General features: G+C 38.9%; 2 protein-coding genes across 8 annotated transcripts; one reads left to right on the top strand and one right to left on the bottom strand.

The window, feature by feature from the left end:
* Positions 1-25,836: 25,836 nt before the first annotated feature.
* SAMD3 (sterile alpha motif domain containing 3) lies at positions 25,837-61,796 on the top strand. The gene is made up of 10 exons (XM_066315376.1): positions 25,837-25,940; positions 26,689-26,878; positions 30,659-30,769; positions 38,501-38,686; positions 38,992-39,076; positions 46,130-46,297; positions 58,586-58,789; positions 59,163-59,334; positions 60,980-61,062; positions 61,305-61,796. Exons 1-10 carry the CDS (start codon positions 25,862-25,864, stop codon positions 61,581-61,583), a joined length of 1,557 nt encoding a protein of 518 aa, XP_066171473.1. The 5' UTR covers positions 25,837-25,861; the 3' UTR covers positions 61,584-61,796.
* Positions 61,797-63,485: 1,689 nt separating this feature from the next.
* L3MBTL3 (L3MBTL histone methyl-lysine binding protein 3) lies at positions 63,486-142,085 on the bottom strand. 7 transcript variants are annotated; one of them, XM_066315370.1, is made up of 22 exons: positions 141,983-142,085; positions 132,043-132,154; positions 119,201-119,312; positions 116,905-117,064; positions 115,776-115,914; positions 114,340-114,424; positions 112,075-112,166; positions 109,437-109,541; positions 107,976-108,111; positions 104,388-104,479; positions 103,695-103,846; positions 94,892-94,968; positions 93,408-93,493; positions 91,144-91,254; positions 89,421-89,535; positions 86,153-86,255; positions 78,376-78,522; positions 76,808-76,972; positions 73,105-73,196; positions 68,691-68,854; positions 67,868-67,930; positions 63,486-65,399 (listed from the first exon to the last, which is right to left on the bottom strand). In XM_066315370.1, the coding sequence occupies exons 1-22, from the start codon at positions 142,057-142,059 to the stop codon at positions 65,256-65,258; spliced, it is 2,529 nt and encodes an 842-aa protein (XP_066171467.1). In that variant the 5' UTR covers positions 142,060-142,085; the 3' UTR covers positions 63,486-65,255. The 7 variants fall into 7 exon arrangements, with proteins under 7 accessions (XP_066171467.1, XP_066171468.1, XP_066171469.1 ...); XM_066315371.1 differs by having other exon boundaries at positions 93,411-93,493; XM_066315372.1 differs by lacking the exon at positions 141,983-142,085 and adding an exon at positions 141,893-141,954.
* Positions 142,086-144,179: the final 2,094 nt, after the last annotated feature.

The following is a 144,179-nucleotide window of genomic DNA, read 5'->3' as shown; positions in this document are numbered from 1 at the left end:
TGAGGCTCCTTAATGTTATTGTTTCTAGACAAAATGGAAACTGGAACTGAACAACAGCTTGTTTTGTTAAGAAAGTATGAGGGTGTTAAAAGCTTTCTGTTGTGAGGGTCTTCCCATGTGACACAATTATGCAAGTCTCCTGAAAAAATTAGTCCCATTGAGAGTCTAAACAGAAGTTGGCTTTTATTTTAAAAGTTTGAGAAGGTGGACAGAACCAAAGCATCAGGTCTTCTTGGAAATGTACTGTAAAATACCAGTCATCATTTCCAAGCTTTATGAAAAGGAGATTGTAGTTTGTTGTTCTGTTACTTTTTATGCTTATTTCTAAGAGACAAATTCTGTATAATTCTGTAACAAAGACAACCAAATATGGCAATTAAAGCAGACTACTTAATGACATCAGGAAATTAACATTTCCTATGAGGATAATTATGAAAATGGTATTTATGCCCAATCCAACATTTTGATTCCAATGTAACACAAATATATATTCTATGTTACTTGATATTTCAAGGACTTTACCCTATGTAAAAGACTAGTCCCTGCAAATTTTTTTCTCACCAAACCTCTCAGCATCTGGTCTTAGCCATCCCTTTTTTTTTTTTTTTTCTTCCAATTTTTTTTCCTTTTCTTTTTTAATCTAGTGAAGATACAGGGAGGGATTGACAGTTTAGTGCTTAAATCCTGCAGTAGATTTTTGGAGAAGAAAGACTGCTCTGGTTTTGGTTTTTACATTTTAGTGGTGTTAGAAGCTTAAGCATAGACTCAGGGAGCAGAGTTGTCTGACTTAAACTGAGGGAATAGAGTAAAACTAAGAGTAAATACAGTAGAATTAAGGGAAGTATCCAATTTTTGTTGATATGACTTCCTTTAAATTCACTACCCAAAATATTTCTCTTGATGAAGTGTGTCTTGAGCCTCCTCAAGATGCAGACACCATAAAATAAACATTTCAAGATATACTTAACTTTAAACATGAATAAACATGTTTAAACAACTGGAAACCCCTTGGGTTTGGACAGTGTTCTGAGTGTTCTGCTAAACTGACTCAGTGATGACTTGGGGTCTTTGTACTATAAAAATAATAAGATTGGAGTCTTAATTCTTATTAGAGGTTTTCTAAAATATGAGTATTTCATAAAACTTACTATTTTGTAGGTTTCAGAGTGCAGTTTAGTCCAGCAGTAAGGTCTTCAGATACTCTGTCCTCCTCAGGAGGTGTTCCAAAACAGTGGAGAAATGCTCTAAGGCCTGAAGGAAAGAAGACAGAGTGACTTCGTGCCTTTTTGATTTGGGTCTGCATGAGAGCTATTTCTGTAGTCATATGCTCATCAACATATGCATGATAATATCTTGCTACTACTTACATTTTTTCCTATCACCTTAGAAAATATTCTGGGTATTTTTTTCTGGCATGGAACTTGTGTTTATAAATAGTGGGTTTTTAATACATACATACATACAAAAAATACTATAATCATTGCTCGAGACAGTATATATTTCCTTCCTTCCTCAGAAATATTGCATAGAAATATAAGTGTTCCCACAAGAATCAAGCAAGACATACTGGAAGGTACATTGCTTTTAGAGGATTGTATGCTAAAGCAATCAAACTGAAAGGTATGTCCCAGCTACAAAAAAAGAAAAACACCAGAAAGAAATCCTTGACATTTTTAGCCCAGTTTAAAAGGGCATTCTCCTGTCTGTCATTTATGTAGATATGAGTTAGAAACCTGTAAACAACGTTTTCATTTGTGAACCCATAACCCAGAATACAGCAGGTTCTCAGCATAGCTTATGTCAGGAAATTGTCTTAGAAGGGGCTATGGAGGTAGCTACTATGCTAAAATGTAAAAGAGAAAACTGGGGGATAGGGAAAACCTCTATACGAAGATACCATTGAACGCTTTTATTTATGTTTTTAATGTTCTTTGTACTGCTTAAAGGATTTTAAATTACTGTAAGGGATGATTTAGATATGAACATGTAATCTGCTGCCTATTTCCAGTAAATTATTGACATAAAATGCTTAAGAGAGCTAGAAAATTAACAGCGGAGCCCTTCATTAATGTGTTAAATTTCCATTATTAATAATTCTATGACAGTCATATCAATCTACCATTCAGCCAGTTTTATCACAATACTGTCTCAAATCTCATTTATGAATGGGTTATAACTGAACAGTTATTTGTGAAAATTAGATCTGTTTAAATGGTAATTAACATAGGACCTTGAGAAAGGGAAGTCTGTTATTCATTATTTCCATACATCTCCCAGGATTTATGGTATCAAAATCATAAGTACCGCACTATTCTCTTCAGAGAAATAGTGATGCCTTCACTGAAGTGCAAAAGATGGAAAGGAATCATGTCAAAACATATTAACCTGATAACAGAAGGACTTTTTTTTTTTTTTTTTTTTTTTTTTTTTTTTTTTTTTTAAGATATTTTTAAGCAATTTTCCAGCTGTATTTAAATTAAAGGAGATACTCTGGAACAAAAAGCTGTACTTGACCACCTGAACATATTGCTAATTGTTTCAGCACATCTGCTGATGAACACATACCAGGCTGACTGGAGCCTCTCTTAATGAAGTTTTCCAAAATATCAGTTCATTCTTTGTGTTGAAATGAAGCACATGGAATTGTGTCAGAGTCTAGTTTGTTTATTCTACTGTCTCTTCTGAAAATATCTTTTTATTCACAGCTTGACCAAAGCTGGATAATGTCTTCCTCAGGAGAGCAGTTCTGTTACAGTTATTTATACATAAGCAGACAGTTTGTTATGTACCCATCTGCTCTCAAAATGTCATTGACTTTAATGTGAAATTAGTGACCTGGATATGGCAGAGGAAGGTACTGCCTAATTCTTACTATCATTTTGTCTGTTCATGAGAGCCATCATGTAGATGACAGGGTAGTGATGTTAACCTTGGTCTCCCAGTTATATTCCAATGTAATATTTACCTTTTTTTTTTTTTTTTTACTTTAAGTAAATTTCCCTCTGCAGTTGCCAATTGTCACAGCACTCCTCACCAGAGCTATTAGATATCATGTCTGTACACTGACTGATTGAAACATAAGAGCTTCCATTTTTCATTTAGTCATCAGCTGTTTCAACTCTACTGTTCATTTACCATGGGACCTGAAGCATCTTAGTATTCCTATAGAGGGAATCTTAAATCCATAGCTTTAGGGGGAAAAATACTTCTCTGATTTGCAATATATTTAAAAGCATATTTTATTTGAACTTTGCCACTAACTGGTTTAATTCAGCTAAAATTCTGTGGTTTATCTGTGATATTGATGCCTTTAAAAGCACTTGACAAGCTGAATTAATGCCAAGCATGCTGACCAGGCAGGTCTCGTATTTTTTCATACTACATTGTTTTTCCCTCTAGGGTCAGGGATTATCGTGGATGGAAGAACATTATAGAGTATAATTTCATGATCATGCTTTCATGCTTATTGCCAGAGCCTTTGTTTCCCTACCTTAGCATATGCAGACTCATGACTGAGGAAGGGCTCAAGAATGCTGGCTCAGGACCATGTGGAGTAATGAACTTTCATTATCAAAGTCTGGGAGTTTGTTAGTCCAAGTGTAAGTTCTTCACACATACTATCAATTAGAGGGGTTTGGGTTGAAAATTAACTTTCTGGACTAAAAATTAAGAATGTCACAGGCAACAGAAGTTTGATGTGCCATGACCCTCAGACTTATTTTCTTAACACATGTGCCATTCTGATTTGACCCTGCTCTTATTGCATGTTTCTAACAAAAAAAAAAAAAAAAAAAAAAAAAAAAAAAAAAAAAAAAACCTGTTCTTTACAGATGGCTTTTTCAGGTCATGATGAGCCAAAAGAGGATGGTAGAAATACTGGCAAAGTACTTACCTTTAGTCTTGTGATAGTGCCTATGAAGTGTATAGATATATGCATTCTGGAAATGCGAAAGCCCTGCAGTGAAAAACCTTCAGAAATTCTTTTAAAACACTGGACTCCATTCAAATGGCTCTGGTTTGTTGACCTATGGAGAAATCCAGAATCTTATCTTCATAACATGAAAGTAAGTCACCAAGAATCCAGTCTCAGGGCATATGTGCATAGAAAAGCTATTGTGAGACAAGGTAGGGCATGCATTTAAACTTAATTTGCTGTTTTGTATGGTCTCCACATAGATAATTCGTTTGAATTTAGGTCGTCTGTAGCATTCACCTTAGTCCTCTTCTAAAGGAAAGATATTCTGACTTCACTGAAGTGTGTGAACATATAGAGCTACTGCCAAATATATATTGACTGCAGTGTCCCTTACTGATTCTATCACTTATTGAAGGTGTGCCATATATTGATCTCAGTGGTGCTGAGTGACAGGACAGGAGACAACGGGCACAAAGTGAAACTAATAGAGTCCCTCTGGACATCAGGAAACACTGTTTTACTGTGTGTACTGGCACAGCTTGCCTGGGGAGGCTGTGGAGTCTCCATGCCTGGAGAAGCTCAGAAGTCACTGTCTTGGGCAAATGGCTTCAGATAGCCCTACTTGGGCAAAGAGCAAATGATCTCTGGAGGTCGCTTGAAGCCTCAACTATTCTGTGACTTTACAGCTATGACTTTTAGAAAATTTAAGTTTACTAATTCCAGGCAGGATAGAATTGAGTTTTGTCCACATTACATAATAAGTCTGATGCTTTTCTTGTCTTAGGTATTAGCTAACACCTTTCATCTCAAGTTAGCAAACTAGGGTTTATCCTTTGCAGTAACTACAAAAAAACAGTGATGGTAAATTGAATTTAGTCTTGATCTGTTCTCGAACCCATGTTTTCTCTGTTCTCACAGTTTTATCTGTTCTCGAACAGATAAAATCCCACAGTTTTATCTGTTCTCAAACCAATTGAAATTGCAACTGCTCAGCATGGATCCACCATGTTCCCCAAGTGAAATTTATCAATATAAAATGCAATTACAACAATATAGCTACAGCCACCTTCTTAATACACCCATTTGCCTTTCCGTTGGGTTGTAAACTTAAATACCATATTCCTGTTATCTCTGCCCCTGCTGTTTTCTCAGGTTCTTTCAAAACCCATACACCACTTTCACTATGGTGGTACCACTGTGTGGTACCCAGGCTTATTGAAATACTGTTCAATGCCTTCCACACTGCTGATGATTTTCCAGAAATTTCTTCAGGGAAATTCTACAATCCTTTAAATATACCTTTTAAAGGCTTAAATACAGCACACAGTCCCAAAGGCTTTGCATATAGCAATTGAGAACCTTACACATGATCAAGGACCTTTACTTACGCAGGCAATTCCCTTGACTTCAGAAATATTACTGGAATTGGGACGTGTTGCCAGGATCACAATGCTCTGTTTGAAGTACACATCAATTATTAACATGTGGTTAGATGGTTAAATGGCTCATTGATTTCCTACCTTATTCATTATTTTCTAAAGATACACCTGATAGTTTTGTCATCTGAATGCCTGAATTCATTACTGTGTTTTTCCTAATCTTCAGGACTTTTAAATTATTGATTGATTCAAATCAAGCCTGCAATACTTTACCTGTAATTGAATATCTTGTAAAATCAAATCTCACTTCAAATACTCTTGTTCAGTGATTGTTTTTCATTGGTGTCTAAACCATGTAGGTATTTTAAACAAGGATTTGTCTGCCATTCACATTTTGAGTTTGACTGCTTTCCAATGAAACTCAAAGCTTCATGCATTTAACAATAAAACAGAATAATACATTATCCATCTTTCAATACGTGGAAGCAGATTGTTCCTGATTTCCAGTTTGTTGGTATTTTAAAGCTCAGTGATTTTATGTAGAATTATTTGAAAAACCTTAAGCTAGGCCAAAAAGAGAAGGCAAAGAAGGGAATAACTTAATATTATTTGTGGCTGTTTTCCAGTGGTAATCAATGATGCATATTTCAAATAACAAGGTGATAAATGGGTAAAGGCAACAGGGAAGTTAAGAGCACAAAAATAAGTTTATCATTTCCAAGCAGATGTTTACTGAAAGGAAAAAAAAAATCTGCTTTTCTTCAAATAGATGACATTTTTCAGAGCTACAGATTCAGAACCTGAGAGCAGGTGTGAATGTGTTTAATGTTGCTTAATCCAAATTGTTTATACAGCTTTTGAGCTGTTCCTTTTGCAAGCCTTTTGCAAGGTGGGATTTATCTGCTTTCACAACAGCTGATAGAGGAATCATGTTTCCTTGCCTTCTCCAAAGCCAAAGATCCAGCCAATGGCTCGTGAGATGCAGAAGGCAAGGCTGTGTCTAAGTCCTGATGACTGTGAAGAAACTCAAAGAAAGGGGAGAAACTTCATGCTAGTGCAGCAGCAGCAAGATTTTCATGCTCTTCACTGAGATTATCATCAAGGCTTGAAATTTTAACAGCTGGTCCTCCAGCCCATACTCAGGAAAAGAAAGGTTGAAAACAGTATCAATTTTCCTTGAGAGAATGGATTTGAACAAATAAATAGAGGTTTATATTTTACACTCCAATATGTATAGTTTCTAAAAATAGATAAACATACTTAAGTTTTATTTTATCTTTGTTCTGCTGATCTTCAGAAATAATGATTTTAGTTATTTGGCTGTGTTATGCCAGTTTAATTTAATTTCAATTAAAGTTACAGAGTTTGGCTAAATACACTTTTTTTCTGTTTTTCCTTTTCTCTAAAATACATGCAAGCACTATAAAAATGCAAAATCTGTTCCATTTATTCATGAACAGCAACATCTCCAACATATCTCCAACATATTATATGTAATTTCAAAGATATAGGTCTTCTGCTTGCCATTCTAAAAGCGTGCTTCAGTCCAGATTGACCACAACTGTAATTTCATCAGGGGATGATGCTGGGATTCTAACTGCAAGTGCATAGCTCAAGCAGTTTGTGATTTTTTTCTTGAAGTATGAATGGCTTCCTAATAGACTATTTTTCTGTCTGTTTTTATATCCATCTTGGCCAAAAACATCTAAAACATACATGGAATATGAGATAGATTTTTCAAAAAATTGCTAGCTATGCTGCCACCTAGTGAATCTGTACCATCTCTGATACTACTTTTGTTCATTAAGAGATTTAGTTCCTTTTTCTCCAAGTCAGAATTTTTTTTTGAGAATGCTTTCAATAAAATAACAGGTGGGAATGTATAAAATGCATTACAATTTTGTTTAAAATTTGGGTTGAAATAGCCAGATACAACTATTGTAAAATGTGAGTGCACTGAGCTTGGGCACTGCTTTTCTCCTGTAGCATTATCCTTTAGAAATAATAATAAAAAAAATCATAATCATAAGGCTACTGTACATGTATCTGTTTCCAGTCTTTCTGTTCTCTCTAATGATTAAAACATCACCATTTTATCAGCCATCATGAGTTTGTTCCTTCTCAAGTAAAATCAAGGCACTTGCCATTTTCCTTAATCAACATGGGTTCTGCTGTAGCTGCAAGACTGAATCTATATGTTTGCCAAACTGTTTTACCTAAAAGTCACTTGCACAAAAAGCATATCAGTCCCTGTTTGCAAAGACTCTTTTAAGGAAGAAAGAAAGAGTGTTTGGATTTCATCTAAGAAAATCACAAACTCAGTGACCTTGACTTTTTTTTTTTTTTTCGTATCTCGTGCATCTGGCTGCTGAAGCTGGAGGTGAAAGAGCCCTGAAAGAGTCTCACATCAGGCTGTTCTGCAGTCTGGTAGTCCCACCACCCTCAAATTAAAGCTAGTCTAATTCCAGGTAATCTCTTGCTTAAATGAGTCATTGTGCACTGTCAGTCTGCGGTTTTCATTCTGTAAAGGACAATAGGAATAACTAAGGAATAGGCTGGGCAGATTTAGAATGCTGGGAGTTTTAACATTTTAGAATGCTAGAAGGTCAATTCAAATTTGTATATCATCAATTCATTTCATAATCCTCTACTGCATGGAGGATATAAATATATATAATACTTCTGTGGCTCCCCAGACCCAATTTCTTTAAAGTGTGCGTGAGTGCAGACACATCTGTGGCTTATAATAAAGCCATTTTATATTGGAGATAAATTTATCATCTATAAGTATTTTAAGGCTGATTTTAAATGTGTCTACAGTAAATTAGCATTTAAGAAGCAGAGAATGTAAGCCAGCATGAGATTTAACAGTCTGAATCTTGAGTAAGATTTGAGTTCATGTGAAATTTAGATTGTGAGAGAAGCTGAACCCATACTTTTCAACCCTTGTGCTTTATTTCCTAAGTTATCTTCATACTAATGTATGTGCTTCTATACAACCAGAGAAGGGTGGTTTTTTTGGTCTTAGGGCTGCAGTATATACAGGTAGCCTTCACGGATCCAACTCTGAGTGCTTAAAACTTTCTCCCAGGACAGATTTTAGGGAAGCAGACTATTTTGAATATTGAAGTTTGAAGAATATTTGGCTGGCAGCAGTCATAGCCGGAATCACCTAAATGGCCAGCCTTACTTTGGGTTGATCTTAGCAGTTGTGCAGCTCAGTGAAAAGTGCCATCAGCTGACATTCATTTCTCACTTTTGAGAGAGACTTTGTAACCACTATTTTTTTTTCCGCTTGGAAAAGCTACTAATTAGCAGCAGTAGCCAAGCAAGATATGCAACATTCACCAGTATCTCAGTTGACTGTTATTTGCTTCATAATGCATCCACAGTAATATCTTACACAGCAATTATCCCTGAATGGCAGTTCTGCAGGTGCTTATCTCCTAAGGATAGTGTGCACTTGGCCACATTATTACTGTTTCCTTGAAATAAAATGTTATATATATTGATTTCATTCTAACAGTATCCAGCTACACCGCTGCATACAGACAGTGTCATTTCTAGCCTTCCGAAAATAGGATCAAGAGCACTTTTAAAATCATCAACAACATTTGGCAGCCCAACAGCAGGAGCAGGTGATTCTTGTCTCAGTGGGATGTCTGAGTCTTTCCTGGGTGAGATATTTGGATTGGCAGTGGTAAAGTTTCAGTGAGGATTGGATGGAGATTCTTGTGCAATACAGTGATATGCTTGTCACCCTGAAGATGCCAGTCCTGAAATTACCAAATGTTTGAATTCAGGTGATATTTCTGCAGATTCCTCTAAAGAAATGGGAAGATAGGACGGCAAATCATGTGAGAGCACAGAACCAGTCAGACCTCACAGAGTCAGTTCTACACTGAAAATGCACAGAGAAGGCTGAAGGTCAGGTAAACTGAGGCAGAAAGAAGGCTGCTTCTTTGTTAGTGAAAGCATGTAATCAGAATCCAAGCCATCTTACTATTACTACTAGTTCTGCCAAGGTCCCTAAAAAATGCCTTTGCTGGGACTGCCTGGTAGTATAGACCGGTGATGCTGTTCTGAGAGGAAAAGGTGGAGAAGGTCTTTGTGCCATACTGCTCTTGCAAGTTTTCTCCTGATTACACTTGAAAGATGGAAAGACATGGCAGAAATCAGTGTCGGTGCAGCAGCTCAGAATGTGGCATTATCTAAGTGAAAATTGTGGGTAGGAGGATCTGTGGTTACCAAAACTTGCATGAGTAAGAGATGTTCAGTGCCACATCAGATGAAGCTGCATAAGGCAGGGGAGCAGTTTCAGAGAAAAAGGATGGGGGAGCATTATATGCTTTCCAGAATGTTCTCAGACTATTCACACTTTCCACAACATCACATTTCTTCATTCCTTAGCTGTGAACTTTTCTGTCCAGTCTCCTTGAACATTGCCAACTGCCAGCAATATGGTCCTCATGCTCTTCTCAAACTTGAGAATCCACAAATACTTCTGTGCTATGCAATCTCTTAGTAGCTCACTAAATATTCCTATTTTTACACTCTGCTCCTATTATTTGCCTGATGCTGAATGCCCAATGAGAGTTGTTATCATCACAAAAGACAGGCAATAAAGTGGGAGGGAGAAGCATTTGGCAGCCTCAATTTTATACCTTTTGTGAGAAGAAACATCACTGATGAGCAAATGCCTATTTCAAAAGTTCTAAATGGAGCACAGCAAGGTACGCACTGACATCATTCACTAGAATGATGCATTTTTGCATTCTTCGTATTTTAAAGGCCAGAACTACCAAGGCTGAAATGAAAAACATAGTGATTCTGATGCTGGAACTGCAACATAGTGCTTTCATGTGCAAAAGTTGCATTTTGTACCCCCTGCAGACATGCACAAAATTTACATTGACATGAACAGAATTACAACTTTTGAAATTAGGAGGTGTGGTGACCTAAGCCTGTCACCTTTTCAGTGCCTTGTTATTTGTGCAGGCTTAGGCATTCAATAAACAGGACACCAGCTGGAATGGCTGGATTTTGTATGACAGACACTCACCCACACACATATACAGAGAGCCAGCCAGTTGTCCTGCTGAAACAAAAAGCTTTTGTGCTATGAAACCCAAAGGGCCACTCATCGTAGTACTCCACAGAGCTTTACAAGACACTCTGTAAATTTCTATGCACTTTTAAAAGGGTATGGATCAGGTTTTCGTATTTTTTTAAATATAATAATGATCATAATTTAAAGTCTGCGCTGTACACAAAGCAGACAGTAAAAAGATTGTGAATGCAGAGCAACCATACATCCAGCTCCCCATAAGCAAGACTTAGTGCAGAACAAGAAGGAAGTGGATTCTGTCTAGTGGCTGGTTAGATACTGAAAATCTTTAAATGCATGGGCGTGAATCATCCCTCCATGACATAAGCAATATTCTAGATAAGAGTGAGAAAGGCTCAGTTTGAGTTTACTGAAAAAGCTAAATGAAATATTTATAACAAAACTCAAATCTGACCAGATTCCCATCCCAAAACAGGGGTATCATCCAGAAATCTGACAGAAGTCGTCTTGTCTGTATTCTTCTTAGAGAGCTTTGTATGACAAGGAGACTGGTTTTTAGGTGATTGTTCCCAGGCTCCATTCTGATCCTGGGATCATCTCCATACTGCAGTATCTCAGTACCCTTTTCCAAACCACAGGCAGGAGTGTCACACAAATAAATATTTCTCCAGCCCCACATAATAATGAACAAAGACCCAGGTGCTACTTTTTCTCGTTTTGTTCTTGGGACACTGTGCTAATTTTTTTCCAGTGGTCCCACATTGCAGGGAAGACATGACTTGGCAAGGAAAACAGTTTTCAGAGCTTTGTGAAGAACATTACTATGAAGATTTTTGAAAAGACAAAGATGCAAGTGGTTTATTGCTCTGTGTAAAACGCATTTTGAGGATGAGCAGCCTGGCTTACTGGAAGGTGTCCCTGCAAATGTCAGGGGCTTCAAACTAGATGATCTTTAAGCCCTTTTCAACCCAAATCACTCTATAATCTTATGATTTTATTAAATTTAGGGTGCTTTCAACTGCAGAGAAAACTCTCAGTCAGGAGATGGTATCTAGTTGGGCCCAGAAGTCTGGAGGCTGCATGAATGGAGCACTCAGCCAGTCATGTCAGGGTGCCAGCCTGCCAAAACAGCAGGCAATGCAAATGAACACGAGTGTCCATGAACTCAGTGGGCTGTGGAGTTTGCATTCCTTCAGACAAAGTTCACAAAGGTCTGTACTTTCTTGCCAGGGTGATCAGAAGTAAGTCACACATATGAGCAGAACCAGCAAGTTCTGGTGCAAGCAAGGAGATTTCCAGATCCATTTAAACTGATCTAATCCCAGACTATCATGCTCCTTCCTTCCCTGCATCAACATTACCAGCTCATCTTGTCATATCCAGTGGTAAACTTGATTGTACACAATGAGATCAAAAGTACACATCACTAACTTCTGCTCTGCCAGTTTAACTTTGTGGGTTAAACTATTTCATTTTAACCATGAAAATGGATTTTTCAAAAGAAAAACAAACAAATCCTTACATTCTAGTGGATTTTCCTCCTCTATTTTTCCAATTAGAGCTATAATGTTAAATAGCAGAAATTGCTTCCATGATGCAAGACCAGAGTATATCTGCACTCTTAATATTTTGTAATAATTTTTGAGAATTTGAGAAAGAGTTTTGTAATAAATGCAGATAACAAAACCTGATCATAAAGCTTAGTAGACTAGAGGTAAATTCAGAAACCTCTTTGTAATCAAGGGATGTAAAAGTGAAATAGTTATGGTTCCCACCAGCAGAATGAAGTGTTTTACAAAGGTAAGGGAAAGAAGGTAGATGCTTTCCATTTTCCTACCCTTGAAGTAGGTAAATATCAGCTGGGTTTGGATTGAAAGAGTACATACACTTTATGCAAACTGAAATGTCAAGGTTTAAAACAACTTATCATATGATAATTTTTTCCTTTAAATTTAGTAATTAATTCTAAATTAATTCTAAATTTTTTTTTTAGGAAGCATTTTAGGCAGTTTATAGCTTTTAAGGCATTTTAACATTGAGACAGAAAAGGCTGGTCTTAAATTCCAAGACTCTCAAATTCCACCTTCTCAAATTTCAGATCATCTTATTTTAATGTCTTCTTTGTGAGCACTAAAACAAGCCTCTAGGGAAATCTTTTGGTCTCCAAAAACAATTTATACAGTACTGGTTTAACATTTAGGTTGCTCTCTGTGGAGTCAGTATTTGGACTTGATGACCCTCATGTGTCCCTTCCAACCCGGACTGCTCTGTGACTCTATGATCAAAGTCTATTTTCTGAAATAGTCTTCAGGATTTTGCAAAGTTTGGCTTTTATTTTTTCTTTTCAACCTGAAATAAATGTAATCCCACTGCTGACTTTAGCAAAAAGATTATGTGGGGGTAGACATTATATGTATACATTTTTTCCAGATGTAGAATTACTGTGAAAGTTTTATGCAAAGTTAATTAAATATGATATCCTTGGACTAGAGGTGAATCATGTTTTCTGATAAAACTAGTAACTTGAGGCTTCAAAACCTGATGAGCATTAGGAGGTCTGTGCTAATAATAAATTGTTTTGTCTGCAATTGATGTCTTAGTATGCATATAAATAAATTAATTAATAAGAGAGCCCACTGAGATTATAGCAAAACCAATTAACGCATAATTTTGCATGTAATTAGGAAAATGCCAGTCATTAAAAGAAAACTGGCAAGTGTCCTGCTGCAGAGCTCTAGCTGTTAACACATGGCTTAGTTAATTTACTTCTACCAGCCTACTGGACCAGTTTCCATGACCCCCATATGTGTTAAGGATAAGAGTAAGTAAAATGATAGCTTTAGCTCTCACTGCTAATAAAACTGTAGAACTTGTCTCCATTCTTTCAAGCAACAGCTTGTGTTCTTTTTATTGGAGAAGCATAACTTAAAAGAAAGGTCTGCTCTGGGAGTATTTAAAGCATCTGTACTTGAGAAGTTAGATGTCTCTTTCTTTACTTTACTAGTACTGTAATTACCAGGGCATCAGGTACTGTTTATGCCACTGAAATATTTGATTTGTTCTGATGCAGACTATTTTAGTGTTGGTTGAACTTTTCAATTAAAGTAAGGGAGAAAATCTATCTTCACTAAAATGCTGTTATCAGCTGTCATGATTTTTTGCCAGGGTAAATCAATTCACCACCTCTTGAAGGTGTTACACACTCAAGTGACAGTCAGGGATTTGCTGAACACAGCAACATGGACAAAGTTTTTATCTGTACTGCAGAGACTACATGGATTTACTTCAGTGTTGCCACAGTAAAGTCCAAAGTCTCAGGTGTACTCCAAAGCACCTTCTGATTTTAATACTTCATTAAGTACAGGGCCTAACAAGATGCTTACAGGTCTTTGCCCCCTTGCTTCAACAAGAGCTGAATATGAAATACTTTTGCTAATTGTCAGTGTCAGTGACATGGGAAGCATCAGCAGAAAAATTATGCATTGTATATTGAATGGAATTTATAAAATAAGGCCTGGTTTTCTGTGGGAAAGGATATAGCAGACAAGCACAAGAATATAGTTGTTGTTGTTTTTTGGTTTTTTTTTTTTTTTTTTTTTGCTTGGAAGTCCATAAACCCCAGCAGTTTATTATTGTTGACTCTTTCAAAAGACAGAAGGGCGTTCTTCAAACCATACAATATTAGAACCGGAGAAAAATAAATAGAAAGGACTGTCAATAAAAACTGCAGTAAAATCCCTGTTTTGTTACCACTTGCTTCTGTCGAATAAGGCTGTTAGCTCCAACAGTGTTCTATGATACTTTTTACTGTGCCAAAATTCTATAGTTTAGCCACTCTTCAATTTAATCAAAACCTGAACAATACAATTCTTTTTACTTTATCCTTCCAAATGGGGAACAATAGCCAGTTATTTCCAAAAACTCCTACTGTAAATAAGATGATATAACAACATTGCACACACACACAAACACAGGCAGCTGGAGGTGTATTCAGGGATCTGTTTTCTGAAATTTGCTGTCTGTACAGCAAAGGATGAGGTGGTTGTGAAACAGTTCTTAAACTAACCCAATTTATAACTCAGTATTTTAAAGCAATGCAGAATTAACTGTGGCTTCTTTCCTAATTTGCTATCCTAGCAGGGACATGCATTATTGAGATATTGGTGAAAAACTGTTAATATCTTTGGAGCAGTTTGGTGAGAAGACTTTAATTCAAGAGATCCTGGGAGTCAAAACTGGAAATATAGTTCATCATTTCCTCTCAGTAAAATTAGTTTTGTGGACAGCTTTGTGAAACAAACTTGACAATATAGTTTATAATATGTATCTCTACAAACATTTCTGAAAATGATAGAAGAATTCTTGTATGGTAGCATTGGAAACTTCCTTCAGTAGCCACTATGCTACCCTTTGATTGCCTTGGTTAAAATTTTAATTATACAAGTAACAAAAGTCCACTTTGATTATTTTTAGCCCTTGAAGATACATCTGAGTTTTAGATACTTCATAAGCTTTAAGACTAAAGAAACATTCAGCCATCTAATATTAATATCTGTGTATCTCTGGTTAAGATCACACACAACCCTTGATGTAGGACATGGCAACATGAAGGACAAAGCAATCTCGAGGTGGTCTGATTTTTCAGTGGGAAAAAAGCTCCAAACTTGTCCTGTGCTGTGCTCTGGAAACAGCCCTGCATGGTATTGGACTGGCACAAGCTCTGGTGGGACATCTGAGCTCCAGCACTACAGCAGCCCAGACCTCATGCTGTGACAGGAGCATGACTAGAGATTTTAAGAGTGTTATTAGAGATTCTGAACTCCCAACTACACTTAGGCAAGAAGACATGAAAAAGAAACATCTGGCTGCACTTATAAGGAAGACAAGATTTGCAAGTATAATGTGAGAAATTCCAAATGCCAGAGACTGAAATAATTCAAGTTGCCTAGTAATGCTGATTTCCCCCTTCACCCTTTACCTTTTGCTAAAGACTATCTGATCCACATCAAAATGGTAATGAAACCTGTCTGCTCACTGGAGTCCAACAGCTTAAGGTGAATGCTGTAGAAGGAATTCAGCCCTGGCTTTATATTAAAGAGGCCATGAATACATTCTCTTCCACTGAGTGTTTGAGACCAGGGAGCAACAAGTTGCCAAGCAGCAGTAAGATGTGACCGAAGCACTGACTGCCTAAGTCACTGCCCCAGCCATTTCCACTGCAAACATGTAAATGGAGCCCCACAAGACCAAGCCAGTAGACTGAACCTGTTCTGCACTGAATTTGGACCTAACACTCAGTTTCAGAAGTGAGTGGACAGCAGCAGCAATATCACCCTCAGAAGAACAGAGAAACCAGAGTATTATCTATTGCCGAGGACTCTGGGATCAATAAGATATGAATGATACAAAATATCTGGAGAATCCCAGAGGCAAGTCTAACCTGCAGGAAAACCTACTTTCCCTCATTCAGCCCTTACCAGCCATTCCTACAAATGTGATTTGTAAGAACTGCTGCAAATACGGAGATCAGTGCGCCTCTAACGATGACAAAGACTCTCTCACTCAACATCTGAAGTCTCAGTCAGGCTCATTGTGAAAAACAGTCATGGTGATTGAAGGTATCCTGCCTGCAGTGCCCGTGATTGCCTCCTGCATAGCTAAACTGTCTACAGGAGTACCCAGACAGCTGAGGTTTGACAGCTTTCCAGCTGAGAAACAGTAAGTACCTGGAAATCATGCCTCACATCAGGACAGCTCTTTCCAAAATGGCTGTTTGTCTACATCCTTAGTAAAGTTGGTCACTAGTCCAACAGATATTTTAAGCCAAATTCTTACCAAGTGAGTAAAAGTACAGTCATGTACAGAGATAAAATCCTAAAGTAGCTCCACTGGTACTTTGATGCAGTTATGCATTCTGTAAGGCTAAAGCCTATAACCCTCTGTGTTTTTAGCTGAATTTGTTCCTATTATAACATTCTAATGCTTGTATTATGTACTGCATTGGCAATATTTAGCTACTGTAGGAGCAATAAATCTTATCATAATCTCTCACATAATCAGTGTTGCATTTCTAATGCCTCACTGAGTCTTGCCTCTACAATTCTGCCACACCCTGACTGATGAACCATGTATACCAAATTATGCTTTCTCATGTTCAGCCAGTGTATAAGTAAATACAAATAATGCACAATGTATATGGCTGTTTAGGGCATACATTTTCTTAAAATTATTGGCCTTTTAACAATGAAATAATAGCACTCTACCTTGGACACATGCAGAAGGATTTCTCACCACTTTTGGTGTTGTATTGCTTCTGACTACCTACAATGTAAACAAGACATAGAGTCAGAAAAGATTTATTTATAAAATGTGTAGGTATAGGAGCCACAGAATGAGTGAAACAAAGCTAAAACTTAGTAGGTGTTTAAGATGAGATCACTCTTTTTCTGTTATATCACTACTGACATGTCCTCCCCTCCAAGCAACTATCCTGCCCCATTTTGTAATGGGTGGCAGTTTGAAGGTTTAAAGCACACCCTCAAATCTCTGCTCTGCCTAATTTGAAGCAAGAATTTGAAAGCAGTTTCATGTGAACTGGTAGGTTCCTCTTCACATAAATAATTCAGAAGTCCTGAAAAGCAAAATTACTGCCATCAACAGGAATGTAGGCCCACTAATTGATACACTGTCTAAGGATACAATCTAGCTAGATCCTTAGACCAGAAAACTTACACCCTTGTGACTAGAACAAATAGTTCTACACATATAGGTCCTTTGGAGTGGTGTTGTTGTTTTTTGTTTTTTTTTTTTTTTATGGCATCATAAGTTTGTATAGCTGGAAGAGACGCAAAAAGCAGGAGGAAGCAGTCCTCTGAAGTGGCCTTGTGAATACTTTTACTTATGTAATGATTGTATATTATCCCAACAAAATAGGAATTTACAGATAACTTTTGCGTTTCCTATCTCCACTGTGTAGGTAGATATTATTGATTATCTTTCCATTCATGCAAGAGCATAGTTGAACATAGAATGTTCAGCTAACATTCTGTATTGGCTGTGGAGTGGCTAAGTGACTTCTTCATCTGGACACAATGAGAAGACAGCAGCACCCAGGCAGTGGGCAGAAATGACTGGTTTAGTCTGGTAATGTTGTAAGGAATGGGCTGTGCACGCCCTAAGTATCAACGAGCAAAATAGTTTAACAACAAACAACGCATTTAATTTAACAAACACATTTACCATGTGGGGATATATTTTATGGATTAATGCCACATTACTTAGTTATCCTTGAGAACGCCTTGAACATAAAGAGTCTGGACCAATGGATGCCAGATTAGTTAAACTGTTGCTTCAAGTGTATGAAATAGACTTATGAGACAGCCTGTTTTTGTTTTACCATCTAGCTCAATTGCACCCATCTCACCTGGCTTCACACGCCAACATAATTCTATAATACAAAAATCTGTGACTGTGTCTTGGTTTGGGAAGACAGATATCTGCCAGGGAAAGCTGGAGCTTGCCTTGGAATGCAGAATGTAAACCACCACCACCATCACCCCTTTTTTTCCAATTATAATTTTTCAGTTAAAAGCTTTTAGGCAAAAGATTTTGGAAATAGAAATAGCAATTCTTTACTAGTATGTATAACAAAACAAACAAACAAGCAAAAAACCCTAACTACAGCATTAATAACAAAAACAGTACCAAGAACTTCGAGGACTTTGTTTCAAAAAATGCAGGGCAGTTTGGTCTTGGTGCCTTTGTAGGATCCTCAGAGCACCAAGCTGGAAACAGTGGTAAAGTCCAGAGCTGGTAGGTGGGATGGCAGGATGTCCAGGCAGGCAGGGGCAGGATGTCCTGGCAGGGCAGAGGGATGCAGGGTCACACTGTAGCAGACGAGCAGTGCTGATGGAACCACGATGGTGGGGCAGGGCTGGCCCAGCTCTCGCAGGGCAGCAGAGGAGCTCAGAATTCCAGGGCGAGCAGATGATGGCAGATTTCCCAGGACTGGACTCCTCCAGAGACAGTGAACTCTTCTAGCAGGAGCACCAACACAGCCGTGCTTTCTCCCCGAACGCCGAAAACCAGAGAGCCAGGCTGCCCCAAGCTGTGCCCTTTGCCTGCCCTAGAACTTGCTTTATCCACCCCCTCCCCAAGCTTCGACCACCCCTTTGTTTTGTTAAATAATCTTAAGTACAACATTTAGTCTCCTTGGTAACTTATGGGGAAAAAATTCTTTAGAGTAAAAAGGAACAAAACCTAACCCCCAACAGACTGACTGGAGCTGTCATTATTTAATGAATTGTACAAACCAAAAAATGTGCATTATGAAATATAAAAGCTTAAAGCTTAAATTATTCATCATTGTATTCATATTTATGTGATGAATAAACTGGAGGAGTACTGTCAGTGGTTATTAACATATGATTCAGCAATTCTCAATCTCTAAGACAGGAATACAGAAGTTCTGGGTGAAAGCAGGCACGGTTTAGCAGTGGGGCTCCACTCCACAACTCAGTGATTCCTAAAAGAATTCAGTATCTCTTACCAGGAGGTGCATGGCTCGTCCTGCTCAGGGCTGTCTCGCCCAGTTCACTGCAGGAGGAGGACAGCCATTGTCCCAGTCAGCCCACAACTGTTTGCCTACTAGAGCAGAAGCCAAATAAAACCCAAAGGTGTCTTTTCTTGAGCAGGTCAGACCTTGTCCCTGTGCTTCAAATACATTCTCTTGCTTTACTTTTTCAAAATGCTGATGAGCTGCCAGCATTCTGACTGACTGACTATTCACAGGGTGCAGCAAGCTCCAGTTTTCCCAGCCTCACCATGACCATCTGAGAAGTGGCTTCTGGGCCAAAACTGACTGTACACAGGCACCTGTATTTACCAATGAGGACACTTTGTTCATTTCAGGATTTGCTTAAATGTCTTCCCAGTAACACTCAATCCTCTACCTAGCTGATTAATCCTACTGATTCAGAATGGTGGGGAATTCAAAAATTTTGCTGAGGTTCCTGTTTTTTTGCTGCCTGATAAACGTTTCTGGATATGGCCTGTAGCTCTTTTTGAGGTTGGGCTGTCTCAGACTTGTGGCTGATGATGGTATATTTCTCAGAGACCAGCCAAGACCCTTCTCAGCAAGAGGTACAGTCCTGACTTTGGGCATGATTGAGTCACTGCTTGACAAAATCTTACACTGACAAAACATGGCTGAAAAATTTAACTTTGTGTACAAGTTGTAATACATAATAAGAGCAATTAGAGTGTGTGAAGAAAATTCAAGTGATGTTTTGTAACACCTTTTGTGAACTGGAGGTGTAAGAGCTGTGTAGATCACTTACTCATGGGAAAAACATGTCAATGCCACTTACCCACATGGGATCCCCAACTTATGTCATAGTTCATCTATACAGACACAGTTAAAGATATGCATCCCTTTCTAGATGTTGCCCAGGCCAAATAGGTTTCTGTATCCATCCCTTAGGAACAACAGAAAGCAGCTTCATCAAACATTAGCACCTTTGAGGATCTGCCAGCTGAACCACTTATAAAATGTCACCAAGCATTTTCCATCAGAATAGACTTGGCAAGTTGTTATATTCAGTTAGCATTAAACATTTTTTGTGAGGTCACTACAGCTGACTGCTGGTTCAGCTCTCTGAGCTGGTCTGTGGTTCTAAAGAGTGGAGCAAACAAATAATAGAACCTTGTATCCGTCCTCAGCAGTTCGTGGATCAGCCTCAGTTTTTTGAGTATTCCACATCTTACTAGTCTTATTTACTAGAAAAGCTTGGAGAGTAACCTTTCAAGAAGCAGAGTCAGTATAATTCAAGGAAAACAATTTGATGGAATGGAGATAGGTGCATGTATCTTTTTTTTTGGGGGGGGGAGGGGGGAGGTGGACTAGTTACTACTCACAGTTTGGGTTTCTGGCCTAACTTTACAAACCAATGCTCCATTAAGATAGAAATCTTCACTGTTCCAGTGCATTGAAACAAGGATCAATGTACACCATTATAAAACATAGATATGATTCCACCATCTATTTTCACACAGTTGGGCCAGGGAGTTGGTTAAAGACACTGATCCATCTGAAAGCCACCAAAACTTGATGTTTTCAGTTTAGCCTGCACCGCTGATTGCATGACCACATGAATGGCTGCAAAGAAAGGGGCTGGTTTATGACTGCCAGTTTAGCCTAGTGGGGAATTGCAGTGCAGGGCTACAGTGCCTGAGGTCTCTGTATTACCCAGTGACAAGAGCTGGAGTCCTCTGGTAAGCCAGCAAGCAGTGACATGATCAGCACAATACTCATGGCCCTGGTGAGAAATTTGTACTTTGGGGAGAAAAGAAAATTCAGAGTGATATTGCTTACAAGATGAAATTATTTTTTTCTTTAGTCTTCTGGAGCAGTGTCCATGTCATACTGAACATCTTCAGTCTGATTGCTTTCTTTTTGAATATGAAATTTCATTTTTGTGATTAATACATTTTTAACCTTTGCTTGATTTTTTTTTCTTGTGTCCACTGTCCAGAAACATTGCAATTTCTTTTTCCTAAAGGTGTAGTGGTTTTGCACTACCTGGTTTTTGGTAACAGCCAAAGATGGCTCCTGTAGGAAGCTGCTGGAGGCTTCCACCAAGTCCAACAGAGCCAATCCCTGATGGCTCAAAAGATGGACATGCTGCTGACCAAAACTGGGCCAATGAGAGGGCTTGGTAACACCTCTGCAATGGCATATTTAAGAAGGAAATCAAAACAAAGTCACAGGTGTTTCTGCTAGTCAGGGAAGAGGTGAGACCATGTGAGGGAAACAACATGGCAACACCAAGGTAAGTGGAGAAATAGGAGGGGAGGTGGTCCAGAGACCAGAGCCAAAATTCCTCTGCAGGCTGTGGTGAAGACCATGATGAAGCAGCTGTGCCCCTGAAGCCTGTGGAGGTCCAAGGAGGATGCACAGATCCACCATGCTGGCACGGGTGGATGCCTGGAGGAGGCTGTGATCCAGTGGAAGACCTGGTGGCAGAGAGAAGGCTCCTGCTTCCAGGCTGGAGCAGTCTGTCTTTGGAGGACTGCACCTCACAGAAAGAGAGACCCATGTTGCAGGAGTTTTGGGAGGACTGACTGCCCGTGGTGGGGAGTTCATGTTGCACCAGGTGCGGTTTGGCTGCTGCTTGCGGGAAGTGGACCCACAGGAGAAGTTCATGGAGAGCTGTCTCCTGTGGGAGAGATCCTACATCCTCACAGGGGAAGGACTCCTCTCCTGGAGCAGTGGAAGAAAAATCTCAGTGATGAACTGACCAAAACCCCCACATACTATCTCCCTGCACTGTTGGTGGGAAGGAGGGAGGGGCTGGGGGATAAGAGGTGTTTTAAGGGCTTATTTTGTTTCTCATTATCCTCCTCTGATTCTGTTAGTAATAAATTCACTTTGTAACCTTAAATTGAGCTTGTTTTGCTCTTGAAGTGGGTTTTTTTTCCTTCCAGTCCTTATCTCAACTCGTGAAGCCTTTGTTAACTTTTTTCCTCTCCTCTCTCGGGGGAGGGTGAGAGAGTGACTCTTGTCGGTGCCTTGTGTTGGACCAGCGTCAAAGCATGACAAAAGGATAATATATAAAGCTTTGATTTTACAGGGCCTTCATTTCCAGAAGATTTTCTAAAAAAGGAGGCATTTGCAGCAAAGTGTATTATTTCATCCCTTGTGCACTGTTGCCAGTGATAGCGAGAATGGCGTCTCATTTACATTACTATCAAATCACAGTCAAATTAACTTTTTCTTTCAAATTGGCAAATAACTTACATGCCTGTAATTGAGAGAACTCTTAGTTCTTGTGTTGACTCTTGCTGTTGAAGTGGTACAACTCATTTTTCCAGTAGTACTGCAGATAGTACAGATGAAAATATTTTTCAAGTTCATGTAGCAAAACTTTGAATATTAGAAATGGCTTATTTAATCAGAAGCACATATAATAAGAAAAGAGATGGTTTTTTATAGTATTCTTCAGAGTTAATTCTTGCAGTGGAGGGATTTGTCTCAGTGGATGGGCATATTCATAACCCTTGAAACTTCCCTTAGTTCTGATCAAATTTTGAAAGATTTGTCTGGCTTGTTTCCCTTTATCTACAGCTGACTATCTATCTACAGCATGTTTTCTTCCTAGATTTTCTTATATAGCCTTTCTCCTAGACAATATGGGTTTTCTCTTGCATCTGCTGTATATTTGCATCTCTACTTGTCGTGCAACTGCATGTGTCTTCCACTAGAGTGGCACAGAAATGAGAACTGGTAGGTTTGCTCCTTCACTGATACTGGAATTTTTTTCCCTTTCAGGACTCTCTGCACGATGGTAAATGCTAGCATAAATGCCTGAAAAATGACAGCAATATGGTGCTGGCGTTTTCTTCAAGGAATGAGGAAGGTGACAGAAGTGTTGGCTCAGAGTCTTTCCCTATATGTTATTGAAGAAATTTGTGGACAACTGATGTTCTTTTCATGATAATTCAGCACTGAGATTGCATATTCAGTCTTCAATACATTTATTTGAATATATTTTAAATTGTTTTAAAAAATTGGTTGGTAATAAGTGGAAAGAAAGTAATAAAGTCTCTGTAATGCATTTGAAGATGAAGCCAAATTAAGAGAGCATACATTTGCACAGGGGATACTTTGCTTATATCTTTGATATGCACCAACTCCTATTCATCACACTTGTAACTTTGAGACCTGACCCTGTACAAAATGTGCCACACAGCTGTGATGTATAGATGTGCACACATCACATGCCTCACACATTCCTTTAGTGCTAAAATGTGCTAAAAATAACCATAACTCTGACCTCGGTGAAAACCTCATAGAGGCCTGTCAAAAGTTGTGCTGTTTGCAGTCTGTGGTGCCATAGGCTCTCTCAGGTCAACAAGTGAGGTAAATATAAAAACTCACTTGTCATGTTTCAAGTGTTTTGATATATTGGCTTATTCATTTAGAAGTATTACTTCAAGATTATGGCAACTGTGGACAAGCTGTAGGGTAATTTGGTGCCTGTGCAGTATGCATCTACCAGCACAGACATGCTGGTCAGGAACCCCATCTCTTGCTATTGTGTAACCAACTACTTGTACTGAAATCTGTATCATTGATAGGTCTTTAGCCTGATCTGATTAAAACCTGAGATTTTTTATCCTTCAGTTTTGAAGGATTTTAAATTACGTAGAAGTGTTGTCCTGTCACATTCTAGGGGAAAGTAATATTCATTGATTTCATTACTTAATTTCATTAATCAGGGCTTGTTAATTATAGTTATTGACCCCAAGTGTATGAAGAAATGGGTCCCAGTGATTGGCAGCATAACTAACAAACAGAGATCACTCACACTTAGAGCTGTTCTGAATTTGACTTGAAGTTACGCTGTAAATTGCTGTCTCTAAAATGTTGCTGTTATTGGGTTTTTGTTGTTCTGACTTATAAGACTTGATTGAGGAATATGAATATTCACAAGTTTCACCACATTAAACACAGGCAACCCTTTGCTGGATAGTCTTTTGATGTTACTGTAATAAACAGAATCATTAATGATGACGGATACCAGCATCTGTGCTCAGTCCTTGTTGTTTCCATAAGGCTGCTAGAAGACTGATGTGCTATTCTTCTGGGTGCTTTATCTGTATACTTTAGCAGATGCAAGTAACTGAAATCACTTTTGAGAAACATTTCAAAGTCTATTTATATTTCATGACCCTTAGTGCATATAATCGGAGGGGTTTTTTAAACAGCCTCTCAACTATCATCACTTCCCTCAATGAATGTGCATTTCCATGTGCAAGTGGCCATTCTGCTGTAGAATTACCCATCCAGGGCTAAATGTGCATATTGTTGTTCGTGGCTAGAGTTCACTTGGCACTTTTTGAAGGGTTGGTGTCTGCCTGTCTGCTTCAGAATTGTTCTAGGGTGTTAGTCTTCTTACAGGATGAAGAACTAACTTTTCCAACATTTTAATGTATCGCTCTCCTTTTACACTGCTTGGTTGATAAGGGAAGTATCTTTTTGCTTTGCACCCGGTTTTATCTTTCAAGCTTTTGAAGACTTTTTTTCTGCCCTACTCTTTGCAAGGAAGTAAGGAGTGTGACAGAAAGGTGTGATTTTTAATTTACACCAGAGTTCTCAACAAATAATGACTTTTCACACCCTGTTCTTGTTGCTTAGCCTGCGGGAGAAGTTGTATGGCTACTGTTGTCATATCAAATTAAATCCACTCATGTAATTCAGAAAGGCATTCCTCTTAAACTTAACCCTTTTAAGTTGCTGAAGTTGACAGGCGTAAGTGTGTAGGCTGAAGTGTGTGTCTTTCAGAGGGTCTCTGCTCTTGGAGGATGAAAATGGAAATGTTTTTATTCGAGGAGTTTTTTCTATTTTTTTCCTTTTCTTTTGAGTGCTGATGTGGTTTGTTAAGGTGAATCCTCATGTTAGTCTGGAGTTAGCTGCAGGCTCAGGGTATGGAAGGAAATGTTTGACCGACAATGCCAGACACTTGTACACTTGTCTGAAAAACTGACTCGGGTAATGCTGTTTTGCTGTGGATTGGAAGCATGGTCATGGAGCACTTGGTGCTCCTTTAGGTAGTAGGGCTAAAACACATTAATAAGGAAATTCCCCTCAAGAGAGAGTTTGCTGCTGCTGAGAAATTTGTGGTGCGGAACAAGCTGTGTCTTCATAAGTAATCTTCCTCTGGGGAGGTCGCTGTTGGTTTTGGGAGGTGTTGCACCCCCTCATCATCCAAGTGAGTCCTTCAGGCAGGGGACACACGGTATGTGCAGGATTCATCCAGAGGGTGGATGCACCCATCCCGGCTACCCCAGAGACTCTGCCTTCCCAGGACGCCCACCGCATCCTCTCAGGTACCACTGGAGCCTGGAGAAAGGAATCAGCCCCTAACAGGAGGAACAGTCTCCTCCCTTTCACCTTTGTTGTCCCTAGCTGTTGGCAATTCAGGGTTAAGTATTTTCTGGGTACATGCCCTGCGAGGTGGTGCAGAGAGGGTTAAGGTGCTTGGTTGACTGTAAGCATGGATGTGACAGACTTATCTGATGGCGGGGTGGTTTGTTTTTTTGTGGGTTTTTTTTTTTTTTTTCCTTCTGTAAAATGTCAGCCATTTCCTGATGAGTCTGATTGTGGTGGTGAATTTCACACCTTTTTTTCTTCTCTGTGTGGAAACCTGGGTGTTAATGGCACTGGAGCAGGTCGTGTTTTATAAGGAATGAGGCTGCCTCAGAGCAGAGGGAAACCAGGGACGGGAGAGGAGGTGAGGAAAGGGATCCAAGGAAACTGACACTTAAAACAGGCATTAGCTGGATTATTTTGCACTATTTTCATTCAGAGCATGTAGATAAATCATTTGCTAAGTGCATTTTTTTGCTATGAAATGTTGGTGTATGTCTTAGATTTCAGCACAAAAATAATCCCCTCTCTTCATTTCAGAGGGAAATTTAGCGTTGCAACAACTGAAGATGGAAAGTTGGTCGGTTGAGCAAGTCTGCAACTGGTTGAAACAGAGAAATTTAGGAGAACTAGTTCCTAAGTTCCGTGGTAAGCATTTTTGTTGTTTTTGGGGGGGTGTGGGGGGTGGTGGTGTTTAGTATTTCAGGCTATGCATTTAATTGGCACTGCCTACCTTGTTTTGGTTTAGGGCATGTGTGTATATGCTAACTTCAGACTTTTGTAGAAATTTATTAGGTTGAGAACTGACATAGATCTGATAAATCAACATAAATGTACAGATTTGTTACAAAGTCTGAGAAATCCTGGTGGACGAGATTAAGCCTGTATATAAATAGAGACATCTCAAATCAGAGCTGGCCGTTTAAAAGTCTTGACAGGGCCTATTTTATGTTGTATGAATCTTCTGAAATAATGCAAATCTAGTGTGTAAATATTTTATGTTTGAGTATATAAACACTCTACAGAAGAGTGCACAAGAATCTGTTATGTGAACAACCTATTTCTTGTATACTCTGTTAAAAAACTTGATTTCCTTCATCAGCAAGTAACAGTCTCCTGTGGTTCAAGCAAGGCCTAATTTAAAGCATTAAAACAGTCACCTCACTGCTTCTGTGTGTTTTGCACTTGGCCTTTTGTCAGGGGAAGATATTTGGCCAGTGATTAAGACTCCTGGCACTGCTTGGGAAAGGATGGTGGCAGCTGAAGATGACTGCCAGCAGTAGAAAGCCTCCTTCCCTTTGACCCATCTTCCATCATCATGTTTTTAGGCATATAGAATGTAACTGTAACTATGAAGCTATTTTACAGTAATTCTTTTATCCCCTTCAATCTGCAGAAGAAGAAGTAAATGGAGCAGCTCTTCTGGCTCTTAATGATCGTATGGTGCAGCAGCTGGTGAGGAAGATTGGGCACCAGGCCGTGCTGATGGACCTGATTAAAAAATACCAGCAACAGAAGAGTGGGCTAGAATCCCTTTCATACTGTTGTGAAACAGCTTCTCAAAAATTTACAGAAGTAGTCAGTGGGTGAGTTTGTTCATGGCACAGCAAATATTAGTCTGAGCATAGCTGTGTTCTTTTCATGGCATTTTAAAACTGGCATTTACTAGCTGTCCAGCTGTACCTGGTTTTTTTCTATTTCGAGTATCTGTAACGAGTGTGAAATGTAAAATTAGATTCTTATCTTGAGGTTTTAAAAAGGGCAGCAACATTCCTGAAGCGCCCCATTAATTAATTTAAATTTCCTTCATATCAAGTTCTAGAACATAGTTTTCATTTGGATGAAGGACTGTCAAACTTTCATTATACCTAAGATTTTCTCTATTTACAATATTAAGCTTTTGAAGAACTTACTTTCAAATGCTTGCAAGTCTTGGAGTAAAATAATGATGTAGCCAGAGATAGTATTTGTGTCACAGGTGTATTGAAAGTCAGTTTATCAAAGGAAACTCCGTATTCAGTCCAGATGTAAGCATTAATAATCCCACAGTAGGATTATTGAAATTAATTGTGAAATTAGAGAGATTTTTAGAAAACAGATTCCAGGGAGATTGTCTTTAATGATTGTGTTCTGGCTTTTGGTTGAGCAGGTTTTCTTTGTTTGTTTGGAGTTTCTTAGGGGAGGGACGAGGGGGCAGAGTTTATGGGGTGTTTTTGTTGGGGGTATTTGTGTGAGGAGTTTGTTGATTCTCCCATCCTTTCCCTCCATTCTGATTTACTGTCAGTCTTGCAAGGTTGTGTTTTTCTGAATATCTTAGCTGAGAAAAGAAATCCTGATCTCTAAGTGATCCTTTTTAAACCCAAGAGTCCTGGCTGTAGAGAATGGCTAGCCATGGATGCAAAATGCATTTTTTTCAAAGGAAAGAGCTCTAGCACTAAGGCTGCATTAGTCATAGTAGGATTAATCCTAAAGGATTAGAACTGCAGAGAATTTGCCTTCATCCAAAAGGAATCCAGGTTGTGCACTCTGAGGTGATTAACAGCCCAAACAAAACCGTGATAAACAGGGATAACTGAATCACTTCCAAACAACTTGAGCTCATGAGCAGAACAAAACTGCCCAGGTAGATATCCTCTCGTCCTTGTGGAAGTGTTTGTGGAAATCCTTGGGTAAATGCTCCTGCAACATTGGAGAAAAGGGGATTGCAGGAAGAAGACCAAGTCACCGCATATAAGAATTATCACGGGCCTGAAGTACACAATCACAGCCAGTCTCAGTTCTCTGCACCAAGCGCCTGCCTATGTGATTTATAGGGACCTTCTTCTTTAGGGGTAGAGCTATCTGCTGTGCAGAAGACTACTGTGTATAGGTTCTGTACTTCATCCAAAATGTGGTGGATATACCATGATTTCAGCAGGGAGTTCAGAAGAAAACATGTCCTTATGCTTAGGACAGGTAGAATGTTGCTTTGCATATTTAGCTTTCACCCCTGACTTTGTCAGAGGTGTTTGGATAGTCTGCATTTCAGATTTGACTGTTTCCCATGTGCTCTTAGCTCTTGCACGTCAAGCCATGCTGTCCCACAAAGAGCATGCAGTTCCAGCATCATGAGTGCAAGTTTTGCTGTGAAGTTCTGCAGCCTCCAAAAAAACCTTAAATACTTAAAATATCAAATATTAATGAATATAATTTGCATTAAAATCTTTCCCTGTCTCCTTCCTGGAAAATAACATGCTGGTATCCTTCTATTTACAAGGAAGTTGAGTAAATAAGCTGCTGTTCCTGAAATATTTTTTGTGTCAGCAAGAATAACAGAATAAAATCCAAGCAAGTTTAAGATGCATTCAGTTATGTGTTTTAGGATGAGTAAAAAGTCAATATAATCTGTGAATTTTGGGCTATAAAATTATGGAAAGCATCTATAGTGAAAAGAGTATTTTGTTTTGAAGTTGTATCCTTACATGCAGATAGATATGACTCTCTTTCCTTAACACTGCAGTGCTTTTCTTAGTGATGTAGCTCAAAATTGTTCTTGTCTGTTCAGTACACCTTGAACAAAATCCTGTAAATGATTTCTTTTGATCTAGTTCAAAAGAACACTCATGACCAAAGTGTACAAGACACTGTTTTGAACAAATGTAAAATTCATAGTTCTGATATTTCACAATAAATGTGAATGCACATTTCCTCCATTGCTCAGTGATGTTAGGCTGAATTGCAGTGAGTAGAGAAATCATGATAAGGTTTGCAGTTAGTAGCATCCACAGCTGGGTGTGTGATCCCCCTGTGGTGCCAGGGAACAGTGGTGAAAGCTGAGTTTGCAAACTCCTAGCCTCTAGTATGCAGTGCTTGAGCCCAGGTGAAAACCAAACATCTTTTCTGTTTTGTAGAATTATTTCTCAGTCAGGCCAGTTTCCAGAACTTGTTCACCCTGTCAGGACTAGTCTCTTTCTGGGTCAGCTGAAGTCACTGTGGAGCTTCCAAGAGCACTCAGCAGTATTTCCCTGTTCTATTTGTTGTATAAATGCCAGCCCCAGTGCTTTTTGATGCAACCTTGGCTGCCACCTCTTTATCCTGGTGTCCTTGGCGCATCCTCTGACTGTGCGTGAATTGTGCTGACCTCTTCTCCCTGACAGAAAGAGAAACAAAGTCCTTGGCTGGACATGGAATTTAGAGTGCACTAGGTGAACACTGTGTGTGGAAGTAATGGATTTGTGAAAGGACACCAAATGTGGCTTACATCTCCAGCAGTTTGGATTAGGATGCCAAAATAGCATCTCGTGTCTGTCATTGTGTCTGGTTCAGCAGAAGTAGAAATTGTGCTCATGTGTGTACAAGGAGCTCACACATAGACATTGCCAGGTAAATATTAAGATGCTTTCCACTTTAACAGTCAATTGTTTCTAAGAGCCACACAGAGAATATAATAAGTAAGTTCTTTGTCTCTTTTATTTAACTGCATAGCTGGAATATATTGTTTCATGGAAAGGGAGAACTCCTCTTATAAATATGGCAAATTTTAATGTCATTTCCAATAAAAACCTTTTGTGTGTTGAGTGCAACTGAGACTGGAACTGTTTCTGGAGCATCTTTAGAGTTCAGATGTTCTGAAGAGATGAGGTTTAGGGGAAAAAGGCATTTTATGACTGCCATGAATTCTTGGCAGCATAGCAGCATTCCCTATCTTAGCTCTGCCTTTGCCCCAGTACAGGGTAAAACTGCTTCCACCAAAACGTCTATCAAACCAAGAAACAACAGGAATATGAAGAGGGAGAGAGGTGGACCCGAAGGTTAAATGGAAAGTAGTGTTTGGACTGGCTCATAGCAAAGTGAATATCTAGGAACAGGAATATCTAGTAAGACCAGGAAGCATTTGGAGATCTTCCGGAGTGCCTGGAGCAATGCAAAGCTGACTTGAAGCTTTTGACTTAACCTCCAGAAAAAAAACAACTTTTCAAAACTCTAGTAAAATAGAAATGTATTGAAATGCTGTGTAATTAGCTCTTTCAGCCCACTCCCTGCATGCTACAATGGTTAGTTTTTCCCAGAAATTAGAAGATGCCAGGTTATGAAGATGAAAGTTATCCTGCAGCTCTGGGAAGGCTGATTTCCTTGAGATTGTAACTGTGTAGCAATTACAATATAAACAGACAGAACTTTCTACATTTTTCCTTTTAATTTGTCAAAATTTGATAATTGACCTTAGAGATTGATTAAGAGGCATGAGCATATAAAATCATGACATATTCAGTATGTTAATTTTTCTCCTTTTCTGTTTCTGCCACTGATATCTTAGAACCCTAAAATTCCTCTTTTCTATAAGCTGCACAAGACCTGAGAGTGAGTTTTGTTCTTTTTTCTTTCAGGGCTACTGACAGTCAGATATTAAATTCTTCTAATCCTGTGGAGCAGAAGAAATATCTGTGTTCAGCTGAAAAAGAAAAAGGAATAATTGATCATAGAGTGCTAAAGCAAAAGTGAGTTTATAATATATTCATTGAATTTTCCTTACCTTTTGAAAATTACATAAATATTTCTTGCTTCATTTATACTTTACAAAAAGTGATTTTAATTACTGGAGGGCAGGTTCAGGTGTTTCCAGGTATATTTAGAAAAAAAAAACAAGAACAGAAATTTATGAGGATTTGACTGAATGAAATAGCCTGATGGTATGATTCCATCCTCAGTCCTTGCTCACTGTTTTGTGTCACCTCATGCAGAGGGCAAGATACAAGTTTGTCTTTATTTATCTGATTTTTAAAAATCGTATTTTACAGATGTGTTTTCAACAGCAATCTGAACAAATTAGTCATTACAGAGTAGAATATGGCTGTTCAATGAATTGTGTGCTTGAGGCATTTTAAATATAGCACTTGGGAAGGTAGGCATGCTGATTTCATTTGCACACTAATTTTCCTTGGTTATCAAAATAAGGCTACCCAGAAACTTCAGGCAAGACAGTGTGATGGTTTTTTTCTTTTTTTCTCTTTTATTTTTTAATCTCCTACCCGTGATTTTCCTCTTTGACATGGGCAGTCAGTGTTGAAAGAGAGTCCTGTTCCTCTTGCAAGGCAATTATTTTTCTTGTTTGCAAAGCTTTGACTGCTTATCATTATCCCCCTTTATTTCCACCTGCTACAGCTTCTCCCCCTGCCATTCTGCTCCATAGATATGATTAAATGCTTTTAAAAGTTCTGGTACTTCTCTTTTTAAAAGAATATCCCCAAAAGTCCAAAGATCCTGTGAGCATTGTTATCAAAGGAGCAAACCCAAACCAGTTAAACCCTTGGAATAAATCACTGATATGGTCCTGCAATATTTAGCCTGTGCTTCTAATGGATGCTTATTTTTAATTAATTTGCCTTGGGCTTTATAAAGAGTTTTAAAGGGGTTGTGTGAATCAGAATAACTATTACACAATGTACAGTTTAAATTATTGGTATTTGGCCAGGATTATACTTATAGCCTCTGTCTTCTCATTCATTTCATACAATCTGAAAAAGAAAAACTTAAAATTTGTGGGTTGATTTTTTGGTTTGGTTTTGGGTTTTTCTGTTTGTTTTTGTGTTTGTTTGTTTGTTTGATTTGTGTGTGGTGTTGGGGTTTTGTGGTTTGTTTTTTGGCTTTGGTTTTGTTTTCCTAGAAGATTCATGCCACAGCTTCAATAACTGTATGATTCTGCTGGAAGTGAGTTAGTGGATGCTTTTGTGGATTATTAATGCTGTTGAATTAGCTCCAAGTTTCTTTGTGTTTCCTGTGTAGGTAGACCTAACAACCGTGTTAAATACAGTCTTCTATATTACTAAATATTACCAAAATGTCAGAGAAGATTGTTTAAACATAAAAATAAAGAACAAGTGGATGACCCAATTGTATACTTTTTTTTTCTTGTCTTGAGATTGGGCATGTGTAAAACCAGATGAGGTCTGGAGGCTATTCCAATGGAACAATGCTTTGCTAGCAATTATAGAAGGAAAAACAGCCAATCTTTTTGTTAATCTTCCAAGAAGATTAATCTTGAAGCAGCGCCTGTCTGTGAAGACAATAAGACACAGAGGACAATTCAATAAATACATTTCCCATATTCCTGCTTTTCTGTACTGAAGTACTAGTGGTTTTATGGCCCCTCACAGCCTGGGGTTTATCTTGTTGCTAAGACAGAGGCTTTTATTATTTGTAAATACCTGATACTGCTGTGGAAAACCAGCCTTTTATTGGTTGGTTTATATGTTCTGTCTGCCTTCCCTCAACATATTTGCTTAGCAAAATGACATCCCTAATGCATCCCTTTTCCACTGTTTCCACTATGATGGTCCAGCTGTTTTCCCTCAAGAGTGATGTCCTGGTACATGCTTATTTGTACATTTATTTTTTCTATAAAAACATGTTCTGTAGCTCTTGAGTGCTCTGTAACAGATTTACTGTCTGAATGCCTTGGATTAATTTGCTCAGAGCACAAGCAGGAAAACAGATCTTCTAGCCAGTCTCAACAGGTTTGAACTTCCCTATTTGATGTGAGTTTGGAAGATATGGTTAGTGCTCAGCTAAACCTGAGCCTGCTAAGTGTTGACAGAATATTGGTGCTGGTTCCTGCACAAATTTAAGCTGATAGCAAGGACAATGAACTGGAAGATCTACATTTACCTTTACAAATTCGGCATCCATCTCCAGGATGGCCATGATGGCCTGCGTGGGCCATTCATTTGCTCAGTGGAGGAAATGTCTTTTACTAGGCCAGTCCCACATCTATTTTAGTCAGGCTACAGCAACTGCCCTGACTGCTGGGTAGCTGCATCTGAAGTGTCTCTAAATATGATATGTTTTTCTGCTAGTGATCTTTAGAGAGCTCCTTCCTTTGCCTCCTCTATAAAGTATACATCAGTATTGTTGGTCTGTTTGATGTGTTTTATCAGAAACACACTTATGCTTGAGCTTTAAAAAAAAAGAAAATTTTAAAAGGAAATGAGAAAGAGCAGCTAGCCTGAAAAATTGTCACCTAGTCAATTACTTCAAATGATTTTGCTCCATTTACACAAGAGGGCAAATACTACTTTTCTATACATACATAAACACACAAATGTAGCTATAATCCTACAGTGCAAACTCAGCAGGACTGTGCTTTTTAATGTGTAGCTTAAGAGTTTCTTAGTTTCTAAGCAAAGACCTTATTCTTGATCTCATCAGAATTATTTCTGACATATGTGATTATCTTTTTTCAGTTAGCTCATAGGGACATGAAAAACAGACTTAGAAAAACCATCTTTGACAAACCGTCTTTGACAGTGGTCAATAGTAGGAGAGAAGTACTGCCTGTCTATTTTGTTCAGAAGTACAGATGTCAGATGTTTTGTTTGATTTTACCTTTGGTATAACAGACCAGAAAAAAATTTTCATTTTTATGATTTCTGATAATTTCACTTCAATTGTTATTGCATCTTCACGAAACATGTCTTATCTGTGAGGTTTGGTTTGGTTTGTTCAGGGCTTGGGGACGATGCTTTAAATTTGGGTTTTTAATTTATGTGGATGCACACTTTTCTGCCACTTTTTTTGTTTTAAGTCAGCATTTCATGTCTCTGTCATTGCAGCAGCACGCTTAAAGATGTTAACCTCAAAGACCTTGAAGACTCATAATAATAGCTATTGTCTGTGCTTGTTGTCTCAATGTTTTGAAAGTCAAGACAGCTGGACTCATGATTTTGGAGCCCTTCAGGTCATCTGAGCTGAATTTATTGACACAGTGCTGTGAGTCTTCCACAGAAGTTTGCAGGAAAAAAAGAAATAAACTACTACGTCTTTTCTCTTCCACACCAGAAATGAGCAAGTCTTACAAATGATTTGCAGAAGACACTAATTGTATTGCCTTATTAAGGTCTAGCAAAGTCATAATAGCAGCACAACAAAAATTTCAAAAACTCATAAAATTCTTTGGATACAGTATAACATATCTTACTGGGCTGAATATGAATAAACCCTCTTTCTTTTAAATGGCCTGATTTAGCTGGCAAATTCATCAGTCAGATTCCCTAAGGTGCATTTTTTTCTTCCTTTCTCTGTAACCCACAGCTGCTGCCCTTGCATGAGGTGAAAGTGAAAGCCTTCCCTTATGTGATGGAGCTCCTCAAACTGTCAAAAAATCTGGGCTCCTTCTAGAAGAAGGTTGAGGCTGCATCTCCTAATCTTTTTTGGAAGCAGATTAATTTTGCCTGTAACTTCATGCTCCTACTGAACATGATGATTTCCATAGAAAAGGTACTGCAGGGGAAGCTGAAGTGGGAGCTGCTCTGGGAAATGGGCAGCTTTGGCACATCTCACAGCTCACACATCCCAGCCTTGCTGAAGTTAACACTGCTGTGAGTAATGTCTTTTTCAGTCTAAAGGGTACCTGCCCTTATGTTTAGGAGGAACTAAAAAATACTAAACACCATCAAGCACTAAGTAGACTGCAGATCCCAGGCTTTAGGGAATAACTGGGAAACCTTATATTTGTGCTCAAAAGTTGGAAATGACAATGAAGCAGCACTAAAAGAGAATGGCATGAGGATCCTTTAGGCACAGATATCAGAATTGTGAATAGAAATACAGAGCCCATTTTTATCAGACTATTGAGAGGAAGAAAAGTTTTATTTGATATTTCATCTTCTGTCAATTTTTTCGTTTTGATGGAAATAGCCTTTGCAACCTTAAATGTTGTCATAAAGTTGAAAGCATATTATACATGTGTTAGGGAAGTGGAACATTTTTTTACCACTGAAGCCTTTTCCTTTCTTTCACATCTGCAAATTCCTTGTTTTCTCCTGTCTTTCTTCCTTGGATTTGTTGTTATGGACTTTCTTCCAAACTACAAACCTTCAGACCACTCTCTTGCTGGTGTGTGATGTAGTCATGTGAATGGCTAGACCTTCTTTTGTGAATAATGGGAATCTACTGAGATTTTCACCCATGTGCTGAGTTTTATGTGGATATACCAAAAAGGGGAACAACCCATCAATGTCAGCAAATTTATTCTTAACTGCCGCGTACTCTGCCTAAATGAGATCTGAGCTGATACAAGACATAGCAATTGTGCCCGGCTCATGGACTTTAGCAGACAATAAGAAAAGCTTGTGGCATACAGCCCAGTTATGTGTGTGCTCAGTTGGCCTTTAAATCACATTTCCCCTAAAATGAACTAAATAAATGCAGGAAACTGATCTTTCTTACCAGTGTGCTGAAGAAGCTTAAAAACAACAAAGTCTTATTATGATCTAGTATTTGATCTTGTTTCTAGGTCTCTATGGCACTTTACCAACAGCTATCTGGATTGAGTTGTCTGTATTGATACCAAGATTATTTTCGCTGACTTGTTGCAGCTAATTCAGGTAGCTCTGTGTCTGTGCGCTGTTACATGGGACACTGAACTTGGAGAGATGATGCTGTGTTTACTCCTCACTCTTCTCTCCAGTGTAATCTAAAACCATCACTGAATGGTCTGGGTGACACTGCAAATGTGTAACTCTTTGTCTTTTTGGCAGTAAAAAAAGGTGTTCCCTGGGATTAGGGATGCTAGAGGTTATATAATTCAAATAGATGGGTCTTTGGGGGTTCTTTGTGAGGGTTTTTTGGTGTTTGCTTTTTTGGTTGGTTGGTTTGTTGTGAGGTATTTTTCCATCTGAAGTAGACAAATGGCTCCTCTCAAAATGACGCTATTTTATAGCTTCACGTCTCAGTAAACATGCTGTGCATGAGCAGAGAAAGGCTATAAAGGAGACAAAGAAGGAAATAGCTGTGTGAGACAGGACTGTGACTGAGCACATTAAAGTGGCAATCTACAAAAGCTGAGTGGTAAAAGCTCTGTGAATAATTGTCTCCTTGCTGAGGAGATCCCTCTTAGGATGCAGTTCCTTACTGCAGCTAAGCATAGAGAGACCAGCTTGCTTCACCTGAATTGGTATTTGTTTTGTCTCATGAGAAGCTATTTGGGGGACTTAAACGATAAGAAAATTATATGAAAAGAATAATCAAGAACGTTGTCACTGTAGCTCTTTGTAACTTGCTGCAGGATTCCTACTACCAATAAGAGAGCGGTGTAAGTCAGACATGTGACAGTGGAGAAAGCAGGACACTGAAATTTTGCCTGAGCTAGCCATTGGATTGATTTAGCTGTAGAATCAGGAGTCTCAAGAACTGAGAGACAAGAAAAGATGTAACTTGAGATTCGGAGATTTTTTTTTGAGTCATTTTTTTTTCAGTTTCAAGATTTTGATCTAATTTCTGCCTCAGGTTAGCTAAAAGAAGTATGGCTAGAAACAGGATACATGTATTTGTACCTAAATCTCAAAACTGTACGTGCACTGGGATTTATGTATGGAGCCAAGACCTTCCTTGATTGTGGAGAAGAACATTACAGCTGGACTGAGCTGTTCTTTTAATTAAACAAGGTTGCATGTGAGCATTTCTGATGATAAAGTTTGTGTGGAGTTGTGTCTCTTTTCAAACAAGCTTGTATTTCATTGTGAAAAATTACAGCACACGTCTAACATGACTTCCCAACAGTGATGAGTCCGGCTAAAACTAGTGAAATATTTAATCTCATGCACTGTAGAGACCAGAGGAATTTTTAGATCTTCTTTGGAGAGAAAGGTTATTTTGTGTTAGGTAAGGCAAATGAAGATATATTAAATTTGGGGTATTTTTGTTGCTGCGGCAAGTGTGACTGCAGGGTGGGAGAGTTGCCATGATTCCCTGATTATTATCCATCCCAACTCCAAGAAAATTTTATTGTCTCAGGTGACTGAATGTAGTCCAGTGTGCCCAAATGGAACCTGCTATAAACTCTGCCACTTTTTGAAGTGTCTTTTCAGTTTCAGTGGTATTACCAACAAAAGGAATTTCAGTGCTACTCAGATGAAAAGTACTGTAAATTTTAAATTTCTGTTCACTTTTGAGCTACTTTAAATGGTAGGATGTTGAAAACATTAGGTAGTAACTTGCAGCCAGTGTGCTACATCACTTCCACCAGTAAAGCTGATGAAGGTACAAGATGAAAACTTAAAGGCTGCAGATCTGCTCACTGATGCTACATTGAACATCTACATTTTGTGATTTCAAAATCTAAGTTGGGTTTTATTTTCCTATTTGTACATTAATTTATCACCAAAAAAGGACATGAATGTGTCTGTGTGGATATGCTGTCACTTCCCGCACAACTTTGCCCTCTTTTAAGACTGCAAAGTGCTAACAGATCTTCACTACACTTTGCATCTCCTGGTAACCATCTGTGTCCCATGAAATCTGGTGAGCTTGCAAAGAGCAACTCTGACCATTTTGTGCCTGTTTTGTGTGGGGAAATGGAAGCACTGTGAGTACTTCTACATACTGATATTAGGAGCAGAATAGAGTACTGAAACAACATATTTTTTTCCTCAGCACTGCATTGCCATTGATGGTAGGACTGGGGTTGGTGCAGTTATATCAGTGTTGTAGTGGTTTTGATAGCCCACAAGATACATTAAAAGATGCCAAGGTGGTGTGGCAGCATAACCAGGTCACAAAGGTTGAAAATTATCAGCCAACCTACTCAAGAAGGTATTGAGGCTATAACTGGCTGTTGGAACCCACTTTTCCCTGTGTTCCCTCAGAGTTAGGGTTTGGGCAGCCAGTGGTGATAACCTGCCTCAAGCTCACCCCAGCTGGGATGTGACTTCTGTCAATAGTGGTCATGGTGTTCTTGTGACAGGAGCTGCTGGGCTGTGCCTGCTTTGTTTCCAGACATGAGCTGATGATAACTGCCTTCACCCCTTCCTTGCCTTCCCCAGCGGGAGGGCAGCCTTAACTAATGTCAGGCATAGTATTTTATTCAATTAAGATGTTTGTCTTACTAGAGAGGAAACATTTTATAAATGAAGACAGATGAAGTTGTTTTGCAACAGTGGCAAGCCCCCACTGACTTCTGCTCTGCTTTCTGCCTTCAGTTAGGAATCACGAATCACCTCCTACTGTCTGCTGGTTATAACATTCCACGTTTGACATCTAGCTTTTAACTCTGTGTGTATTGATTGCTGCTTTTGTAGGTATTCTTTATGCAGAAACAAAGACAGCAGGCCTTGAACTTCTATAGCAATAGCTTTCCCTTGTGTTGCATTTTTCCATGTATTTCTCTTACCTTCCTGCCTGCGTTTCCATAGAAGAAAAATGTGATGGTGAGGATACAATCTTTTCTTTTACAGAAAAAACCTGAAATCGTTTTTTGCAAGACACAAGACGTTGCAGTGGACAAGTTCTTATGCTTTGCCAGACTTCCCTTATGATGTCAAGTGCATATTAGCAGAAAAAAAATGCCCTGATCACAGTATGAGAATAAGGATTATTGAATTTTTACAAGCAGACATGACAAAATACCTAGAAGGATCACTGTAAGTAAACACCATTAAATTGATCTGGGGGCATTATCTGTTGTCTGCAGATGTAAATTTTCAAATGGATGTAAAGTATTCTCTAATATATCTGTTTAAATAAAGGAGACTAAGGGCCTGAAACCTACTGAAACAATAGAAAGATTTCATGCAATACTTTAAGCTGTGCTCTTTGCTATTTGGAGGGCAATTGATTGCCTGAGAAATAGTCAGAAATAGTTTAATGTAGATCAGTATAGACTCCAGTGTTTAATACTGTCTAGAAAACCAAATATTTCTTTCCCATTTCCATCTTGTTTGCACAGGTATCCGAACAGTCAGCAATATAACATTGTTGTCAATGCTCTGCTCCAGGCATACCCATTCCTTGACGAAGATGGGAATGGCTTTGTAAGTATTGTGGGCTTTTCCCACATAATCAACCACAAGAAAATAATTTAGTTCAGAGGAAATCAATATCAATTTCTTATATGCTGGCTCTATTCAGAGCACGCACACTTGGCTGTGTTTGGCAAATCACATTCTTATTTCATTATGTCAATTAAAGATTAATCCAGGTATACTGCACCTCAATGTACCATGAGATCATGCAGATCTGTACATGAAATCCCTGGTTGCTTGTTGGGTACATTTTTTTCTGTCATTTTATTTCTGCCCAGAGATAAGCTTAAATGTGATTTTTTTTTCTATATTTAAAAATAAAGAAGCCAGCTCTTTAGAAAATTGCCTATATGAGGACTCTTGCAATGTAGTATGATTGTTTGTGTGTTAAATATTAAACTATGACATGCAGTAATACTAATGGTTTAAGGAATCTAGGTCTAATTTTAAAAAAAAATTAAAAACAAAACTTGGAATATCATTGGGGGAAATAACAGAAAGCAGCAGAAGGAGATGATTTAAATTTGAACTACATTTTCTTTCACTTGTGATCCAGAATATCTGTCTGTGGTCTTGGAGGACAGTGGTCACCTTTTCACTTCACATCATTGCTTTGCCATTTGATACTTTTTATAGCATCTTGTAAAAGCTTGTAAGCCTCAGTGGGGACTGCTAGCTTTAAACATATATAAATATATATCTCACATGCCATTACTGTAGAAAGCAAAATAATTCTGGGAATAAAAAAAGAGTTGAGGCTTAGGGGTAACTATTCTCATTTTCCCCTGAGGCCAGGCATTGTAGAAGGGAAGGGATTAAAGAAATGAACACATCTCAAAGAGAAGAGAGGGAGCAAAAGGACCAGAGAGAAACAGTTTTTCCTCATTTTTATTAGGGATACCTCTCTGAATACCCCAACAGTGGTCCTTGGGCAGGGTTCTGAGTAATGCTATGACTTCATCTGGCTCCCTACGTGACAAGGAGCTGGAATGATAGTCAGCTTGTTTCGAAGACAATTTTACTGCCTTTACCTTTTAAAAACCATTTTTAAACAGAGATTCTTAAGCTAGATTTCCAAAGGGCTTAAACTGCGGAAGGACCATAGGCTGAGTGAAACTACTTATAACTGTTCTTTGGGAAATAGTCATTACTTGCCAGATGGATGGCAGAATTTGTGCTAGCAAAAGTTATTGATGGAGCAAAGATTTCAGAGTGGTTGTCCTTTATTTCTCCCATTCTTACTAGAAAGCATATCTGGCAATAACTGCAATAAGTAAACAAGGAAGCTGGAATTAGCAGTTTGCAGTATTGCTAGTCTACCATTTTCTGATCCAGCCCCTCTCTAATTGCCTTCGTTGAAAGAGGAAAAACTGCACAAAAAGTGTATGCCTGCATTTTTAAATTTGGAGGAGGGCATGGAAATGAATTAGTATTTTTATTTGCCCTACTGTTAGACATTCTGTTCTTCCTTCTTGATCTTAAACACTATAAATACCATATTTTTCTTGATCTGAGATAGTTGTGTGTTACAACAGTAACAGCTTAAAACACACCATACAATATATGCATAGCTACTTATCACAAGATTTGCAGTAAAATTGAATTCATATACCTTTAAGAAGCTAATGAACAGCAAAAAAATTATCAACAAATATTCTTCCTTTTTTACCTCAAAAGGATCTTTGGCAGGTCAAAAAAGCAAAATTTTTATAGGCTTTTCTTTTCAAACTCACTCTGGCTATTAAGGGCTATAATTGGTATTTTGCTATTCCTGATAATAGTATCAAAATGTAAGATGAAAAATATTAATTACTGAGAGGTCTTGAATACCTTAAAGTTGTTTATCTATAGTAATAAAACACTTGTTATTATTACAGTTTTTAAAATAGTACATTGAAAGCATTTAAGAAATTGACCATCAATAAAATTCAGAAGAAAAGGGGACTGGTATGTAAATGTAGAAAAGGAAAACTAACATAAGAGTAGTATTTTAAGCAAAAATGCTAGTTACATTCCTTGTTAAATAACATTTATATATAAACTTCTAGGGAGGCAGTTCATATAATGTGGTTTTGGTGTCTACATTGGGGAAAGAGGAGTAGCACTCTGAAAGTTCTTGTTTCTCTGTGGACTCCAAATATCACCTGAGGTGGCCAGCTGTGAAGAGATGTGTCAGTGTTTGATAGATAACCACCTCCTTTTTGTGTCTTGTAAGGCTGGAGAATGGGCCACACATGGCAATTCCCCTGGGCTGGCCTCTGAGAACAGCGGTTTCCAGTAGTGGTAGTGCAATAAAGTTATTGGGGTCTATTTAGAATACCAACAAGTCTGTTTTCAATTATTGGACTTTTAATTTCTTTCCAAAGTTGTATGAAAAATAAATTGTTGCATGCATTTCAAAAACCAAAAGGGCTGAATGTAGTTTGGAGTAACACGTTTTGTGTTCCCTCTGGTGTGCAGGAGCTCTCTTCTGCTGTTGAGTTTTATCCTTTCTGCCATGTAAAATGCTCTATACCGCTGTATGGTTAATGACTTTCATTTACTGCTTGTTATTGCTGTGCTACATCTCAGTTCCTAGATTCATTTTAACTCACTCTGAAGTTATGCTTAAAAAGAAAGCAGTTTCTCAGCCTTTGGAGTGGAGGAGCAGCCACAACATTTGCTGGGCTCTGCAGAAGGCTGCAGTGGTTCTTAAAGAGATGTCTGAGAAGATCTGCCAGTGGTGGGTGTGATTTTAACTTTCAGCTCACAAGTCTTGCAGTTTAAAGCCCTTCACCAGAAATGGATGTGTGTTGGCTGCTGGAAGGGTGCAACAGAAACTGTTCTGGATTCCTCTCTGGTCAGTGTGTATTCCTGTGTGTCAGGGCAGGGGCAGGCAGTTGGGCTTCTTGGATGAGAAAAGGGAAAACTCATCCCATCTAGGATCTTGGGAATCCAGAACTTATATTCTCTTCTGGCCAAGCACAGAAAATCAGAATGTAAAGAACTTGATGATATTGATGTACGTGAATGGAGAAACTTTGAACTGTGAATGTCAGCACTTTTATTGCAACGTTTTTATAGAAATTAAATGAAATGAACAACTGGGAAAGGGAAAGATCTGGCAAACACAGAGGAATAACAACAAAAACCAAACGTAAGATCACCTAAATTACCACCAGAATTTTCATGACAGAAAAAAATTACTTCAAAACCTTGAGCATTCTGGTTTTTTAGTTTGTTTGTGGTGTTTATTTCCAAAATACTGGACTTTTGTTTCCCAAAATACCTATTTACACCTCCAAAATAATTTAAACAAATAATTTAAACAATGTGTGTGTTATGTAGAACTATAGTCTAATACTTTCAATCTCATATTGTTGCAATGAGAGGTCATTAAAAGTTTGTGGTTTCATAGTTTTTTAGTAGATTATTCATGATTCTGTTTTCTCAGTTAAAATTTTTCCCATTTAATTTTGCAGTATGGAAACAAAATGCTCCTGTGCCATCAGTCGTTTTTCAAAGGATATTCAATTCAATAGAGTCAGGGTCATAATGATTATGACCGTAAATAAATTAATTTACAAATAAAATCATAAATAAGACACCTATGTACTTTGAATTTTAAAAGAATGTTATTTATTAGGTCAGTCTAGAAGCAGGGATTAAGAATTATCTAAAATTTTAAATAATTACTTTTTTAAAAAAATTCTACTAATAGTAAAACTCATTAAGCAAAACTCATTGAAACTCAATAGCAAAACTCAAAAATAAGTCTGTGGGGTACCTGGAATTAAACCAATTCCAAGATTAACTTTTGGTAAGAGTTCTTTAAAGGGACTACGTAAGGAAATTTTCCCATGTTATTTCCTTCTACTTACAGAACTATGCTATTTTAAACTAACATATGACATTTAAAAAAATAAAAGTCCTCATTTAATCATGGAATAGTTTATTAGATTTGTGATGGATATTGTAACAGTACAACATTTGTAAGTTACAAACAGTTTACGTAGAAAAAGCAAAGGTCATAAGCACAGCAGTCAAAAGCAAATTGGCATGACACGGTTTCTTGATGACTTGCAAGATATTCTATCTGTCTGTGTTTGTCCATTTTACAAAGCTTAAACCCAACCATTTGTAAAGAATCATTTCCCTTATTCCATTTCATTTCAGCCAATCTTTTGAAAATTGTGTGCTTCCAAGAAAACATGACACGAGGGGAGAAGACAAAAGGCTCTCTCCTCCATGCCACTTGCCAGTGGGCTTTGCATAAGCAGCTCCCTCCAGCTGGTGGCTGCTGAGGTGTGCCCTGGTGCCTGTGAAACCCAGGATGCTGGTTCTGGCATGCCTGATTTATGTAACTGCTGCACACAAAGTGATTATTTGCTAGTAAATGACTGCTTTTAATCTGCGTGTAATCCTTTCCCTCCTATGTCAGATAGACACAGGCTAATCCTTCTACTCCTTTACCAGGCAGGTAAAGATTCCTAGGGTGGTGTTTGGGGGAAGCCGGGGAGGGCAGAAAAATGATAAGAAAATAAAGTTGTTCATTCAAAAATGGTAACAAAGGCATCTTTTTTAGAGGATGCATTTGACACAAGGGAAACCACATAAATATGTGTGCTTGCAGTCTCATTCTGGAAAAGGGTATGTGAGAGAGGACTTGCCTAAGTTTATGACAATCCAAGTGCAGAAATAGATTTCATTAAAATTCTTAATTTATCAGGGGAACTGGAGGATGAAACAGCTGAAAGTTTTGAACTTTGTGGGATATTTAAAGACTTGTATAGGTGTGAGCATATTCTTTCATGTGAAAGATTAAGCAAAAATATATTCTAGCCAAATAAAGATTTCCAAAATAAGGAAACTGTTTGAAGCTCAACCACAGGGATGCTTAAATTGTCAGCTGCTAATATATTCTAGGATGATTATGTTTTAAAATATTATAACATCTGTTAAACACTTCAGAGAAGCATTAAACTAAGGGTTTTGTTTGCTTTTCTTAGCAGCCTTAAAATAGCAAGCTAGGCATAAGTTTTGCTAGTCATATAATGATGGGGTATTTACATCAAAATGCATAAGGCCAGAACTATAAATGTGCTTAGGAACCTTAATGGTTCGGGTGAACACCAAGTGGGATTTTCAAGGCATGTAGTCACCTCTTCTGAAAACAGTGCTGAGGTGTAATCCTCATCTTGAGGCTGTGACTATGCCTTGTGAGAAGCCTGGGTGAGCAGCTGTACTCTATTTTTAGTCATTATCTTTAGGTTGGTGGTGATGTGACTTCTGTTCTGGCAGAACCCTAAGCCTGAAGTTCGCACACTAGAAATGCAGATGGGCTTGTTTTCTTTCCAGTTCTTAGATGCTAAGCTATGACTGGCTGTGAAAAGATACTTTGGTAAGGGCAGGTAGATGGGTAGCAGGGAGTGTCTCACTAGGAAGGGCACTCCTGCCCTGGTAGGTCTAGGGATGCTCAAGAAGAGCTGAGGTAGAGACCACAGGGATTGTAGTCTCATAGCTCTTCCACTGTAATTTTTCACTATTAATGAAGGTCTTGCTTTTAGGATTGAGGGCCTGTAGGTCAGCTAGAACCTAGAGAGGTGTGAACAATGAATGCAGTGGGACAAATGCAAGGTCACACTGACTTCACCACCATCTGTTAAGAAACCTTCTCATCTGTATCCTGTGAGTGAGAAAGGTAGGCAAGTCAGACTCACTGCAAAGGGAGATACTGTACTACTCTAGTCTACTTCTACTAAATTCTGGCTTACACCAAAAGTTAACCTTAAAAATCATGTGACCTTGACCAATAAATGACACCATTTTGGTATGAAATTTAGGGTAATAATCCTTCTGTTTATTGTGATTTAGCATGTCAGTGGGTACAGGCTGGAGTATAGTATTAAGTGAGCATAACATTGGAGTCAGTTTTAGAAAATGAAGTAGCAGATATTTGAATCTCTCCACATCCTTTCATTTATAGTCACTTTTCTTCTTGGTTTTTCCTTCCGACTCTTGAATACTTCTCCATAACTGGAATATGCGAGTGATTTTGAGGAATGACAAAAACCGTTCAAAACTGTGGGTTGTGCCTACAGATGTGTTCAACAGTCTTTGCTTAGAAGTTGCTTCCCAGGGTGTCAGTGGCATGGCATGGCTAGTTCCTGCAATGGGACATCCAGCTTTGGGCCACATGCTAATGGCCATTGGTCCTTAAGGATGCATGAAGTTGCTGTCCATGCAACTTTCAGCAGTGACTTTTCAATAACTGAATAAAGAAATACACGAGGGTGACAGAAGCGCTGGGGCTGCGTAAGCTCTGACTGCCGAGGAGTGATGAATGGCTGCATTAAACAGGACCTGCATCTGCTTGCAGGGCAGGAATGCCTTTAACTTGTGCTTTACATACCTTGAGATGTCTTACAAATGTCAGGACCTCCTTAAATGATTGTCTTAATTCAGCAGTTTTGAGTTCAGTTTTACAACATACTCGATCCAGTATAACTGTGGGCTCCCAGCAATAGGTAGTGGCATGCTGTGTCTTTCCCACTCCCTTCTGTTAGACACAATAATCATACAACTGTGCAACCAGTCAGATAGTGCCAGAGGCAAAAGAAAAACAATACACTTAAAAAAAAAGACAAAAAACCCAAAACAAAACCAAAAGTCAACAACAAAAAAACCCAAACCCAAAACACCACAGTTTCTGTGGCATCTGAGAGCTGATCTGCTTCACTATGTAGTTTCATAACCCAGTGTTATGAATGGAGTATAAAGTAAGAGCTGAGGGAAGGGATAACTCTGCAGTTTGACTTGTAGTCTAGGCTAGATCTAACCCTCAGATGCAGTTACTGTTATCCTCAGCAAGTCACAGCAATGCCATTAGCCCAGCTTCTGCCATTTACCACAGGTGCTTTTGTTTCCTTCTATCCTGAAGCCAAGGTGGTGCTGCCCTATGAGCCTTTTTCTGCTTAATGGCAAACGCTTGTAGAGTTAGGTAAAACAAAGTGACCTGCTTTAGGCTGGGGCAAATTCTTGACAGATACTTGTAATGACAGCTATTTTTTTTCCTCCATGCAGTTGCTGTGGAAACGAGCCCTTAAAGATCGTTTCAAATATGTGCGGAGACCCATTGAAGATGATGAGCAAGTCTTGAGGAACAAATGCAAGTTTGGCCACAGGAGAGGACAGAGCAGAAAATCTTCGTTTGCTGAAAATAAACATGATGATGTCCAGAGGCAGGTAGAGGTAAGATATTTGGTGCTTAAATGAGTTCAGTCTTTCAGCTTCTCTGCTGACAATAAGGCCACCAGCCATTAAAGGGGAGAACTGATCTCTTGCCATTTAAACTTGTTTTGTATAGAGCTTGTCATATTGCCAGACCCTTAACATTTTTTCATTTCTGGAAAACTAGATGTCAAACAACAGAGCTAATCCTGATACTGGATGCCTTGCACATTTGTTGTCATTTAGAGTTGTAAATTGGATAGAAAATACTGTCTTTTTTTTTTTTTTTTAATGTAGTATTTCTATTCTGGTTTTGTTTATATACCTCAAATTAGAGTGAAAAACGTTAGAGAATCATGTCTACTAGCTGAAGCCTCTGTACAAATAAGAATGCAAAGAGGTATTTGAGCCGGCAGCAGAAGTTCTATTGTCACATTGCACTTTGTTATATAAAATCTGTTTTTGTTGATGTGTAATATATATAGGGATTTTTACAAATCTATGTGTGCAGTTCCTGTGGATTACTTTAGTTGAAAAATTTGGAGTTATCACTGTCCAGTAAGTGTCTGAAGCATAACAATTAATTTATACACTTCCATAAATACATGAAGTTTCTAGCTGTGCTTTGCCAATGCTGCACACACCTCTTTGTGCTGCAATTAAACATGGTAAAATTTAAATAATTGTATGAATGTGAAAATAAGATATGTAAGTAGATATTTATCTTTAGTTTATTCGTGTCCATCCTGCTGTTTACCAGACCCTGTATTTAGAGGAGCAGGAGTGGTTTCTTGTATGCATTTCTGCATATATTGCCCTTGTGATTGAAGGTAGCTTTTGTTTCCTATACAAAATGCAAATATATCTTTGGATTGGTTTATAGAAATTTCAATGATTTCTGCTTATTCTCCTTGCATTAATATGTTCAGGAATAAACACTTTCCTTCTTGCTTGCTTTAGTTGAAGGGTTTGCAGTTTGTGTGAAGTAAGAAACCTGTGGCTTTGGTGCAAAACAATAAACAGTCTCACACCCAGTAAAGAAGAAATTATAAGCTCCTGGTTTTGTGTGCACGTTAAGAATTAGCCATCCTTTGTCTGCTAAATCTTGGAAAGAACACATGTGGATCTTTTCTGTCTTATGAGCTCGTTGAGAAGGGCTTTGGAGTGATCCTGTAGGGACTTCATGCTAAACTTTATTTTTCTGTAGAGAGGGTGTAACTGCACTGTGCTGTGTTTCCGCAGACCAGGAATCACCACTCTCTTTAACTGCATTGCCCGAGGCCATCACTGGTCAGCCTCGTTTGCTTTAGAAATTAAGAACAAGTATTGCATCTCTTCTAAAGACCTAGGCCTTTTTTTGCTAGCCCGAATGTTGAAAGTAAATTAACAGTTAAAGATGGTGAGAGAACTCTGAGTATCCTTAAACAACTTTCCTTTCTTTCTCTCATTTTCCCCGTATCCTGAGCATATATATATAAATAAAATACAAGTATAAATGCAAGAATCAACATTTGTGGACCCTATTAAGGATTAAGAATATATTCCATAACTTCGAGGGAACCATAATTTCCTTAGTTTTAAATGCATTTCTACATTAAAAGCAGCGATGTCTGACTCTGAGATGCTAAATTATGTCACTACATATGTGCAAAACTGAACGAAATGTTTAATATTATTTTTAACAAAAGCAGTGGGGGTTTTCATTTTGTATATTTAGGAACACACATAAAGGCACTTTTCTGCCAATCCTTGGCACTAATTACTCTATGAAAAATATAAGCTGTTAAAGTGTCTTAGTCTCAAAAAATAAATATTTGATCTAGAAGCCAGTACCACAGGCAAACCCAAATTATATCTAAACTACTATTAGCCAGATCCCCTTGTCTTCATCCCTTTTCCAAGACTGGAAGAATGAATCAGCCTTGTGTGAACTAGAAGCAAACATGTCATAATTAATTGAGGTAAAATGGGGAGAAATGAATTCCAGGTTAAGTAGACCTTTGGAGAATAGTTAGTGAAGGATTCCTAGTCCCTTTGGGCCAGCACACTCTCCTTTAGACAGGCAGAGTAGGACCTTTAGGGCATTACAGGTCAAAGCAGACTGGCAGAGCTATGCAGATGAGAGAGCACAGATCCAGACAGATGACCTATTTACCAGTCACAGCTGACTTCTGTATGGAGCTTTAGTTTCTGAGCAGTCATAAGCTGTCACTCTTGGTGTGTTTTGTGTCAGTATAGTCTTGGATTGTTAATGGCATGAAACTGATAAAAAGATTATTTAGTGATAGGAAATATCTCACTGTTATACCTGGCATTTATTTTCATATGAGAAGAGTGATGAAGTTATTTCTACTAATAAAACCCTTAACCAGTCTTTTTACTTTTTCATGTGAAAATCCAGCTGTTTGTCAGAACAAGCTTCCTGTGATGTTTTGAGCCAGATGATGTCTGCCCCTTGGTCTGCCCAAGCCCCATTACCTTCCAAGCAGATATTCTTCCTTCAAAAGCAGCTCGAGCATGCTTGGCCTCCCATGTAGGGCATTGCTTCCAGGTGCAGCATCTGTCTCTCTCCTCCGGTTTCTTTAAAACATCTGCTGATGTGTTCCTCGTTACAGAGCATTATATTCAAACAAGATTGAAGAGTGGCTATTCTTTTTCTAGTGACTATCATTACAGGAAAGATCTTGAGCCAGTGCAGGGCAGCAGGATGATGGCAAGTAAGCACATAAACCCATGCATGAGGTGTCTGTCACTAAAGGAGATTTTTATTTAAATTATGCTCCCTCCCAATAACAATCAGGTTTCACCACCAGGGAAAGAAGCTTGAACTGTACTTGGCAGACATTAATCTGAGCCTTTATGTCTGAGGGATATTCAGAATTTTATCAGGAAAGTCTCCATAAACAACAAATTTTATGGCTATGGTGTGAGAATCCTCCTCAGTCATTTTCCACAGTCAGGCAAATATCTGAGCTGCAGTAATCCACGGGAGAGGGCTTTGTAATGATAATACCTTCCTCTGCTGCAAATGGAAGGTGCTTTCCATGAGAAGGGTGATCACACCGTGAAAATACATAAGAATAGCCAGCCAGTCTCCCCTCCGCAGTAAGGGTGGGATTACTACTAAAGCAGCCACTCAGTGGCTTGTTCTAACTGACCTTCTTATTCATTTTTTAGCCTCAAGCCCCCTTCCTCTGCCCTAAGGACTTGTTTGGTTTATGGTCCTCCAGGCTGTGAGAGAAACCACCTCCTACCAGTTGTAATAGGAAGGGTCCTAGACTTGGGGGAGCCAGAAGAAATGGAAAGATGGGATCTTCCTGCTCCTTGCCAAAGGATTGTCAGAAGCAAAAGGTGATGGAGAAGGAAATGGGGTTAAAGCTGATGGTCGGCTTGCGTACCTTGCATACCCTATGGCTCAAACCCTATCTTACTTTTCCCAGATGTAGTGACCAAAGAGCAAATTGTCCCTTCAGACCTTTAAGTTTGGAAATCTTGCCAGTCTCAAGTGGTGCTGTTCATGGAACATGTGACTTCACAATCAATTCAGTTAGCTGAATACAGAAACGAAAAAGCCCACAGATACCCTGCATGGCTCCACCTGCCAATTCAGAAAGGCGTGTGTTTCCCATAGGTCCTGTATCATATTCTGACGCTTCCAGAGGTTTCTGGGATACCCTTATGATATCTCAAATGCCACTAAACAGCTATATCTGTGCAGCTAGATTAAGCTCCTGCAATCCATCCCAGACATTAAATAAGAAAATATCTCAGTAAAGGGACTACTCGAGGGTATCTTAACCTACTTGAACTGTAAGGGAGTATAACAGGCTAGAATACTGCTAGTTGAGACATAGACTTTTTAATGAATCATAGTAGTTCTTGATCTTAAATAAAAATGGAGAGAGAGTACAGTCCCTCTTCTAAAGCCTCTGATTTCTTACATCCTATGACAGCCTGTTTGTGAGGTCATCAGGGTTTCTCTGAAACTGTCACACAAAGAAATTTGGAGTCAGGTGTGAAAAGGAAAAATAGGCTCTGACAAGATGTCAGCTAAGATAGTGGTAGTTGTTTGCAGATAAATGGGAGTATTTGCCACACCCAGCAGAGCTGAGAATAAGAAAATGAAAACAAAAGGGGACCAGTGTGCCATCTTCTTTCTGTGCCAGTGGGATAGAGACAAGAAATTCTTTGATGAGTACTTTGACTGGGAAAAGCAGAAAGATTCTGAAGAAACTTTAACCCACAGGTTTGGACATCTACTGATATTCCTGTACAGGGAAGATAAGCAGGAATTTTGAAATTGGTGAATGTGCATATTCTGTGTCAAGAGGATTAAATGAAAAGCAGAGAAGACCCTTGGCCCAGGAGAACACCATTTGTGCTTGTTTTGGTGGTATCATGCAGAACAAGAATGGTGAAATTTACCCTGTTGGTTTTATCTGGAAATTGTCTTTTCTGATGAGAGGAGGAATCAGGACTGAGTGAAGTCTACCCTGTGAGAGGGAGTCTCTCTTCTGTCAGATTAGGTAAATTAGGAAAGGTAAACGTTTCCTAGGCATATGCCTTTCCTTGAGGTGATAACTAACATTATGTTTGTCAATGATCTTACTCCACTGCAGGAGTCAGAAACTTGGAACAAGATTTCAAGGCCTCTAGAAAGAATAGGATTTGGGAAATGATGCCTGGAGAAAAAGGGAGGAATGAGAAAAATAAGGCAACAGCAAGGGAAAAAGTGAGCTAAATGTCTGTAAAATTCTCAGAGGATGAACAGCTTGTGTATGGGATGCAGAAATTCTTGGCTCAATCTTATGGCATTATTGGCAGGTACAGCATTAGACACCATCTATACTGAGAATGCCAAGCACAAATGAAACAGTGGTGATAGCACCTTTCCCTCAAAGATTAATGGTGTCCAAATAAAGTGTTTGAATGTTTGCACAGCCAAAATGTGAGCATGCATATAAAAATGATCATTCAATGACTGTACCGAATGGTTGTAATGTGATTTTTCCACTAAAACTTTGATGTGCATACATCAAACTTTGCATGTGTAGTGTTGCTTAGCTAATATTTTAAAATGCTTATAAGTCAAAGCAAAAGCTTTAAACACAAATCCCCAGCATACATCTTGCACTTCACCTTCTTATTTTTGTTGGCCAGTGTCTTCATTGTTCTGTGAGTTAAATTGTCAAGCACAGGTTGTCCCTTGGTAGAGGAAAACAGATTTCTCTCATTTTGCTTATGCAGCTTACAAAATCAGAAAGCAGGTTTTGTAGTCAGAAATAGAGACTCTGAAAGTTTTTGGTTAGCACTGGCATGTAAATCTAGCTCTAAAGTTGCCTGCCTGGCTCAAAAGGGCAATTATGTCATTAAAGCAGAGCCTGCCTTAATTAAGCATCTCGTTGGAGTACAAGTCAGTATGGATCCTGCTGATGGTTATAAGCTCACTTTGCTTGAAAGCAGCTTGTCCATGCTGTTTCACTTGTTTGTGTTCAGTGTTTGGATGTGAAAGGTGGGGCATGGTTTTGATGTCTTCTCAGTTCTCTCCCACCATTCAGGACAAGCAGATGGGCCTCGAGCAGTGCCCAGTTTACAGTCTGCCTTTTTAGATTCGTACTTGTTCCAGATCAGTGTCCAGTGCTTGGGGTTTTTTGGGTTTTTTGGGTTTTTTTGAGCAGATCATCACTTTCTAATTTTCATTGTCTGTTTTGATCACTCCTCCTGATATAAAACACCCCAATGTTCATCATAGTAAATGTCCTTCCAATGACCCTAATTATCACCACAGAGAAAAGGGCTGCCCCTTACAATAGTGGTAGCAAAAACTGTTCTGTACACTGTGCTTTTATGATGCCTTGTGTCTGTATGTGCTCCAAAATAGCAAGACCTACTTTTCAGTATTCAAAAACCAAGACACAGAGATTATGCTTGCCTAAGTAACTGTGAAAGCTGTTTCTCACCCTGAAGAAGTTATAAAAGCCAATTAATGGAAAAGATTATTCCAAACAAGAGTCCTAACTACTGTCAGGCTTTCTTGTGTAAGTACCTTGAGCCTTGATGCTAACTAATGCAGGTACACCAAGCAATCAAGAAGTGTTAGCAGCATCAATGCTCTTAGCAATAACATGACTTGGAATATGCATTGGCATCTAGCAAGGACAATTTGAAATCTGTTTTTCAAAGGAAATATTATTAGCAACTGCTGGGAGCTGACAAGAGCAATAATAATGAAAGACAGAGGCTGTACTACCACCCATCAGCATCCCAGTCCTACTGTATGATGTTAAAGGACTTCCCATCCAGTGCTGATGCCACTGAACCTGTCTGCACAGCACCGCTGTTCCAGGAGATGGAACATTACCACCACATGTTTTTTTACATTGCTTTCCAGCAACCAGGTCAGCCTCCATCCAAAGGAGTTGCCTCAAAGAAATATTTCCAGAACATCCCAGTTGAGGAACCTGGATCACTGGTTGGCAGTGAGCAGACTGACTGCACGCAGTCGTGTCCTCATATATACCTCTGTAACTCCACTGAATTCACTCTCTCAAACTGAGGAGCCAGTAGGTCCTGTTGGTATTCTTCAGAAAAGAGACCTCTGTCTTTGTCCTTAGCAACAGTTAGGCTGCATTTACCATGCAAGAATTGGTGAAAACCCATGTAAAGAGCAAGAGGTGTCTGCTGCCCACACCAGAGGCACTTTCATCACTCTTTGATTAGGCAGTCGTGTTACTTTGGTGTTGACATTCATGTCCTTTGCGATTTATGATGCTGGCTTTCAACAGCAGCTGAAAGCTTAGACCTTGGAGATCACATCATGCATAAGAATTGCTCCCTCCCTCCTGGCAAACTGATGTAGCAGTTTCACTGCCTTGGCTGTGACACTGTTTCATAAAAGTGCCCTGCTAGCTGGGGTTTTTTTACAAGAAGGTGCTAATACAGTCTCATATCTTGGGAAGAATCAAGATTCATCAGAAGGACATTTAGGAATCAGGCCTTTATTTTGAAATCCACCTCCAATCAAATTACTATCCTCTTGCTTCAGGAGATGAGAGGAATTAGGAATTTGGAGTCTAGTAGTTTTTTGTTTGTATGTTTTCTTGCTTTAATGTGAGAATCTTAACACAATCTACTTATCTATGATTCCAAGTAGAACTGTGAATATCAGGTGAGGAGTCATAGTCAAAAGGTATCTGGAGTGTAGGCAAAGAGCCTTACAACCTGTGTGGCTCCCAGACTCGATGTCTTCAGTCACAGACACCTGAGATGCCAAGAAGTCAAGTTTGTGGCTATGGGCACTAAGGGATGGGCTCCCTACTGCTGTCACACTTTGACTGTGAATCCAACAGAATGAGCAGGAGCCTTGGCAGGACCATCCTGCAGGCTAGGGCTAGGTTACTCTGACAGACAGGTACTGAATATCCTCTGCTTGTCTCATTAACTTCCTTTCCACATCCCTTTTCTTTTTTCCCCTGTTCTGCTGCATTTCTCATGAGCTTGTGATGATAAGGCAGCTTCTTATTTAAAGACACTGGGATAAATTATTGTTTGCTCCAGAAATAATTTTTTTAATATCAAAATGTTATTGTTTAAAAAGAAAGGAAACCCTTTACATTATAAACTAAGTATGCACATTGCATACTTAGAACAAGACAAAGTTCTGTACACAAAAATAATCAAATATCACCACTCAATGTTCTTATTGTTGCAACTGAAATGGGTGTTACTGGTGACACAACTGAAAATCTGGCCGGAGGAGTTGGGTGACCTCAAGAAATAAGGATTCCTCATTTAATGAGGTTATTTTATTTTATTCTGTCTGGCATACATGATGAAGCTGTGGCTTCTTCACACATTGAGACAAGAGATACCAGCTTTGGTCTAGATAGGATTGGTTTTGCACAGTATCAAAATAACTGAGATTTAACCTTATGGTAAATTTTTACTGGCATATTGCTGTGTTGTAACTGGCTTTCTTGCTTTGATGGTTGAAGTGGAGAGGATCTAGTCCTCCCTAAATAAGCAAGTGTTGGGTTGATAAACCAGTTCAGAAACCAACTTCCCAAACCCAGATTTCTCCTGCAATGTTAAAGTTAGCTACAAAATATTTTAAATTACACTTGGAACCCTTATCCCATCAAACAGGTGTCCAGCTGAGCTCTCATTTCCACCAAAAGAAAGCTACCTCTCACCTTTCCACGCATCTAAAAAACCAACTTGTTCACAATCAAAGTTGGAAAGATTACAGATAGTGATTGCTTTAAGCAGGATGAACACTACAAGGAGACCAATTCTAACACTGACTTCTGCTTGTATTACTCCCAGGTAATAGATGATTTACACTACAAAGTTTGGTCTTCCATTGCTGTTTTTTCCCACTTATAAATAGCTATGACAGCAATCTTTCTTTATACTACTTCCATATTTCCATTGGTAGCTTGGCATGGCCATTGGTGAAAATGTTAAATGGTCTCCTTTAGCTAATTAATAACATCATTAGCTAAACTAGCTCTCAAGGACAGGGCTGAGCACAGGGATAGTTCACCAAATCAAGCAGTGTTTGCCTTGACAAGAGGGCTGGAGAGAAGCTGGCCTAAAGATCACAACTTCTTCTTGGTGTTTGTTTCTAAGCAACCCAGTCAGTCAGTCTGTGGTTACAGCACACTGGGTCAAGTTGTTTTGCTTTCTTGTCTCTGCAAGTAGGACACTGAAGGTGACAGGCCCTCAGGGAATGAGCCACCATGTTCCACATCAGCTGGCTGAAGAAGTTCCTGCTTTATGGGCAGGAGGCCTGAAAGCAGACCCACAGGAGAAACCAGTAGTGATAGATCTGTTTGGAGTCAGAGACTTCAAGCTAGCTCTTGCACAGCATAAAAAACATAAATGTAATTTTAAAAGCCCCAGTAGCTGCCCAGATCTGTGTGTGTGAGAAAGCGTGGGTATCTTGAGACTGACAAGAATGGGTCATCCCTTGGTTCTGTGAACTGGTCACAGTGAAGCAAGGGACAGACTGTTCAACTAAGGGCAAGTCAGCAGCTTAAGGAAAAGCTAAATGGCCTAACTGGGAATATGTGAATACTAGGATGGTATTCATAGTAGTAACCAATATAAATTACATACCAGAAATCATCAAAGGCTGATGCAGGAAGCTTGCAGAGATGACACACCAGCAGCAAAAAAACCCTCTGATTACTCTAAGTGATCTGATGGAGATTTACACAGAATTATTTGTGTGGCTTTCTGCCTTTTCTGCACTGGTTATAAAGGCTTTCTCATCCAGACAGAAGTAAGAGCCTGATGCTGCTAAGGAACAGGACTGCTCAAGGTGCACTCCCTAGGTATGGGAAGGCTGGCAGAATATAAAGCCATACCAGAAAAACTAAATAGATTTGGAAGGAATCTCAGTAGGTGAGTTCAGATGATCACATTACTGGGACCATTCTCCATGGGCAGCATCAGGGCATCTGTCTCGAGACTGGTGTGTCAGTACAGGGGACAGAATAATTCACTACAGTGAGCAATAACACATTTCCAGGATCAAGGACTTGTGCAAAATTTTCAGTGGTGTCCAAGGATAAACCAGGTAATTTTTAATTAGGATTTTCTCAGGAAACAGGATATTAGATAATTGCAGGTAGCTAATTTGATGCCAGATTCTAGAGTTTTGGGAGAGAGCTAGAGAACATACGGACCAAGAAACCTTCTGTTTCCACTAGCCAAGTTGGTAAGACCTATAATGCAGACCTAAGAGATGAACACATTAGGAAGGAATCAACTAAGTTTCAGTAAACAGACATAATTCTTCACAAATTCATTAGTTCTTTGAAGTATTCAACAACCCTGAGGACAGAGGCAATCCAGCTGATATAGTTTACTTTAAATTCAGAAGAGATTTTTAGCACATGCCTTTCAAAGGCTCTTAGAGGATATAATCTGAGGGGATAAACAGGAAGGTCCTTGAATGGATAAGCAGTTAAAAGATAGAACAAACAAGGCTGTGCAGAAATGGTTGGAGTTTACAGTGGAAAAGATTATGAATGCTTAGTTAAAGCAGTTCAATGTATTTCTAAATTACATGGAAAAAGTAGACTAGTTGGCAGATTATATTTTGTGTTGCTATCAAGGATACTAAAGACAAAGACCAAGGACCTCATTCCAGGGGGGGAAAACCCAGCAGATAAAATTCAGTTCTGATAAATGTAAAATAAGTCACAAGGAGAAAACTCAGTTCTAACAACACTTACAGTGATGGACCCTGAGCTTATTAAGTACCATTCACAAATGCTATTTTTATCCTAGGCCAAAGAATATCTGGCACAATGCTAAGCAGCAGTCAAAAAAAAAAAATTGATTACACAGAATTACTTAGGAAAGGAACAAAAGCCAATGCATTATTCCACTCTATGCCTGTGTAGTGTCCCATTATCTCAACAAGTACTTTAAGTTATACTGCATCTATTTCATAACGGCTGTAGTGAAATTAGAAAACATGCAAAGACAGTAACAAAGATGATTGAATGTATGGACAAGCTTTCATACGTGGAATGATTAAATAGCTCAGGATGGTTTTGGCTGGAAAAGAGATGGCTGAGGACAGAATATGACATATCTATAAAACTACAGTGGCATGGAGATGATGAATAGGTTTTGAATCCAGTATGATAACAGAAGGCAGAAGTACCACAAGAAAAACAAATAAATGCATTTCCTCTGACAGTATATACTTAAACTGCCAAATTTAAGGCAGGATTTTGTGGAAAGTATGATTTTATGAGAGTTGGAAAAGTGACTGAGAGAAGTAATTGAAAGAGAAAAAAAATCTACTGAAGGCTATATAACTATAAATACTGAAGACTATTAAGTATAAAGTTTGGGAGTCCACAAACCCCAGTGTAGTGAGGTCTTGACAGAACTCACAGGAAGTACCACCATCATTTATACCTTTTCCCAGCACCTCTCCCAGGCAGGTAGGGGAGGGTATGGTACTAAGTTGTCCCACCTCCACTGCTCCTGTGCACTGAGGAAGAGGTCAGGACTGCCTACACAAGCTGGTCACAAACAAACATTACTGTGGTAACACAATGAAGACTGAAATCCTCGATTAGAGAGAGTGCAGACTGTGCTGTGACTGAACCTTAGCAAGGGCCAGGGAGTCATGCAGGGGTCACGCTGGGTATCTGTCCTGCATGCAAATCTTATTTTCTTCTGTGATCCCAGTGGCTATTTGGATCTATGGATATATACTAGGAGAGAGATAGGTTTTTCACTGCATACTTTGTGCAACCACTCTTGGAATATCACATGCACGATTTTAAAGGATGTTAATTAAGATGGAAAGTTTAATTACACATGCAGAGCACTGTAAAGTGGTTTGGGATGTTGTGTTTCACAGCTCTGTGTTGGAAATGTTCTGGGGAACATTATGAAGCGTCTCAACTCCCTCTGGCACTGACCCACAGGCCACCTATATGTGTAGTGACAGCTGCATCAGTGTCAATACAAACAGGAAAAGCCTGAGGATGGTATCTGCAGCCTGAGGTGGTATCTGCTGGTATCTGCAGCTGATGGTAATGCAGCCTGAGGATGGTATCTGCACATCTCAATGTCCCTCAGCTTGCTCTAGTGAGCAAATTCACTGATGGATAAGCTACACAAACTCAGGCTACTCTTATTGGTATACTGCTTTGGATAGTCACCCCTCCTCTTAGTAATTACTTAGTAATTACCTCAGGGACAATAATGATAATTTTGAGGAAGATTGTTAACTATCCTCAATTACAAAAATACTTTTTGAAAACACTAATAGTCAAACTGCTTAAATAATGGTTTTCAATTATTTTAAGTTCAGCTGATCTCCTTGGGGGTAAAAATTCCAGCTGCATAAATGTGAAAGTTCGTTGTCCCGCTTTTAGGACCTGTACTGCTAAGAGGAAAATATAATTTCTCTTGGTAATACAGAGTTAATATTGCTAAATACTGAATTGTCATTAGAACTGACTACGTATTTCCAATAAACCACAATGAGACAAACCAGACACAGAATAAAGAATTTCATGAATGGCCTCAAATATGCAATTTGAGCTTGGGGGACTTGGCTGAGAAGTATAGTTTTATATGAAAACAGACCTTAGACTAACTTAGAATATGGGGGTGAGTTCAGAGAGCTGGAACTGAAACCTCATTACCCTTTCTGCTGAGCTTGACCACACCCTAATCATAGAGGTCGCATCAAATAACACAAGCTAAAAAAGCTAAATAATCAGGTAAAAAGGCTGATTTATTATAATTCTGTTCTTCATTTCTTCATAGGAAGAACGTGCTCATCTTAAAGGCAGTGCAATGGATTCACATATTAAGTGGCTTAATCAAGAATACATGAAAACTCAGAGGAACTGGGAAGAAGTAGATAACAGGATGAATGTGACAATAGAAATACGGAGAAAGATGATCAGTGATAAGGCACCTTTAAAAGATATTCTTAGATTATTTCCTTTCTTAAGATGCCCTTATCAGGTAAGAGAGCTATTTATAATGACATTGAATTCTGTGTTATAGACGATATACATCTGTAGGCATGTATTTCACAGGATGTTTCCGTTGAAGTATCCATCAGCAATGTTCTCCTTACTCTAACTCATATTTTTGCAACTAATCTCATTTTGAAAGGTTCATCAGTTCAATTCTGAGTTAAATGTGCCACACATACCACCAGGGTCACTCTTTGGTGTTATTTGATGTATTCCTTCCCTGCTTTGAAAAAAATTTAAATCACCCTCTTGAGTTTATAATCTTATTTAACTGAGTTTTATCCTGTCTTCAAAGTGCATGTATTGTTTACAGTTTTGGCTTTGAGGTTTGCAATACCAAATATTTGTTTTTCTTTTAGCTTTTTAGGGAGTTCCAGCTTCTCACACACACGGACATTTATAAGAGAACAGTCGAGATTTTGGAGATTTATTCAGAAAACATATTGTCCTTGTACGTGGTGAGGAATAATCCAATTAACATTATGCTGCAAGAAAATCTGAAGCAGCACACAGAGGAAGACGTTCTGAAATGTCAGTACAAATCTCCTATGCTCTGAGTATCAGAGTTTTGTTGTAGCTAATTGTTCTTACTTATATAACTAAACTAGTTTCAATTGTACTGCAAACACTTTTCAAAAATGTTACGGTTTCTTTGAAAATATATAGTGATGGTGAAGCATTGAGAATAAAAGCTACTAAATTAGTAGGAAAATTAAGTCAGTCAAGTATTCAAACTTTTTTTTTCACTGAATAAAAGACTGCAGGTTTGATAAAGTAAGTAATTACCTTTAAATAAGTATTGCTAGATGAGCAGAAGTATGTATTTCTAGATACATAAGTGCCTATTATTTTCTAAAAATACCCACAGAAAACCAATTTTCTGCTTTAGAAGTAGCCCCATTAAAAAAAGGCACAATTTCCTTTACAAGGCAAGTTTCTATGGTTATAATCTTTATCCCAGTAAAATTAAAGAAGTAATTCCCACTAACCATTTCAGGTACCTCATCTCTGCAGACACACTGCAGAAGAAAGGCACAGACTGGTACCTCTGGTGAGGTGCATGTACCTTGGCATGTTTGGCTCCCTGGCTGTGGGGGAGCAAACACCTGCTGACACTCAGCTTCCTTCTTTCAGTCTGGAAGTCTGGGGAGTGTGGTGCTGCACTACAAAACTTTTCAAGTCACTCAGAATTGCCATTCTTCCCCTGTTGCCACTGCCTATACCCAAACCTAGCTCTCTAAGTCTTCCTTAGACTCCCTTTCTGTCAAACAGAAAGGATGTTCAGGATGTTCATCCAAGGTCACACGATGTGAACACATGTGTCCTGTAGCAGTTTCACTCAGGTTATTGCCAGGTCATCTTTGAAAGAAGCAAGCAGTGTAGGTTAAAATTCTGAGGGTTTCCTTTGTGAACATTTAAAACAAAAGTACTCATGATAGATTAAAATTCTTCAAGGAATAGTCTAATCCAGAAAGCCTTTATGGACTTTCTTTTCATAGCTTTGGCCAAGGAAATCTATGGATATAGTAACTCATTTCCCCTTTTCTTGTATAGCATATCAAAATCTCATATAGAGAGATTTTGACTCATACCTTAGTAAATCCCAAGGCTTTACTTTTCTGTTTTTCTCTCACAAACAGCTTGACCTGGCACCTAGGTAATAAATTCATAGCAAGGTAAGTTCAGTGAAGCACCTAACACCAGAAGCCTGACCTGCAAAAAAAAGTTAGAGTCAGTAACAGCTGAGCCAGAGGGATAGCAGGTACCAGGTACCAGGAGGTTCTGTGGCACCAGCTGGTACCAGAGCCTTCAGAGTCCTGGCAATACGAGTCCCTGGACATCCAGTTCACTGGGAAGAGAGGAGTTGGGGAAGGACAGACTCAGCTCACAAACTCAACTAATAGCAACCCAAAGGCCAACTTACTTATTGTGAGGAAAATTGAATTGCAATGCTGAGTAGCAGAGTCCAATGAATTATTTGGACACTAATGTCCATTACCAGTTGAGTGGCCTAAATATTGGCTGTGGTACAAACTACTCTTCAAAGTGGACTGAACAATAGCTCCACTACTGAGCTGTTAACTATTACATAGGCTGCAATCTGTTTTTCCAAGATGATACTGCAGTGCCAGAAAGTTTTCCTTTGTAATTTAGTAGAAATCCTTGCCTTTGACAGGTATGAAAATGACTGCTGCATGTTTACTTCTGCCAGAGGTCTTTGGAGATGATTCCAGTCTGTTTGCTGCAGTGAATGAGGAGGTAGGAGACAGAGCACCAGCAGCCTTGGTCTCTCTTCCTTTCATCACCTGCATACACACATCACCTGGCTTTTTGGTGGCTCACTTAGTTCTGGGAAGAGGTGACGTTGGCCTGCCTTTTTAGTAGAAATACTCATAGAAATACTACCTAACTTCAAAGCAGTGTTATCAGGTTTCATTCTCTGGCCTGTTCATCATAGCAATGCTGTGGCATCCTTTGAAATACCCTTTTTTGAAATTTAGGTAAAGGCAGTGACACCAGTGCTGGAAGTGAAAAATCCCTTCAACATGAATTCATGCGAGTTTGCCCTGTACATAGAAAGGGAAGAGTTAGCCCAGCTCGATGACTGCACCATGGCTCTGGCATCACTGGTGGCTGCATTCCATGTGTTTGATATCCCATGCCCAAAGAGAATCCGCAGAACGCTGAACTTCCTGGAGTCCCTGGTCTTTGAGGTGAGGAACCCAGCATCCCTGCCCACCCCAGGAGGACCTGGAGGCACCCAAGCATGCAGTATCTGATGGTGCACCCAGCACTCCTCTCAGGAGTATCTGATATTTTGTCAAAATAAATCCCTTTGTGCCATTCTTTCTACTGAAAGTGTATGTATATTTAAAAGTTATGTTCAAGTAATACCCTCCTTTTTGTATTGTACTGGCTACTTTAAAAAAATTTAAACTCATGAAGTTTCATTATTTTAAATGTGGATTTTAGAACAGTCTAGAGATAATAAAATTTTCTAGATTACTTATGTATGTATTATGTATTATTTTTCTATATGGAGCATTTGAAAAATTCAGATATTTTGATTGTAAGAATTAAAAAAATTGTGAGCCAACATGAGCATTTCACTGCTTTAGATGGTTATACAAAAAGTTTTGAAATAGCACAAACAAAACATTTACTTATTACCATTATGTCATAATATTACGATTGCTGAGAGCCTAATATAATAATTTTTGTGGTTTAAAATGGTGGGCCTGATTTTTAATTTGCAGGATGATGAGTTTTTACTGTTTTCTTCTTGCGTGAAACATTTTGTTTTAACGTTAATCCTGAGTTTTCTAAGTAGGGATTCTAAGATGAGCTCTCAAAGTAGCAAGAATGACTTATCTAGGATGCTGCCATGTGCATTGGTAACCACAGCTTTAGTGCTGCAGAGGAATGCCTCATTTTCTTTCCAAATTTGCTCCCCAGAACAAATCAGCTTTCTCCACATGGTGACTCTGTCTGCCCACACAGTGGACGCCCTCTCTTCTTCCACAGCCTTCTCTTTTCCCCAACATTCTTAACTCCTATCTATTATTCTAACATCCCTCTCTCTATTCTTAACTCCTATCTGAAAATCCCAGGGGATACTGTCTGGCAGTGCATGCCTTTGGACAAGTGCCTGGTTATAGGAACAGCAGCCAGGAATCATTGCAGTAATTGGAAATAAAAACTGGCTTTTTATTAAAACACTGCTTTCTGTTAGAGACCAATCTCCCACCAGTTCCAAAAATGTCAGTGTAGGCAAAGCAGCACTTGTGGTAAACACTCAAACACAGCCTGGCAGATCACAGAAGCTTTGTTAAAGCTTGGCTGTGCAGGGGTGATTACGGTGGGAGATCCTTCAGGATGAGAGGACATGGTTATTTAATGGCCAAACTCTCTTGTTATAGGCTTAGGATTTTTCATATGGAAGGCAGGGTACAACCTTTACCAGTGTGAGGGCTGGGCTACCACTGATACAAAACAAAAACCAATGCCAAGTGCCCTTTCAGAGAGTCAGTAGGTCTGATGAGTGGTTTTAGTTTCCAAGTGAATTTTTTGGCTGTAGTTTTTGTAAAAGAGGTGGCTATGCTCAGCTACCTCATCACATGGGATACAAAAGTAAGGATTATGTATGTCCTCATTATTGTATGTGATAGCTGCGTGAATAAAAACTTGGGCTTAAGTGAGGTTTATTCTACGTCTTGTAAACAGTATTGATTCAAATCCATTTCTGAAACCACAGTACTTTGTAAGTAGTTGTATATAAAAATTCAGAGAGGTGCTAACATCCCCAAGTAATCTCTGTTGAGCTGAAATCTCTTTGTTGGTAGTCACTGTGGGCTGCAGACCTGGCAGACAGGACAGACACAAGAGGATAAAGGAAAACAAACTACACAGAAGGAGAGAATGAAAGAAAACAGAAGAATTTGGCTTTTTACTGATCTGCCTGTGCAACTTCAGCTGCTGCTGGTGACCAAATGCAGGACTATAAATGGCATTCTGATTGTAATGGCCAGGGAGATGTGAGCTTCGGGAGTGTTAAGTGGGAGAGCACACAGCAGTAGCTAAGTTGCTCTTTTAAAACTACTGGCCACACTGAGCTACAGTGAGGAATTACTGCACACCACACCATCAGGAGCAGCTGAGAATCCTGGGCACACACAAAGGTAACAGAGGCTTCAGTTCAGGTTTTATTTGTATTGTAGTACAATAAGAGTGCAATTTGAACGTACACATATTGAACAAAATGTAAAAATATTATTTATGCAATGCTATGGAAGGAAATTAACAGAGCAATGCAACTTAGTTAATACTGACCCTGTTTCACCTCATATTACGGCAGGTACCAGTCACCTACACGATCTGGAAGGGACACAGAGAGTGAAAACTTAAGAACTCCAGCCAAAGAAAAGCCTAGCAAAATCTGTGGGAAGATGTAAAATTCTCTCAGCTCTGTGCAACGGAAATGCTCTGTTTGTTCTCAGCTCTACAGCTGAGCAACTGCCCACTGCAGCACTAAACACAGGGCTGCCAAAAATCCTGATCCAACTCTTCTCTCTCTTCTTGCAAAGAAATAATCTGGAGCAGTCTTCAGTATCCAGGTAGCTAGGCTTTCTCCCATATAAAGTGCATCTGGTTTACATCTTGCATGTATATATACCAAGTGCAACGACTTTCCCTGTAAAATCGTTACAATAATTCTCCAAGAAAGGAAGTTGCCTCACCTCAGTACCTGCTGGTGACATCTGCAGCTTGCTTATGACCTAGTGAATTGCATGAATTTTACACCTAGGATGTGCTGGTGCACCACAAGCATTTAAGTATCCTTTTTCTTGTCCTTTGCCTTTCCCCCTATGCCTTATTCATTTATAAATCAGTTTTCAGCTAGAAAGTGGTGGGTAAAATAATTCTCCTGCCACTGGGAACACAAACCTCTGTTGACTATGAAACCAGGGTAGCAGTCCTAGCTTGAGCACAGTTTTTTTTATCCATTGTTGTGGATTGATGTTTCCTATGCTGAAGACTGGGAAGTGCAAACACAATTGAATATAATTTCTTTTCTGCTAATCTCCTTGCCTCAAAGTACTCCTATTTTCCTCCATGATCTGAACGACTGTAGCAAACTCCATGTAAATGGCTGGGACTCTATTGTGCAGCATAAACAAAAAGTCTTCTATGAAGTCAAACTTTATTTTTCAGTTGCAGCCTTCTCTATACTGGTCCTTTGATAAAATACATTAAAGATGCTGGTGGCAAAACTCACGTAACATTTTTGTAATCGTGCAAAAGTAAAAACATTCAGTTATCAAAAAAGCATTATAATTTCAACCCCAACAAGGTTTGTTTTGTTACAAGCAAACAGACAGTTTTATTATCTGTAAAGTAATATGCTGTAGCATAAAGTGTCACATATGTAACATTAAGTGTTTCATTTTTAAACTATGGCACAAATACACATTAGCCATAACAGTCTCATCTGGCTACCTGTAGCCTAATTTTTGGCTGATCAGTTTTTTATTTTGATAAAATGAAGTAAAAGCTTCTGAAAAGTAAAATGGGTACACGAAGTACAATTCAAGAATCCTTAGAAAATATTAACGTTCCCTTATATAATACAGCATAAATAATTAATGAAGGTTTTCTTGATGTCCAGAGAGGGTTAGGGATCCTAACCATCCATGGAGAATTAGCGCCATTAGTTTGGTAAATAAGACCAGCTGACTTGGTTGTTACACAGCACCTTCTCAAAAGCTTGAACACTTCCCAGAAGGATTTAGATGTCTACTGGCTCCAGGAGAATATAAATAGTCCACCAGTGCTGAACTTAAGTTTCTTCATTTCTGAGAGTCCTTACTCAACACTTCTAGTGACTCTTTGTGCTTTGAATAAAACATGAGCTCCAGTAGAGAAAGCTGGTTCGTGCACATTTTCCATTATCTTCAAAGTTCATTGTGTGAGTTTTTCTCTGCAGCTTTGAACATCAGAATGGAATTAAAGATTTTTAGGGCTGGTCCCAGTTTAATGCTCATTATTTTGACTATGTCTGATTGGGTCATTAGCAGAAATGCTTCTCCATCAATTTGCTTGAAAAGAAAAACACACAAAGCTATTAATAGGTCTGACAGTGCTGCAGTATAAACATGAAAAGAAAAGCCCCAGCAACTTCAGACAAAGTTAAGGACTGACTGAATACATGCACTTTCAAATACTTTCAGGAGAGCTTTGATTTCAACCTTTAGACAGATCAGCTGGTCCAAGAGAACAGGTTGATCTTCTTCCTGCTTGAAAACAACAGTCTGGCTAATTTTTAGCTAAACAGTTCTTATTTTCATACTGACAATATAAAACCTATTGAAAAGTAAAGTGGGTAAATTAAGTATAATTCAACTATACGGAAACACAGCAATGCTTTTAAACATCTTAGCTGTTCCTTTTATGCAAGCATCCATAGGGAAAGTTTCTGGATTTCACTCTCAGCTACAGAACTGGAATCCCCTTCAGGCCATCACTTCTCTGCTCACTAAACTGCAAATTGAAATGAATTTGATCCCAGATGAAAACAGGGGCCAGGCGGATTAAACTGGCCTCTTTGACACAAGTAGAATATTTCAAAACATGGAATATTTTTTCTTTGTAGTGTTGATATTTTACTAAACATTACAAATGAACATTCTCCCATGAGGAAATCACTCCCTAGGAGGAGTGCTAAATCCCAACACGAAGAGCCCCCAGGGTCCTCACTTACAGGGGCTTCAATGGGGCCAACATTTCCTATGTAACTTTTGGATTGCTTAGTTATCTATAGGTAAACTTTCAGTGGAACCTGAGCTTGATAGCTATACATAAAATGCAACTGTGGTTAAATCAGGAGCACAGCTTAGCCTTAAAAATACTAATCTGAGATAAAAAGAGTCTAAATTTCTGTAGGACTAGGAAACAAGTTTTCTGAATCAGACCAGCTGCAAAGGACACCCCAGCACTCTAAGCTGAGGAACACTGCAGTCAGAATAGCACCATGTGGTGACCCAAAATTACTTTCTACTCATATTGTACACAAAGCCAGACTTGGTGGGCTCAGAACTTGAAGTGTGTGAACTTGAGGCTGCCCAAATAAAAAGCTGAAGCATCTTAACAGAAGCAGGGTGAGGGTTCATTTCCATAGTAGAAATCTGAACCAGCATCTTCTACCTGCTGATGTCAGCTAGTCCATGCCTCAATAACTTCTCTGATCTCAGTGGGGGAGGTTTAATTTACTAGTCACAGACAAAGCCTGAGAGGCTGAATCCTAGAGAACGGAAATATTTTCTCACACCTCTGAGAATAAAAGTGTTAGGCATTCAACACCTTCGTGGCACTTGATTTTTGCTGACTCGATTAGCAATATGACAACTTCTATTTCTAAATTAATTGATGAGACACCCTAAGTGACATAGGGGAGATCCAGGCTTGAATAGTAAAATGCTCAGCATCTGAGCAAGTGCCAAATGCCCAGAGATATCAGTCCTTTGATATGCAGTTGTAATAGTCATTACAGTCTACAGCACAGCCTGAAAACTTCTGTTGCAGGAGATTAGCAGAGCCATCTGTATGCATTTTCCTCAGGAGGTGCCTTCTCAAGTCTAAGTACCACAATTATTCTTCACTTGAAAGGCTGGCTTACTCTGCCCATTCGGGTCCTCTGGCTGGGATAAGCACCCAGTGAAGTATTCACTCTGGCATCTGTGATCAAACTGCCTTCTTGCAGCTAAACATTACAGGAATAACAAACCTCTGAGTAGAAAAAAAATAAGACAACCTGGTTTATAAGGCCTAATGTATCTAAAAGCCCTCCATTTCCTAATGACAACTTTGGAAAAGCAATGTTCTCAGATGACAGAAATGCACACACGGCATGCTCACAAGGTGAGTACATGCTCCTTTGAACCTCATCAGAAATCTTCTCACTTCCTGCTCAGTTATATCATGTTCATAAATTGGTTGTATCAGGAGGAAGAGCATCAATAGCTAAATGAGATCAGACAAGATACAAGAGTTTTAAGAGATGGTTATCTTGAACCACTGTTCTGCTTTGTTTTACTTATTAACATCCTGCAGAACTAAAATAACATATTTGCTTGTAAATTTTGTCCAACCAGATCAAGAGAGAACAGTAGTAAATCACAAAGTTTGTAAGGGACAAAGTTGGAAAAACACCTGGCTGATACTTGGCTGGTTTTCTCTTTATTTTCTTCCTACTTTGTTATCTGAAAATCAACCTAATCTTCCACCCATTTGCCTCTGACTTTAAACAATATGGCATTGAAATAGGTTTGCCCAGGGAGGTGGTAGAGTCACCATCCCTGGAAGACTTTAAGAGGCATCTGGATCTGGTGCTGGCTGATAAGGTTTAAAGGTTACAGGGATAGTGCTGGGTTGGAGGGTTAGACCCAATATCTTAAAGATCTCTTCCAACCCTGATGATTCTATGATTCCATACACTTCATCCTACTAATTTATATGTATTTCTACCAAGCTTTGTTGTCTCTGTCTTTTTGAAATAAAAATCACGCACCTCATCTTTAAACACCTTGCCATGTTCTTCACATCCCGGTAAACTTCGTATAAATTCAGAGACCTGCCACCAAAGTATACAACAAAAGATTTAGTAAGACTCATGTTTTCTCAGAATAATCTTTAAGGCTGACAATCATTGAAGTCTTTTAGCTACTGTTTTTACAGTATCATATTAGGTGTTCCACCTTCTTCTGTAAGTGTATAGAGTCATGCTTCTTTTTTTCTCTGATTAAATGAGATCAAACTGCCTCAGGTGCAGAGAACAGTCACAGGTACTTGTGAAAGTAAAGCAATGACAAGATTCTGTCTGTCCAAGCATTCTTACATACCTGAACAGAGGCTCTAATCTTAAAATCAGGTGTTATGGCCTGACCATATCCATACAGTTCCTCTCTGCTCTATATTCTCACCCCCCAAAACAGTCTGCCACATCCAAACTATGCACCAGGAACAGCTTCTTGCTTCATGCAACCCCCTACACCATTCCTCCAGAATGTTTGTGTGGGGGCTAGATGTTGGCAGTGGAGACCATGAGCACTTGCTGGGCTGTACATTTAGTACTTCTCTTTACAACACCAGTGAATACATTTATACATATATACATGTATTTATCTGTATCAATACACATATGAATTAATATTGCTGCTTCTGGGGCTGGATGGCCGCAGAATGAGCATTTTGGGGATCAGTTACATTAGGACTGGCTGAGTCTAATCCTCTGAGTACTCATGTATTTTTCCTAATCTATGGGGATAATCTAAAGCTCTGAATCAACCTTCAAGGACAGTGGTAGTAAGACAGAAGACAAAGGGGGAACATACCTCATCTGTACTCCACTTAGAAACTTTACTGGCTGGGATCCCAGCTACACTTGGAAGGAGCTTGCTCTGCTGTTCCCAGCGCAAGGGTAGGCCAGGGATTTGCAATTTAGAAGACACGATAACTGGTTGAGAGAGAAGCCTCTGTGTGTTGGGTTCTTCAACATCTTCAGCAACAGGAAGCAAGAAAGAAGAATTAAATCCCTCAGCTGATTATGAGATCACTCACAGTAAAAGCACATTCATTTCTATTCATGGGCCCCCCCTACACAAGCTATACAGTTTCACTTGAATAGTGAAATGCCATGAATGCCACGCCAGAATTCCAAGTGCCATAACTGCTCTTCCACTAGTATGACTATCATCATATTGGCTCTCTATAAATATAACTACTCTTCCATGGAAGAAGTCTCTTTCAACACAACACAATTTAACATGCTATGTTAAGCTGTTAGCATAACACACCATAGGTCAAACAATTTTAAATATTTTGCTACAATAAATCACACCCACATTTAATAGTAGTATAGCAATACAAGAATTAACTTAATTTTGGGGTTGAGCTGTTAGAAAATCAAAAGTAGCACTGCACTGCTACAAAATTCCAAGTGAATCAGTTATACCGTTCCAGCCCACACAACATTTATGGCTCATCCCCAACAAAATGTTTTTTAGTTCTTCTGAGGAAAAAACGCAAATGTCTGCAAATTCTCTCCTTCCACTTAAACTGAATGCTTTGTTTGGAAAATAAGATTAAACTCCTCTGTGCTGCTTTTTATCTCACTCATCCATTATGAAGGAATGATCTCCCATCCCACTGCCCCCAAAGGTAATGTACTGGTGGGAGGGTGTCTTCAGACACATGCTGCTGTTGTCTGGAGAAAAGCAGCAGTTGCAGAGGTGTGCATCAGGAAAGAGCGAAGCATCATGCCTCAAATGATGTCAAACTGCATATGACATCCCTGTTCATTTAGATCCACTGGCAATGCAAAAGCAACAGGCCTGCTATCTGAACTCAGGCCCAAGTGCTTCCCAACTGCCAACTAAAACTGTGGAAAACCTCTGAAATTTGCTTCTTAATAAACAGCCAGCACAGTACACCCTTAATGCTTAATATTCCTTATGACATTGTTCATGCAGTTACTCACAAATCCCTATGCCATTTTTGTTGGGATTGCTAATTTCTGTTGCAGTTCCATTATATTTTCATTTTTGAGAAGATGCTATTAACCCCAAGTACTCCCAATCCTTACTGCTAGTTTTCACACATTTGTGCCCAACAACTAGGGCACAAATTCCCATTATGGATTTTTCCCAGCAAAGTGGGGCTGGTCTATAATACCTAAGATAGGATGTTATTACATTTGCTTGTGTTGTTCTGCTCCTCTAGTCTAATTTTTATTACTTTCAAGATTTACCCTCACTTTGTATTAATGCCTATAATTCTGAAGTTGACCATTAAGCCATTCAATAAGCACTGTCAGCCCACTCATTAATTATTTTTTTAAATAGACTCCTCAACATTTTACTACCATTTTACTCTCATTCTTCAAAGAGAGTTCCCTAAATGTCTTTTTGCACTTCACTGTTGTTTTACAAATGCTCCTTAGAGTGTCTAATACTAATAAAAATCTCAGTGAGAAAGGAATATGTACTGTCAGGTAGCAACTAATGAATATGAAGCATATTTTACTGAATAGTATCTTTTTTATTGTTTCCTCAAATCCCCTCTCCATCTTTATCCTCTGATCTTTTCCTTCTAGACAAGGTCTCTTAAGAATTGAAAATGTAAGTGTTCAGCTATTTTTTCCTTTCATTCTCAAAACATCCAATATATTTCCTTTCATTCACGAAACATGTAATTGATACTGCCACATAAATAGCAGACTATAATGCTGTGTGAAGAAAAAACCACACAAATCACGCCCCATATTCACACATTTAAACACATATATACACAGAACAGCATGTAGGTAGACACATTGTGAGCAGCATTCTCAATCTGTGTAGTATCTGCCTCACAGGTAAGGCAAAGAGCACAAATGGAGCATGTAAAGTGCCTGTTTGCCCAACTAGAGGGAGAAAACTAAACATAAAAGTCACTAGCCCTGTGGCAGATACAACCACAACACCAAAAAAGGGGCATTTAAATTTAGCGTCGGTAACCTTATAACAGAAGTCCAGAACCACTTTGGCTACAACCTATTTCTCTAATAAGAGACAGTTAAAAGTTTTCTCTACCTTCATACTGTGGAGTATTTCTCACTCTGCAAGCCCTGCTTCCCAAAGAGAGACAATCTGGGCCATAGAATATATGAGATATATTCCAAGTTATGTCTCAATTGGGACATTTAGGAGAAGAGTAACTTGAGGTACACCAGAGGTTAGCCAGTTTCATCACAGAGCCACAAACAGCTTCTTCAGCCACTTAAGTGAAGAAACAAAATCTGCTTGCCAAGATAGCAGCCAGATGGACAAAGCTCACAGTTTCAAACCTAAACCATGTTATTCTCTGCTGACATTTTGCTTCAGCATCAGGTCACCTGCCTTTATGTTGCTCCTCTTACTTTACACCACCTTGTTATCCTTCTGTCTGATAGTTCATCTTTATTTTCCTAGTGAGTTACCACAGAACAAAATCTAAATTTAGACTTCAAAGACAAGCAGCAAATACTTCCTAGTATTAATGAGAGATCATTAACACTGTTCTTTGCCTTCTGCATGGGTCTAGCTCTTAGCATATATAAGGTTTTTAAGCACAAGATTTATGCCCATAAAAAAAGTTAATATGAAGGGGCAGTGATATCAGTGGAGTTCTTTAGCTTCAAATAATTGTTCCCCAAACAAAGGGAAGACACCAGTAGACATTTTATAAAGTTATCAGTAGGGAACTGGTCATGTGAGAGTGGCAAAAGAAGGCTGAAGAATAGCAAGGTAAGCGACATGCCAAAAAAAAAAATGGGGCAACCAGCACAGGTAGCAACAGTTCAAAAATCCACAATTACTTTATCCTGAGATTTCCACAACTGTTATAGCAAGAACTTAACAATCCATTTTCATCTTACAGCTTAAATGCGCCATCCTCCTTAAACACAAAATAACACAACATTATGTGTTTAAAAAGGACAACTTTCCACGACAGTAATGTAAGAAAATGTTCTATTTTCCTAAATTTAACTATGCAAGAACCTTGTAAACAGAGCTTGGTGGTGAAACTATATTCAAACAGTCAATTCTGTCAAACTGAAAATGCTTCACAAAATCAGGCCAGTTTTCTTAGAATTAAAAGAACAATCCCAGACAATTTAAAATGCTCCCAACTACTTGAATTTTTTTTGTGTCAAGTAATGCAAAGGTTATATCAAAACTGCGTGTTTCCTTCCTGCTGAAACAAAATCGTTAAAATTATTAAAAAGTCTCTTCTATTTGCTTTAGACTTGCTCCCTCTAATGCTTCATTTTCTCTAGAATTCTGAACTACACCATGTTTCAAAACAGTAACACAGCTTTTTCACAGCTCCTACAATAGATGGAATCTCTCAAATTTTACACACTCACCAGAGTGCCTCAGATCTATCTGAAAAGTACTGGCAGATAAAAAGATCTATCAAAGGTTAATCAAAAATAAAACACTACCTTAATTTTATCTTTATGTAAGCTCTACTAGTCTCAAAGAACTTCCTGAGTTTTACAGAGATGAGCTCATTTAAAAAGTAAGACATGTAGCTCTTAAAGAATCAGAGTTACTCAATTCCTATGAATTTTGATGAAAGCCTTACAAATTGTTGTTGAACAAAAAATTGCTGAAGAAAATAATCTAAAAATACACAAGAAAAGTCCACGTTGGAAGAAATCTTTGGAGATCACAGGAGAACTTTCCTGTCTCACCAATGAGGAGCCACAACCCGGCCATCACCCTCAACAAAACTGAGGCTGGGTTAACCTTAATTTTGCATTATATCTGTAATGTGTAAAAGCTTTAACTTTCAATACACTTTCAAGGCAATAAATGAATGTTATACCTTTACAATTTGGACTGGTTTAATAAACTGTTTTTAAAGAGTGGAAAAACATCACTGAAATGAGATTTTTTAAATATTATTATTCATTTTGCACTCATCCATACAACTTTGATGATGTACTTGGAAAATACTTTGATGATTACAAGATAATCTCCTGAACATGGGGAAGGATGGCTGAATTTTGCCCTTTAGGGGATATCCCTTTGGAAGTTCTCTTCCAAATTTGTCCCAAACCAGGACACAGGGCTGAAAGTGTTGCTGTCAAGAAATTTTTGGACAGAAATAGTGAATGTGGAAAATAAGTTGTAATACAGTTTCATGAGAATTTCAAGGGACACCACACTTCTTCTCTTCTGCAGATCTTAGTTTGAAACAAATGAAATACTGCCAATTTACCTTTGATTTCATTTGAAATGAGCAGCTTATTTTCTGTCTCCTCATCTTCACACTCTTTGTGCTTTATGGCGTCCTTTGTTTGTAGTACTCCACTGAGGAAAATAAGATGTTCAATTTTTATTAATACATCATAAAAATCACTAAGCATGATGACATCTTTTGCTAGCAATACTATTAACACACCAGGATTCCCACACAAAGGATGCTGTATCATTATAAAATAAAGAAACAGAGAGGATCGTATTTCTGACTCACACAGAATGGCATGACTACTGACATGAATTTTACAAAGGCCCAAGAATAATGTAAAAAGATTATGTAAACTAACACACTTGACTTAATAACTGAAAAATACACAAATGGAGGCAGTGGATGTGTCCACATCAGAAGACGGGAAGAGTGAAACCCATATATATAGTTGCATATCCACAAAGCCTGGCTGGTTATGCAGGCCATTTTCAGGACCTGTCTGAAATAACACCACCTCCTTTTCCCCTGCCCAACATTCATCTCCACCCAGCATCAACTCCTTGTCAGTACAGTTACTGCAGCCCCCCTGGGCAACTTCTAATAATCCCACCAGAAATATCTGTATTCCTTTGCATCTGCACTTGCATTACTTCTTATCCAGCTGCTCCCTAAGCTTTGCCAGCCCAAAAATTTGCAGAGGGCATGTCTTCCCCCTGTTGAGAAAAATGGGGCAAGAAATGTGTAAATAAGAGAATTTCTCAAGGTGTGGGTGTGTGTGAGGGTGTATGTTTCCATCTTAAAGTCAGCCCCCAGGAAGCTCCTTTTCAACCTCTGCCTTCAGAAAGTATTTCCAGATGTATTTCCTGGTTTCTTACAGATGTGAATGATACGAATTTGCTGACATTGTGTGTCCACTTCTACTTTTTAAGAATTTCAGAACACTTTGGCCAATTCTTACAAACCATCACAGATACAGAGCACTCAGAGATACCAAGTACATAATGAGCATTTTTCTAAAAATAGGCATCAGACAGAATGATCCTTAGAGTCAAGGCTACATGAAATCCCACTACTATATGAACTTTATGATGCTTTACCACCTGTCACAGAAAGAAACAACAAGATCACCTTAACAAATGTCAAAATCACAGATAAAAAGCTGATGTACACCTAACACTTTGTTAGGCATCAAGATAAGCTAACCTCAAAACATAAATCCATAGATGAAACAGACGTGTTTAATTCCCCTGCTTACACTGCTAAATTTATCTATTATATACAAGAAAACATCTGTTACTATATCAACTAGGAGCTTCAAGTTTACCGATTTCAACAGAAATATAATTATTGCACTAATAATGGTGCAAAATGAACACTGTAGATCAGGAAATCCAGTCTTTTTAGTATGGCAGGACAACCAATACCAGCAGAATGCATAGAGCAGGCATGACTTCTTGTTCCACAAAGGACTTCTTCCCAGTATCTTCCTCAGAATGATTTATTCACTTAAAACTTATTTTCCAAACTCCACAAACACAGAAACTTTCTAAAGCAACATGTAAAGTAACTAGTGCAATTAATTCCAAAGGCAAAGGAAATTACAACTGTAATTCAACACAAGGAAGACAGATCACCAAATCTTGTGAGCAAACAAGTACCTTCCTATTTTCTTGAGGGCAATTTTCATAGCAACATACATACAGAAATTTTACCTTATTAGTTAAATATGACCATGTCATGAATTAAAGGTTTTGGGGAAGAGGCTGGAAGACAAACCGAAGTTTTTTTAGAGCCAGTATAATTTGATTCCCAAACTTGAGTGTTCAGCTCCCTTCACTATAAAATTTCCAGAATGGAATTTTTAATACAGTGAAATTATTTTGCTACTCTGAAGATACTTTAAAATTGCATATGCTATAGGCATGCAATTTTTATCATGACTGTTAATCTCAGGAACATTCCAGAGGGACACACTGCAGTATTTATGTACATAATTATATTTTTGCACACCAAAATTTTCTAGTATAATTTTTTGATGCATAGATTGCTTAAAAAAAAAAAAAAAAAAGAGAGAGAGAGACAGAGACAGAGAGACAGAGAGAAAAAAGATACAAAAAAGAAAAAGGAGCAAGTGGAACTAGAGATTAGCTGAACACCACTTAGATTTAACACAACAAAACTTCTGTTCGGGATCATTTGTGGTTGGTTACTCAATGAAGGACTTCTATGAAACAAACGATTACCTTTGAAAACAGAGGTATACACAATTGAACTGAAGTCAAACATAATTAAATCCACACTATGAGCTCAGCAACTAAAGAGCACACAAGTGTGTGTATCTATGTCTTCAATTATGCATGTGTACTTTGAATACACATCTAAAAAGATCCACTGGGTATTGCAATAAGCAGATGATCAATATTTTATAACCCCAGCAGTTCACATCACCATAATATTGTGAACATTATTTTTCATGCCTTTTTCAAAGGGAGATTATTCAACTGAAAGTCCTCTATGACTTTGCTGGATACATAATGAATGAGGAAAGCTGGATGATAAAATGCAGCCAGTCATCAGTGTATTCAAACAGTTGAAATACAAGCTGCAAAGTCTCTGGGTAGTTCAAAGCTGGCACAAGACTTACTCTCTTAATGAAACTGACTCAACACAGTGAACAGACAGGATTGGTTATCTTAAGTCTTCTAAAGGTAACACCCTCCAAAAAAAGTAAGACAAAAATTTTTTTTCAATTAATCTTAAGATGTAGTCTATGAAACCAAAGTATATTTCTAAAAATAATGTGAGTTTACTGCAAGTATGGTTAAAATGATGAATTACAACTACTTTTTAACACAGGTTATTACAAAATCACACTTGAAGCCAACTTTTTTTTTCCCTGTTTAAATTCACTAGACTATGACTAGTGAATGCTGTTTATTATCCTGAGTTGGAAGGGATCCAGTAAAGATCATCAAAGTCCAATTCTTAACAAAACAGGTCCATTTCAATCATCAGTTTTACTGTGGGCTATTTACCTTATAAATATCAACTCTTCTGTCTCTGCATCTTAAGACTCTATTATTGCTAACACAATTCATGTATTATGCACACAAAGTAATGTAGCTCATGTAAATACATAACAAATGACACGTTTTATTCCAGGGTGTCATCTATTTATGTTTGAAAATAGTCAATAAGATAATGTAGCTGTACTGTAACTAATTAAAAATGTAGGGAATCCTATTGCCTCCTATATCCCCATGAAAACACTGAATTGTGTATTTTTAGCTTCAAATATAAGTTTCCAAATCTGCACTGGAGAACAGTATTTATGGTATAAAAGAAGTTCTCATATAATTTTAAGTGAAAAAGGCATGTCAGATACTGAAAGTTGAAAGAATTATTTCTAATTTTTCCATGTTTGTACATATTTATTTATATAAAATAATTTGGACACAAACCTAGGAAGAAGGATCACAATTTCCAATAATTGTATTGCATTTTTCCTCTCCTCTGACGTGTATTTCTTATTTCTTATATACCTTGTGATGGTCCCTTCCCCTCTATTTCAAAGATAAAGACAGCTGAAGATCTTCCATTTCCTTCCCCTTCTAAGAATTAGATCATCTGCTTCTAAGGATTCCACAGACAAATCACTAGACTGCTTTGCCTGGTAAGTTGCATTTTAAACTGACTACAAACACCCAATACTTTGAAAGAAACTGAGAGTTACCCAGGTGCCTTCTTTTCTTTCACATTGCATAACAGGGGCTTCTTGCAAGGAGATTTATTTTCTGCATCTTCCAGCTTCGTTGTTTCTGGTACAGTTTTCCCAGATGGTCGATTGTGAGGTGAAGATTTCATACCCACATGACCAGGGCTGGGGCATTTTCTGTCACTGTTTAAAGCAAATTAAAAGAGTGTTTAAAACTGAAAGCAGCTAAGCTGTTGTTTAATTTATTTTCTCTATGCACGAAAAATCAATTGAAAACATTCAAGGTGGTTTTTTGTTTAAGAAATACAGAGAAGTTTTTTTACTTGCCACTAACAAAATTGTATACCTGGCATTTTCAGAAAACAAAATAAAGAACTCTTTACTCCATTAAGCCAGTGGTAAAATGACGTTTTAGGCAATTCAACAGGAACAGAATTTGTCTAATATTATTTGTGATAATAAGCTGTCCACTTCAAATACTTGTAACACAAGAACACCCTTAGGTATTATTTTCCTCCTACCCCTTCCCTCCCATAACATATCACTGTGCAGTCTTTAAAATGTTCTGTGCAACCTCTTAATTGGGACAATGAAAAAAGCAGCACTTGACACAGTCCCTGCCACTGAGGAATTTGCTCAAAGTGTTACTGGATTCACTGTAATGGTAACCAGGCCACCTGCCAGGGAGTAATTAAGTCACTTCAGATTTCTAAAACCCTGCATTTATAACAATCAAATCAGGCAGAACTCTTAGACAGTGGAACATTTTGGGTTTTAAAGCATGAAGCTGAAACTGTCTCTGAGAAGGCAATTTAAAATACCATCTATTGAAAATATGTGGTCATTACAGTGGGAACTGGAAATCTTCACATTTTCACATTTCACATCATTCACACTTTCATATTTACATTATTGTAACCCCTGGAAAAAAGGGAAAGCCTCTATTCCTTTCCTTTCCTTCTTAAATTCTCTATTTTTTCCTATAGCCCAAAATAAGCACAGGAATCAGTATCCACAATTTTTGAGATACAATAATCATCTGAAAACAATAATCTTGGTATCGCACTGCTTTGTTTTTTCCCAGTGCTCCTGTTTAAAAGCTTCAGCCACACACTTCAGCATTATTCTTGCAAAACCCAGCCCCAGGAATTTGATTCCCCACTCCCACTGTAATGACAGAATAGTGCTGTTCTTCAAAGAGCAACATTAACTTACAGTCACATCAATAATGCCACTACAGCAAACAAAAGAAACACAAAGAAGTAATTTTCTGAAGTGAAACCAACTGGTCGACATTCAATTTTAAATTCCAGTTAACCACTTAGTAGTCTAGATAGTTACACCAAAGATGAAACTGAACTTTTGTTAAACCATAGACAGTAAAATCAGTAAGCAGTCTTTGACAGGCCCATGACCTTTTAGATATGCACGGAAAAAAAGGATTTTTCTTCCCTGTAAATGAAAATGTAGATAAATAGGCAGGCCTTTCTGAAACCACTCAGTCATTGCACAGTCATAAATCACACTGAAGAACACAGAAGTAAAATACTGCCGTTAGTCACGGACATATTTTCAATCATAATTACTTGATTACAGGAGAGGTGGATCTTTCATTTGCTTCCACTTTTCTGTGTCTGGGGATAGGACTGGCTGCAGGCATCTCCCCACTCAATCGGTCAGGTAAGAGGCTTTCTTTGTTCAAGTTCATCTCTGAATATGGACAGCTGACTGCACTAGAAATTGAAGAAGAAAAATTACTCATTACTCTCAGACACTTTACTGAGTTCAAACAAAATTACATTGGCATTTCCTAGAAGTAGATGCAATAATATAAAGAAGATTAAACAAAATGCAGTAAGTAGTCACATTTTAAAATGTTAATAAATCCATCAAATAAAAAACTCAACTTCACATTTTGACAGCAACTTGTATTAATTGTAACACAAATTGTATTAATTTCTATTACAACATTCATTGTGGAAAATTGCTTGAGAAATGTTTAGCCTGCTCCCTCATAATTTTAATGGTATTTATACATACAACACAGGATGCCTTTGACTACACCCATGTCTCTCCAAACCAAGTCATATTATCATGGCTATTTATTTATGTGAAGGAGGCTATTTCTACTATGTAATATCTACACAGAAGCTGCATTTCAAGAGCAAAACATGAGGAGTGGTACACATTCCCTTATTGTAATGAGTGCCCCATCTTTGCAAATGCCATTTTGTGATACTCCATTAAAAGACTGTGATATTTTTACAGTCTTTCTAAACATTTAACACTCCCTATACCCCTGCACTCCTGCTACGGAAATAATTTGACAATGAACACTGATACAATGACTTCTAAATTCTGCTCTAAGAAATGTGAAAGTTGTACCAAAGTCAGAAAACCTGCATTTGCACAAGAAGAAAATAGCAAAAAACAGCAACACAAATCAAAACACATGGGGCTGAACTAGGATTTTTCTTTAGTAGAAAATGCTCTACAATGTTCAACTGATTAGTCAGCCAGACCACATACTCAACATGTCCATAATAATATCCCAAACTCTGAATAGTATATACATGTCACAAAAGTGAATAGCATCACACTCAAGTTTCCAATACTATGTGAGATACAGGACAGACTGTACTAAATATGATGCTCCATTCATGGCTCATGAGCTATGATATTAACCATATTCTGAAATTATGCTTTCTTATTCACTTATATTGTTAGAATGACTTCCATAATTTTAAAAGGTAGAAAAACCCCTTTTGCAATTTTGTTTATTTTCTTTTCAAGAAAGAAGCTACCATAACTACCTATCTTTCCATAAATCACTGCAATGCTTTATTTGTTCCACTGATAGTTACATGCATGATTTCCAAAGAGAACTGTCTAATATAAACAAGTCTACCTTAACAGCCATATGCCATGCCACCTCCAAATTTCAAAAATTAATAGAAAAACAACAGCTTTCACTATAGTTTTCTTTATACAAAGCACAGCATTAAAAAAGAAAAAGGCCTTTTAATTCAAAACATGCTGTACTCTCCTCTTCTCTTACCAACAAAGCTCTGGGCTCAGAATGAGTATATAACAGCTCCTGTAATGGGGTTGTACAAATATTGGTGATCTAATTTTGATGTTGCCAAGATAAACAAAAAGTTGGTGGAAATTTACATTTCTACCAGCACTTCCATAAAAGGAGAAAGTTCCTTAAGGCCAAGTCAGTCAGCCCTTACTGGGGTTATCAAGACAGGATATTGACAGCATGTTTGATTTCTTCATTTGGCTCATTTGAAAACAAGACATTATCAACGTCTTCTATTTTTCATATTATATTATTATTTTAAAATCCTTGAGTAGCTATGCTGAACTTAAATTATAGAGAAAAAAACAGAATAGTTTCTGCTTTTCTAATCAAGATGAGACCCCTGTTTAAGGCTACTCCAAGCAGATGTTGTCTCAGCGTGTACAGTGCTTTAAAGGGGTATGCAGCCATATCCCCAGGTGATCCAGTGAAGCACAGAAAAGTCATCTTTTTGCCTTCTTCTGAGGAACTTTTTGTTTACCCATCCGAATCAGATAGAGTCCAGCCACCCAACTGGCTATAAAACACTAAACCTGAAGTATGGTGTGCTCGTGTTAATGAACTTTGTTAGAGACATGGAACAAAACATACCAATAGCTTGGAGCATTTGCCTTTTATTTCTACTTTCTCTTAAGCAGAATGCGTAATTTTATTTTAAATCTACTTATATATGTCTATTTACATTTATTCCCAGCCTACTGGTTTTGTGTGTCTCAAGACTAGCCTCTGCCAGATGTCTTATGCTGCTGCATCTATCACAATGTCTTTTTCCTCTTTCAAAAGAAACAAAAGATAAAAGATACAGGCTTCTGCACAGAAAAAGGTTTTAGGGCACCAGTGTGATTTAAGTTCTTGCTGTGACAAACACATGCCATTGTGACGAAATACAGTTTTCAGAAGTTCATGAATATATTGGTTAATCTCAGTTCTGCCATTGCTACAGGGCAAAGCATGTTATTTTCTTTCGGCTTCCTAGGCTCACAGAGGTGTTTTGAGCAATTTTTCTGAGCAGTTAAAGGGCTGTCGCAAGGAAACACTGAACACTACCAATGTGGTATTTAACTTCAGCTGTGTATTATTAAGCAAGTCTTACATCCCAATGAAATCTGACAATATGATTGTCAGACTCCAGCAGTTTTCTGTTTACCAACACCACTAATAGGTTTTAGATCTAAAAAAGAAACCAAACAAAAAACCCTAAGAAAAAGCCTAAAAATTCAGTCCTTTATTATAACCTGCCTGCTTATATACTGCCTTTCCCTTTAGTATTTTTTGGAAAAACTGAAGTTGAGCAACAGTTTCAGTCAACAACAGTTATAATATTAACAAGGCTTTGGAAAACTAGATTCAGATGACTTTTTCTCTGCAATTAATCATTCAGGTTGCTGTCTCATTTTTTAAAAACTCCTTGATAGTCCTTTGATGTTACTGTTACTTGGGGCAACAAAAAGAACCCTTGTGCTTTCCACAGTTAGTTTTGTTACAACAAAACACAGCATGAATGAACCTGTGTACGGCTTTGGATCAATCAGTAAAATCCTCCTGAATCTCAATGCCTCCAGCCTTCAGTTCAGTTTAACTTGTCTACTATAAAGAATGAAAAAAATAAACCTTGTTATTCCTACATAATAAAAGTATTCAATTTATGTAGGACTGCAAGTTTTTAATACAACTCATCTCAAGTGCTCGGAAGTCTTTGATTTAGATTATTTAATATTAAATAAGGATTTTTAACTCTTCTGTCACCTTAAACCTGGACTTCTGCTCCAGCTCACGTTTTGCTGTATCACACCATTCTGAAAACAGCAGAAGCTCAGAAGTTAGTTTCCAAAATGATCAGATGCCCTTAGCTTGAGGGTACCACGGTCTGCCAGAGGCTCAGAAGAATGGCAGGAAGCAAAAGCAGCGGCAGGTATTCAATGTGAAACCTCTGCTGTTCTTCTGACAGGGCTGTACACCCCCCAGCACTGCTCCACAGCTTTGAACTCAGTCCAACACAAAGATCTCAATTTCCATCGGAGCTGCCTCAGTAAACAAACACTCACATTAATACCACCTGACACACACACACCCCCCTGCACACCAGAGTAATCAGCCATCTCCAAATGCTGAAGGATCAGCAGAGCACAACAATTAGCTGTCTGCAGGGCACTGCTGAAACAACAGCAATACAACAACAACAGGCTGGCAATACGTGTATCCATGACAAAATTCTCCAAGAAAAGAGAGCCACTGTTTCCTGAGTCCTGCATATGCTGTGTAAAAACTAAGCTTTGAAATAAGTTTCTGTTTTTACTGAATCATAAAAGATGAGGAGAGAAAAAGGCAATGCACTTTTCTGATCACAGGCCTGGGATTTTCAACAGAGGTTTTACATAACCAGCCCCTTTCCAGAATGGTCTGATGGAACTGAAGTGTTAAGTGGCATAATCCACCTGTGCTTATTTGCAACTGCTCTTCTATCACACTCAAGATCTATCTCTAGGTGCAGTTACATACCTATCTCTTTTCTGTAAAGTTCAAGGGTAGAAGGATAAAACTGGGCTGCTGATAGGCATGGACCTTAGTCTTCTCCAGACATTTGAAGATGCTCCTATCTCGTAGCAGCATGCAAATTTTCTGAAGCACAAAGTCCAGATGGAATACTCTCAGCTACACTTAATATCAGAAGGGAACATAGGCCAGGTTTCTCTCTTAAACTAAAGAAGAGCAAGGCAGCACTCTCTTAGTCTAAGAACTTGCATACTAAGTACTTTTAAATATTGATTATTAGTCCTTATGAACACTTGAAATATTTTGCAAACCTGTATCAAGCCACAGACAGGTCTCCTGGTTCAGCTGTACTGGTTGGAAATGTTAACAACAGCAGCTACTCAGTGCCTTTCAGGTGCAAGTTACTGCTGAGCACTGCCAAGGGATGAGGGTGCATGAGAGCTCCAGACTGGACTAATGCATGGATTAGACTGTCTTGAGCAGCCAGTGACCACATCAGCTGGTAGCAACATATGATTAGCAAGAAACCTTCAGAGAAAGATCCTGACAGCATCTGAGGAATGAGTTCTTTAATATTTCTGATGGCGGATTTTGAGTGATCTCTTTACTCCAGATTTTATGAAAACATTTTTAATTAGTCTCAAGCAATACAAATACTCTTTCACAAATTACAGTGACTGTTTATCACCAAAGCATTCATTTTTTAGGAGAAAGCTGCTTCTACAGTCTAAACCTGAATCAAAAGTGCTTTAGAATGGATTTGGCTGCTGCCAATGACCTTACATAAAAGAAAAAATGAAACTTGAGACTGGCATCAAAAACCATCTGCCAATTACTTCAGCAAACACTGAACAAAAAGATGTGACCTCCTACTGAGCTGAGGTTTCCATGTTTATACAACATGTGTTGTCTTACAACACAGCCTCTACCACAGCACTTCAGTTCACTTCAGCTTACACATAATGCATGGGAAGTTTGAAGTTTCTGGCAAAAATCTTTACTCATGAAGAACTGACTCTAATGAACTACTTACAACCGACCTCTTCACGCTCCTGCTTGAACTTGGGAATTACTGCATGCATTAAACATCAGGGTATACAATTCACAACCATAAATATGCAGGTGATCTGCATAATGCTAACAATCTGTACATCGGACTGTTTCAGCTGTGCCACACATAACCCTAGATCAACTGTTGATAGATACCAAGTCCTTAGCAACATCAGCTTTTCCAAAAAGTAAATGCTTTAGCACTGCTATATAATTAATCACCGAGGCTTTCATCTGATTCCTAAGAAACAAGCTCTCAAAATTATTTCAGAACTACTTAGCATTTTAAATTATCATCTTTTCTGCACACAGGCATTTATGTGCTGCACCTCATCACAAAAACAAGATAAGCATGGTTAATTACATTTCAAGGTTGCCAAGATAAAAGAGCCATGGGAATGCCACCTGATGTGGAAAATTGTACAAATTTCAGAATCTCTTTGATAATTCAGAAAAGAGGTGGTGGTATAATGTTAGAATTTTTGTGGAGATCTGGACTCTCAAGTTTGTAGGGTCCAGAAGAGAACAAATCCCATTATTTTCCACAGAAATACTCAAGAACAAAACTAGAATATCATCACAGAGGGCAAAACAACAGCTAATGAATAAGACACTTACTGGTAAAATCTATTTGGTATGAAGCAGCAAATATCTGTCTTATGCTCAACAAAAATCTCCTTGGTTATATTTTTATACCCTAGAATTATCAGCAAATGGGCAAATAATAGGATTGCTTAGACTACAGTAAAATAAAAGCACAATGAAATGCCATGAGTTTGTTTCTTTTCTTAATATTCAGGATGAGTAAGTATAACAACCTTTAAATAGCATGGATAACATAACTATAAAAGCAAAGGCTACACAAAGCAAATAGACATACAGCTCTTACTCATCCCTTCCATCTAAAACATTAGAACTTTTAATGCCTACGTTTATTTAGAGAGATCATAAATGAAAAACTTTTCAGACAAATTTACTTTTTTTTTCCTTATTTTAACTTTCAACTTTGGGCTGAAACCCATGGTATGTCCACCTGATTCTAAGTAATTGAGATAGCACTTGGTAAGGAATTGGAATTTATTGCTTCCCAGACTAGATGCAATAATAAATCATACAAGACTCAAGTCTACTAGAATACGAAATTAAATGGGTTTCAGATAAGCAGACAGGAAGCTTTTTAGGCAAATCTATTTTAGCTCACATTTGCAGTGGACTAATGCTATGAATGCAGGTTACAATATAATAACAGAAGATAACCTCTTAGGGACTGACTTGATTGTTTAAAGCATTATCCTATTTGTTGAGTGAAATAAAGGGAAAGCAGAAAAGGAAAGGTAGAAAAACTGGGAGAAAAAAAATGAAAGAAAAATAACACAGACAGAAAAGGCCAACCATAATAGGGTGAGAATAGTCTAGAAGACAGTGGTGTGGTATACTGTGTCATGACAACTCCATCACAGTTCATACTGCAACATGTTTTGTCACTGGAGCTACCCCTAGCTACATTCCTTCCTGGTGATAAAGCCTGTCCTAGCATCAGGAGCTCTTCTGCTCCTAACAGCACAAACAATGCTTCTGCTGCAGATAGGGAAGAATTTGCAGCAGAAGATGCCTTTTGCATATCAAAATGTAGTAACACAGTGAGTTTTGCTGGCCAGGTATCTTTGATAGGGATTAGTCAGGACCTTAACACATGGTGATACACCAGCAAAACCTTGTAGCATAATTTGAGTCAACAGGACATAATTCTCTCCTCAAAAATGTGAAAAGATTGCAGAGCTCACTCTTGGACCAAGGTAGTTTGAAAAGATACTTTAAAAAATAAACAAAGAGCAGTCCTCTAACCATATGAGAGAGCAGGAAGAACAAAGTGATATGACATTTGAGAACTCTATGACTGTGTAATGGAAAAATGACAACTTTTAGAAGCTATAATTTGCAAAAAGGTAATATGATGATATTTATGGTCCTACATTCTCAACTTAACATATTATATTACTTGTGTATCCCTTACTGAAACAGTCTGGATTCACGTCACACTGTAAATATTTTTTAAAAAATAAAATTTCAACTTGGGAAATGTTTCCCATTTACTCCATCATTGTATCTGTGTCTCTCTGTCCCCTCCATTCCGTTCTCCCATGCTAATATTAACTACTCTCTAGGATGGAATGTCCATATTTCTGTATTATACTTCAGAAGGTGTTCAACAAGTCATCTTTAGAAGGACTAAACAGAAGCAGCAAGTTGTCATTTGGGAATACGTCACTCGGAATTTCCTTTTTAGCATTGTTCCAAGCCAACAAGCAAATCCTTACCCTTACCAAGTAAGCAGAACAAAAACATCCAAGACATAATAAAATCAGTAGCCTCATATTTCAAAAGGTTCAAAAGGTATTACTATATACATATCTGTCTGTAACATTTTGCAACCTGGACAGCAAACTGAGGAATCCTCAAAGGAACAAAATACAGAGTAACTGAATCTAGCAATTGTGTCAAACAGTAATGTACAACAAATCTTATCTCAGCACACCCTGGTGAAATGAAGTTACAGATTGCTAATGTTTATTTCAGTATGCTCACCATGGCAACTGAAATAACTGCATATTCAGGTTTACAAGATTTCCTATTTTTTTCCAGATTGGATCTGTTTTCTTATGAACAACAATTTAAAAGAACCATCTGCACACATCCCTCAATTGAAAGAATAAAATCAGTTTTACAGAACATACCTATGATGGCCAATATGTCTTGCTCTTTTAATGTGTCCAACTCCTTTACATCCTGCTGTGGGACACCCTCCATGCTCTAAAGCTTCCACCAATTCCAAGGGACCTGCATGCCAAGTGAAATTACAAATGAGATTTTAAAAAATGATTGAATACTTAAAAGCTGTATAAATATGTACGAATACCAGTGCATTGTAGCAAGCATGAAGAAATAAGTAAACAGAAATACTTTAATAATACATTCTGTAAAAGCATGATGGAGATGGGAATAATCTAATCCACTAGAGAAACAATTTTCTTCCATGCAAGTAAATCTCTACAAAAGAACTGCACCTATATAAAGAACACAAATCTTGGAGGAGCTGCATGACATCAAATTTCTGTTCTACTACCTACATTTAGCTGGAACCTGGCTGTTTCACATGAGCATAAAATAAGTGAGTTACCCTATCCCTGCTCCTGAAGACAGGGATGTGTTTGTAATGTGTAGTGTCCTTACACATTGTTTAGCTGAAGCCTTCCAGTAAAAGAGATGCAAAACCAAAGGCAGAAAATGCTACTATAAGCCATCAGGAGATTTTTGACGTTTTCACTTCTCTGAATTTATGTGTCTATCTGATTTTCATCAACCTGTAACAATGATGCCTGCAGAGACATTAAAGGATGCAGGCCAAAAGAAGCTTTGAGGCCCAAGCAAACATAATATATAACCCACAGTTTCACAGCAAGTGAGAGACAGCCATGCTCCAGTACATCACACTGGGAACACCTGCTGCCCCTCTGCAACCGTGCACTGTCCCCTCTAGTACCAGTTGTTCTTGAAAAGCACATGAACTTGTATCTCCCCTACAGATAACAACACAGACATGAAAAGGTATATTTAAATATTTTTCCAGATGAAAGATTCTTGCTCACAGATGGATGATGAAAGACAGAGAATTATTATGTATAATTAAAGCAGTCTAAAAGCCTTTTTTACCAAATGTTCCAGCTAGGAAAATATTACAAAACTATCACAACACTGAAGTCCAAAGACTTCCGTAGCCTCTAATGACTGTAATGGGTCAAAGAACAGAGAATTTCACCTTCTCTACTTTTATGCAGAAATCATGCTTATAATGTAGCAGCAAGTAAGTGGACTCAAAGGAAGAGTTATCTGAATAGGGATGTTTCTGTAAAGAGAAGTCCTGCTTCACTGATGTTCTGATTTTGAAAAAATTAACTGTGTTCTCTCTTCCCTTAAAATTTCTCAACTCTTTAAAGATGTAATTTAAAAGAGCTACAACTGGTTGTCTGTGTTTATGTGAGAAGGTGCTGTTTGCGTCACTGTGAAACAATGTTAAAATCAATACCACTACTTGGCTCTTAATTCCCTAACTGCTATCAAAAAGGTCATAATCCTTCATGATGATTAAATTAAATCTGAAGACAGTATGAATACATAAATATGGGAACTGCTGGGAACTGCTGGGAACTGCTCTAGACTAATACCGCTAACATTGCACGGCATTCAAAGCTTCCTATGTAAATGACAGGGATCTGGACCTCAAAGTTGAAAGTCCTATCATACAGACTGAGGCAGAAACTGTCTTGTGAAATATTTTATTCCCTCCTCATGAAACCCTTGCAGAAGTCTGGAAATGCCTTTAAACTTACCTGGAAACAAAATTAACATTTTTATAGTACTCTACATGGTAATAAGCAGCCATATTGCTGGATTATTAATTTATTCAGTAATCACTCTATTTTATCTGTGTAAATTATTACTTTTTTCCTATTTAATGGACAGTTAACGTCCTCTCCTGTCATATCATCAATCTTAATTTTTGTAGGTTAACAGAAAGTTACTTCCACCAGTCACATCCTAAAAGGGATCTACAGTGCCTCCTAAATCACCACCTAGAGGAGATGACACGTTATATGTGATGGGCACCTGTACCTTGCTTCTTTTAATGTCCCCCCCAAAAAGGAATTTACATATTTTATACCAGGGTAAGATTTTTATTTATATATCAATCTTACATAATACAAATGTTGCAACCTTATTCAGCTCTTCTGCTATGTGATACAATTTTTATTTATATGGCCAAAGATTACTTTTCCCACTGGGCTGCTCATTCAGCACACAGGACAGCACATCTCAGATTAAGAAGCAGATATGCAGTATCCTGTCTTCTTGTCATTATTCACTTTATGCTTTGGCACTTATGGCACTCTATTCAGATTCTGAAGGCAGAATGATTAACTTCCTAAGAGGCAGTCATCACTGTACTGCTGGAGTGCTCAGAAAACTAATGAATATACTCTGATCACACCCTGGATAGGATTAATTTCTTCTTGGCATTTAGAGATATTGAACTGAGGTACTGTGATTTTCAGGTAACACATTCACACTGTGTGTGACTTATCTCAGTTATTTTACATTAATTTTTTTCTGAGTACTTGGCATTGCTCAGCATTTCTTATTTTCCAAGCACAGTTGTTTTTGACCTTGTTACAGCTGTGAATACTCAGCACATGTGCAAAACATACCCCAGAGACATGACATAAACCAATCTCGGAGAACAGCACTCACTTAAAAACTTATCTTTTCAAAGTTTGGCTGAAGTGATTTCACTGCTGTTATCCAGAAACACAGTGGCCTAGGCAGGGATATATTTACCAAAAATCTTTTCTCCCTGCAACCTCTCCCACTTCTTCTACAAGTAAAACAAAATCCCCAGAGAGGGCAAGCTGGTAAATCCAGTGTTATTATTGGTACATGCTTCTGTTTGATTTATTTTCAAAGTGGGCACCATTAATCCCTCTTTGCTCAGTGAAGAAGAAAAGGAAGTTAGTTGTTTTTGAGGATTTGCCACAGCACTTGAAAGCAGGGCCTTCTCAGTGCACTCTGGACTCCTTTGAGCCAAAAAGCACAGTAACCATCAAGAGAGATGTGAACAAAGGATCTTAAGAGTCATACCCTACCCCTACTGAGTGCCACAGCAGTTTCAGTGCTGGCTTTGAGAGGGCCAGGATTTTACACAACAGATCTTTTACATTACTTCTGTTTTTGATTGTGGTTCTTGTATTTCCAGTGCAGTAAGGGTCAATAAACCATCTATTAAAAAGTCATTAATTACTGACTGTTGATTTTGCACTAAATGTCACATTTGCAATTATTTTGCATATCCTAGTGGCTTCTCTTCTTTGGATGGCACTTGAAGGAAAAACAGACAGCACAGCAGGCACGCCTTTTACCATCATGACATTACAGTGTGGTTTCCCTTACTAAGTGGGGGCTGAAGAGGGTGGCCAGTTTTCGTACACCAGCCTGCAGGATGGATATCGGGGCTGTCGACATCAGTCCAATAATCATAAATACTATCCCAGCCATCAAAATGAACCTAAAATACAAAAAGCAGAATAGATCAGGAACTTTAGATCAGGAAAATTCTCCATAAAACCAGCTTACCTGAGTAATCTCTAGAAATGACATGTTCATTAGAGAAGTCACTTTCAGAGAACTATTTAAGTTATAAAGAAAATACATGTACATTCCATTCTGGACCCAGGCATACTCTCATTAAAGTAAAGAGTAAACAACCATATGTCATACGGTTGTTTAATGTGTTATCAGGCTCAACATCCAGGAATAATGCAGTTCTCACAATAATAGTTAAATTTAAGCAGGAATTTCTGCCTTTTTCATCTCTCAAAAAACCCACAAAAGTCCAAATGTTTGAACTGGAGCTTAGAACAGCAGAGCAGTAAGCAAAGGACTAAAAAAAATGGAATTTATCTATTAAAAAAAAAAGTCCCCCCATCATACAAGCAACAATTTTACTAAAATCAGACTATACAGGCTAAAGAGTTGAAACTGAAGAGAAAATGAAGCTCGTGACCTCACAGTAACAGCACCAGTATGGGTTATGCACACATTTTTTCACATGAAAGCTAAATATCTGTATATCTTGCATGACCTCTGTAGCAGTAAATTCCTCAGATCTGTCAGACACACACGTGGATGCACATACACACAAACAGAGCTCTTTCAACACATTCTACAGAGTCAAATTACTGCCCTAGAAGTTATAAATCCTGTCATTGAAAACTTTAGACTGGAGAGTGGGTTTTTTCTTTATTTTGGGATGTTGTGCTTCTTTTGTTTCCTTTTTTTTTTTTTTTAATTTATTTTGCAGTTCCAACTTGAAGTAGAAAATGTGCAGGTGTGAAGATACTAGTTCTGGTGACTTCCTGCCAGCAGTTAATTCAGATGATTCAAAATTAAATGTCAGCTGCATCTCCTACCTGAAATAACAGGTATGCCTAGTAAATCTGTACAAACACACACATCCTTCATTTCTAATTGGATATCTGGTTTATGTTAGCCCTTCTAACACTTAAGGCCTACAGAGTGAAAACCAGTTTCGCATGATGAAAGAAAATTAATTTAAGTACGCAATTTCTGCAAAATACATTAAAATATGTTAACTTAGCTTAATCCAATCCAAAGCCCATAATTAATAGAAACCTCAGAATTGCAGAAATCATTGACAAAGGACAAAAGATTGGAGCTCCTTCCCATTTCACATATATCTCTTTTCCCCTTGGAAACTTAGAGAGACAGATTCAATTAACCTAGATCAAATATTTTATGGTCCCTAACACAAATATCAAAGCAGCCCTTTGACACTTGGTATTAAATAATGACATTTCATAATAGAATAGACAATTGTTTCCTATCAACTATTCCCAAGGCAGTTTTCCAGTATATTCAACTCTGCTCTCTAACTACCCACCTCAGCACATGTGTCCAAGAGGACAATAAAACAACCGATTCCAAAGGAATCATGCACATATCAATTAGTGAAAAGCAAGAGAAAAAACTGAGCAGGACAGAGCATCACCATTCATTTCATTCCATGGTTTGTTTTACAACTACAGGATTTTGGTTTTACAAAGTCCTCATTACATACTTAAGCAGGATAGTACATTAAGACAGAGAAACTTACTTTTATTCTATAGTCATCAGTATCTACAATGGTTGCTACTCGGATAAATACTGGGTTTCTCTTGTCAACCACTTCAAGTTTCATGTTTTTCTGAAAGCCATGAGAAGGTTTCTAGAAAAGAAGAACAATACAATGTGAAACAACAAAACCTCAAAATCTGTTGCAGCAGATACAATCCATCAAAAACTATCTGCCTTTATTTTTTTCAAATCTGCCCTCCCTCTACTAGAAATTCAAGCATAAAAACATTATAAATGAACTAGTGCTATCAACATAGTGAAACAAAGTAGCTACTTGGGGATTCCAGGTTCTCCTGGAGTGGACTGGATTCAAGCCATCCAAGGATGGAAATGGATATCTTTAGTTTGAATCAGTTTTTTGTCCTAAATTCTCTAGAAAAGTTTTCCTGGAGATTATAGCCAACAGTTTCATTGCAGTATTTAGTAAAGCATTACATACCAGCTGCCTGAAATGTCTATGAAATTGTCTAAAGGAAACATATTTGTGCTTTCTGGTACATGTTTTTATTTAATGAATCAAACCCTTTTTCAGTCTCCTACTGAAAATTTAACTAATCCACAGCATAACAGTAACAAACAAGACCAAATGCCTGGGTTTGTAATGCTATTTTGACAAAATTAGTGTCTTCGGTAGTCTACTGCAGTCTACTCTTTTGGAGTATCAGATATTGTTTGTCATCTGCAGTTATGAAAACTAAAGCAAAATTATTTCCATTTTAAAGGAACATACTCACAACGCAAGTTATGAGGTTTATTCTAATTTTTAGGAAAATAATGTATCTGTCCCTCTAGGATTTCCCAGAGTATTAGTGTTTTTCCTTCGGCTGGAGGTTAAGAACTCAATTTTCTCCATAATACAACACAAAACACTGTTACTGTCTCAGATATAACCAAATAACTTCTTAATCCTTGCTCAGGGTATTCGTGCTGAGAATGTAAGATTGAGAATCATTACTAAGACAGACACACCTTGGGGTGATAAACAGCAGCCCATTAATAACCTCTGGTAATCTACTGACCCCAGGAACTGCTATAAACACCACATTTTGCCTTTTGTTAATCCAGCTATTAGCAAGGTGGAGAATTAGTGTCCCTAGTATAAAAACCTGAGGCAAACATGCTTCAGTGTGCTGTGAGACAAGGACTGAGAGCTACCAGCCACCCACTGCTGCTCCAAACAGCAATCCAAGGTGATCAGAGGGATGAAGCACCTCCCCTATGAGAAAAGCCTGAGAGAATTGGGTTTGTTCAGCCTGGAAAAGGATGGCTTAGGGGTGATCTAATTGCAGCCCTCCAGTACTTGAAGGGAGCCTACAAGAAAGATGGAAAGGGGCTTTTTTTCAAGGGCGTGTAGTGACAGGACAAAGGGAAATTCTTTAAAACTAAAAGAGAAGAGGTTTAGATTAGATATTAGGAAATAATACTTTACTGTGAGGATGATGGGGGACTTCAACTGGTTGCCTAGAATGGTATGTTCAACCCCTTGAAGTGTTCAAGGCCAGGCTGGATGGAGCTATGAGCAACCTGGTCTAGAGAAAGGTGTCTCTGTACATGGTAGGGGAGTTGGAACCACAGTATATTTAAGGTCCCTTCCAGTGCAAGCCACTGTGTGACTCTTTTCTGCAGTAGTGACCATCACTGAAATCTTAAGAGCTCAAAAAGATGGATCACTGAAAGAAACTAGCAAGTGCAAAGATAAAAGAAAAGGATGTTGCCCACAAACACCATGGTTAAGCTGGGGAGCCATCTGTGGATGCTGCCTACATGCCCTAGTTGCAAGTTTCCAGAAGAAAAAGTCTGTTAAAGGGCATTGAAAAGAAGCCCAAGAAAATGGACTAGATGGACAAGCAGACTAACTTCTTACATTCTTTTTTACACTGTATCTATTGCTCCATATAAAATGTACAGAAATAGAAATCTTCAAAATATGTTATCATGACTCAGTAGCTATCTCATTATTTGTAATAAGTAGGCAGTAATTTTCCAGAGCAAATTACACTCATTAGTAATATATTTGTAGCATTTAATCTTATTTATAATAATTAAAATAATACATTAATAGGTATTTATAATAATCTGATTTCTAACAGTGAACTGCAAACGTACATAAAAATAAACCACCTATTATGCAACTAATTAACTGGATACATTTGGAAACACAGGAACACCACATATGTATTAGCTTCTTAAACAAATTAATTACATGAACTCAAAAGCATGAAAGAAATTTAAGCATTTTCTCACCACTTTAAAAGCCCTTGCAGGTGCAGGTAATGAACTGGTTTCTTCTAAATACTTCTCCCAAGAAAAATGCTTTGCATGTGGATAATCTGGCACAGAAGAAATATGAGCAAAATTAAACACAGCAGTGCAAAAAAATGAAGTAAATGTCTAATTTACAGAGTGTCCAGCACTTTTATAATACTGCTTTGATTTATACATTGGACTTATGAAATAATTGCAAGAAAGGCTCTTCTAAACTGTCTCTGATAAATTCACCGTACAGTTTAATAGAGTCAACAATCCCCTCATACACACTACTGAGTAGCTATTGTACACAATTGCTTTGGATATGAGAATATCCTGTGATTCTCTCTTCAATACAAATAATGTGGACTGGAAAAATCTCTCCCCTTAACGGAGGAAATGAACTCAAGTAGTAAACAATCATTCACCAGTAAACAATCTAATCAGTGATAGCTTTGTATCACGGTTGAGCATATGTGACTACTTGTTACTCTTTCAGTGAGGAACTTTTGACTAAATTTCTATCAAAATACCCTGGACATTTATGACATCATCAAAGAAGATGTTGCCTTTCTCAGAAAATGTCATGTTTGTTAACACTCTAGGGAAGAAACACAAAGACAGCTTGGCTGTTAAAGAAAAGGCAGTACCTGTCCTTCACCTTTACTGTGCACCAGAAGTTTAACTTGAAGTTTAAACATTAGTATTCATAAGCTAGAAAAGAACAAAGCCAATTCCAATTTGTTTTACAAGGGATTCACTGAATAATAGGCTACAATTAATCTTCTGACAGACAGACTACTTACAACTTTTCAAGACTGCTGGCTATTAGAATTTTTTGTTGAAGTCAGTTTTAACCAATTAAAACTTTCCATGTTCTGAGATCCCAAATGCCAGTTTCCACAACAGGGCATTTAGGTAATCCAGCCAAATACAACAGTCCTGAAAAACAGTCTCAAGTTTCACACCAATGAATACACTTCCTTCCTTCCTTCTTTAGCCTCCCTCATGGTATTTTCCTTCATTTCAAAGACCCCTTACAAGTTTAATTCCTTGGTCATGTAAGGCAATTTTCTCATCAATCCATTACCGTGCACACTCAGTTCACATGGAGGTGTTTCTCTTATGCAAGGATCTCACACACCTGGAACTTGCTTTATCATCATTTTCAGAATGTGAGTACTTGTCAGCCATTCAGCCAAAAATACAAACTTGTTCAGATTTCAAGGGATATCTTTTGTGAGTAGATGTCTCTTTACTAAACCAGCATATATTTGCATACTTAATACCTAACATCTATTATACTTATATTTTCAAAAAATTAAGTCCTGTAAAAAAAATTTACAACTCTGCAAATGTCAATTCCTGATTACAGAAAGAAAAATATTCAGGAGAGGTAACAGAAAGCTTATTGTACATTTTAACGACACTAGCTGACTACAGCCATCTGAAATCTTTCAGACATGTAACAAGATACAAACCTGGTGGGGTGATGAGAGTTCTTTTATGCTCTTTACACCATCCAACAGGATGAATATGTGGGCTAGCTGCTTCACACCTAGAAGAAGGGGAGGAAAAAAAAAAGGCCTGAAAATGCAGCTCTTCAGACATCATATTATGCTTACAAACCAAGACCTACAAGAGGGACTTAAATTCCAACCAATCCACAATACCTTCAACTGAAACTGGAAACATAACCTGAAACTACGAACACATCTAACATAGACTTGTTATCACCTATATGAGCATAAGACCTTATTTACAATTTTGCTGGAAGATCAAGAAAATCAAGTCCTTTAAATTAGTGGTTTAGAGAAGCTATGATGCTTCTGGATCTGAAAAATTCACAAGCAGAGACTCTTGGTAGAATCATGTTGGCTAGTTGCAAGAACACTATAATCCCATCAAAGACAAATGGAGACTTGCAATGCCAAGACCAACATTTGAAACCAAAAGCTTAAAGATTTTGATTAATGGTCCAGGTAGCACTCAGAGGCAGGGGAGAAAATCACATGTAACTGCAACACACTGTCAATAGCAAGCAAAAATTCAAAACTGGATTCTGAATGGCTTAAATGGAGCTATAAACATGTTACAGTAACCCAGAAGCACATAAGCAAAGTAAGTCTGAGAAAAACTCTGAAAAACAAAACCAAACCAAAAACCCAAACAAACAAACAAACAAACCCACTAAAACCAAACCTCAAACCCTCCAAAAAACAACAAAACAAGCATTTTAGGTCGCAAATTACAGGAAAGAACTAGTGATCCAAGGCTGCAAGCTGCTCTTAAAAAATAGATCAAACTCTCTTACACACATAGTTAACAACTTACTATATTTGCTGTCAAGTGCATTTTATTTTGCACTACTGCTGTTGCCTGTGGCATGCCACAGGAGTCACAGAAGACTAACAGAGGCAGGGGGAGCTACATGTGCTGGCACGTGTCTGCAGCAGTGAGAGATGGTCTCACTGTGCTCCCTCGGTCAGTTACATTGTGCACAGAGAAAGCAGCAGTGAGTGCTGGCTATCAAGCCCCCTTACAAAAACAAATAAAAGAGACGCACACTGTAAAAAAATGATCTAAAAGCAGACAGGAAAAAAGCTGTCTAAGCCTTTTGTAATATTAAATTATTATATATAGCACTCTATATTCTTACATATACATATTAGAATATTATTTAATAGCATAACACATTTTGCACAATAAAGCACTGTATATATAACATATAATGTATAAGCTATAATTATTATATTAGTACCCAATATTATTAGTAAAGGCAAAAAATAAGACTGATCTACAGGAAAAATAAAAAGCTATCAGGCTCTGCTGTGAAACATCCACATCCCTGTGTGTGCATTGATACTTACTGATGGGTTTTGAGCTGGCCAAAGTGCCTTTTTAATGAAGTACATTGTATTTATGAAGCCAAGAATGACTACAAAACATGCTGCTAATACAAAAGACTAGCATCACTCTGCACAGCACTGCATCCTACTGTGCAAACAGTTTGTTTCTATTTAGCTGTAAACTCATATATCATAACCATGTAATACCCATGTAGATCTGCCTTAAGGACCTTGCTTCTTGTAGGAGCCTCCCCCACTTAATTTTTTTCTTTAATTAGATAAATTCAGTATTACAGTGCACTATCTCTCACCTCCACTGTTTCCTATCTCTAAAGGTGTTTCAGTAGCTGACATTAAATATTTCCAGCTACACCCCTCTCTCTCTCCTTTGGAGAGCCCCACCAGCATTTCCATATCTCCAGTGGGCATGAGCTCAGTGTCCCACTCACTCCAAGGACCCAGCGAGGCCAAAAAAGTGAAGCCCAAATAAGCTGAACTAGCTAAGGCCTTCATTCCCAGTTCCCCAGGGAGAAATCAAGAAACCAACCATTAGCAGCCAAGTAATAGCCTAGATTCAAACACCGTGTCTTCCTCCTGTGTTTTCCAAACACTTCTCAAATATTTAATGAGGAAAGAAGACAAGCAGAGAGCAACCATGCACGAAGACAAATACTTCATATAGTAATCGCTGAGCAAAATACCAAACCACTCGTGATCCCGTTTCTATTTAGTCCCTTAAAAAAGAATTTGCAAATTCTCATTTCCCAAGTCAATGTCTCCATCATTAGGCTGGAGAATAACAGGCATTCTCTCCACTTTCCCTCAACACAAGGTACTAATCAAAATACCAAACAGTGTGGGGCTGCTCTCTCTGTGTGTTATGAAATAATCGCTATCTGTATCTCCCCAGAAAGTATTGGCAAGCTGGAAGTTCAAATTAATTCGGTCTCTTTAATTAGCCATATTAATTTATATACTTCTAAATTATCACATGCTGATAATGTGCAATACCTAAAAGGCTGCAATGAACCATGCATGAGAGAAGAAGGAACTAAAGGTAAATTATGTAGGCACTCCATAGTCTAAAGATTCAAAATGCCAGATGTGCAGATCTGGAATACAAACATACTTTAGGGATTGCAAAAGGAAACACAGCACAGAAAAGATTGTAGACTGGACCCTGGGCTATAATACCACACTGCAGTTTTGAACCTTCACTGCATAAAAGAAAAATGAAGGAGCACATGACACTTGAAATACATGGAATAACTTTTTTTTTTTATCTGAGAAGTATTTTACATGATGTCTAAAACTCAGTATGGATGAACTTCAACACCAGAAATGCTGGCCAAGTGCCTCAGAACATTGTCTCACAACAAGGACTCTTCCAAGCCTTCTTTGTAAACAGAGTGAAGCACTAATGATGAAAAATACTGGCCAACATAATATCATTATCTTGAGGCTATATATATGAGACAGTTCTGCCAGTATTTCTTTGTAATGATGCCAATCAGATAATTCCCAGCAGATAAAACTTACCTTAGATAGAGTCTGTAATGGCTCTGACAACAGCCAAGGATTTAACTCAGTTCACAAATACCAACATTTTGTCCTTCTACAAGATACGAAGCTATATTGTGCATATTTAGTACTTATAATATCACACCAGGTACTCTCTAAATTGCTGAAGTTGCCATCAATAAAAAGAAGCAAAGGAAGTAAGAGACCTTTCGTGATGATTTAGTACTGCTAAAAGCACCTGACTCCTAGAAATGTTTTGCCCTCCCAAAATAAGAAAAAAACCGGTGAGTCCTTCATGCTTCCTCTGGCCTCTTCTTTTCTCTTTACAGTAACTCTGAAGAGAAGCTGACAAGAACGTGGGGCAGCACTCCTCTCTTTGATCCCTCTCACACTGGGAGTTTTACATGTATGAGTTATACTTCTGCATTGAAAGAAGTATACTTAGTATATCTTACTTCCAAAAATGTTCTGAAGTTCACAAATTATTTTCAGAAATCTGTCAAGTTAAATTTAGGAACAAGTCCCAGGCTCAGGATCATTATGGCATTATCAGTATTATACTTAAAATAATCAAGTAGATTTGTAAAAACACTTATCAGGACAAACTTAAAATGATTTGGTTTGGTTTGATTTCTCAAGCAATAGTCTGAACATACATTTTAATAAAACTCTGAAAAGAGAATGCCACCACACACACTGCTTGCCTTGAACATTCAAGAAGAAGCAAATGACCAAAATGTTGCAATGAAAGGTGGATTCCTGGAAGATGCTCTGACATTACAGTGAGCATGGAAGACAAAGCAACCTGTGATTCAACAGCATTGCAAAATAGCACCATGAAACATCTACAAACTTTGATTTGCTTTGAAAGAAAAACCCAGTCATTACAGACAAGCCTACAAGCAGCTTCTGTAACCATGGTGGACTCAGGAAAAAGAAAGATCCCTGTTCCAGCAAAATCAGATCACACAGTCCATCTTCCCCTACTGATTTTACACAGCCTTTTAGCTTCTAAGAGTTCATTTAACAATAGAAAGTAGAGATCAGTAAAAGTCACACACAATTTAAAGTAAAACTATTATGCTGTAATGTGCGTTATTTAATGGACATACATCCAGTTTGGAAGAACAACAATAGTCTGTCAGAGTAAGCCCAAGAGCTGTCAACTGGAATGTTAAAGGCTATGATGACCTTTCACAATCAATTTGCCACATCCCACAGCTTTTTATTTCCTTTGTTCCAAAGCAGAAGGCAGATCACCCAGCTCATATGCTTCATAAAACACGATGATCCATGAATTGGGAGGATGCTTGCTAGGCCAAAAAAGGTTACAAATACTAGCAGGAGCTGAGGGATTTTGCCTCCAAACCTACCTACCCCTGGACCACAGCAGAGCACCAACACCACCTTCTGCCGAGCAGTAGAGATGTGACAAATGCACGCTCGACTAATAAAACAAGATAACAACGTCCACACAATTCATGTCACTTGTGAACCATTCTTTCTGCTGTGTAAGAACATGCAGACAGAAAAAGAAATCTAATATCCATACTGGAAACTGAAGCTAATCCAGAAGGCTGAAGTGGAGCCAAAAGAGTGCATCAGCTGAACCTGTAAGAGAGCCACGCAGAGGGACAGAACAAGCGACAGCTTGCTGAGTTATGGACAAATTTACAGAAAAAAAACATCAAAGCAGGGGAGAGCTACATGATGTAAATGGCCAGGAAACAGTTCTGCAATAAGGAAAATGGAGGGCAACTGACAACATGATTCCCTGGTGTGTGCACCACTTTGTGTGAAAGGAATACATGTAAGGTTCAACAGTCCTTAACTCACGGCAGGAGGGCACATCCCAGTGGGAGACTCACACATGGAAGACGACTTAATATTCTTCTACTAATCACTTTCACCTGTCCTGCTAATTTTTCCCCAAAATCTGTTTCACACACACAGCTCATTCTAACTAGATCAAGAGAGATGCACGATAATGAATCAATAGCTGCTGAAAACTCAATTATTTCAGGAAAGTATTATCTTAAATAGCTCTCCACCTGAAGTTCTGGACAGCTTTTTAAATTAAATAATCAGTATTGTCTTTATAATAAGTTTATGTGTTACAATAATTTTCTATTTTGAAAGTATTTCTGCTTTTCTCTTTTGAGAAATAAGCCTTTTGATGTTTTGATATTCACTTTAATAAGTGTAGATACAGTCTGTAATCAAAACCCACTCATACACACATGCCTCATGCACCCATAAAAAACAATGTGCCCTCAAGAATGCTACTTATACAATTTCTTGATTGTGACCTGTCAGTCATCCAACAGAGCAAAAAGAAAGAAAAACAAAAACTATCCTGCAGCCCCATCTAGTGCATAATAGAGAATACTTCATCACTGACAAGTATATAGCTGGTATAATTTTAGGTCAGGGCTTCTCAAAATGTAATTCAGGAGGTTATGGCATGCATCCAGAAGTGGTATAGCATTACTATAAAACATTACCATATTTTCTGTTTAAAGTCTGATAAGAAAGCTGCATGGTGATTCACATGAAATTTAGGATCAGATAATGGTTCATTATCCATTTAAATAGTTAAAAGCTTGCACTCTGACTCATGGTTCTTTAAGATTGTTTTTTCCTCTTTTTGATGTTATATAACCCCTTCAAAAAGACCATTCCTTTCAAAGAGAGAGTGGAGCAAAGTTAATTATCTCAAAAATTAAACAAGCGGAGTGCAACTCTTAAGAACCTGGCTGCTAGGAAAGTAGTAAATACTGATGGAGAACAGGGCTGGCCCCTTACTTAGTCTCACAACAAACTCCAACCTGTTCCAAAGGTCATACAGACAAAAACTGGTTCCAAAAATCAAAAACTATTTTATTTTCACAGGAGGCTTCAGAAATCATTTTTCTATGCAAGACAGACAGGAACAGAGCAGTGAGCAACACACGGGCCATTGCATTTTAACACACTCCTGGTAAGCTGATCCCAAAAGCTGCCTGTACAACCTTTCTCTGTAGGGGAAGTTCAGACCTAGCCAAGGATGAGTGAGGGCACCCAGAGCCCTCTGATGCAGCATGTCTGGGATGCAGTATGTCCAGCACAGCCATTGCAACATTTCTCCTGTGGGCAAACAGCAACAAGCTGGCACAGCTTCAACTCCTTTATAAGCTCTGGCTGTGTTTCCATTTGGTCACAAAAAATTAGGAAGATGAGACAATATCAATCTGTGTGTTTAAGCAAAACTGATGTAAGGGAATGGAGTAATATAGGATTGATCTATAGTTAATTCATAGTTCTGACATACCCAAAGATTCCCAATACTATTTCCAGGTTCAGACAACGGTAAGAAAATTGAGAACTTCCACTGAACAAGAATGCCTTCAGCTTTCAAAACAGTATTATGTTTCATCAAAAGAGATGGAAAGGGCCTGAAGGCTTATGTTGTATAGGTCAAAATTCTCCTTCATTAAGTAAAATCTTGAATTTGACAATTTTGTTCAGTTTTGTTCCATCTAAAAGCCACTATCAAAGGAAAATTTAATAGGATTTATAATACACCGAAAGTAGCATGACCATGCATTAAAGAGCTGCTGTAATGACTAATTCTAACCAGGGTACTTATTTTCAACTAAAAATGTATTTTCTAATGCTCAGAAAGAAAGGAAGAAAGAGTATCTTCAGGCTGAAAGCCTGGAGCCTAAAAACCCTTAGGCGATGGTAATGGATTTCTGTTGCCTGAAGTCTGTAATATCAGTCAACTCTCTTTCAGGTATCCAAAAATAGGAAAGGTTATTTTAGCCTCAATGAGAAAGTTCAGTCTACCCCAAATAAAACACAAAAATATACAGAGCAAAATGGTACTTGGTTTGAAAATAATCAACATGCACAAAATAAGCCATTCCACCTTCATTATAATTCTGAGATTGAAACTTACATGCAGGCACAAGGAAACTGTGAGGTTCAGTTCTGGGTAATCTCAAAAAACCTTTTTGTTTTTAGTTAGAGACAGCAGTTGGTAGACATGAAATTTATGCACCTAAGATATTTTAAGGCCCTTACAAACCTGATATCTAAAATTAAAAACGTAAGTGGGATGCATTCAGGTTACATTTTCAGGCTCTCTTTTGGTTGGACACTCCACTGCTATTGCCATTCACTGCTCTTTTCTCCCATTTTCTTTCTTTCTTTCTATACTCACTTCTCTCAATGCAATGCTGAGAGGTAGGCCACATTACTCAGAATTTAATTTCCATGTACAGTACTTCCAGAAACATCTTGCTGCTTCCAGAAAGGTATTTCACAATTTAACCCAAAGAATAAAACTTAAGCTTGACTTCAGTGTAAACACAGCTCCAATGATTTCTTGAAACCTATATGAAAACTTTCCGCTTCAAATTTTCCTTATCCCTTACGAAGGTTTTATGTCATGTATTCTACATATAAAATTCCAAAAACCCACATCAGGATATTATAACTATAACTAAAACCATAAATGTAAAGCTTGGTTATGCACTTGAAAACTGCTTCTCCCTCCTCTGAAAAGATCAGTGGATGAAGTTTCTGTTGACATTTAAGTATTAACAAGTCTGAAATTCAGTATGTCTGCTATATATAGTGCAAAATCTTAGAAAGATGCCCCTGAACTAACTACAGGTTATATTGTACTGTGTTTTCCCTAGAAACTTTGCCTAACTGCCATTTTAATTATTAATTAATGTCATAGCTATAGTGAACATTCAAATACCAAGATATATAGAGTTTGTTTTCCCAGTCCCCAGTTTCCTAATGCTTTGTAAAGAAAATGTATGGTTTGTGTTACTTCTTCAGAGAAGTAATTGCTTATCTTTCTGGTCTTTGACTCCTTTATCTTGATCTTCATTTCTTGACTTCACTTTACTGACTGTTCACTACTGCTTCAATAATTCAGTCCTACTTCAGTTTATTTGCCACGTTGGCCACAAAGTTATTATTTCAAGAGATGGACTCACAAAGTTTTGAAGTTATAGTTTTGTGACATTCTCATTGACACAGTGCCAAAGTAGTCATCAAATATAGATGAAGAAAGTTTTCTTCATTTATTTTTACAGGCTCAGCTATACAATTAAGTTGTCACTGCTGAACCCTGGCATAAAGTGGATCCATAACAATCCTCTCCCTGCTCTGCAGTAACTTAGTCTCCCTCAAAGACTGTAAGGCAAACTACATTGCTCCAAATGATCTATCAAATGAAGTACCAAGAGCAAACACAAACCTGCATGGTAACAGCCTAAATCTCCTTCACTATCTTTATGCTTCTAGTACATCCTGCTCCATTCACTGACTTTCCTATATAGATGCACACAGCCTCTCCACCATACAACATGCAGAAAGGTCATCTCTAACACAGGTCAGGATAGCAGGATCCCAGTTTCCACTGGAATGTAGAGCAGAGAGGACTAAACCCAGGTTTTGCAGCTATCCTGATGCTTTATTAGAAATGACTACAGTTTGGTTTCAACATAAGCGGACCAAGAACCTTATGAATACATACAGCTTTTCCTTCAATTTACAATTATAAGTAGAACTAATTCCAAGCACACTTAGTATCATTATCGTGGTGTATATTCTCCACTGAAGAGATCAGCCTCAGAGATAATATGTAATTGAAATCAATCCACAGCTCCAGATGCAGTAGCACACATGAACACTCATTTAGTACAACCTCAGCATTTTTTACAAGCAACTTGACATGGGAAAATTAATTCCTCCAGTCTGCCACTGAGACCTACTTTGGTGGCCATACTTTAAAATCTAGCAAAAGTTGGTATGGTAACTGTATCATCAGTCTGGAAAGTATGACAGAAAACAACACTTAAAGCTAACACATTTCTGATACATCTCACTAGGATACAAAACAAAAACATCATACCAGTAGTCATAACTCTCGTCCCAGTTGTCAAAATGAACCAGAAAACGATTGTCCACCATGTCTGTTACCGTGGCAACACAAATGAAAGTCGGGTTCTTCTTGTCTACCGCTTCCAGCTTCATCCCCACTCGAAATCCCGATGGAATCACTGTCTAAATAGAGGAAGACATTTAACTGAAGATAAATACTATAAATCCAGAAATCTCCCCGTCGTTCCACAATCAATACATCTGTGTCATTTCCAAGTTTCCCAATTAACTGTCCCCACAGTGTGGCACCAGCCTAATTAGCTGACGTGAGAGATGCTCAAACACAGAGACTTGCAGTTTATGAAAGAAAACAAGTCCTAAACTTGCTGCTAAAATTAAATGTGCTACTTTTAGCTGTCTTAGATACTCTCTCTGAAAGACCATTCTTGTTCCACAAGGTTATATGTGGTGAAAGACACAGTACAAATAACAAATCTTTAATTTAAGAATGCATTGGAAGTTTAAACAGATAAGTAGAAAAGTAATGAACTGGAACTGCAGAGGAAAGCTGCAGTGGAGAACATTAGAATATTATTAATTTTCCTATAAACACGTTTGTTTTAAAATTCAGGACTCAAGTCTGCCATCACTGAAATGTGCTAGAGGTCTCTACCACACACGAACTTACTCACAACTACACCATGAGTAACAAGTGAGTACTTACTGCATTCTGGTTTTCAAACAGTGATTTAGGAGCAGCTTGAGCCTTGCATGCCTTTAAGTAGGAGGGCCAGCTGAATTCTTCTTCCTTATATCCTAAATGAGGGTTGTAAAAGAAGGGCAAGAAATTATAGGTATGAGGCACAAGGTGCATATATCAGTAAGAGGCCAATTTTTAGAGGTACTTCTATCTTCTTCCCTTTGAACAAACAACTCCAGGCAGCACGGGCTACAAATCACCTCTTTGTCTCTCCCCAGAAAAACTTCACCTTATCACCACCTGTCTGCCTCACAGGTACCACCTAACTTCCCTTTGTTGGTCTCCCTGATACACCCACACACCGAGCCAACAAGTGTTCTCCAGCTGCTTTTTCAGCCCGTTGCTTCTGCTTCAGAATCAGAAAAAGAACTACAGATCTTCCCATTATGCCAGTCAGCCCAAGAAAAAAAAAAACAACCCTCCTCCTCCAGACTCCACCACATTACAACATCAGGTCATCACTAATACAGTATCATCACTACTTGCTTTAAAACAACCCCTCTAGGTTATATCAAAATTTGCTTACACAATCAATGCCCCAGGACCCCTTCTCAATTCACAGTGTAAACTGTCCCCTGCATGGACTTTATACAACTTTTTATTCTGTGCAAACAACACTTGAAATGAAATCTGTGTTTCTGTTAATGCTTAGTTTCCTAGCGGAAAGAAAAAATACAAATAATTCATAATATATTGAACTACATAAAATAATCTACAAAAAAACCATTTGTAGTTCTAATCTAAAAAACTATGCTAGGAGTTGGAAGCAAATAGATTTCCTCCTTTCTTTTTCTGTTATGTAACAGTTGTAGAAACATCTTTTAGTCAATATGTTGCAACCCAGCAAAGCAAGACCAAAATCACAACAAATTTCAGTGAGTGACTGCCTTTACTGAAATGTGTCACTCCTTAACTACTTGAAGTATTACTCAAATATGCCAGACACAACTGCTCTGTTTAACCTGAGATTCTCATCCCAGGGGCTGCAAGTTTAAAACCCTTTACCTTCACCTTCTCTGCATAGAGCTTCCTCACCCTTCATTTTAAAGAGTAGTCAACATAAATTAAGTTACAAGTCCAAACAGAAATACTTCCTTATACTCTAACTGTCTCTTGTCTTGATACACTACAGCTGTAGAACATTGGAAACTATTTTTAAAGCAATATAGTATTTTGGCTTTTCATTTTTGCTTTGTAATTCTGGACACTAGTCACTCAAACTTAAGTCGAAGCTCATAGCAGACAATAAAAAACTCCCACCTACTGCATGCGCACTGGGATCAGTTACTGGGACTAGGACAAAGCCCATGGGAAAAAAATTGGTTTCAGTAGACTGTGAAATATTTTCTGGCCAGAGAGGATCTTTCTGTCACCAACTGAGAAAGGGAGATCTTAAGCTCCTAACTCATCTCTCCTAACAAGACGAAAGATCAATTTGATTTATTCACGGCAGATATAGATCAGTCAATGCAATTTTTACATTCATATATACGCATGTACATCCATTCTTTTGCTGCAGATTTTGCCTGTATGAGACGAAAAAGTGGCCTCCTCTACACAGAATTAACAGTGTCCTGAAAACCATCTTTTTTAATTTCTGTGAAACCCAGTTTGATTTTGCCTCTTCACTCTCCTGTGCCTGCTGGAAGCCCAGCAGCAGCTGCCTGTTGCCTCTGCTGCTGTGGGGGTGGGAGACATCCCATCACAAGACCTGTCCTGCCCAGCAGCACTAAGAGTAACCCACCCCTTCCATTTTAATAAACATGGATAGAAATATGCTTCAGAAAATATCTAGAATAATATTCTTACTGCCTCACATCTTTCACTCTCCAGCCTCTGCCCTCCTCGCCCAAGGTTAGACCACCAGGTTCCAAACTGCTTAGGGTTTATACCATGAAGGTGATAAATTTGCATTTTAGTTGGAAAATTAAAGGGTACTAATGCAAACCTTTGAGTTCTTCTCTGGGTTGAAGAGCTCAATATACTGAAAATCTCAATATATTATTTTATATAAATACTGTATCCTACATCATAACTTTCATTGGCTTTAGCACCTGTAAAATTTGCAATGGGCACTACAGAAATCATTGTTAACATGTCATACCACAGCAAAATATAACCAATCTGTCCAATCCAATTAAAATAGAAATCCAGCAACCTCCAACTGGCATATTATCCTTCTCCTTGGAAAAGAAGAACCCCACAAAGTTCTTCCAGGGGCAATCATTCATGGCTAACAAAAGCTTTCTAAACCAGGCATGTAAGATGTAAAAGGTGACAAAATCCCATCATAGATACAAAACTTACTAAGCACATTGTAATAACATCAGGAGTGCTGTAACTGGGAACTACCCATCTGCTACATACAAGTTATTCTATCAGCGAAGGCCAGCCTTCTAAGCAGTTCTTATTTCTGTTCAAGAAATTGCTATTTCTACACAGCCAGTTAAGCAGAACTGTGTCCCAAGGCAAGTGGCAACACAGAGCATTCCTGCCCTGCAGCCAGAGTGGAATTTGAAGAGCACTCAGAAGAGCAGCTCACACTTCTCAAGGCTCACCCAAAGAAATGCCATCCTCTCACACGCTGCCAGGCCCCCTGCCCCTACACTTCCAGTGGCTTTACTCCCACCTTCCACAGCTGAGCCCTTACATCCACAGTTTTATAATTCTCTGCAAGCACATCCTCTTGAATCTGTGCACTCCTCATTTTCCAGCCCTTCTGAATCCCATTATACTACCCTCACTGTGTATGCCAAAATGGCACATTCATTTATTTCTCACTTTCAGGACTTTCTCCTGTCATCCCCATATACTCCCTCCATACTCCTCATTCCAAAAGGATGGCATTTATCTATTTTTCATGGTACAGTTCAATGCAGATGCCCTCCAATTGCCAAAAGAAGTTACACAATGTGAAAGGTAAATAATTTTGCAATTAAATTACACACATTTCAATACCTGTATACCATTTACCTAATCCATGTACAAATTACACTTTCAGGCTTGCAATCTTACCTTTTTTTCTCCATATTGATCTCTTCACTCCTCTATTTGTCTCTATTCAGACTTAATGTTTGTGGAAAGAGTACAGTCTTTATTAGTCTGTACCAACATATGTACACTATGTTGTAGCCACTATCCATAGTGATCACTAGGCAGTAGGAAAAATGGCCTAAGACTTTCCACTAAAGGATCCTCAGCTGCCTGTGAGACCTCAGTTTAAGCATACATGTCACCAGTATGCTGCCACTTTCCTTGCAATAAGCTGGGGTCTAGGTTTAATGTTCAGTTGTTTGTTTTTTTTCCTAGTGCCTTATGAATGACTCTCATGGCCCATTTTGTTTTTTCAGCTTCTCTAAATTTTCACTTAATAAAAGGGGCATGCTTTCAAACTTGTAATTTTAGACCAGATTTAGTGTTAAATTTGCTATTTTCAAATACTCCTGACTAAATGAACAAAAACATTTCTGCCAAGAAAAAATATTATAGCATTACACAGGTACTCTCAATCTCAGAACTGTGTAAGACACACAGATTTAAACTAAACAATACCTTTAGGTGGATGAAGCTTGTGACCTGTTTTTTCACACCATCCAACAGGATGAATGTCTGAAGAATCAGCATTCACCCAGAAATCATAACAATCTGGGTATCCATCAAAATGTAGTCTTATTCTGTAGCCACAAACCTAAAAGCAAGAATTGACAACATACAACACTATGTTTTAAGATCTTTGCCCTACACATAACCACTTCCATTCCATATTATGTATAGTAACTGTATGTTTTCAGTCAGCTTTTTACTTCTGCCCAATCTAGTATTGGATGAATAAACTCATTTGATAAAAAGGAGAGAATTAAAAGGCAAAGCTATTCTCAGTCTGAGTGCCTCCTCTTCTGGTCAAAAGAATTTAGCTAAAAGCTGGCTATTGCCAGCAGTGTTCAAAACCTTGAAAATGGTTCAACCCAGCATCAGAGTAAAAAGTAAGACCTACAGAAGAGCATGAATACATCTGATTCAACTGAGGACAAAGTGCAGATAATGAGGTTCTCAAGCTATCCTGATTAACTGATATGCAAGGGAGCAGTGAACAATAAGTATGTTCAAAAGGCTCTCTGGAGAGATATTGAAAACTGTTTAAGTAAAGATGAGAAGTCAGTGGAGGTATTCCCCAGAACTTCATTTTTCCATGAAGTAATAAGTCAACCACTGAGAAGGGGAGAAAAACAGGACACAATACTCTCTCTGTATAGAGGGTCTCCACATCTCCTTGAGTGCCAAATACCATAAATTTACCGCAGCCATCACTGAAAATCTCAACACCAACCCTATTTTATATTTAATTTCTACTCTGACATAACTTCCAGCTTCCTCATTTTACTTCATAAATGAAATCCATAATGCTACTAAAACATGCAAATGTTAAAGCAAGAAATGTTTAAAAAATATACAAAATATGCCTGAAAAGCAGGTTCTCTACTGAAAGCAAAGAAGCTGTTCATCAGAAAAACTATTTCATGAACCACAACAAAAAGAAAATCTGTGTTTATATTTTATATTAGCTTACACAGGTTGCCAATAGAAGCAATTTCTGTCACCATCAGTCTGAAAAAGTTGTAGCTCCACAGCAACACAAGAAACTTAAAGGTACTTGTATCAGTGAATGGAGCAACTGCAAATACTATCAAACTTCTAACAACTTTGTATCAGTTGTCACATTTCTTTTCTATTTGTTTTTTATTTTAAATACAAACTGCAGAACTACAGATAAAACCACACATCATCCAACTAGTCTGTTACCTGTAGCTGTGTATGTTAAATAAACGTATTGCTGCATTGACACTGGATATATTCTTTACACGTCTGTCAGGCAGGAATAATGCAGCATTATTAATTTAAAAATCATCTTCCTACATATACTTTGTCTGCCTGTTAGGTAAGAGTGCGGGTTTTCAGCTGCTGCTGTTTCATTTCAGTCGGTGCTATAACCCCACACTGTGGCTGCCTGCTTACCTCAGCCACGGTGAGAACACAGTAGATGGACTGGTGCTCAGGATCCACACCCTCCAGCTTCATCCCTGCCTTGAACCCATTCTTGTTGTATGGGAAAGACTGATACTGCAATGGGAAAGAACAGTCTCAATACTTCTGAAAGTATAGCAGAGAAAGCCATTTGTAAGGAAGGTTACATTTGTAAGGAATAGAACAATGATTATTTATTCTTCATGTTTCTGAAGGTACTGATAAATCACTTTAAGTTTCACATTTTCTAAAACGAAGAGAGGAAAAGAGAAATGCATGGTTGTTTGAAAAACCATAGATACAAGAATGACTTGAAACTTGAGAGTACGTAAGAAAATTAGGAAGAATTAGCAAAACAGTCAGGGGAAAGAAGATGACATCATTTGTCTTCAACTTTTTTCACTAACTATCAATAAAACAACTTAGCAATTTAATTATTTAGTTTTCAGACTGTACAGTGACACTGACATCTTCTGGTGGACATATGTCCAATAATAATCACACCAATGACTGTTTTGCCTTTTCAGTTCCACATCTCAGGCCATGAAAGATAAACTGAAAGGCAGAAATACTGAACGTTGTTTGTATGTAAAGATGGCCTGAGGCCTATTTGCTGTCCTTTATATGCTGAGTCCAGACTGTGTAGCCTTCCAGAAGAATTTCCACATCACAGCAACAGGACTGTTCCTACATCACATTACAACGAACCCAGAAGAATAACGTTTAAAAAACAGATAATGAAAACGAGGTTAAGCAGGATGGATCAACCTTCTTTTCAACCAGCAGGCATCATCATCCCTCTGTTAAAGAGGAAGGAAGGTAGCAGATATTAAGGTTATACTGGAGGAAAGATCAGAAAAATAAGTAACCAGAACTGAAGATGTTTTTCCACAGGTTAACAAATTCACAGCCAGACATTTCTTATGTCTCAAATGGTTACAGAAAAAAAACCCCACAGGAAAAGCATCTTAAATGTTCCCTTTTCCTTCTGTTTCTGTCTAAGAGACACATGCTCCTGAGTCAACTGCAGTACCTCTGCAGTCAAAGGGAAGAGAAAGGTACCAATGGAGATACTCAGAGAGATATCATCTACTTGGAAGGAAGGGAAACCTTGTGAGACACAGCTTTGAAATCACTCTAAGGTTCAAGTACCAGGAAATGGCAAGCATCCTCCATCATCCTGATCATTCCTAACTAAGGCTATGAAACAATCCAGTGAAAAGTACTGCTTCTGAAATGGTAAATCACAAAATGCAAACAGAAATCCAGGATTCATAATTGGTGGTGATGTTTGGTTTGGGCTTTATTTAAACCTTGTTCATCTGCAAAATGGAGAAAACGTTACTTGGCCAGTTCTGAGGGTTAGTAAGAATTCTCTTTCTGCAACAGGCTTTAAACACTGTGCACTAAATCAGGCATTACCCAAGGGCCAAAGACTTTGAAAGAAAGCACTAAATTAAGATGCACTGGATGAGAAAGGTACAATGTGGAGGAAACATTGTGTATCTCCAGACTTCTGTACCGTGTGCTGTGGCCTGCAAAGGCTTTGTACTGCTATATCATTTCATGGACCTTCAGAAAGGCAGAGCAGTGCTTTGTAAATCTACTTTCCTACTAGGATACTCTTTATCCTGATTGTTTTCTTGCTAATTTTTGAACCAGTATATAACACAGGAGGGCACAACTGAAGATAGTCAAGGACTGTTGTTCTTACACCTACAAATCGATGGATTCTGTACACCTAAATCCCAGCTCTTCACCTTTTACCTCAACAGTGACTAAACCACCAATTAAAGATCAGCATCACATGCATGTGTAACCTGAAAAGCTAATTCTTGCTTTATCTTATTAAATCTTTAAAGAAGATTTAATAGCTGAAGTATGAACCACATAGAAAGAAATGGATGCAAGAAACAGACTACAAGAACAGAATTATCAAAGAAAAAGTAACACATAGCAGGAGTACTGCAGCTGAGACATGTTCACATGTTTCATCAGGTTTTGCAAGGGAAGATAACAGCACAGAAATCTTGTGGATTTGGATACAGAGCTCTCTTCCAGACAAGAGAGGTGGCACTAATGAAAGCACTGAAATGACAAAGAGTACCACAGCAGGCAAAGGACAAGCAGAACCTGATGATGTGACATCCAATCAGATGACAGGCAGAAGGAGCACAAGACAAAGTAGTATCCAATATAGTAACAAAATATAATGTCAGCAGAAGCTAAAGAAAAGACAGGTAATATAATCAAAGCAAAAAGAGAAAAGATGACCTTTGTACCACCTTTCTAAACATATTTAAAGAAAATTATAGGGCACGAAAAAGTGTGAGTATGTATCATATTTTTTAGCTTCAGAGACTAGAAGGAATGGCTAGAACTGCAGATTTTGGAAGAACATCTGCTTTCTGCAGCCTGATTTGACAGCACTCATCTACAACAGCAGAATTCTCAGAAAAAAAAAGAGAGAGATAATTGGTTTCATAATTGCTGACAGACACAGCATTACTTTCATCATGCAGGTTTTCCCAAGAAAAGCATAAAATCCTCAAATTATTTTTGTTTATTGATTTCCTAGGAATTTCACGATCTGAGGTGGTTGACTGACTTAAATTTCAGAAGGTCATACCTCTTTAAAAAGCTTAGTAGGTACTGCAGTGGCCCTTTCTTCCTCCAGATAGGATGCCCAACACCATGCCTGCCTTCCTTTAGAGGGCACAGCTATAAAGAAGCATAAAACAGTGAAATAATTCTGTTACAGTTAATATCTCAAGAAAAAAAATCCACAAACAAGTTTGTAATATTCTTGAATTTACATTTTATGAAATGCACTCATGGTGTTGTTCTTCTTTCAGATAAAAGAACTTATTTCGGAAAAATGAGAAGTTCCATAGGCTGAAAGGCACCAGGAACATGAAAGTTCCTGGTTTGTCCAGACACATTTCCAGCAGTTCAAACTTTGATTAGTAAGAGGAAAAAGCTCCTTCAGGTGACAACAACAACTTACAAAGTCTTGCTCTAATGCGTTTTTACTTATTGCTCCCAAGAAGTACAATTTGCAAATGTGTAAAAAGATGAGTTCAAATCACAAAACAGCCCAGTATTTTAAGGGGTTTATTTTTACCCGTGTCCTTCTTTTACTAGAAAGCATTTTCAACTGGATGTTGCTCAAAGTAAACTTTTTTTTAATCACAGCTGAAGTACTCTATTCTCTAATAGTATTCAGAATGTTTCTCACCTACTCCATCACTTTGTAGTTTGATGGTTTGGGGTAGAAAGGCAGTGATTTAACAGTATTTTCTGCAAGCCTTCAGAACTGTCACCAGTGCTTTTTTTCCTCAGGATGTCATTAGCATATGACAGAAACCTCCAGTTTTGGGTTTGTTCACACCGTATGAACACTTGCATAGTAATTGCAATATTGCTTATATTGCATCTTAATAATGGCTACAGTCACACAGTATTCAGGTCTTGAAAATAATGTACTACCTGCACTAGCAATAGCCAGGAACTTCAAGAACAGATGGCCTGGAGGCTGGCCATGTATGTATCTACTTTCATACACCTCTACTCTGCTCGACTCATCTCCACCTAAAATGCCTCCTCTGCACAAGCAGCTTAGCATTTCAGACCATAAGCTCACACTGTCAGAAGGATTCATCACAGTCCACACTGTGATTCTGGCTTGATCCAGACTGTGGGCTACTCACAGGAAAAAAATAAATCCTTTAAGTAACAGTCTGGCTTAGCATTTTTATGATTAAAACATGAACCATAACAATAGTGATGCCAAACTCTCCTGAAGAAAGCTATTAATGTAACCAGAAGATAATAAATTTCAGAGTGATAGTGATCACTCAACACTATTAGACCACATTCATTTTATTTGGGATTTACACAGTTTTTATCTATTCCATTAAAGAAATTAATTGGGCTTCATTCTGAATATAAATTGGTATTTTATACCAGTTTCTACCTCTATACTGATGTTTTCCCAAATAAAAATAAAAAAACCCAAGTGAAGAAATTTGTAAATCATTCTGACAGTGGGCAGCAGTGATTTCCATAGAGCATCAGCTTTGTGCTTGTGTCTCACACGCTTCTTATCTCTTCAGCCTTTGAAGCAACTGTAGAAACATTTCAGGAGTGATTTTGTCTTGGAAAGGGAATCTTTCATAACTTTTATTGTTGCATCTTCAACCAGTAGTTCATCTGCCTGGTGTACACCAGAGCTAATTGGAGTCCTGTGTTGATTAGTGGCCCGGCAACCTCTGTTAATGTCTCCCCATCGACCATAAGAAGCACTCTGGAGGGCAAGATGTAGGTCTGTGGTTGGTGTACCACTGAGGTGTAATAGCAGCTGATTCTCCAATTCTTCCTAAAACTATCTATCTATCACACAAATAGCTTGAAAGAACAGCACTCATTTAAAATATGTTTTATTATGTTGCTTGATGCAGTATATGTCCCTTTGGATTGATTATAGCAATTATTCCTAAACAGTTCCATAAACGTGTCTATTTCCAGCACATAATGAAAATGCAAAATTGATCCCCAAGGAAGCAAAAGTAAACTTTCACTTCTGCTTGATACATGTCTTGCAACATCTGGGAACTCAATGGAGTCGATTCCCTCTAATATTGGCACTATTTAGAGGGATGAAAAGAAAAAAACCTAAAGTACACATTAGTTGCATTTACACTGATGATGTCCTCCCCTACGCTGCCTTAAAATTTAATCGAGGCAAATTACACTTCCACTGTCTATTTACAGTACTGAAAAAATTTCAATAGGGAATACAGATTCTGTAAAACAATGCTGGCAATTCACAATAAGATATGGACATTACCTGAAGAACTGATGGTTGAGATTTTTGTTTCATAAACTAACTTACTTTGTTTCAAAACTGTTATGTCCCCTTTTCTTTTTCTCCTGGCCCTCTGCGAGACTCTCAAGATCCTTCCTTCAGGTTTGTCCTCCTAAATTAGAAAGAGAGGGAAAAAAAAGAAAAGAGTACAGTAACCTCATTAGTTTTGAAGTGCAGTATGATAAAAGTTGAAATGCTGAAGTTTAAACTGTGACTTCATTTAAATGGCTATTGACCCAAGTTTCTCCTATCTCAAACAAATGTGCAGATGACTAACAGAAGCAAAGTGAGCCATCAGTGACAAATCCCAGCAAACACAGTGAAAATGGCAGGCAGAAGGATTCTCACCAATTGGCATTCAGTCAGCCAGCCTTGCCTCAGCCAGGGACAGATCATGATACCTTCAGCAGACCTCGCTGATAAATAACAGCATCTCTGGCATGTTCATGCTTCCAAAATAATTTAAAGGAAAACCTGTTCCTTCCAAAACAATTTAAAGGAAAACCTCTCACAGCTTTACTCTGTGGTTGTTTTTTTGGTTTTTTTTTTCAAATGTACAATTGCTCTATTAAATACAAAACGGCACTGATCCTTTTAATTTTTTTTTCACTACTTCTGTATTAACAATTTTGTGAGCACCTTTTGTGAGCAGATGAGCAGATTATCTGAGAGGGCAGATGCACGGAGACAAAGAAGGTGTCCCCTGACTTTTGCCTAAGATACTGCTATACAGAGAGCTGCAAATTCCCTCCTGACAACTCCAGTATCTTCAAACTTTTGACTATTTGGTGGTTGCACAACCCTACCCTTCTCCCTGAAAACTGTGCTACCCCCAGCAGTATCACAGCTATTGGGAAAAAAACACATACTACTAGAAAAAAAAAAAACCATTATGGGAAGGTATTGTGGTAAGCTTTTTCTAAAATTAAGAATAAATCCAGAAGGAAAAAAAAACCAAAAGGTGCCCCAAAGCAAATTACACTGCAACACAAAAGCAAAACAAATTTTTGGCTATGACTTTCAAAGCAAAATTACACTAAGAAAATCCAAAGTATTTGCTTCTTAATTGTAGCGCAGCTTTCTCTGTAAATAAATTATTGGTCTATAGCTATTTATCCCTGTGCAGAATGACAAAGTAACAGGGTTGTTGGGAAATATTTACTCCTGGTTTTCCATGCTGAAGACATGGCAAGTCTACATTAGCATCATTTTTTGCTTTAAATTTTTTTTGTTCTGTTCTTAAAAAAACAGGGAAAAGAGACAAAACCCAGATTTTATCAATTCAATTGTCAATAATTTCAGTTTACTGCTGAGGCATAATTAAATTGGCAAATGAACCAACCAGCTGTGACAGAGTGATGAAGTCTCTTCTTTTTGTGGACTGATGGAGCTACTGACATTGCAACACAAGACAAAACTCCCACCCAAATACTTGCAGGACTGGGTTTATGATGCATACTAACAATTTCATCAGGATTCTCCTTCTTCTCCCCATTATCCCGGGACTCTTCTTTGAGAGGTACTTTTGCTTTTCTTTTCCGAATGCCTTTAGAATCATCTTCCCCATTGCATTCTATGCTGGGATTTTCCTCCTTTGGTTCTCTATCACGGGAGTAAAGCAATGACACAAAGCCAATATTATTTCACTTCTCATATTCATGAAACAAGCAAAAAAGCAAGTAAATGTGTCGGTCGCATAGTACTATACTGAATATATTCTTAGACATACTACTGAAAAATAAAGTCTGTCAAAAGAATTAATCTGAGAAACACACAATAGCAACTGTAAAAGGAAAGCTGTCAGCTTATGCTGAACAAGTTTTGCATGTTTTAAACAGTGTGTCTTTTCTCATGTACCATCAAGTCTCCCAGAGAAGCAAACTGTGAAATGTTTAGGACTGCAGGGCAGTTTAGAGAGAGGAAGGCAAAGGTAATTGTTAAGTCTGACAAATCCAATTGGAGAAAGCTGGTATGTGACTGTACAAATTGCTAAACAAGAAATCAGAACAGAAAACTTTGAAGCAATTAGCTAAAAATTAAGGAAAATATACAAAATCATAAATGTTTAAAGCTGCCATAATCTAGCAATACGCAATACAGAATGGACACACTAACACAAACATGCTTTCATGAGATGAAATGCACTAGCTGAAAAAAAGGAACTGAGAAACTGCAGTATGCTCATGTTTTCACTCACTGTCAGCTATAAAACAGCTCTTGCACTTAATTATAATTAACTTACCACCCCAACCATCTCATTACTGATTATCTTAATTCCAATGACTGAAACAGGGTGGGAGTCTGACACTGATTCATGCTTCCCATAGACTGTTTTACTGCTTGCATCTGACAGCAGAACACAGCACACTGAGTAAAAAAGACTGCCTTCAATGTCAGTGTTAGACAAAACCAAATGTTGTTAAGGCATTTACACAAAAAACAGTGAAAGAACATTATAAACCAATGGTGACACTGAAACTTGTCTGCTTAATACCTCCCTCTGCCCCACCATAAACATTTTATCCCATCGCTTCACTCTTGTGCTGCATTTATGCCAAATTCTTTGTTTCTATGCTTTATTATAGCACCTACTTGTTTTTTACTTGCTGGGCACATTTCTGGCTGCAAAATTTCCCTTCAGGAACAAATTCTTCTATGGTACCATAGCGGTAACAGTTTTCACAGAAAACAAGTCCATCCACTTTTGCAGTTTCCTTCAACCTTGTGGGGATCCCTGTCTTTTCTGAAAAGGCTGCACAATGACAAAAGTTAACTTCGCTTAGGCAGAAATAATACATTCCCAAACATCCTTAGCAGGCCTCGCCAGGCAAAGAGAAACACATCAGCCACACCACTCTAGCAAGAATGAAGAACTAGGAGTTAGTGTTTGTTTGAGGTCCAGATTGCTGACAAACAAGTGGGGTCTTCACATTGCAACAGGAGAAAGGAACCCCCTGTTCTATGGCTCTGTCACGGCTTGATGTGGCTACTTGTGTGAGGACTGAATTTGTGACAGGCACTGACTGCCCACAGAATCATCACCACTCAGAATCCAAGACCTCATCTCTTGCTGAGATGCCTATACCTAAATTTGGGAGAAAAGGGTTGGGGAGAGTTATCTTTTGTCAGGTGAAATTATTTCTGGAAGCAAATTGCAGTCTCTAGGAGCAGCTATTGCTGAATCTGCCAGAGGTCCACCAGAAATGAAACATCACTCAACTTGTAACAAAGTGATCTTCATATACAAAGTTACTCACTGATCCTACGCTGCAATTTCCCCACAACAGGCACAGAGCCTGGGAGGAGAATGCAGTTAACTTTCCCCCACAAGCAAGTATGAAGCACTGTCAAGTACTCCAGCTTCTTGAGCAGGTTGTTGACATTGTGCCTCCCCAAAAGGCAAATTTCAAGTCATAGACTATTTATGTTGTTTAAGCACTGCACTGTCTTTGAAAGCAGAGTCAAATGAACTCTTGCATGCAGGCTATCTCCCCCAGAAGAATATATAATGTATGTTCTATTTACACACCAGCATCATAAGTGGTTCAAAACTATTTATTCTCACAATGGAAAAATTTAGCAGTGTTTTTACTTTTGGGGAGCATTAAATTAATCAAGGACAGTGTAAGGTAGTGGCAGAATGCTTATTTGTTATGTTTATATGTCCATAAAAAGAGTTCAACTCAACAGAAACACAATTTTTTTGTTTAGGTTTGTCACACTGGACGGGATGTAGTTGTGCGCTTTGGTGCCCCTAACCCACCTCTCAGTCTAAGCACAAAACCTCTTGTGGTACTACACTGTCCCAATGTTGCCACTCTCACCACAGATCTGAAATTTGAGTTAATTATCATGTCTTACCACAGAAGACACTAACTGTGGTCTGAAGCTTCAGACCTGGGGTGGGGCCCAAAACACTCTTCTACCAGTGCTAATGTCCCACATGACAATTATGATCTAATGGCAAGGGAGAAGCAAAGGAAAGCTCTCACTGAACTTCTCTTCTCATGCTTATAGTGATGATTATGAAACAAAAATCGTGAAGTCAGCTTTTCAAAGGACTCACAGAAAGCATATTTTAAAAGAACGTTGATAAAACATAATACCAACAAGAAAAAAAAAACTAGACAGTTGTAAATAATCACAAAACCAGTTGTGATATTCTCTTTCATGTACTCCATCATTACTGGAGTCAGTGTAAAAAGATTGCAGTAATTTATGACCATGTAAACCAACTTCCCTTGAACAAAACAGGTGTTTTTTTACTTCAGCATTTTAAATCCAGGAAATACTTTCTCTGGTGGATAAATACTACAACTTCTAGAATTTTACCATTCAAGATAAACATTAACTGTTACTACACACTGATTTTAATGCTGCAAAAAAAACATAGTCAGCAGGAGCAAGGCATCTGTGGGGGTACACACTGCACATCTAACACTGACATTGGTGCTGGCAGCTGTGCTGACAATGCCAAGGCAGTTTGCAGTGCACAAATGAACTCTAGGCAATTAGCAAAGTCTGTGGACAGTCTCGACGAAAACTTCAACAATTTAAAATTTAAAGTGTTCAATAATTAGAAGAAATTTATTATTTTGCAAATTAAATAGAGGGACAATACCAATTCTAAATTTAGAGAAAATTACTGTAAGGAAAAAAATTGCGGCTGTAATTGAACTTCAGATGTTTAAGAGTGGAATTACTTCCTTTCAACTTGAAATGAATTTATTTTCATACTAATTTACATCCCAAGAAATGGGTTACTACATCAGAGATACTCTGTCCATTAAAGCAAGTAAGTTGTTTTTCTATTTTGTTGGCAAGCTATAAGGAAGCTGATGCATTAAAGAAACCACAGTCTACCACAGAAAATTGCTTCTTAACTGACCTTCTTGAGCAGTGGGAACCATCCAGGTTGTGGTTGCAGTTGCCTTTTTAACACTTTCCATCTCGGTTTCATCTGTAATCACTTCCAGGGCCCCAAATTCATTGACTCGAAACTGTAAGACAAAACAATTGGCATACGGCATAGTAAAAATTTACTAGAAGTCTCTTGAAGTATCTTCTATTCAATATAGTTTTTACACGGTGTCCTCACCACACTGCCTATTTTCTATGCATTTCTGCTTATCCCCATGGAATTAAAAGCAAGCCATTCTTATTTCTATCAAGCCAAGTGCAAATTCATTTTGATATTTATAAATATTTATTTGCAATCGATACTGATACAGATGCCTACAGTATCTAACTCACACACACATATTAAAAAAAAATCAGTAACAGAAATTCATGGGAACATCCCCATACCATTTTCACCGCAGCAAAACAACACACTCCAGACACAGAGTATTCTTTCTGAGGACAAGGGAGCTGAATGAACATCACACAAACAAATGCTTCACAGAGTACAGAAAATTCAGCATCCCCTGAAAACAAAGTACTTCTCCACTATAAAGCGCACATAAACAAACATCTCAAGGCAGTTTATGAGGTGTTTAATTACACGCTGAATGTGATGTTACTGTCAGCCAGACGCAAGGCTCAGCAATGCCCCACATGCTGTGCTTACACTGGAGCACAGCGAGTTACAGCCGTCCTGCTGCCAGAAGAAAAGTTTCTTCCCAGGGCTGTGGTGATTACAGCACTACCACATGAAAATAACTTCTGCTTCCCAGTCACTACATGGTCTGCAGGCTCAGCTGGTTACATGGGTTTAGCTCAAGGCAGTGTTCTGTCCCTGATTGCCTGCTCACAGCAAAGGGATGCCTTTGCCACAGAGAACAGGTCTTTATCAGTGTGGTGCTCTTACCAACAGGTTTCGACAGGGAAAATTACATCCAAGAGAGTCCTTGAAATCTCCCCAGCATCCACCAGAGAGGATATTCCTTCAAGGCCATAGCATGAAGCCTATTTCTGTTTCTCTGGTCAGGCAACTTTACCTTGGAAAAATGAGAGCAGGAACAATTGCCTGGCACTACACTGACCCTTTCTGTGCCTCCAGAGGTTGTTGAATACATCACACCCCTTTGCTTTGGACCCTGCCATGGCACAGTACTGAATATAAGCCATTCTGGCTGAAGGCCAAGGTGACCCCCATATACACACAGTAGAGCAGTGTGCTTTCACTAATAGTCCTTCCAGCCTTAACATTTGCAAAGAGCCAACAGGTCCTAAGGAATGTGATCAGCTAAGAAATAATAAGCTGGGGGGATGGAAAGGAAGAAGAGGCCCTCACACAATCACGATGGCAAGATTTTTGCTTGTGATCAGCTGTGCTCACAACATGGAAAGCATGGACAAACTGCTGATAAATCCATCTGGACTGAAACACCAGGAGTTCAACTTTGAAAGGCAACCAAATGCACTAAACACCACCTGCTGATACTTCAGTTTGCAGAGAGACATTCATGCTGTTCCACCCAAAGAAAAGCAGTAGAGTTACTATTCAGAACAGTCTTACAGCTGACTTAGGCACTCAATCTTGTTCCTATTTTGGTTCAGCTCATTTTTGCAATGGGTGCTTTGCTGCCTCTGCAACAGGTGGATGTCAGAGAGAAAACCTTCCCTGCTTTCAAGAGCTCCAACTCTGCACGAGCTGTCTCACAGCAGGCAAGCTGTGAACATGAGCCAAGACACCTGCAGGTCACTGCAGCCTACCAGCAGACTGGGCACAGAGAAGTTACTGAGCAGCTCTTCAAAACACTCTCCCACACTTTCCTACAGTATCAGCTGGAACATCCATGCACCAAAGATATTTCCGAACAGTCCAGGGATGTCTAAATACCTAGGATATTTCAGCATGATTCAATGGCCAGCCTGACACCACACACGTGTTCCTCTTCCACCGGGGTCTCCTGTGGAATGCAAGGACATCACGGCAGGTAATGCAGTGGCCTGCCAGCCCTTCTGGCTCCAGGAGGCTGACTGCCGACTGATAGGTACCAAACAATGGAAGACAGATGACTGCAGGGAAGGCTGCTCCCAGCCACTCTTTCCCTTGAGGCTGATAACAGGAGTAAGAGCTGAACCATTAAGGAAAAGCTCCTCAACAGCTAGCTAAGATGGTCTCAGTGACAGGGAGCGACACCTTGGCACTGCCTTAGCAGGCAGGAGGGCACAACAGTCCAACTGGGCACTGCCTCACTGATCAATGTAACTCCTGGGTTTGCCTGTATCCTTGCCTTTACTGGTGTCAGAGGCCTCCAGCCCCTGTTTGGAGGCAAACTTGAATTCATGTCTGCTCTCACTCCCTACTTCCCCAGCGACAGCGTCAGCTTGTACACACCAAGCTCTTTGTGCCTAACCAGAACAACATCTCAGACCTGAAAAGTCATACTCTGGTTTTAGCTGGGGAGGAAAAGACAAGAACAGCTTGTGACAAAGGTTAACTGCTTAAAAGGAGGATAAATAGATGTACAAAGCAGCACGCTGAACAAAGTCATCACAGGATAAGAACTGCCAGAGCAACATGCCAACTAGTGTATACTGCTGGAAGCATGACAAAAAGGGATGTAGATTAATGGTAGTTAATGTGCCCATGAAAAAAATTCAACACATTTGTAAGTCTCTTCTACTTAGAGTGTAGGCAACAGAAAACCTAAAAGTAAAGGTTTCATCACAATATTTCCTCCAAGCCAAAATACAGTAAGAGCAGTCCTCCCAGACACTTCCCTAGGTGTCCTGACATTTCGAAATGTCACAGCAGGTAATATAGAGGGATAGAAACAGTGCCATTGAACCAACTTCTGAGGATGGATCCATAGCTTTCCGAGAAGTAGAAATTTGTTTTCAAGTCACAAAACTCCTTAAGTAAATATAGAAAATGGCATTGGATAAAGGGATTTACCTTCAACCTGCCTTCATTGCATCAAACAGTGAAACTCCCTTTGACGGAAACGAAGATAGGCCATAACCAAATACTTAACAAACTCACAAAAACTACTGATTTTTGTCACTTCAATGTTTTAAAGAGAATAAATTATAAGGCTTCTGGGGTATAAATTCAATCCACTTGATTTTTGACAAATGCCTGTTGGCAAATTTTAAGTAATCTCTTAAGGCTATTCTCTGTCCCACACTATGAAGTCAATGGTCTTAAAAGATCAGCCAGCAACAGGGAAGAGAAAGAAACATCAACAGCTTTTCCTAAACAAATTCACATGAAGATTAACAGGAATAAATGTAACATCTGCATAGGAAATTTTACTTCCAAAGTTTCATGTACAGGCAAGCAATGAGGGCAAAAATACACATGTTCAAGAAACTTCAATTCTTTTAATGCAAACAAGTTGTAACTGAGTGGGCAGGAAGAGTCCAGCTGCTACTAGGTAAGTACACAACAGAACTGCTCTAGTTGAGGTATTAGGGCATGGGTTGGACTCGATGATCTTGAAGATGTCTTCCAACCTACACATTCTGTGATTCTGTGATAATTCAGCTGCCTTGTCTGCAGTTTCCATCAGGATCAAGAACAGCAGCTTCCATTTCCAAACCAAGGAATCATTAGAGATTCCTTCCACTCAGAGCTGAAATACATTTTCATATTCTTGGGAAATGATGCCATAATATACTAAAACTTTATGACTGTTAATTTTGTCTCCAAGAAAATTTTAGTATTCATTCAACAGATAGCAAACATACCGAGGGAAGTCAAGGCTTAAATAAATAGCAATCAAACATCATTAATACTTTCAGAACCATTTCTGTCCATCCACATGCTAAGTGTTTTTACAGGGACCAAAATTACTTTCAATAAACATTTTCAAAAAAATTAAAATTGTATGAAAATTTACACAGGACTGAAACAAGTATCATAAGCCACTGATGTAAAGCCTTTATCTATTGCAAGAAATAGTATCACACAAAGTATTTCATAATGTTTTAGAAGTAAACAGGTTTTCTGTTACCAGTGAAGTAAAAGTCCATTCCTGAATTTCTTTCTTGAAAAACTTCCTTTTTATATTTTCATTTCCACGTATTCATGGTCAGTTTGTACCCATTTTTTCTTAAGCCACATTACCCTATGGATTACATAGCTGTAGTACTCTAATACTTATTCTCTTGGTACATGATAGAGCAAGGAACTATGTACCTTCTCAAACTCCATTTTATTGTGTTAAGCACAAGGTCCTTCTGTTCTTATGAAAATATTTTCTATCTTCCCATTCAGCCTGTCATTCTTTGCCCACCATGTGCTCTGCTGAAACACAGAAATCCCAGGGAACATGAAAAAGCAGAACTCTAGTGGGTTTAGAGAGTTTCCATTTCTAATGGAAGTTCTTTGCTTTTTCCTGCTGGCTGGAAAGCACTGTAGTTTTATGTAGGGCTAACTGAATGTTAAAAGGGATTTTGGTTCTCTTTTCCACATTTCATAAAAGTACTCTTGAGCATTTGTCTCTATGTGGGATGAATAAAAACTGCAAACAATGCAAAATGTTTATCATTGATTCTTAAAAACTTAAACCTGTTGGGAACAAATGCAGACAATATGGTTTCAAATTAAGTCCCCCCTGTTTCATGTGTCCAATTCAGAGCAACACAGATCAGGCTATCAATGTTTGCTGTTACTTGTGCCCTCTCAAGAATGTAAAAGATCTCATCTATTCTCACAGGTATCAAATCAGAATAAAAGTTTCTATTGTTTTATATATGGTAAAATTATTATTTGGGAGGACAAAAAAAAAAAGAAAAAGAAAAAAAAAAAAGAAAAAGAAAAAAAAAAGAAAAACAATTGAAGTGCAAAGGAAAAAAAAGAACAAAACCCCCACATATGTTAATGCACAGCTTTAAAATAAATTAGAAAAATCAGCCAACACCACCATCTACTGGGCAAGACAAGGACAAAAAGTTCATTGCAATAAAGACAATTGTTGCTGCATTCTGACAGTAACTTCAGCAATAAAACATATCTTGACACCACAACAGTGATTGTGGACATGCTCAGAAGAAATCTCCAAAATTTTTAACATCCAAAACAAAAGCAAATTGAGTAAATGCTCAACTGTCTTTATGCCTATGAAGTAACTAAGCTTAAAGTAGCAGAATTCCACAGCAGTTTGTCAAGAAGACTGACATCTGGAACTTTAGTGATACAAGAACTACACTCTGATCTCTTGCAAGCAGAAAGTTATCATCATTCATGATGTTAATCACCATTTAGTCACAGTGGTTTCAGTGGGACTCCTCAAATAAATCAGAGCTTTTCTGGCATTTTTCAGCCTTTTCTAAGTGAAGGAATTTTCTGCCACCATTGAATTGTCCAACCACATCCTGCTACATGCCGAACTATTTTTATATATTACTTAAGCTGAATAAGTTATTAAATGCCAGAGCTTGTCCATTCAACCAGACCCCTCTTCCCTGTGTGTGCAATACACTCTTTACATGCCCAATCACATACTACTTTTTCCACAGAACCCCTGCCCCAGGCAAGGGCTGAATAGCATTCAGAAAAATGAGGCAGCTGTTGGTATTTTTATACTCTTTCTTCAAGCAGTAAAGCCAGTCTTATTTACTCTGCACGGTTTGAAAGCAGAATGATTATTTATTTTCTCTTTAAAAAAACCCCAACGTACAACAAAGAACACGTATCTCAAAAAGCTTTAGGCACTCCAGCAATTACTGTTACAATGCAGTGTAAAGTAACTCCAGAAACAAAATCTCTGTTCTCAGCCACTTGCAATAGAAAAAAAAAAAAAAAAAAAACAAAACAAACAAAAAGCTCTCTTTGGTAGTTCTTCATCCTTCTGAGTACTCTGCTCCAAACTTATTTTAAAGCACTCAGTAAGCACGTGACCCCTTACACTTGCCTCGTCACAAAATTTTGACTCTTTTAGGGATGAAGAATATTGGGGAAATGTGTTCCTGCACCTGCCAATTCTGCTTCTTCAATGATGAGAAAGGATCCTGCCTGCACACTGATACCCTGAAAGTATGGCAAAAGACAAACTTAAGCAGGATCACAGGGTATCCTATGCTCCCTAAATCATAATCAGCAGAAATTAAATTCCTCACCATGAACAAGGGGTAAGGCTAGACCCACTCTCACTGGAATGATGCTGTCAGCAAGAAAGTCAAGAACTTCCACCAATCTTGCACTGATTTTAAGATGCTTCAGTAACATTGCAATAGGCTAATCCTGAAGTAACAAAGAAGAGAGAACAATTTGCATCCAAAAAGAAAGGGTTTTTTCCTATCTGGGCAGGCACAAGCAGGAAGGAATTGCTATCAAATTATATCCTTCCAAAAATAAAAATAATAGTAGCATTCTCTCATCGTGGCTGAACAGAAAGCTAAGGTACCATCAGAAAACATATCCCTTTAGCAAGAGAGACTGACATTTCCCCAGTATATACCAATACCTCAGACTTGTCTGCAGTCATGTTTATCTACTTTATTCTTAGACACTCCTCAGGCTCTTCCAAACCCCCCCAACCCACTTCAAGTGCTCAAGAATTATCTCAGTACCAGAGGGCTTCCCACTGATTTCTCTACACTGCAAACTCAGTCTGCCTTATTATCTCCACTTGAGTAGGAAATTGCAGCTAAACAGACTTTCTTAAGGTGACACATAAATCAGCAACAGAGCCAGAAGTCAAGGCCTGCCAAGATGACGCTTATTGATCCAGAAGTTGACCTACAAGGCAACCCTGGCTCCGAATTATTTCAGCCAGAATATTTCTAAATACAAAACACTAATATCTCATGGGAAGTCCAAGCTAGCAAACAAATAAAAAAAATGGCTACCTGCCAAAAATTTGGTTCCAGTGAGTTGTTCAGCACTGCTCAGAAAGGCTGCAGTAGAGACAAGTGTGGCGCTAAGCATTCCTGTGCAGGATTTACCTGAAATTATCACAAACCTATTCCTTTTCCTTCCTGAAACCCTCTGCCCAGTTATTGCAAGTTTAACAGCATCTACAGCAAATAGCACAGGAGATTTTGTGGTAAAATACCATGTGACCACTTAAAGGAAGAAGACTACCATGAATACACACGAGGGAACCCAAATAAAGATCCAAAGGCAAACATAAATCCAACATTTCTTGCCTTTATAGTTTTAACAATTTTAATAGTGAAATTTCCTTTTTTGGTCCCTTTTTTCTTTACATAAGGTTCACTCATTTTATGACGCTGCAAAGTTTTAACCAGAAATCTACGACAATGAAGCAGAGCAAGAGCTAATTAATTACATTAGATTGCAACAGAATAAAGTTAATTTCATGTGTGAAGGACCAGGCCACTAGGTAGATCTGCTGGGGCTCACACATTGTCAGAAAAAGTTCCCATCTGGCTTGCTTTCTGCTCCCTGTGCCTTCCCTGAAGGGAATCCATCTTCTCTCTGGAGCAGCACCTCCCCAGCGCCAACAGTGATTTAACCAGGTACTGGTTACTGATATTCCCACGGACACCACTCTCATGGACTCTCCCTGCCTCTCCAGATTCCAAGGGCAGCACACGCTGCCATGAGAGAACAGGAACAGCTTTGCACTGAAAAAGCACTGGGCGAAGTTATCGCCCGAGACATACTGATGTTTCCATAACAATGTGAGAAAATGAGTTGCTCTACAATCAAGTCATTATCTCAGGCACACTTGAACACAATTGCAGAACAGGCAGGTGGAAGGATGTACTTTACTGCCTTGAGGCGCTGCACCCCTGCCTTCAGAAACACAGATATCTAAATCACTCTTACCTTCTTTACAGCACTGTTGGATATACCAAACAACACTGGCCATTTCAGTTCCACTACTCTGTTTGGTTTCCTACAATATTTGCTGCCCAACTTTATTTACAGGTTAACTTCTTCATCGTCAAATTTTAATTTTTTTTCTTTATGCTCAAGCACATTTTGCAAGCTGGAAATAACCAAAATTCTGTCCACGCAGTTTATAACTGCTCACTTTCCAAACACAGCACTAGAAAAGGCATTAAGAAGTACTTCATAAACTTCTGTCACTTGCAGTAGGAAGTGACTGTAAATTATTACAGCTTTTCCAATTTAATGAGTATATTTAAATCTTGAAGCCATGGTGTTACTGTGTGCACTCAGCACAGAGATTAAAAAAAAAAAAAAAAAAGAGTAGCATTTCACATTTACATTCACACCATGCAGAGTAACTGGTAAGCACTGATGTTTTTCAGATGAGCATACATTACTCTGCCTGCCACATGAAGGCATTCTGTAATTTGTAAACTATTTTAAATTCTACTGGAATTCAAGTTTTCTGTTTTATTTAAACATCTTGAAAGAACTAATATACAATGCTAAAATTTTTGTTCACAGTCTTCAGTGCATCATACTGTACAATTTTTAATTCCTTCTATTCCCTGTGTAATTTGAAATTCTAGCATTTTCCACAACTACTCACTACTTATCTGTCACACAGCATGCTCAAAGAAGTGTTCAAGAAGTGTTAACTATTTTTGCTGAAGATTCTTTTAACAAAATCTGTATAAGAATTTCCACAGCCTTCTCCTACTACAAGTGACAAAACCCTAACAATTAACAGTGTCCAAAGTCATAGGAAAAGAACATTTTCAGCATTTTACTGGTATAGAAACAGATGCAGAATAAGAGACTGTGGCATGGCTGAGAATGGAAGCTTGGTATGTGATTTGGCTCCCTTATCTTGATTAGACTGGGAAGTGAGTGCCCCCTGGTGCAGCCCCTCTCACTGAAGTCTTGCAGGCATGAAACTGCCTACAAGACTTCCTAACAAAAACAATTAATCCAAGTATCTATTCCTGATTTAGATGTTTTTCTGTACCATAAGAAAAGTTAGATTAAAGAAATTATAAGAAAACACTGAGAAAAGTTATTTTTAATTGTTTCAAAACCATTTTGCTCTACTTACATTAGTGTTTACCAACTTTTCATCATTCAGGAACACATATTCACAAAAATGAAGTGGTTCCAAAAAGAATGGTTGGTCATATATATTTGCCTGATAACCCCAGGCTGGATTTTAATAAAACACATTAGAAAAGATAGTTCTTAAAACATGCATACGTTAAAATAAGAATGACACTTCATCACGCAAGCAGTAAAGACAAGCAAATGCTATAGGATTTATACAACTAAAAATAAGGACTTCATTTAGGTAACTCCCTAAAATGTCTATATTAAAAAGCAGCATTTCAATGTTTTGGTATAGGCTTAACTTAATGTTAATATGCTGATACAATACAGTTTACCAAATCTGACTGTTCAATTTCCCCTACCATTTTAGCATGAGAAAACAATAAATGTGAGAATTGAAACAACACATTGTCTACAATAGATATTTAAGCTATAGCTTATTATTCGTTATAAAATGCCTCAGACAACCTAATCTATTACCAAGGTGTAAAAATAGAACATTTGTGTTTAAGTATCTTGCTACTATGGTGTTTTCATCAGATTTGTCAAGTGCATTTCAATGTAAATACCCGACAATGGTTTAGTGGAAGAAGTCTATTGCAATTTTTAAAAGACATACACAGGCTTACAATAAGTAACTGCTACATAAGGTCATTTTCTTTAGGTTCAGTACACAATAGTAAAATACTCTGTGATCAAGAGAGTTCAGGTAAATAATCCTCATTAACCAATTCTGAGAACTCCACAAAGAGCATAAAACATCTTCCATGATCACATTTACAATTTCAAATGATTAGTCACGCTTTCAACAATCACTGTTTAGAAGCAGTCCTGAAATGAGTTGTTACAATTATTATAAAAGCTTAAAAGTCCTTACTGTTTTAACAGCTCAAATTGTTTTGGTATCTGTGTGAACACCTACTCTCTCACTGAATTTTGATGTCCCCCAAGTACAATGACCTTCTTGGGCTAATTCTGGATTGTTAGAAGACAATTCTTCCTTCAGTCAATTTCAATTTCATCCCTGTCATCCCTACAGCCCTTGCTTTTGCATTTAACAAAATGCAAACCAGCAAACAAACCCAAATAATAACCCAAAAGGGGTTAAAACAATAACCTCAAACACAAAAAGGAGATGCCTGGCCAATACTCTGTATATTTCACCATCCTGGGTATACTACTATTGCCCCTCTGAATGCATCTCCTCTAATGCTTGGACCAAAGAAAGAATTTCTGTCCAAAAATCAAATATGTTTGTTTCCAAATTAAAATAAATAAATAAACAAATAGATCAAAAGAGCAACCTTAATATTAAGCTCATGCTTTCCTGAAAAGGACATAGTTAAGAGTCTTCTACATGATTTCTTGGAAGTTACCCTGAGCTACATCTCAGTTTCTTTCCCTCACTTTACATGGAAACTTTCCCATTCTTCTACTCATTAGTGACTCAAACTTTGCCTCAGTTTTGTTCAACACAGGCTAACCACAACTGAAAAAAAGCACAAACCATCAATTTATATGACATTATTATATTTTCCTGCACTGTTCCCTTTTGTATTGCTCAAGTACTGCAGTACTACAGTTCCCTTCAACACAATGTTGCATATTAAAATAGAAAGAAATTTTAAAAGCCTGGACTTAAAAACACAGAACTGTTCAAGGATGTGGAAGCTCATCACAGCCTTGGCTATCATCATCACCATGAGATGATGAAGTCCTGAAAGAAGCCAGAGAAACAAATAATGAAACAGCAGCACTGGACTTCAGAAGAGGCAAGTTGGCTTGTTCAGAGATCTGCTTGCCAGGATCATACAGGAGACTGTTTTAAAGGGTAAAAGACCCAGGAAATCTGTCTCTCTCTCTCCAAGGACCTCACATCAGGAGAAGGAGGCATATCAATATGCAAGAAGTTAAGCAAATGTGGATGAAGGCCAACATAAACGAACCAGGGACTCCTGACTTAGTTCAAAAAGGAAAAGGAAGTAAGCAGAATGTGGAAAAGAAAACTTCATAGACAAGATATATAGTGATATCGCTGTAGTGTACAGTCATGACATTAGGAAATCCAAAACTCAGCCAGAGAATAAACTGGCAAAGGCAACAAGAAATGCTTCTCTATGAATACAGGCAGGAAAAGCAAACTATGAAATTGAAGGCTGATGAACTGAAGGGCAGGCTTGCTGTTCACACAGACCTCAATAAGCTGAAGAAAATGGGCAAACAAGATGCTGTGAAGGTCCGCCAAGGCAGGTGCTAGGCCCTGCACCTGGAACAGAGCATCTACACACGCTAGTTAGACCAGGGGCTGACTGACTGAGAGCAGCTCTGCTCTCACAGAACACCTGTGAGCTGAACATGAGGCACCAACCTGCCCTGGCAGCAAAGGTGGAAGGAGCACCCCAGGGCAGCCTGAGCAAGAGGGCAGCCAGCAAGAGGGGAGCACACCATTCTCCTCCAGTGAATACTGATGAGAGCATATGCAGGCTGCTGTAGAAAGCAGCCTTTCTTCTACCAGGAGAAAAGCACTCATATACTGCAGCAAGTCCACCACCCCAGGTATGGGCTGGGGCAGATGACATGCAAGAAGCTGAGTGAATCCATTTGCTCAGTCTTAAGAAAAGGAGAGATTTTACTGCTGTCTTCCAGCAGTTAATGGGAGGATATAGAGGGGATGAAGTCAGGTTCTTCTCAGATGTGCACAGAAGAAGGACAAGAGGCAGCAGGCATAAGCTACAAAAGGAGAAATTCCCACAAAGTAGCCATAAAAGGAAAAAATTACTATGACTGTAGACAAATGCTGGAACAAGTTGCCCAGAGAGACTGTGGTATCTCCAGCTCTGCAGATAACCAAATCCTGAGCAACCTGATCTAAGCCACCCTGAGGTCTGGGGTACTCAGTCTGGGTGGAAAAGAAAATTATTCTGCAAATTTATTCTAGTGTTGTGTGACTAAAAGCAAAAATTCAAACAAATCCACAAAACAAACAAACAACCTAAACACCAACACAAAAACACATTCACAACATGTATGTCCCAAATTTCAAACATTTTTTTAATTTTTACCTCAACAACAGAAATCCTATCAGGCACCAAAAGATATAAAGTTGTTTTAAATGCCATACATTTTCTTATGAGATTCCTTTCAAAAAATAAACTAAGAGCAAAACACATTAGTTTGAATTACATGAAAATACTGACTTTAATCAAGAGGAAATAGGTACAAGACAGTCTCTAATATCAACATTGCAAGCACAGCATAGGACACCTTCTGACAACAGTAAAAAGTATGAGATAAATAAAAAGAAACTGAAAACGAAAGAGTTCTGATTTACTTCAGGAAACTCAACCAGTGTGAAAAATGTAAGCAAAATTACTACTTCAATATAATTCAAATTTCTAAACTGCAGCTGGCTCAGAAGCACTCACTTTATTCTTCTTTCTAGGCACCCACATGACAAAAGCACAGTAAAAATAAACTACTTTTAGAAATAAAAAGACCTAAGAATGTAAGATGGTGAGAGTCAATGACAGTATGAAAATTCTTAGTGATACAGTAATATAATGCTCTAAGTGGACTGCATTTTCACACTTCTGAGATTTCTTTGGGATTTTGTGCATTTGATTAGTCCTGTCTGTATAGTGAGGCAGTGCTAATTTATGCCTTCCTACAGGGATGACGGCTGTCTGAGCCAGCACCATAAACTGAATCAAGAAACTCCAGAACTAAAACCTAACAGGCTACAGTCTCTTAACTCAGAACTGTAGATTCATGTTTTATTCATAGAAGCAGATACCTACACACCAGCTTTTCAAATGCATTCTTTTGTCATTTAACATTTTTATTTCACTTATTGAAAAAATTACATATCTTACCTTTAGGTCACTTCCTGGCAAAGTACCTATGCCATCCTTCCAGTCCATTGCACTAAATACATCAAATTCCTGACCATTTCCACTAGAGGCAGATTCATTCATGATGCATGTACTACAAAAAAAAAAAAAACAAAAAAAAAAAAACAAAAAAAACCAAAAAAACAAAAAACAAGTTACGTGAAAATTCTATAAGTGATTTAATGCTTATATCACCAGTCTTGTATGCATTTCACAGATTTGTATCAAATGCTTCCCTCTGCACACTGGCAATGTGGACAACTGATGACAAGGATGATAATATTCATGATGTAATAAAAGTAGGGGAAAATCTTTCTACAACTTTGAAAATAATACCTGTTTCACACACTTGGAGGCAATGGGGCTGTACTGGAGAGAAAAGAAAAATTTCAAACAGCAAATAAATTGACATGAGGAAAACATGCCAAGTACACTTAAAAACATCTGTTTTAAGAAAGGCAAGGCATGAGTGCATGCCTTTAATAAAGGCATTAAGCACTGATTAACAGAACTGCATTTCCTTAATATTGGATAGCATGCTGATGTGAGTGCTTTACCCAAGTTCAAATTAAAATTAATTTGAAACTGTCAGTTTCCTGTCCAACTCAGAACACTTGAATATTCTTTACTTGTTTCCATACAGTTTCAGTAAATTTTGAATTGCATTTGGTAAAACTTATTTCCATGTAGAGAAACATATATGCACACCAGAGAAACCGACTGCTTTGCAAACCTTGACTTCACTGGATTCCTCTGTTTCAGAACACTGAATGCAGAGAGGATAATATTTATCTTCAGAAACAGTGCATCTGGACATCCCTTTATGTGATAAAAAATTGGCACAAGCAACAGAAGTACATTGCACTCGACCCCTGCCTTCAGCTCACCACTTGTCAGTGGCACAAACACACCATCAGTGGCACTGAACTGCAAGTGTTTCTAGCAGCCAGTTGTGAACACCACCAATTTCTTCCTTTCCACTTCTCACAAAACCCAGCAATCTTTGAATCTGTGGCCTGGCACCTAACTTGCTATTTGTTCAATGTGGAATCTGACTTACGAATTTTGTTTCTGAAGAACGGCTGCACTATTCCTAGCAGCTGAAATAATTTGTGGCAAAAATAAGCTGTCACTGTTTGTGAACTATTAGCAAAACCTCACCACTTTTGAAACTTGCACTTTCTGAACTTATTGGAATGTAAACTCTCTGAACCTTCAGATGAACACTTTCTAAGTCTCATACCCCATCTGGAGACTGCAAACTTTGGCTGCAACTATCAGTATTTGAAATCCAAATAGCTAGAAAGCTTCAGCAAAGCTTAACCTTGTTTTGCAAAATCTGATTTTCTAGCTTAGATCCCACTCTGAATCTGCAAATACTCTCTGGAGATCTTGACTTTTCACAAAAAAGCCCCCAACAAAACAAAATAAAGCAACAAAATACCCGGAAGGTGCTATTTGTACGCTCCGATAACAGAAAAAGATGCAAACCGAGCAGAAGTAAACTCAGGTCAACTAGAAGCTTTTTATTAAAAAGTTGAGGGGAAAAAACACTTCATTAACTTAACTGCATGAAAAGCAGTTACATTGTATTCCTCATTTACATTGTATTCATCAGAAAAATAGTATCAATCACTATAACATCACCACTACAGATACATAGTAGTTTGGTTTGGGGTACACAATGCCCCTTTCATTTCTCCTTGGTTTCCTCTTTATTTCTGGCAGGAGTCTTTAAAATCCTGAGCAACACCTTACTCCATGAGCTCTTTCATTACACTACAGCAAATACACAGTTATTAAAAAAGATAACAGGAGCTGGACTCAGTCAGTATCCACTGCTAAGAGCAAAGCTTTTGCATTCCCCTTCATTTCATATGGTAGGCAGGGTTCACAGAAAGCCCTTTGAGAAAACTTCATGTTTTTCACATGACAAGTTTTAAGTAAGAAGAGCCAAATGATTCAATGTGTCTTCCCCACCTTTAGGTAATTCTCTGCAAGAAAGTATTGAAAACCATAACAACAACGTACAAAAATTCATTTTAAAAAACATCAATAAATCTAAACAAATTCATTGCAAACTGAGAAATTCCCCAAAGCCATAGATCTCATCTTTTAAAATCACTCCCAGGCAAAAACCATCATCCTCCCCCAAGGCAAGCTCCTGCAACACAACTTGGGATCTCTGCTTGATCTAAATACCAAGAACCACTGTAAACCAATTGAAGCAGGCTTGACCAAACTGCAGCACAGTGGCAGAGGCACAGGCCTTCCCTTAAAAACACAAGGCCCAAGCTTCTCTAAGGAGTAGATTAGAAAAAAATAGAATCTCTCCGGGCACCTAAGCAGTTTTAAGAACATGAAACACACTGGTTCAAGCACACTGGTGGAACAAGCTCCCCAGGATCAGCCTGGCTAAGCAAACACAAAGCTGTGTTCTGCATAAACTGAAGTCTCTAAGTAATCTTAAATTATCATTCTGTTTAGAGGACACTTCACTCAACCCTCCTGTGCTCTATTACATAAATCATGCTCCAATGATTTCTGCAGAAGGTATGACAGAAGTCAGGAAAAGACATGGAGGGCTGTGGAGAACTGCTTCCTCTCAGCAGCTGCTGTACCATAGAGCAAGGAGCATTGGACAGCACAGCTGCTCCATCAGGTGCTCCATCTCATAGTGCCACTTTCATTACAGACACGAAAATTACATGGAGGGTGGGAAACCGAGAGTCTAGCCTACTTAGGCAGGGAGTAAACCAAGAAAGGGGATGAAAAATTAGTAACAGAAATGTTCAGGGAATACTTGTTTCAAGAAAACATACAAATTCTGACTTAATTGCAAGTAAGGAATTTTCCTCAGGTAACAAACAGCAATAACAATACATTCTGAAGATGTCTAAAGACATTCATTATTGCTTTTCTTTTGCAATTAACTCAAAGTCAAAGGCACAATCTGTATACCTTTCACATTCTGCAGCCTTCAGAAGTGTTCTTGGTGAGAATGAAAAGGTCACAGGCCAGTGAAGATAGAAATTAACTTACAAAAAGGAATAACTTTTAACAAAATATCTGTTTCCAGCTTTGCTTAGCTTGAACAGATGAAAGATAGGCCTATATCCCTCTCCTAATGATAGCAAGAAACAAGATACAGACCAATAAAACCGTTACAGCACTAAGGTACTAAAAAAGGAAGAACTCATTGCAATAGTTACATCTAAATCTCAGAACAAAGAAAACTAAAGAACATCTTATCTACTCCTTTAATTTTTTGTTTTAAAGCTCTGATGTAGTTCTTTGAACTAGTATAACTCCTTCTGTAATGATTTCATTTGGTATCATTTCTGCTGCTGCGCTGCCACAGAAGTAGTAAAAATACTAGATGAATAAGGGGCCTGTCAGTGAATGCCATCGGATGTGAAGGAAAGGACATAATAGTAAGAACTTGGAGCAGTCATCTTCCAAAAGTATCTCCAAAATCTGCCTTGAGGGATGTAACTATCTCAGTCCTCACAGCCATAAGAGAAGTGTGCTGCACATTAATATTTCAACATTACCTTTGTTTCAGACATATGTAATAAAGTCATTAAAATAAACAAGCATATTAAATAAGATTAAGACACATCCTTTAGAAAAACCTTTTTACCAACAGGTTCAATGATAAATGAGTACCTCACAGAGGAGATACTTACTGAGAATATCAGCACTAAAAATTAAGATAGTTTCATCTGGTGAGAGACTGTCTAAAGATATAAAGCAAAGAAGCAGGACAGAATATGCCAATTAGACTTACAAGGAATTTTTGAAGTAATTACAGGGTTGGATAGTGAATACATCAGAAAGTAGTAATAGGAGTCTTTCTTCCAGTCAGTGCTTTAAAAAGCTATCTGACCTCTACCCGAATTTTTAACATCTAAGACACTAACTGTGATATGCCTGTATGATTTCTAACCAGTGAGGTCAACTCAATAGTGGTCACTGGGCAGCAGAGACAGAGTTCAGCAGTAAAAGCCACCAGTCATCATTGCCAGACTGGCACAACATGTCTGCAGGAATTTGTCATGTCTTCTTATGGATCTCTGTGTATTTTAATTTGTACTTTTGAGGACTTCTGTAGCTGCCATGATAAGACAGCCCAGCAGATCTGCCCCATACTGATCCACTTCCCAGCGGATAGCTCCTATGAGAAGACCCAAAACTGGAAACACAGACCAAGGGGAGATCACAGCGAGTGACACTAAGAGAGAGTTCCAAGGGAAAAAGAGATCCCAAGAGAGACAATATCTTTCTGCAGGCAAGCCATGGTCCCTCTTCCCCATTGGACTGGGTGACACCAGCACTGATAGATGTTTAGAAGCAAAAGCAACAGGTTAGAGTTTTTGTTCTAATATTGTGTATTTACTTTGGACATCTCCAAGGCTGCCTGGTGTAGCACCATGAGCTCATAGGACACATTTTCCCATCCCAGTAAATACAGAAAACAAAGTGGATCTGAAGGGAACATCTCAGTGTACCACAGTTGCAAATACACCAACTTCTAGACACCAGGGACAAGGGGATACTCAGCTTAGTTTTATTTAACATGTAAGAATGTGAATATTATTGTTACACTCCTAAAGTCACATGAAGCAGAATTACTCCTCACACTGTAAGCTCCCTATATTTGACAACAGTAGTAAGTTTAAGCTTCATGACAGCAAAAGCAAAGCCCATTGATGTAAACCCACTGGGGTTGCCTTGCTTCTCTATTCACATTCCTCTCTGAGTTGGGCACACCTCACACTTGACTGTTCTTCAGTCTTCATATTTTTGCACTAGACTCTTCACTTACAGAAAAACAACCACAACAAGAACAGTGCAGGAAATGGTAAAATTCTTTGATGCTACCCACTGCATTTTAATGTGTTTTTTCTTGTACCTGTTTAAAGGTTTAACTAATATAATATGTCATTAAATTAAGTATTTTCAGATACATGTTTCCCTCAAAAAATCTCATTTTTCATTGCTTGGAAACTACTAGTTCTGCCATGTTTCTATTCTCTATGCTGAAAAGTTGTTTGAGTAAATTTCACTATTTTGCCTGTTGCTCATGAAGTTCATATTCACAAAGGGGCACAGCTTAAAATTCTTTGTCATTCAAAGGCTGTAATAGACAAAGGACCAGAGATCCTACTGATGATGTCCCCTTAAGCATTATTTACTCTTATCTGTTGCTACTCTTCTGTCTACTAGATGCTCCATGGCTACTGTGTATGTTCATTCCTGCTTCTCAATATTTTGGCTTTAAACCTGTCTCCCCTACAGAAGAATCCAACCACAAAAGCATTAAAAAAATATTATGAAGCCTGCGTCTGTACCAGTGCTTAAAGGAGGTTCATGCTGTCCTGATCCAAATCTGGTCTCTGCCAGCAAGGTAACACAGTTATTGCTGTACCATTGCTACAGACTGGGTAACAATCACACACAGCCTTCATCTACAGCTTCATTTTCAAATATCCACAAGACACTAAAACAATAGTTATCCAATACCAAAGCTGTTCTGTCATCTAATGAAACTTACCACCAATAGCCTTTTCTTGTTTATAAACAGTCTGTACCTCATACTAGAAAAGTATTTCCTCTGCAAAGCTTTCACGGTCCTCTTATTTCTGTTATTGTCTGTAGAGGACTGAATAAAAATTTAACCCACTCAGGTAGTAAGAGTTGCATACAACAACTTTGAAATTCTATGACTTAAATCCCCCTAATTGCTCGAACCAATCACAGCAAGTTACAAAAAACTTCTGTTTATTTGTTCATTCTTCCTTCCCCTATGCAGTCACCGTCTGCACCGAATCTTCACACCTCCTGTTTCAAATTGTTATTTCCTACCCAAAGTTAATTCAATATACATCTGAGCATCCCTTTTGTCAGACTCATGCCCTCCTCTTCCTCACTTGCCAGTTATTACCATAAGCTCTGCTGCTCATGAACAATTAGTTCACCTTTTCTAGCTCCTAAACACACACAGCAGGTTACTGCATTTATAGACTTTGCTGCCTCCCCCATTCATAAAGAGCTGCTGCATCTCCCATTGTGATGAGTGGTCCTACTACTGGAGCACTAACAAGCTATGACTACAGACATGCTATCACTTTCTTCAGTAAGCCTCATGCCAGCTCATCACTGATTCCTCACACCCATCACTCACAATCCACCATCCTCCTTACCAGCAGTATTAAAAAAACAGACGAGAGCAAATTGAACAGCCTCAACCATCTCTCATCACGGAACAGGTGATGCCAGATAAAACTCAACAAGTTAGAGGAAAAGAAGTCATCACAAGTTATTGAAACTTTTAAAGTAATACTCTAAGAAAAGACAGTAAACGGAAGGTGAAACATACACCACAAACTAAACCAGAGTTTATTACAATTGCCCAACTGACAACAAGCACCATCCGAGACCACTGCTTCAGGCACCTTCACTAGAGCACCAGTTCATTGGACCACAGCCGAAGCTGCTGAAATCTCACCGGGAAATTACATCTACCCAGCACCACCCAGATAAAAGTGGAGAGCTCTGCTGCCTTCAACCACTACTTTCAGGAGTTTCTCTCTTACAGATGCTAATCATAGAGACTTCTGGGAACGTGGTAACTTTCTTGGTAAAAAACCCTGGTTCCTGAACAGCTTTAAGATTTGCACTAAGGAAACTGTGTTACAATTCTGAGCACAGACTATTTCCTAAAATGACATAGGCTGAACTTTTTATATCATGAGCTTTATTTATGCTCACCACCTGATTTTTAGCACCCACGACTGAGCACCCCATTCATGAGTAGAAACAGCAAAAATGATCGGTCCAGTGCCACTCAACTACACGGAAGAAATAAAGAAAATAGAACAAAACTAAAAATGTAACTCCTGCTGCCTTTCGCTGTAAAGCTTTTACACCGCGCTGCTGAAGCACAGGTAATTAAAAGACACGGAAGAGGCGGTGACCCTCACGCCCCGAGGGAAGCTGCCGCATCTCCAGGGGCCTCCTAACGCGCTCAGCGCTCCTCAAGCCCCCAGAACCCCGGGGGCTCAAGCCGCGCTCTCGCGTGGGACAAGGGCCGCGGCCGCGCCCCCCGCCGCTCCCGCGCAGCCCGAGCTCCCGGCGGCGGCCCCGGCAGCGCCCGCCCGGAGCCGCCCGGGCCGCTCCCCGCCCGCTGCCCCTGCGCCCGGCGCGGCGGAGCGCGGCGGCGGCCGGAACGCTGCGGCGAGGCCCGGCGGGCGCGGCCGCCGCTCCCCGGCGCCGGCAGCCCGCGGCCTACCAGCAGAGGTCCCTCCTTGGCCAGTTTTGCGGCGTGTTTTTGCTGCACTTGAAACTTTCTGGAGAAAACCCGGGCTCAGGTCCGCGTCTTCCCCAGGCTCGGGCAGAGCCACCGAGACAAAAGCGCCCGCCCGGCTCTTCGGGAGGAGCGCTCGGGGAAAGCGGTTCTCGAGTCTCTCTGATTCCCTCCCGAATTTGCCTTTTTTCCCTTCGCCCCCGCCCCGGGCAATTAAACAGAGCGGGGGAAGAGTGCCCCCCTGCCCCGGCGAGGGGGCGGCGGTGGGGGCGAGCGCGGTGCGGGCGGGGGTGGGAGAGGAACTGGGTGTTAAGTGTTCCTGAGGAAGTTGCACAACGAGAGAGGGACTCTGCTTGTTTACCGGGTCCCTCGCTCTTTTTTTTTTTTTTTTTTTTTTTTTTTTCCTCCCCTTCCCACCCCCCTTTCGCCTCCCCCCCCTCCTCCCCGGGACCGGGATCTGGGAAAAGGACGTTGCCTCCGAGTGGAAAGGAAAAAAAATTAAAAAAATGTTACCTTCTCCTCCCTCCTCCCCTCCCCCAGCGCGGAGGAGAAGGAGGAGGAGGAGGGGGACGAGCTCTCTTTTTTTCTAGGGAGCTGCGGGGACTCGCTCCTCGGCCGCTCGCAGCCGATCGCCGCGCATCTCTCGGCGGAGAAGTCACCCCTTCCCGCGGGAGGGGCCGGCACACGCCGCCTCCCCGGAGGGCTCGCCCCCGCCCGGCCCCGCAGCCGCCAGCGCCCGGCCCCGCGCTGCAACTTTTTCTCTCACGCTCTCGCGTGCGCCCGCTCCGACGGGGAGGGGGGAAAACCATGGGGGTGGGGAGCGGGCGCCGCTGCGGCCCCGACGCGGCGCCCCCCGCCCCGGGCGCCGCAGCCCCGGCAGCCTCTCCGGAGCCCCGGCCGGGGGCGGGCGGCCGCTCCGCGGGAGCGCCTTCCCGTCGGCCGCCGCTCCCTCCCCCCCCGAAAAAAAAAAAATCGCTTTCCGCCCCCCCCTCCCCCCCGAAAAAAACACCGCCCCACACGCGCTAGCGAGAACAAGTGTGCCTATATCCTGTTGTTATATGCACCGGCTGCGGAGACGGGGAGGGAGAGACGGGCGTGTGCGCGGGGGGCCGCTCCCCCAGCCCGGCCGCACTTCAGGCGAGAGCGCGCAACTTAACAGAAAAGCCGCGTCCTATTCTCTGCCCCTGCCGGCCCCCCCCCGCTCCCTGCCCCCGTCGTCGGCAAAATACGCACTCACGTGTATGTGCGCTCACACACCGCCGGCACCCGGGGCCAGCCCCCGGCAGCCCCCCGAGGCCGGCCCGCGGAGCCGGCGGCGGTGACAGGCGCCGGCCCCCGCCGCCGCACGCAGCCCGAAGCGGGCAGGGGCCGTTCCCCCGCCGCCTCACATGTCTGCCGCAGCGAGCGCGGCGCACGCACCGCACAGAGGCAGGAACTGAGCACTCGAGCAAAAGACTTTTTTTTTTTTCGTCTCTTAAAAAAAAAAAAAAATTGCTACAAGCTTGCCTTTTTCTTTTTTTTTCTATGTGTATGTGTGTGCAAACTTTCCCCAAAATGGCGGAAATTGGGAGATGATTATATTTTAAATATCTCTCGCACACAATCACACAAAGTGCAGGAGCGACGGAAAATACAAACTCTCCGCTGCGCGCTGGTAGAGGCCTTCGCACACGGGAACCTACGGCACATTCAACCGGTATATCCCGGCAGCCGCCACCTCTCGCCGCTTCCGACCAAAAAACCCTTTTTCGCACCCCTCTCCGCTGCGCATTGCCCCCTCGCAGCCCGCACTTCTCCCCGTCCTTCAGCCTGTGCGAACAAAGAGCCGGGGCTGCGGAGGGGGGGCTCGGGTGGCAGCGAGCCCCCTCCCTCCGCTCCGCTCCGCTCCCTCCCCGCCCGGCGCTCACACACACCCGTGCCCCCCCACCTTCCCCCCGCCGCCCGGCCGCGGCACCCGCATCACATTGTTCCCAACAGCACGGCGGTGCCCCGTAAGTGTCATTAAATGGAGCCAACTGACAAGCTCATTGGTGGGGCAAGTCTGCAAAATGTCTCTCCCCTTCCCTTCCCCCTCCCTTCGGAACCCACTCCCCCCCCCCAAAAAAATAAAAGGCCCCCCCAAACACATTTCCACAGCTCCCTCCCCCGTGTATATATATATGTACATACACATACGTGCGTGCGTGCCTGTGTATGTATATAAATATACAGCGCATATATATATACATGTACTCCCTTCATGTGTTTGGGAAGAGAAAAAGAAATACCAGGCACCTCTCTCTTTCTTTTGTTCCTCTTTCACACTCGTACACTTATGATTTAGTGAGATCCCCGGTGCCCCGGCCGCTCCCCAGCCACTTGCGAGTCACTTGCCCACTTTACCCGGCATTAACTTCCATCCTTTCTGCTCGAGGTGGTCGGGGAGAAGCCCCCCTCCCCTTCCCCAGATACGTTTCGTAAGGGAGGGAGAGGAGGTGCGTCTCTCCCTTTATCTCTCGCGCTCTCTCTAACTTTCATCCTCACCTAGGGGGAAAATTAAAACCCGTCACCAGCCTTTGCCATCGCGGCTCCCTAAACGGCTTGCGGATCAGATCGGAACCCGCCGCTCCTTACCCCCCCAAATTCTCTCTTTCTCCGTCTCTCGAGTAGTCCTGACAAATATGGTCCAGGGCTGCGGGCACAGTGAGCATGCGCCCGCGGAGCCAGGGCTGGGGAAAGGGGAAACTGCCGCCGCCGCCGCCGCCGCGGCTCCTCTTCCTCCCTCGCCTGCGCTGCCGCTGCGCCCCGGCCGCCCGCAGCCGGCACCCGGCAGCCGGCACCGGCGGCGGGCATCGCCCTCGCCGAAAACGCGGCCGCCGACAAGGGCTCCGGCGGAGGTGCATCCTCCCCCTGATTTACTGCCGACGCTGGAGGAATAATAAGGAGACTTGTGCAGCAGCCGCGCGCTATTTTGGGCGCTTTCAAAAATAACGCCTTGCACTTTTCGGGGAGGGGGAGGTCCGGTCCTCGGGGGTCCCGCCAGGTGCTGCTGAGGTTGGGTGGTGGGCGCCCGGGGGCCGGGGAGAGCCTGTCTGTGGCTCTTGGCCCCATCCTCTGCCTCAGAACAGACCTGGGGCAGAGGCAGAACAGCTGGGCACCAGCTAGGAAAGTGCGGGTCCTGCGGGAGAGGGGCTGCCCTCCGCCGCGGCTGGCGAGGGGATCCCCGAGGGGATGGTCTGAGGCCAGGCAGCGCGGAGCCAGGCTGCTCCTGCGCCTCCAGAATACGGGGTGCATTCGGTATAGACACATTCCTTGTGCTGGGCCTCGTCTCGTTTACAACATAGCCAGCTCACAAAGTAAAACTAGTCTCCGATGTGCCACCTGCTTGAATACTCTCCATCGGTGCCCTGTGTTCCCAAAGACAAATGTCATCGTCGTTTGTTTTCTGACTCTGGTTCAGAAAACACTGAAAACTGACGGCCCTTTTTATTTCATGGGATTGCCCGAGATGGACTTCACCTGCAAGGAGGTCTGTTAGCAAAAGAACATTACACAACATAGACCTGTAAGGCCTAAGTGTACTGGGAAAGATGGAGGATGGAGGACATACATATGTATATACGTATATATTTTATATATATATATATATATATATATGTATGTATGTATGTATGTATGTATGTAGTTTGAGGCAAAGTATAAAACAACAGAGAATACAATCTTAATTATACCAGTCCTAATTTTTTTCAGACCACATAACATCTCTCTAAAGTCATTCTGTCCTAAAGGCAAAAACTGACAAAGTAAATTCTGAATTTTTGATAGTTTGGCATATTATTATATATCTCTTAACTCTAAAATCTCAAAACATTTTTTTTGTTAATCCCAGTAATGATCAATGACCAAGCTTTGTCTTGCTTTTATGTATGTTTCTTTCTACAATTATACTTCCAACTTTGGCCCAAATTACTAGAACAAAAATAATAATAAATACTAATAGGCAGCCAGTAATAAGTATCAGTTGAATATCAATACATGACAAGACTAAGTACAACCTTTTAGATATTATGGACACATACTGTATTACCCTATGATGCCCATGATAGGGCACTGGACGTGGGATAGAGATGGTCCATCTCTAGGACTTCCTAGCCTCAGCTTCTGTTCAGTACAGTATTTACTTCGGAATGTGTGTTAAAATATTTAAGAACTAAGCTTGACAACTCTGCTCTCTTAAACTATGCCCATGTTTAAACAGTTCAGATGATCAGGCTTTTACCATTCTATCTTGACAGTTTCTGTCTATTTAAATGAAATTTCTTTTTTCACAGCAGTAAAAACAGGGCTCACAAATAAGTATTTGCAGGGTTGGTGCCTAAACAAAATACATTGTAGTTGTTTTATGAAGAGCAATGATGAGACATCTCACACTCCCTTCAGCTCAAATGGCATTGCATATAGGCTGCAGTTTTCATCAATAAACATATGTTCATTAGAAACTAATTACAGAAAACAGTATTAACCTAATTGTAATAATTAGTGATAACATACATTTTAACTCTTCTAAAAAACAAACAGATGCAAAAAATAGTAAAGGATGAGAAAATTCCTACTTTCCACCAGTGAACTCTTAGTTGAGGAAATTTGTGTGTTTGTCTGTACAAAGAATAAACTGTAACTGAAGTCATTCGACACTTTTTTGAAAATTATTTCCCAATGTTCCCAGTGTTCAATGTTGTTGGAATGTTTTAAGTCAGACAGTTGCCAAAGAACTAGATTATTCTATTGTAGCATTAAATTAGCTGGGCTCTGCAGAAGATACTCAAAGAAT

This window comes from Sylvia atricapilla, chromosome 3 (assembly GCF_009819655.1).
Source record: "Sylvia atricapilla isolate bSylAtr1 chromosome 3, bSylAtr1.pri, whole genome shotgun sequence".
NCBI classification, from domain to species: domain Eukaryota; kingdom Metazoa; phylum Chordata; class Aves; order Passeriformes; family Sylviidae; genus Sylvia; species Sylvia atricapilla.
Note: the sequence above shows the minus strand (reverse complement) of the source record. Positions and strands in the feature narration are given on the sequence as shown.

Bases quoted from the DNA above. Each gene is read 5' to 3' on its own strand.
- L3MBTL3 (XM_066315370.1), bottom strand. From the start codon at position 142,059: ATGCTCACTGTGCCCGCAGCCCTGGACCATATTTGTCAGGACTACTCG. The intron at 117,065-119,200 runs GTCAGTTAAGAA...GTCATTGTGCAG, and splicing joins GGTTCCCACTGCTCAAGAAG to CCTTTTCAGAAAAGACAGGG. The intron at 67,931-68,690 runs GTATGTTCCCCC...CTTTGGTGGCAG, and splicing joins CTAAGTGGAGTACAGATGAG to GTCTCTGAATTTATACGAAG.
- SAMD3 (XM_066315376.1), top strand. From the start codon at position 25,862: ATGGAAAGTTGGTCGGTTGAGCAAGTCTGCAACTGGTTGAAACAGAGA. The intron at 30,770-38,500 runs GTGAGTTTATAA...TTTCTTTTACAG, and splicing joins CATAGAGTGCTAAAGCAAAA to AAAAAACCTGAAATCGTTTT. The intron at 39,077-46,129 runs GTAAGTATTGTG...TCCTCCATGCAG, and splicing joins ACGAAGATGGGAATGGCTTT to TTGCTGTGGAAACGAGCCCT.